The 114,507-nt window shown below is 38.3% G+C and overlaps 2 protein-coding genes, 1 long non-coding RNA gene and 1 pseudogene across 47 annotated transcripts; 3 read left to right on the top strand and 1 right to left on the bottom strand.

The window, feature by feature from the left end:
• Positions 1-56,106: 56,106 nt before the first annotated feature.
• On the top strand, positions 56,107-64,208 carry LOC114303020 (putative threonine aspartase; annotated as a pseudogene). Its single transcript, XR_014351257.1, has 9 exons — positions 56,107-56,245; positions 59,331-59,451; positions 59,597-59,695; positions 60,189-60,270; positions 60,393-60,555; positions 62,567-62,730; positions 63,285-63,448; positions 63,815-63,938; positions 64,023-64,208. The product of XR_014351257.1 is annotated as a putative threonine aspartase (transcript).
• An 8,566-nt stretch (positions 64,209-72,774) lies between these two features.
• Positions 72,775-90,969, top strand: LOC114312793 (putative disease resistance RPP13-like protein 1). Of its 38 annotated transcripts, none has more exons than XM_082906549.1 (15): positions 72,775-77,286; positions 78,690-78,865; positions 78,957-79,018; positions 83,849-83,952; positions 84,038-84,121; positions 84,232-84,338; positions 84,461-84,569; positions 84,945-85,163; positions 85,266-85,331; positions 85,992-86,231; positions 86,883-86,937; positions 87,020-87,092; positions 87,487-87,550; positions 89,153-89,267; positions 90,592-90,969. In XM_082906549.1, exon 1 carries the CDS (start codon positions 73,000-73,002, stop codon positions 77,230-77,232), a length of 4,233 nt encoding a protein of 1,410 aa, XP_082762675.1. In that variant the 5' UTR covers positions 72,775-72,999; the 3' UTR covers positions 77,233-77,286; positions 78,690-78,865; positions 78,957-79,018; positions 83,849-83,952; positions 84,038-84,121; positions 84,232-84,338; positions 84,461-84,569; positions 84,945-85,163; positions 85,266-85,331; positions 85,992-86,231; positions 86,883-86,937; positions 87,020-87,092; positions 87,487-87,550; positions 89,153-89,267; positions 90,592-90,969. The 38 variants fall into 38 exon arrangements, with proteins under 38 accessions (XP_082762675.1, XP_082762690.1, XP_082762697.1 ...); XM_082906564.1 differs by having other exon boundaries at positions 78,675-78,865; positions 84,461-84,555; positions 86,159-86,231; XM_082906571.1 differs by having other exon boundaries at positions 78,675-78,865; positions 84,461-84,555.
• LOC114303023 (NAD-dependent malic enzyme 59 kDa isoform, mitochondrial-like) lies at positions 83,270-90,627 on the top strand. Its single transcript, XM_082913223.1, has 10 exons — positions 83,270-83,297; positions 83,849-83,952; positions 84,038-84,121; positions 84,232-84,338; positions 84,570-84,651; positions 84,945-85,058; positions 86,159-86,231; positions 87,020-87,092; positions 87,487-87,550; positions 90,592-90,627. Exons 1-10 carry the CDS (start codon positions 83,270-83,272, stop codon positions 90,625-90,627), a joined length of 765 nt encoding a protein of 254 aa, XP_082769349.1.
• LOC145789138 (uncharacterized) lies at positions 90,682-109,957 on the bottom strand. Of its 7 annotated transcripts, XR_014351331.1 has the most exons (6): positions 109,366-109,930; positions 101,187-101,308; positions 101,004-101,066; positions 99,307-99,426; positions 93,354-93,394; positions 90,682-90,742 (listed from the first exon to the last, which is right to left on the bottom strand). It is a non-coding gene; the product is annotated as an uncharacterized LOC145789138 (long non-coding RNA). The 7 variants fall into 7 exon arrangements; XR_014351326.1 differs by lacking the exons at positions 90,682-90,742; positions 93,354-93,394 and adding an exon at positions 96,230-96,482 and having other exon boundaries at positions 109,366-109,933; XR_014351347.1 differs by lacking the exons at positions 90,682-90,742; positions 93,354-93,394 and adding an exon at positions 96,230-96,482 and having other exon boundaries at positions 101,004-101,091; positions 109,366-109,896.
• Between the last annotated feature and the right edge of the window lie 4,550 nt (positions 109,958-114,507).

Genomic DNA, 114,507 nt, shown 5'->3' with positions numbered 1-114,507 from the left:
ACCTCGGCTGACCGCGCCTTTCCGAGCGCCGGCCTCTCGGTCTGTCTGGTCTCGACAATCCTCGGACCGAGCATCCCGGTCTGACCGGTCACTTCCTGGCCGAGCACCTTCTGCACGGTTCGGGGCAGCACACAGTCCAAACTCTGCCCGGCCCAAGTTCTGGTAGCCCATCTCCGGGTGAATAGTCGATCATCTCGGCCTAATGCTCTGCTGGGCCCTCAACCTGTTCGGTTTATACCTCGGCCCAACGCCGGAGCATAAATCACCCTCTCAATTGCCCCTTAATTCCGTCCTCGGAAGCGTGACTGGGATTATTCACCTCGTCCGAGATAACGTTTCTCCGGTCGTCAAGATGCCAAGACTCGATCGAGCTAGTTGACGTAATCGTCCGCAGATTTGACCGGTTATATTCCTCGGCTGACCTATTCTTGTTGAAAGTAGCTCGGTTGGCTCTTCGTCTTTTCAACCCGTCGCTTCAGTCCTGCCAAAGCCATAAATGGGGACACGTGGCGTGCTCCCATTGGTTATCGAGAAGCAACCCGCCGTTCTTGTCAGATTTTAAATTTGGGCGGTCTCTTTCGCCTGTACAAACTCGCCCTCCATCGTTCCATTTTTTCCCTACTGCTGCCTCCATCTCTGTCGATTCTCAAGCCCAAGCTCGACTGCCATCCTGCCATTCTTCGTGTTTGGGAAGAACACCTTCAGCCCTTCACAGGTAAGATACCCAATCTCTCTTATGTTGCTATTTGCTCTTATTTTGCACACATTAGGACCCAAAAACGTAGCTTTTAGGGCTTAGACCATAGAAAACGTCCTAAACCTCCCACTGTTCTTGGTGTTCTTCGTCTTCCTGAAGAACATCGAAGAACTGGGGTGAACCGGGCTCTGGGCCTTCTTTTGATCCAAAAAGTTAGCCAAACCGGGCAAACAACGTGTTTGTTCCAATCATGGCAAAAACCGAGATAACCAAAGGACTTGGTCGCTTAACCGGGCTAACATCAGGTCTGCTTCGGCGACCGAGCTCCTTAATCAGACAACCGAGGTAGTTTGGCCCCCTTACCGACCGAGCTGAAGTCTAGCTCTCTTAGCGAAACCACACACTTACACTTACCATCCTTTTCCTGCAGAGTCCAAGGGGACCCCTGTCATTCCTGAACCTCTCAGGACCGAGCTGCAGCAATTTATCACCGTGCCCAACCCATCAACCGGGCTATAGTAAGTCGGCCACAAATGGGGAAGTTCCGCTTCCTTGTGGATACTCCGGCCGCGCTAGCCGCTTTCAGAGAGGACTACGGCGTCCCGGCCGACGTCCATCTCGAGCTGGCCGAAGAAGAGACCACGCCTTGGGGTAGGGAGGAATGCCCCTTCACCGTGCTATCCATCGTTGAAGGGGGTCTTCGTTTCCCACTCAACCCTCTCATAACCGAGTTCCTCCGCCGAACCGGGCTGGCACCCACACAGGTGTCCACCAACACATACAGAATAATCAACGGCGTACACGAATTGAACCAACGGCTAGGCACCAACTTAGGCCTAGCCGAGATATTAAGGCAATACACAATGGGCCACACCGGTGACGGCCTGGCTTACTACTTGAAAATAAGACCGGGCAAGGAAAAAATCGTAACCGGCACCCCGGACAAAGATATGCACGATGATGATTTCTTCTGGGTGTCCGGCAACTACGAAACAGCCGAGGTGCCGGGCTGGTTCATAAGCAAGGACTTCGGTTCTTCATGTAAGCCACTCAAACTTGCTCGGTTAACTTTATTCTTTAGTTTTACTAACCGGTTTCCCTGTTTCTTTTGCAGCTATCCAAGCCTTGCAAGCCAACTACCAATTCCCCAACGTCGAGGCAATTCGGGCCGTGCTTAGGTACCGTCACCGAGACTGCAACGAATTGCTCGGCTACACACCGACTTACAGATATTCTGCTCCGCGCCGGAGTAGAGTAACTGACTTCCTCAGAGCTCCTTCGCCACCTCCAGATCCAACCCTACCAGACGTGCCCCTCGTTCGCCTGACCGAGGAACAAGAGATGGCTAAGCGCAGCAGAATCAAGAACTTGCTCACCGCCACATCCGCCGAGCTGCCGAGCGTTTCGACTCGCTCACCCGTCGCCGGTCAATCCAGTGGCGCTGTGGTCGCCCTCGCCTCTCAGCCGACCGGCCAATCCAGCCGAGAACCTTCTGCACGGCGGGCCGGGAAAAGGGCTCGGGCCGACCCATCTGCCGAGTTAGTCGCCGAGCTAACTACCGAGCATCCGACTGACGCCCCCGCCCCAGTACCGGCCTGGCGTCCACAGTTGAAACACCGGGGTCAGGACATCCCGGCAACTGCCTCGATCAAGGCTGACAAAGAGCATCTGCTCGCCTTTGATCTGTCCAAAGCATTCCTACTACCAAGCGACGTGGTCGGCAGTGACCACGTCCCTGACACTCGGTTGGTCAAGTCATCCGTGAAGTCCATGGCCAGGGTAAGTCAATGCAACTCCAAAAATTTCCCAAGTGTTCGCTCCGCCCTTATTGCTCGGTCCCCCTTTCTGATGAACTTTGTTTCTTTGTGCAGGCCATTCAGAAACAGCACTTGGTGTTGGAGCGCATTCACCGGCTTAGGCAGAGAGCCAATGACACAGCCAGCCACGTTGAAAGCCTTCAAGCCGAGCTCGGCCGAGCTAAGTCTTCGCTTGAAATGGCCAATTCTGACAATAACAGACTGCTCGGCCAGCTGGAAGCAGCTGAGAAAAAACGAGATGAGCTCCAAGCCGAGGTGGACACCCTGAAGAAGGCGAAGAAGCAAGCCTGCCGGGCTGCAAACAAAGCCGGTTTTATCGAGGCCGAGGAGAGCTACAAAAAGCAAGTCTTTGCAACACAAGACATCTATTTTAAAGCAGGCTGGAAGTCTGCCTGCGAACACCTCGGCCAAGGCTCCGACACCGACGTGTTTGCCAATCCTCCTAAGGCTTCGCTACCGGTCTACCTTGTGCCTTACGCAAACGACGTATTCAGCGCTCTGCAAGCGGAGGCCGAGGAAGGACTCGAAGATGGAGAGGATGACACAGATTCTGAGGAAGAGGAGGCCGAGGTACAAGAGCAGCCCGGCAGTGCTGAGCCCGGTGCGCAAGAAGTCAGTCCTACCATCAACCTTGATGCCGGCGAGGACGAGTTCACCAATCTCTCCCCCCTAGTTTAGTTCTCTTTTCTTTGTATTTTTGCTTTCAATACTCTTGATGTAACCGGGCTCTGTCCCCACCTTTTGTAATGAATTTCTTTATCAATGAAAAATTTTGAATTTTCGTCAAGTGTTTGCCCGGTAGTAATCAATTCCGTCTTCAGCAAACTATCTCGGTATAACTTATCATTTGAACACTTTGTCGACCGGAGTCCATAACACGGTCGAAGCAATTTGAGCATAACAAAACAAATTCATGCACCGAAATACCCATTTCGGTTGTAGCTAAGTTTGGACAAGATACCATGTTGGACAAGACGCCAACTCTTCCAACCGGAGTACTTCATCGCGGTTGGGAATCCCAAGTTGGACAGAACACCAACTCTTCCAACCGGAGTACTTCATCTCGGTTGGGAATATAAAGTTGGACAAAACACCAACTCTTCCAACCGGAATACACCATCTCGGTTTGGAATTTTAAGTTGGACAAATCACCAACTCTTCCAACCGGAGTACATCATCTCGGTTGGGGATTCTAAGTTGGACAAAACACCAACTCTTCCAACCGGAGCAAATCATCTCGGTTGGGAATCCAAAGTTGGACAAAACACCAACTCTTCCAACCGGAGCAAGTCATCTCGGTTGGGAATCCTAAGTTGGACAAGACACCAACTCGTCCAACCGGAGCAAGTCATCTCGGTTGGGAATCCTAAGTTTGGACAAGACACCAACTCTTCCAACCGGAATACACCATCTCGGTTGGGATTTTTAAGTTGGACGAATCACCAACTCTTCCAACCGGAGTACATCATCTCGGTTTTAAACATTAAAAGAACAATCCAAGTGCTAATGCAAAATGACTTCTATAATTTGACAAAAAGAATTACATTCTGCTTTGCAAGCCAAAAAATTGCTTTACAAAAAGAGGAAAGTAAAAAGCTTAAAAATAATACAATTTCAAGTTGGCCGCATTCCATGGCCGCATTCCATGGCCGGGGTATGGCTCTTCCCTCTAGATCCTCCAAGTGGTAAGCCCCCTTGCCAGCCAGACCAGTGATCTTGTAGGGTCTTTCCCAATTTGCCCCTAGTTTGCCTTCTCCTGGCACCAGGGTGTTGCCCATAATCTTCCTCAAAACCCAATCCCCAACTTTGAGCGGTCTGGGGTGCACTGTCTTGTTATACTTCTTGGAGAGCTCTTGTTGGTAAGCGGCAACATGGATGAGGGCTTTCTCCCGGCGCTCTTCCGCTAGGTCCAACTCCAAGGCAATAGCCTCGGCATTTAGCTCGGGCTCAAAACTCTCAGTTCTGAGGGTGGGCATTTCAACCTCCAAGGGTATGACCGCCTCCATGCCATAAGCCAAAGCAAATGGAGTTTCCCCGGTCGAACGTCGCGGGGTTGTTCGATATGCCCAAAGGACGCTCGGTAATTCTTCAGCCCACTTGCCCTTAGCCTTTTCCAACCGTTTCTTCAACCCATCTAGTATAGTTTTGTTTGATGCTTCGGCTTGACCATTGGACTGCGGGTAGGCCGGGGTGGAGTTGTAGAATTCTATCTTCAGATCTTCACAAAATCCTCTGAATAGGCGACCGTCAAACTGGGTACCGTTGTCAGAGATCAAAATCTTGGGGACGCTAAACCGCGTGACAATGTTCTGCCAGACAAATCGCTTCACGTCTTTTTCTTTAATGGTTGCCAAGGGCTCAGCTTCAACCCACTTTGTGAAGTAATCTGTGGCCGCGATGAAGAATTTCCGGTTGGCCGGTGCTGTTGGCAACGGTCCCACTATATCTAGCCCCCACATGGCGAAAGGCCAAGGACTGGTGAGGGGAAGAAGTTCCCTGGCAGGCTGGTGGATCTGATGGGCGAATTTTTGGCATTTCTCGCACTTGCGGACATATTTTTGAGCGTCGGCCTGCATGCACGGCCACCAGTATCCCTGCGAAATAGCTCGGTAGGCCAAGGACCGTCCCCCGACGTGGCTGCCACAAATGCCTTCATGAATTTCAAACAAGAAGGCCTCCACACTGTTCGGGTGCACGCACTTGAGAAACGGACCGGTGAAGGACTTTTTATACAACGCGCCTGATGGAGAGAGCCAAAACCGCTCTGACTTCACCCGGATTTTGTGTGCTTCTTTCTTGTCCGCTGGAAGAGTCCGGTCTCTGAGGAACGAGATCAAGGGGTCCATCCATGAAGGACCTAGCTCGGCGCAGAGTACATCCGTCTGCCCGGCATTTTCAATGCTTGGCCGCGGAAGAAAGTCAATCAACAGGGGGTTTGGAGATGTGCTATCTACCATCGAAGCGAGGCCGGCGAGTTCATCAGCCCGGCTGTTTTCTTCCCGGCCAATCTGCTGGACTCTGATTGCCTCAAACTGCTTGATATGGTCCCTGACCAGAGCTTGGTACTTCGCCATCCTGTCGTCCTTCGCTTCATAAATCCCTGATACTTGGTTAACCACAAGCTGGGAATCACTATATACCAGAAGCTCGGCAGCCTTCATTTGGATTGTGCTCTTGAGCCCAGCAAGAAGCGCCTCGTACTCAGCCTCGTTGTTAGACGCCGGGAAGCCGAGTGTGATAGAATGCTCAATGGTTAGGCCGTCCGGGGATATAAGAACGATACCAAGGCCGGCACCATGACGGTTGGACGCTCCATCAACAAAAAGCTTCCACATGTCCCCCACGAAAAGCTTCCAGCAGTCAGATGGGTCCTGAGAGTTGCGAAGGGCAATGGGATCACAACTGCTCGGCTGCGCGGTGTCAAGTTTGGTGTTGACCGGTTCAAAGTCAGTGCCCCTTGGTGATTCGACACCGGACTCAGCAAGTTGGTCCGTAATGCCCAAGTCCGTAGGCGAAACACCAGGTTGCGGTGTGAAGCCGGCCGCAGGTTCTGAGCTGCCTGGAACCATTCCTTCCCCCCTTGAGGATTCGGCACCGGACTCAGCAAGTTGGTTCAGAATGCCCAAGTCCGTAGGCGAATCATCAAGTTCTGAGCCGTGTGGAACCATTCCTTCCCCCCTTGGTGATGCGGTACCGGACAGATTGGATGGGTTGGTGATACACAACTCCGTCATCGCAGCACCGGGAGGTATTACCGTGCAAACTGAGGGAATTTCGATGGGGCGCGCTAACTCCGCGGCGCGACCTTCTGCAGCTGGTAGTTCCTCGGTTGGCATTGTGGGCGTCTCATCATCTGCCCCGGCAATGTCGACCGGGAATACCGGATGAGTGCCAGGTGAGAACTCGGCAACAAAATCGGCCAAGGTTTGGGCTTTGATTGCGGTGCGCGGCTGGAACTTCACATCGAACTGTCCCAACTCGACCGCCCATTTTAATATTCGGCTGGAAAAGTCTGCGCGCTCAAACAAGGCCTTGAGGGGGAACTCGGTCAGTACGACGATGGTATGGGCGTGAAAATAATGTGCCAATTTCCTCGAAGCCATCATCAGTGCCAACGCAAGCTTTTCCAGCGGCAAGTACCTCGTCTCGGCCGGCAGAAGGATCTTACTTACGTAAAAAATTGGGAGGTGCTTAATTCCTTCAGCCCGGACTAACACCGCACTGACTGCGTGCTGGGAGACGGCAAGGTAAAGGTAGAGTTCCTCACCGGGCTCTGGTGTAACCAACAGCGGCGGAGAAGACAAATAATCTTTGAGCTCGGCCAAAGCTCGGTCACACTCGTCATCCCATGAGAATTTTGACTTCAATGCTTGAAAGAAAGGGCGGCAGCGATCTGATGACCGGCTTATAAATCGATTAAGCGCGGCGGCCATCCCGGCCAGATGCTGCACGTCCTTAGCCGAGTTGGGTTGTTTCAATTCTTGCACGGCTCTGATCTGAGTAGGGTCTGCTTCGATGCCTCGGTTCGTGACTAAGAATCCCAAAAATTTCCCGGATCCCACGCCAAAGGCACACTTCGAGGCGTTCAAGCGCAGCTTGTGCTTCTTAAGAATGGCGAACATCTCGGCTAAGTCGGACAAATGGTGTACCTCATGTCGGCTCTTTACCACCATATCATCGATGTAAGCCTCCATTGTCCGGCCGAGCAAAGGAGCGAACATTTTGGTCACCATCCTCTGAAAGGTTGCCCCGGCGTTTTTCAAACCAAAGGGCATAACTCGATAGCAGAAGAGTCCCCTTGGAGTCGTAAAAGAGGTGATTTCTTGGTCAGGTTCATGCATGGCAATCTGGTGATAGCCGCGGTACGCATCCAAGAAACTGAGCCGATTGTGTCCAGCCGTCAAATCCACTAGCTGGTCAATGCGCGGCAAAGGGAAGCTGTCTTTTGGACAAGCCCGGTTGACTGTCTTGTAGTCGACACAAACTCGCCACTTTCCATTTTTCTTGGGCACCACTACCGTGTTGGAAATCCACCGAGGGTAGTGCACTTCCTGTATTGCTCGTGCCTCAAGCAAGTTCTTTACCTCCTCTGCTACTACCTCGGCGTGATGCAGCGCCAATCTCCTTGTTCGCTGGATGACTGGCTTTGCTCCAGGGAAGACGTTGAGGTGATGGCAGATAAAGCTTGGGTCAAGACCAGGCATGTCATAGGGCGACCATGCAAAGACTTCGATGTTCGCCATTAAAAACTCAATCATCTCGGTTCTCTCCATGGCCGAGAGACTTGAACCGAGCAAGAAGAATCTGTCCGGCTGCTCGGCATCAATCCGCACCTCAACCAATTCTTCAAAAGCCTTGTCCTCGGCTCTGGTGCCAACATCATCCAGGACACTCTGGTCCTCCGGTCCCTCGATCATTTGAACGAATCCTTTGGCAGCCCGACTCCCGTTGACCGCCACGAAGCATTGCTTGGACATGACCTGATCACCCCAAATCTCCTCGATTGCCCCCATAGCCGAGGGGAATCTCATCACCTGGTGGTAGGTCGATGCTACGGCTTGCATGGCGTGAAGCCATCCTCTTCCAAGGATAAGGTTGTACGTTGAAGGGACTTGTAGCACCCAAAACTCCACTTGCTTGACCACGGATCCCGCTTTGACCGGCAGGATAATCTTTCCCAATGGCCACTCCGGCTGCGAGTTAAATCCAACCAGTGGCGAAGTGGCCGGAGCCAAGTCTGTCTCACGGAGTTTGAGCTGTTTGAACGCATCATAATACATGATCTCGACCGAGCTTCCCTGATCGATCAAGATCCGTCTAACATCAAATTCTTTGACGCGTAGTGTTACTACAAGAGCATCGTTGTGCGGCGTCTGGATACGCTCTAAATCTCTTGAGGTGAAACTTATCACGTCTTTTTCTTCTGTCTTCCCCCTCTTGATGGCAGGTTGTACTGACAAAACTTCCCTCATATGCTCTGCCTTCTTGATCATGCCCCGGAGTTCACAAACGCGCTCCGGTTCCACGATGCCGTGGATGACATTAATAACTCCTTGTGGTGGCGCATCTCGGTCATCCTGTCCCCTGGGATCGGCCGGAGCCTGATTTGGTTTCACGCCGCCATCAATGTAAAGGTCCAGATGCCCGGCCGCAACCAATTCCTCCAAATGTTGTCGCAAAGGCAAACAATCCTCAGTCCGGTGGCCCCTCTCCCGGTGAAACGTACAACGATACCGCGGATTGTACCCCTTTTGTCCATCGCCCAACTTAGCAGGAAACCGGACATACTCCTCGTCTCGGATTTCGCTAAGTATGCGATAGATTGGAATCTTGAAGACCGTGGTTATGCCAGTCCTTGCCTTCATTCTCCTGTTTGCGTCCTCTACGTCATCACGGGGGTAGTCATCCCGGTCATTCCGACGTCCTCTACCCCGGTTTTTACGATTTGAACCTCGGTCTGATTCCTCTGCTCGGTCATTTGAGCGGCTGGACTCTTGCCCAACTGCGTGCACTTTGCCTGCTGTCTTCTTGTTTGTTCCGACCGGAGTGGCCTTCACGGTGGAAGCTGACGCATCATCCTCCACTCGGATGTGCTCATTGATGCGCTGCATGAGCTGGCCCATGGAGGTCGGTTGGTGCATGGTAAGCGAGTCCCGCAGTCTATGTCCGACCGGGAGACCACGCTTATATTGCGTGATGGCAAGGTTGACCGGGCAATCCAGGATCTCGTTGAAGGTCTCCCAATACCTTGAATTGTATGCCTTCAGTGTGTCGCACGGTTCCATCTTGACACTCAGCAAGTGATCAACTTCCTTTGGTGTTTTTGTGTTGGTTTTGAAGCGCGTAACAAACGCTTCGGCCAACTGTTGCCACCGTTGTATGCTCCCTTCCGGCAACCTCTCAAACCACTTTAAGCCCAGCTCACCTAAACTGGACGGGAAGATTAGGCACATAAGTCCGTCATTCCGCCTATGTCCGGCCATGACCTGACGGAAGTGGCTCACATGCATGTAAGGATCGGTTTTGCCGTCGTAGAGCGTGAACTTAGGCTGGTGGAAGCCTGCCGGAAGCGGCGTTGTTTCTATTTCCAGGGAAAAAGGGGTGGCACTCAGCCTGGCCAGGTCTGTATCTTCAAATGCTGGCACTGTTTGGCGGGGTGGAGGCATTCCGACCTCCTCGCTGGCATGAACCCCGTAGGAGAGCCGCTGGAAAGCTGGTATTCTCTGAGCTTCGCGCCGGCGAGCCTGCTCCCTTAATACTGCCCGTAAGTCCTCTGACTGAGCTGAATAAGAATACCTCGACGTCGTCGCCGGACGTGAGGGTTTGTAGGTGCTGTCTTGCGCGCTGGACTTTTCTGCACGCACGTCGGAATCACCAACCTGGTAACTTCTGGTGATAGATATGGACTGAGTATTTCGTTGGCTCTGTCCGCCTGAACGGCGGGATAGGGTGCGCTCACTGTGGTCACCCACTCCAGCTACACCTTTCCCTTTGACATGCCGTTTAAGATCCTCCATCTCCGCCGCCATCCGCCTGATGACAGCGTCTTGGTCCCTTAACTTGCTTTCCAGTCGCCTGGCGTGTGAGTCTCTCCGCCGGTGACCGTCTGGACTCCGTGAATGCCCATGACTCCTTCCGCGCTTATCCCGCGCGTCTCCTGACTGTCCCCCAATGGGCGTCCCCAACTCAGCCATTGGATGGACGGCAGGTGGCCCCTCTCTCCTTCGGGTATACTCCGGGGTGGCTCCATCGATGGCGGACAACGGGAACTCGTCGTTGTTTGCCATGGACGGCGATCAGATGAACCTGGAAGACAAGGTTTTGTCTGTCAAGTTTCCCACAGACGGTGCCAATTGTACGGGGCGCAAATATTCCAGCGTGCCCGTATTCCTTTCTTCCGTGCTCCGTCGATATCCGATCACCTGCGAGCAAATAACGGTGAGCTATCCGGCGGTGTGTGGCCAGAAACACCCTCCGACGGTCAAATTAGCACACACCTTAGAGGGAATAGAGAGAAGGGAGAGAGTGTTTTAGTGTAAGGATTTTCTTACAGAGATGTTCGTCTGTCGCGTATGGGGGGCGCAGACATGCTTATATACCTTCTGTGCCCCATATCCACTCCCTGCCATCTCCTGACACGTGGCTCTGCTATCCCATCTGTCAGCATAAACCATGCCGTTCATCACCTGCTCTCAACTGCCTGCCAGCATAGCTGGAGCTCGGCAGCCGAGCTGCCCTACCTCGGTCATACCATGCTTCATACCTTAAGCGCCTGACCGGATAACCGAATGAAGGACCGGGCTAGGCGGCATCTCGGCAAAGCTTAGCCCGGGCTCCTCCTTTGGTCGGTCTTCTCGCCGGTCAGTCAACTACCTCGGCTGACCGCGCCTTTCCGAGCGCCGGCCTCTCGGTCTGTCTGGTCTCGACAATCCTCGGACCGAGCATCCCGGTCTGACCGGTCACTTCCTGGCCGAGCACCTTCTGCACGGTTCGGGGCAGCACACAGTCCAAACTCTGCCCGGCCCAAGTTCTGGTAGCCCATCTCCGGGTGAACAGTCGATCATCTCGGCCCAATGCTCTGCTGGGCCCTCAACCTGTTCGGTTTATACCTCGGCCCAACGCCGGAGCATAAATCACCCTCTCAGAGTCCATAGAAGTCAGGCTTCTAGTGGGACTAGGATTGAGTTAACTATAAAAGAGAAGCACCCCCGTGGGTCTAAGGTACGCAGTTTTATGCTTAAGCTTGTGAGTTTAACACTTGATTGTCTTTGAGAAATATACTGACTTGATCGTCGGAGTGCCCCCGGGTGGAAGAGCCACCGCCGGAGCCTTTTCTTTCTGTTACAGGTTTTCTGAAGCCATCTATTCTGCCGGTGCTCTCCAGCTGATTACTAGGCGGGCAGTGTGGTCAGAAAATTACCCACACAGTTTTTAAATAGAGTGTTGAAATGTGTTTTGAAAATGTATTTTGAATTAAGTTTTTAAAGTTTGATGTGACATGTGAAATAAGAAAATTTGTTTGATGATGTGTTTTGGAAATAGTTTTCAAAACTTAATTCAATCAATAATTTATAATCAAACACACAACTCATATATCGATATCCGTATTTTTTATCAACAGTAATAACCAAACTATTTTTAAAATACTGAAATTAAAAATTGATTTTTTTTTTCAATTGATTTTTTTTTAGTGAATTTTTTTTGAATAATTTTTTTTTTCAAATTATTTTTTCATTTTAAAATAAATCTATGTCAATTATTTTGTGTCAATTAAATTTTCTATCAATTCATTTTTTATGCCTGTACAAACATCTTCTACAATAAGTTTTTTATTTTTTTCTAAAATTTTGTTAAAGTCAACAACTTTTGAGAATACATATTAATAAAAATTAACATAAATACACTAAGTTTAATATTTTAAATAGAAATCATAACATAAACCTTACAAAACATTATCAATTTTTTTTCTCATTTATTACACGTTATTAATTTAGTAATAAAGTCGTAACAAATTGTTCAGTATTTGTTCAGTATACGGATGTAATATTATTAAAAAATTATTAATATTATAAAAAAATAATAGATAAGAAATAAAAAGTAAAAAATAAAAATAAAAAACAACCTGAACGTTCTGAACCTTCAGAGTAGCTTCAGATAGTCGAACACCAGGAAGTCGGACCGGGACAACCGGCCGGTCATCCTATCTCACACCAATTCCCACTCAGTGGAAGCTTTTCAGAGAAGAAATATGAGGTTCACGTGATACAGAGAAGAAATATGAGGTTCACATTAAATTTTCAGAGACGATGGAGAAGGACATAGAAGTTTTTCAGATTAAAAGAGAAAGAAAGATAAGGTTCACGTGAAATTTTCAGAGACGATGGAGAAGGACATGGAAGCTTTTCAAATCAAAAGAGGAAGAAGGCAGAAACGTTAAAAGTGGAGAACTGAAGTACAAGCTGCCAAACGGGTTTTCAAACTATAATTTGAATTAATACGCGGAATTGTATTTTGAATGTCCTATCCAAACGTGAAGCGGGAGTTCACGTGTTGAAAGTTAATTTGAAAATACAAACAAATAGAGCCTAAGTATATGAAGCGTTTTTTTGAGATAAATGTTCCTCTAGAACCTTGAGTTGGGGTATTAGTGCTGAAGAGTCGGGGTTTTGATTGTTTATTATTATTATTATTATTATTATTATTATTATTATTATTTTGTTGGTGTTTGGCACTTAAAATTTTTATTTTGGCATTACTTTTTTTTTTTCGATCGTACCTTTCGCAATAGCAATTGTGTGTCGTGAAAAGTGTAATATTTTAAACAGTTGGCTTTTTGTACGCTGTGGAAAGCGAATTTTTAAAGGCTAGCTTTTTATGCACCGTGAAATGTTTAATATTTTTAACAGCTGGTATACGCGTGTCGTATATAGTTGATGTATTAACGGCATGCTATATGCATGTTATAGAAAGTTCTATTATTTACGGCTAACATTGCAAGCCGTAAAAAAATTATCTATATTTGCATTCACGACCTACACAATAGACGTGTCATGGTTGAAAAATTATTTACTACATGTAAAAAAAACAAGTTGTAAAAGTGAGAAATCATGACTTGCATTTACTGTATGTTGTTGATATAAAGCCGTAAAAACCCAGTTTTGTTACCACTATATCATTGTCGAACCACCTACTTTAAAAAATTTGCCAAAAAGTGACAGGTAGCGGCTAATGCCAGCAACTGATTGTGGTGATGATATGAATAGATAGACAAATTAAGTTGACAAATAGGTACATAAGGACAAATAGAGGAATGATACGTGAATAGATAGATAATACTTAGAAAGATCGGTGGATATTGGATAAATTGACTAATAGGTAAAGGTAATTACCAGTAGGTGTTAATACTTGAATTTAATTCCCATTAAATCATATTAAATTCATCGCTAAAAGTTGGTCTTATCATAATAGTCGCTAAAAAAGACTTTTTGTGATGATTTTTGAATTTGTCGCTAAAAATTGACAATTAGTAACATTTTTTTTGTGAAATTTTTTTAAACTATCGCTGAAATTTAGAATTAGTACATTTTTTTAACGAATTTTTTAAATTGTTGTTAAAAACAGACAATTAGTAACGTTTGTTATTAGTATTTGAAGAAAAACATTGCTAATTATCAAATGACCTATTGGGCAATAAATCAATCTATTGGAACCTGCACATAAGTCCTACATAAAAGTATTTGGAGATGTGTAAAAATATATATTCACCTTGCTTGGTTCCATTTTTCTAAAAACAGTTTTCAGAAAATTCTACTTTCTTATTTTCTGTGTTTTTTTGTTTTTACTAATTTTTTTTAATATTTTATGCAAATTTTTTACTTTTTAGACACACCTAACATAAATACACCTAAAAAGTAAAAAAATTGTAAAAAAAATCTTTTAAAAATTCACTAAATACCAAAAATATAAAAAAAAATACAAGAATTCAGTACATTTTATGTATTTTTATGTATTTCTTAATTTTTAAAAATATTTTTTCACAATTTTTTTACTTTTTAGATACATCTAAGTATGGTACATCTAAAAAAGTAAAAAAAATGTTTAAAATTTTAAAAAATTCACTAAAAACAAAAAAAACACGAAAATAAAAAAACTCATTTTTTAAAAAACTTAATCCAGAAAACTCAAACCAAACACACTGATTGAGATTCTTTCTCTCACTTGTCTGAAAGAGGAATTTCCACTTCTACATAGATTGGTAGTTAATAAAGGAGAGTCCTTAAATTCAATGCTGACAAGGAATGAGGTTGTAGGAGAGTGGGTGTTTCAGTTTAGAAAGGAGCTATATGATTGGGAAAGGGTGGAGGTTACTAGAATGTTAGCCCTTTTAGAGGCAACTCCTACAATCAAGTTAGACACAGAAGATAAACTAGTTTGGACTACCTCAAAAATAGGTACTTTTACAATTTCATTTGTGTATAATTTTCTGACAACTAGGTTTGGCACACCTCTTTTACAAATGGTGTTCTTAATGCTAATGAATCAACCCTTTGCATTTTTTGCAAAGCTAAGGGTGCGCCACTTAATCATGTGTTATTGTATTGCCCAGTTGCTTAGAGAGTTTAGTCAGAGATTTTTATTTTTATTTTTTCGAAAGGTTTTGGTCAGAGATGTTAAAGTGGTGGGATGTGCAAGGTGCATTACCAAACTCAGTGGAGGAACTCCTTCACTGGTGGGCAGGGGAAAGTCTCAGCAATAATGAGAGAATGATGTGAAAAGCATTACCTATTACTATGTTGTGGTCTCTATGAGAACATCGAAATGAGTGCATTTTCAAGGTTATTAACCCAAATGTGGCAGGTTTATGTGATCCGATAAAAGTTAAGATTGCACTTTGGTTCTAAGTAGTGTTTAAGGAACATTACTTCACAATTCATGATTTTCTTTTCAACATGAGGTAAATCAGAAATTGTCTGAGTAAAGGTAGGAGGCTTGTGGTTTGAGGTAACAAGTCTTTGCCAGCGTTGACTATTGGGTGTTGTCTGTCATCTTATGTGATGCCTGGGTATATATAACCCACCTCGTTTTCCTTTAATTGTGATTATCTTGCTCGTGTTGGGAGTGTCGGGATTTAATCTAAGGTCTTGTTGACTGTTTAAGTTCACCGTTCTTGAAACTTCCCTCGGATCCTCGTCTTTATTTCATTCTGGAGTTTCGTTCCGCTTGTTTCGAAAAGCATGAAAATGGATCAAGGATGTCTTAGGTTCAGCTAGTGCAATTTCTGAGTGGATGCAGGACCGCACATGCAGGGCTTAGACCGCATGTGTGGATGTGAGGCTGCACGTGCGGGAGGTGAGGCTGCACGTGCGGAAGGTGAGGCTGCACGTGTGGTGAGGTGAGGTCGTCGATGGTTCAACACTGCTTTAAATGCATAAGCGGAGGGCATGTGTGGAAAGTGAGCCGCATATACGGGAGACAATGACGTACCTGTGAAAGGTACGTGCCACACGTGCGGACACGGTGCCGCATGTGCGGGAATGCGATGTGTCCGAAAATTTTCTCTTTTTATTTTCTTGGGCTGAGCACCCACCTCACTTTTCTCTCATCTCTCTCTCTGAAACACATTTCTCCTCCTTCTCTCTACATTACTCTCACCAAATCACATTAATCCTTTGATTTCTCCAAATCCATTAGAGCTTTGACTCTAGTTCCTTCATTAGAGTTAGAGAACTCCTCGAGGTCTACGTTTTGTATGGTATAGATTAGATTTCAGCACCATCAAATTTGGTGGTTTTCTTCTCTTTTCTTCTCCAAAGCTTGAGGTAGGGATTCTCTTAAAGTTATATATACATATTTACAAATTTATGTTGATTTTGGAACTTCTTCTTGTAGTAATGAAACTTGATTTTTGGCTCATGAGTTCTTGATGATTTAAAAAATGGGTTTTCTCAATGTTTTTTTAAAAAAACTCTAAAGGCTATGAACTATATTGTTAAGAAGGAATGTTGTCTTAGAAAAGTCCTTTCAAAAATGAGGAAAAAACCTAGTTTTGTGAAAACCCTAGAGATTGGGGATTTTTTTGGGAAAATGGTAAGTGAAATCTATGCTTGTCAAGTATTATGATGAATATATGATTGAGAAATTCCTATAATTATGTATTAAGAGGAAATTCCATAGAAGAATGAGAAATGGTTAATATTGAAGCTAGTTGTATAGCTTATTTTTGTTTGGTCTTGAAATGTCCAAGTGGAAAAATAGAGATTAACACGTGGAGAAAGCATGTAATGCGGTATTATTATTTATCTCTCGGTAGATTAATTTGTGAAATTATCTTGAGAAGAAGTATGGAGATTTTTATCACAATCATTGATTGTATGGTGGAAACTGAAAAAGGAAACATATTATAATGCATTGATACATGTTGCATTGACATTCCATTTTATTTGGTTGTTATGAATATTGAATTAAAATTTGAAAACTATTACATTGAGAAAGAAATTGTTTTGTGAAACAAGAACATATTGAATTGTTTTGAGATAAATACGTTGCTAAGTCCGGATAGGGGGTGTAGTTTGGTATTGGTTAAGTTGGCCTAAGTGTCCATGGTGAAAAACTGAAAACACGTGTGGAGGAGGTACCACTTGCCTTCCAGTGAGAGACCAGTAAAGTGGAGATTGATAGTGCTTGTAATGTCTACTTGCAGACATCAACCTAGAGATTACCTAAGTCATATTTATCACCCCCTTTGAAAATTATATTGAATTTGTTGGATCATTGTGTAATCAAATTGGCATTATGCACAAGATTTTCCAAAAGGAAAAAGTATGTATTTTGAGCATGACATGACATTTGCATTCATCTCATGAGATTATGTAAAAATGTATATACTTTGTTAAGAATTTCTTACTGGATTTTATGCTCACCCTAGTGGATTTTGTGTAGTGAAAGATGTAGTGATTCCACTAAATTGAAGGCGTGAAGTGTTTTGAGGGCATATGGCTCTGGTTTTGTTATTGTTTTGGACAAGCTAATGGCTTAAAATGTATGGGTTTCGATAACAATTTTTGTGTAATCGCACATAAGCCTTGGAACTTGTAGCCTTGAGAGCATTTATTTGTAGTTGACTTGTGGTGCCACATGCTATAGATTCATATTTCTGTAATGTTAAATGTATAGTTGCATGTGGAACAGTTTTGATAAATCTCCAGAATGAATTGAGTACACATCTTATAGATTTAATGAGGATGTAATGGATGAAACATTATTTTTTATATATGTCACGCCCCACTTTTTATATCAACGGGTACCATTACCAAATCCTTCATTATAACACAATTTCAGAGATCATGCGCAGAAATTTAACACATTAACGAGTACTATTATTAAAAGTTCTCTCATTCGAATATGAAGTGAATGCAACATGAGTTAAAAATAAATAAATAATTTGTCTATAGGCTTACATCTTTTAAATTAAAAGAAATGGTTTAACCCTTTTACATCAATGGCATTCCGCCTACAAATAAAAGGCCTCGTGGCCAACATGTAAAGAAGATCTTTGTAACACCCTCAAAATAATAACAATAAACCCATCAGATAAGACAAGCATTTACATATAAACTAACCACATTCCTTTATTTCATTGAGTTTCATTACCTAAGTATTACATGTTAACATCAAAACAAAATGCCCTACGGGCTTACAGCTTTCCAAGTTAACACTTGGTTTCATCAAAAGAGTACTAACTCGTTTACACATTAAGCCCTTGGCTTGAAGTTACATGTAATACATCAAAAGTAAAACAACTACACTATGTCCGCCTCTAGCCTCCCAAGCTATGTCCTTGGAGATGGCATGCTTCCTGTACCTGAAAATGATATTCCCATATAGGGTGAGCCACAGCCCAGTAGAAATACACTAAACCAACCATGGACAATGACTAAAACATTAGCAATTGATAGTTGGTCAACACTGATACAATCACATAAATTACATATTTATGTCAACGACTTACAAGTCCCAATTACTTTTCATTTTCCCTTTTTCAACAGATAAGCATGCTAGCTCTATCATCATTTCCACAGATATGTATAAAAACAATATCTCACATTCAGATAAGCATAAAAGCTATATCCACAATCTCAACAGATATGTATATCAACAATATCCACAGATAAGCATACAAGCTGTATCCACACTCTACAACAGATATGTATATCAACAATATCCACAGATAAGCATACAAGCTGTATCCACACTTCACAAAGATAAGCATATGAGCTCTATCTTCACTTCTCTAGACAAGCATATGAGCTCTGTCTACGGAGTTCATCCCCTATCTCCTCCCAATACCTATCCGGTTTAGAGGTACATCCCCTATCTTCCCCTAAACCGCGGAGTACATCCCCTATCTCCTCCTCTACACATAACGTATATAAACACATTGGTTCTATACACAATCACACAATACACACAATTAATGTATTCTATCAACCGTCAAGTTCCATGACACATTCCATTGATTAGTTTCCGTTTACCTAATCATCATGCATTGTCTACAACAATCTCGACTATCCTCCACCGATAGCTCAAAGCAGTTATTTCTAAAACAGAAAATAAATGCACAAATGGATATTCAATCAACATTTCATTTCCTCATTTCTCACCAATTAATTATCCCAATTAATTGAACAATGTAATTAGGCCATTTTCCATAATTACCATTTCAACCCTTAGGTCCCATTTTCATCAATGATTCAACAATCATTCCATTTTTCTATGCCAAACATGCATCTAGGTTTATTATGAATAAAACCCCAACTTTTGTAAAATTACACAAAAGCCCAAACTTTCACAAAATTACCAAACCAAGCCCAACATCTCAAAATACCAAAATTTAAAGACAAAACCCATAGAGAGGAGTAGGTTATCCCTACCTCAAATTCGGAGTCCCAAAGGAGAAGATGACAAAACCCAACGTGCTCCAAAACCCGAGATTTTCAGATTAAAATGAAGCCCTCGACGATCAACAACTTTTTTGTAAAGGCCAAAGGTGAGTAAATCACTCCTACTAGATCAAAACCTAGAGAGAAGGTAGAGTCTAGAGTGAGAGGCTCAACAATGGTGATTTTGGAAAAGTAAGAGAGAGAAGAGAAAGTGAAAAAGTGATTTAAAGAGTCACAAATTCGGGACTTTAACCCAGGTCTCCGCTCGAGCGTAAAACACCCCGCTCGAGCGGCCACTCACAGACTTCCGCTCGAGCGTAGAATGCACTCGCCCAGCACTTTTGCAGAACCAGGCCTCCGCTCGAGCTCCCAACCCTACGCTCGAGCGGCACTCAGACAACCCCGCTCGAGCGGCCAATACCACGCTCGAGCGTACAACGCTGCACAGGAAAATACTGAATGGGAGTAATCTCCGCTCGAGCGCCAACACCTCCGCTCGAGCGTACAGGCCAAAAAATCTGGGCAACTAGTTTTGGGTTTCTAAACTCAACCAACCTGTAACAAATCCGCCCAACACATCCTATAACTCAAATACAAAGTAAGAAAGGATGTAAACAAGATAATAAACAACTACCAACATCCACGGACACATGTCCGGATCACTATACAACAAGGGTAAACCCGGGATCGCTATAACCTCCCCCCCTTAAAGAATTTCGTCCCCGAAATTAAACACAAGTTTTCAAAAACAAGTTTTCCTCCATTTTAAACAATGTTACATTTTAACATTCAACAATTCGACCCATTACCGGTCATTCCATCCCTTTAACAAGAGACATATCACAATATGTAAACAACATATGTATTTTCAACATGCATCAACATTATGCACTATCCTTCCAATTTCAACAATATATTTAACACATATAATGTCACTTTCAACTTCCATATGAGGCAAGTTCCAAAACATACTTCCAATAACCAAAACATTTTCAATGTTTCACAACTTAAGACATATATCAAAGCTCTTAAGTTCAACAATATGTAAAATTTAAACATAAGATTACATAACAACAAACAAGTCCGGATATTTCTCTCGGACTTCCAACTCACGTTCCCAAGTGGCTTCCTCCACTCCGTGATGTTTCCACAAGACTTTCACCAAAGGAATGGTCTTGCCACGCAGGACCTGATCCCGCCTATCCAAGACCCGAACCGGTCTCTCCTCATACGAGGCATCCTCATCTACCTCTAAATCGCTCCAATCCAGCACATGTGATGGATCTGGCTCATACTTCCGAAGCATACTCACATGAAACACGTCATGCACTCCGGACAACTGCGGCGGTAAGGCTAACCGATAAGCAACCTCACCTATCTTCTCAAGGATCTCAAAAGGACCAATAAACCGAGGGGATAATTTCCCACTCTTCCCAAACCTCATCAGGCCTCGCCTAGGTGATATTTTCAGAAAGACATGATCACCTACCTCAAACGCCAAAGGCCTCCTCCTACGGTCGGCATAACTCTTTTGTCGACTCTGGGCTGTAACAAGCCTCCTACGGATAAGCTCAACTTTCTCCGTCGTCTCCCTAACCAACTCCGGACCCAACAAAGGTGCATCACCCACCTCGGCCCAACAAACTGGAGACCTACACGGTCGGCCATACAAGGCCTCAAACGGTGCCATACCGATGCTAGACTGAAAACTGTTGTTGTAGGCAAACTCTACCAATGGCAAGTGCCTCTCCCACGTCCCACTGAAATCCAGGACACAACCCCGAAGCATATCCTCGAGGATCTGAATAGTACGCTCGGACTGCCCGTCAGTCTGAGGATGATAAGCCGTACTAAAGGTCAACTTAGTGCCCAAGGCACTCTGCAAACTCTGCCACAATCTAGCAGTAAAACGAGGATCTCTATCTGAGACGATCGTCACTGGGACCCCGTGCAATCTCACTACGTCCCGAATATACAAATCGGCAAGATGATCTACCGAATCTCTCACGCGTATAGGAATAAAGTGCGCCGACTTAGTCAACCGGTCTACAACCACCCAAATAGCATCACTACCCCGCTGAGTCTTCGGAAGACCTACAACGAAGTCCATAGTGACACGCTCCCACTTCCACTCGGCAATAGGCAAGGGTTGCAACAAACCCGCTGGCCTCTGATGCTCGGCCTTCACTTGCTGGCAAGTAAGGCACTTCGATACGAAAACAGCCACATCTCTTTTCATACCCCGCCACCAAAACTGGCGACCCAAATCCTGATACATCTTAGTACCTCCCGGATGCACCGCAAGGCGCGAATGGTGAAACTCTCGGAGTACTTCCTCACGGCAAGCCTCCGGTACAAACAAACGGTCTCGGTATCTCACACTCAGGTCGGGACACACCGTCAAACCCTACTCAACTTTCCCACTGGAGATCTTCTCTCGGAGGGATTCTACCTCAAGGTCACCTCTCTGTGCCTCTAACACTCTAGTCACAAGTGTAGGCTGCGCAACAACAGAAAACAAGGCCGCAGCCTCAACAGATTCGCCCAGTAGCAAATCAAACTCGCCAAGTGCTCCCAACATCACCCATTCCCGGATGGCTATACAAGCTACATCACTAATGGTTTTCCTACTAAGGGCATCGGCCACAACATTGGCCTTTCCCGGATGATAATACAACTCAAAATCATAATCCTCGATGAACTCCATCCATCTCCTCTGCCTCAGATTCAAGTCTCTCTGTGTAAACAGATACTTCAAACTCTTGTGATCCGAGAATACCTCGAACCTCTCACCATAAAGGTAGTGCCTCCAGATTTTCAAGGCAAAGATCACAGCTGCTAACTCTAGATCGTGTGTGGGGTAATTCTTCTCGTGTATTTTCAACTGACGTGAGCCATAAGCTATCACTTTTCCCTCTTGCATCAACACACAACCCAAACCCTCTCGTGAAGCATCACAATAAACCGCATAACCCAACCCTCTCTCCGGAATAATCAACACCGGAGCGGTGGTCAATCTAACTTTCAGCTCTTGGAACGACTTTTCACAAGTCTCACTCCACACAAACTTGACTCCCTTCCGAGTCAGTCTAGTCAACGGTGACGCTAACCTGGAGAAATCTTTCACAAACCGACGGTAATACCCAGCCAATCCCAGAAAACTGCGGATCTCAAACACACTCTTAGGCTGTGCCCAATCTTGCACTGCCTCAACCTTGGATGTATCAACAGACACCCCTTCCCCGGATACCACGTGGCCTAAGAATTTGACTTCCCCCAGCCAGAACTCACACTTCCCAAACTTGGCATACAGCCTATGAGCTCTAAGTAACTCAAGCACCACTCTCAAGTGTGCCTCGTGCTCCTCCTCAGAAGACGAATAGATAAGGATATCGTCCACAAAAACAACCACAAATCGGTCTAAGAACTCCCGGAAAATCCGGTTCATCAAGTCCATAAAGACTGCCGGTGCATTGGTAAGTCCGAATGGCATCACCAGAAACTCGTAATGGCCATACCGCGTACGGAATGCCGTCTTAGGAATATCTTCCTCCCTGACCCTCAACTGATGGTAACCCGATCTCAAGTCTATCTTAGAGAAACAACGGGAACCCCTCAACTGGTCAAACAAATCATCTATACGGGGCATAGGGTACTTATTCTTAACCGTAGCCCGATTCAACTTCCGGTAGTCTATACACAATCTCAAGGCACCATCTTTCTTTTTAACAAAGAGTGCCGGTGCTCCCCATGGTGAAACACTAGGGCGAACAAAGCCCTTATCGAGCAATTCCTGGAGCTGAACTTTCAACTCAACCAACTCTGCTGGAGCAAAACGATAAGGTGCCATAGAAATCGGCGCCGTACCAGGCACTAAATCAATAGAGAACTCTATCTCTCGGTGAGGTGGCAAACTAACAAGATCTTTGGGAAAGACATCCGAATACTCACAAACCACCCTCGGTAACACAACCTGGGTCTCACCACTCTCACCACTCTCAAAGCTGGCAAGTAGACTACTAAGCTCACTTCGCCCTCGCGAATCATACCCCGGTGGCAAAACACTACCAACCCGGTCTCCCAAGAAATGGAACCACTCCCCGCTCAAGGTACATAATGTAACCCTCTGGCGGTAGCAATCAATAGCAGCCCGGTATGACGATAACCAGTCCATACCCAAAATAACATCAAAACCCTTCATGGGCATGACAACAAACGGAAAAGGAAGCCTATAGTCGGCGACCTCTATATCACATCCTCTAACACCCTGTTTCAGAATCAACTCACCACCCAAAGGCGATACCACACAAATAGGAGATGCTAACTGTGCTAACTCCAATTCCAAAACAGATGCAAATGCAGCAGATACAAAAGAATGAGATGCACCCGTGTCTATCAACACATTAGCAACTGAGTTGCAAAACAGAAAAGTACCTCTCACTACTGATGGAGCCGGTACTAAATCCTGCGCGGTAACAGCATACACGCGCCCCGTAGGCCCCTGGTCTACCTGCTCACCTCTCGGAGCAAAAGACTGCTGCACAGACTGGGATGACGAAGCTCCCGGATTGGCCCTCGAGGCCTGCACAGACTGAGCTGGCTGAAAACCCTGCGTCTGCCTAGAACCAGACGCTCCCGAAGTGGCACTCAACTGTGGGCAAAACCTCTTCATGTGCCCAGGTTGTCCACACTGATAACAAGTTAAGAGCTGCCCCCTGCCCAAACTCTGACTCTGCGGTCTAGCTGAAGAAGAAGCAGCTTTCTGACCCCCACCCTTCTGCGGGCAAACAGATACCTTGTGACCCAGCTGGCCACACTTGTAACAGGTGAAATCCCCCTGACCACCTCTCCCGGAGCCTGCACTCGGCACTGAGAAGGTCGATCTAGCAACACCACCCTGCGACTGCTGAGGGTTAGAACCCCTCTGCCTCCTGCCATCACCCTGACTATCCTGGCTCCTCTTGGAGCCTCTCTGGCCCTCATCCTCCTCCTGCATCATAAGCTCCATATGAGCTGCAGCGTCCACTAGGTGTCTATACTCTCGAATATAAGACCCACCAATTCTCAACTTGAGGCTCCGCCTCAACTTTCGCTCAAACTCATAGCAACGGCGTTCCTCAGACGCCACCAGTTCAGGTGCAAACCTAGACAGACTGGTAAAAGTAGCCTCAAACTCGGCCACTGACAAGCCCTGCTGATTAAGCCGGCTAAACTGATCCCTCAGCTTCTCCCTAGCTGCTGCTGATAAAAACCTCTCCTGAAAAGAATTCACAAACGACTCACAAGTACCACCAACACGAGCTTTCTCGTACTTCCACCATTGACCCGCATCTCCCTTCAGTTGGAAGGATGCCAAGGTCACTTTCAGTGCTCCGTCCTCGATGCCAAGCATCTCAAACGTCTTCGTTGTCTGTTCGAGCCATTCATCTGCCTTAAGCGGCTCTTTAGGATCCCCGATAAACTCGTCCGGATTACACCGGAAGAACTCCCTCTTCAAGAAGGAAGGCCCTGTCTCAGCTGCCTGATTCCCAGCTCTAAGAATTCCCAAAGCTCCTACTATCTCTCTGGCCAAGGCACCCATAGCCTGTTGACCTACTGGCTCGGCCACATTGGCCTGCCCAACTCCCTCCTGCACTGCCGGAATCTCACCCTGTAACGGTACTTCCTGCCTCGCAGGTCTACCACGCCTAGCACCTCTTCCTCGTCCTGACATCCTAATAAAGGCAACACAGAACGTTAGCACATTCATAAATGTGCCGAAACTAAACACTCACGTCCTAATGCCTGGACAACTGTAATTCACTCCACATAAGCACATAAACACATAAGCACTTACGAATTTCATTTCCGGATAATGATAGTCCCGAGGCGTTACTAGAGTTCCGGTTAGAAACAGCGTTGATCAAGTGCTTTTCCAACAAGACTCCCAGAAACTCAAGGATCCAATCAACATCCTAGAAATTAAATCCCATACCCACATAGTCACATAAGCATGTTATCAATTAAGCACATAGCATATGATACTACATCTAAGTCTCTATCAAGCGAGACAAACCCATTGTGATACTAATCACTTCCCACGTACCCAAAGTATTCGAACCCGGTACGCTCTGATACCAAGTTGTAACACCCTCAAAATAATAACAATAAACCCATCAGATAAGACAAGCATTTACATATAAACTAACCACATTCCTTTATTTCATTGAGTTTCATTACCTAAGTATTACATGTTAACATCAAAACAAAATGCCCTACGGGCTTACAGCTTTCCAAGTTAACACTTGGTTTCATCAAAAGAGTACTAACTCGTTTACACATTAAGCCCTTGGCTTGAAGTTACATGTAATACATCAAAAGTAAAACAACTACACTATGTCCGCCTCTAGCCTCCCAAGCTATGTCCTTGGAGGTGGCATGCTTCCTGTACCTGAAAATGATATTCCCATATAGGGTGAGCCACAGCCCAGTAGAAATACACTAAACCAACCATGGACAATGACTAAAACATTAGCAATTGATAGTTGGTCAACACTGATACAATCACATAAATTACATATTTATGTCAACGACTTACAAGTCCCAATTACTTTTCATTTTCCCTTTTTCAACAGATAAGCATGCTAGCTCTATCATCATTTCCACAGATATGTATAAAAACAATATCTCACATTCAGATAAGCATAAAAGCTATATCCACAATCTCAACAGATATGTATATCAACAATATCCACAGATAAGCATACAAGCTGTATCCACACTCTACAACAGATATGTATATCAACAATATCCACAGATAAGCATACAAGCTGTATCCACACTTCACAAAGATAAGCATATGAGCTCTATCTTCACTTCTCTAGACAAGCATATGAGCTCTGTCTACGGAGTTCATCCCCTATCTCCTCCCAATACCTATCCGGTTTAGAGGTACATCCCCTATCTTCCCCTAAACCGCGGAGTACATCCCCTATCTCCTCCTCTACACATAACGTATATAAACACATTGGTTCTATACACAATCACACAATACACACAATTAATGTATTCTATCAACCGTCAAGTTCCATGACACATTCCATTGATTAGTTTCCGTTTACCTAATCATCATGCATTGTCTACAACAATCTCGACTATCCTCCACCGATAGCTCAAAGCAGTTATTTCTAAAACAGAAAATAAATGCACAAATGGATATTCAATCAACATTTCATTTCCTCATTTCTCACCAATTAATTATCCCAATTAATTGAACAATGTAATTAGGCCATTTTCCATAATTACCATTTCAACCCTTAGGTCCCATTTTCATCAATGATTCAACAATCATTCCATTTTTCTATGCCAAACATGCATCTAGGTTTATTATGAATAAAACCCCAACTTTTGTAAAATTACACAAAAGCCCAAACTTTCACAAAATTACCAAACCAAGCCCAACATCTCAAAATACCAAAATTTAAAGACAAAACCCATAGAGAGGAGTAGGTTATCCCTACCTCAAATTCGGAGTCCCAAAGGAGAAGATGACAAAACCCAACGTGCTCCAAAACCCGAGATTTTCAGATTAAAATGAAGCCCTCGACGATCAACAACTTTTTTGTAAAGGCCAAAGGTGAGTAAATCACTCCTACTAGATCAAAACCTAGAGAGAAGGTAGAGTCTAGAGTGAGAGGCTCAACAATGGTGATTTTGGAAAAGTAAGAGAGAGAAGAGAAAGTGAAAAAGTGATTTAAAGAGTCACAAATTCGGGACTTTAACCCAGGTCTCCGCTCGAGCGTAAAACACCCCGCTCGAGCGGCCACTCACAGACTTCCGCTCGAGCGTAGAATGCACTCGCCCAGCACTTTTGCAGAACCAGGCCTCCGCTCGAGCTCCCAACCCTACGCTCGAGCGGCACTCAGACAACCCCGCTCGAGCGGCCAATACCACGCTCGAGCGTACAACGCTGCACAGGAAAATACTGAATGGGAGTAATCTCCGCTCGAGCGCCAACACCTCCGCTCGAGCGTACAGGCCAAAAAATCTGGGCAACTAGTTTTGGGTTTCTAAACTCAACCAACCTGTAACAAATCCGCCCAACACATCCTATAACTCAAATACAAAGTAAGAAAGGATGTAAACAAGATAATAAACAACTACCAACATCCACGGACACATGTCCGGATCACTATACAACAAGGGTAAACCCGGGATCGCTATAACCTCCCCCCCTTAAAGAATTTCGTCCCCGAAATTAAACACAAGTTTTCAAAAACAAGTTTTCCTCCATTTTAAACAATGTTACATTTTAACATTCAACAATTCGACCCATTACCGGTCATTCCATCCCTTTAACAAGAGACATATCACAATATGTAAACAACATATGTATTTTCAACATGCATCAACATTATGCACTATCCTTCCAATTTCAACAATATATTTAACACATATAATGTCACTTTCAACTTCCATATGAGGCAAGTTCCAAAACATACTTCCAATAACCAAAACATTTTCAATGTTTCACAACTTAAGACATATATCAAAGCTCTTAAGTTCAACAATATGTAAAATTTAAACATAAGATTACATAACAACAAACAAGTCCGGATATTTCTCTCGGACTTCCAACTCACGTTCCCAAGTGGCTTCCTCCACTCCGTGATGTTTCCACAAGACTTTCACCAAAGGAATGGTCTTGCCACGCAGGACCTGATCCCGCCTATCCAAGACCCGAACCGGTCTCTCCTCATACGAGGCATCCTCATCTACCTCTAAATCGCTCCAATCCAGCACATGTGATGGATCTGGCTCATACTTCCGAAGCATACTCACATGAAACACGTCATGCACTCCGGACAACTGCGGCGGTAAGGCTAACCGATAAGCAACCTCACCTATCTTCTCAAGGATCTCAAAAGGACCAATAAACCGAGGGGATAATTTCTCACTCTTCCCAAACCTCATCAGGCCTCGCCTAGGTGATATTTTCAGAAAGACATGATCACCTACCTCAAACGCCAAAGGCCTCCTCCTACGGTCGGCATAACTCTTTTGTCGACTCTGGGCTGTAACAAGCCTCCTACGGATAAGCTCAACTTTCTCCGTCGTCTCCCTAACCAACTCCGGACCCAACAAAGGTGCATCACCCACCTCGGCCCAACAGACTGGAGACCTACACGGTCGGCCATACAAGGCCTCAAACGGTGCCATACCGATGCTAGACTGAAAACTGTTGTTGTAGGCAAACTCTACCAATGGCAAGTGCCTCTCCCACGTCCCACTGAAATCCAGGACACAACCCCGAAGCATATCCTCGAGGATCTGAATAGTACGCTCGGACTGCCCGTCAGTCTGAGGATGATAAGCCGTACTAAAGGTCAACTTAGTGCCCAAGGCACTCTGCAAACTCTGCCACAATCTAGCAGTAAAACGAGGATCTCTATCTGAGACGATCGTCACTGGGACCCCGTGCAATCTCACTACGTCCCGAATATACAAATCGGCAAGATGATCTACCGAATCTCTCACGCGTATAGGAATAAAGTGCGCCGACTTAGTCAACCGGTCTACAACCACCCAAATAGCATCACTACCCCGCTGAGTCTTCGGAAGACCTACAACGAAGTCCATAGTGACACGCTCCCACTTCCACTCGGCAATAGGCAAGGGTTGCAACAAACCCGCTGGCCTCTGATGCTCGGCCTTCACTTGCTGGCAAGTAAGGCACTTCGATACGAAAACAGCCACATCTCTTTTCATACCCCGCCACCAAAACTGGCGACCCAAATCCTGATACATCTTAGTACCTCCCGGATGCACCGCAAGGCGCGAATGGTGAAACTCTCGGAGTACTTCCTCACGGCAAGCCTCCGGTACAAACAAACGGTCTCGGTATCTCACACTCAGGTCGGGACACACCGTCAAACCCTACTCAACTTTCCCACTGGAGATCTTCTCTCGGAGGGATTCTACCTCAAGGTCACCTCTCTGTGCCTCTAACACTCTAGTCACAAGTGTAGGCTGCGCAACAACAGAAAACAAGGCCGCAGCCTCAACAGATTCGCCCAGTAGCAAATCAAACTCGCCAAGTGCTCCCAACATCACCCATTCCCGGATGGCTATACAAGCTACATCACTAATGGTTTTCCTACTAAGGGCATCGGCCACAACATTGGCCTTTCCCGGATGATAATACAACTCAAAATCATAATCCTCGATGAACTCCATCCATCTCCTCTGCCTCAGATTCAAGTCTCTCTGTGTAAACAGATACTTCAAACTCTTGTGATCCGAGAATACCTCGAACCTCTCACCATAAAGGTAGTGCCTCCAGATTTTCAAGGCAAAGATCACAGCTGCTAACTCTAGATCGTGTGTGGGGTAATTCTTCTCGTGTATTTTCAACTGACGTGAGCCATAAGCTATCACTTTTCCCTCTTGCATCAACACACAACCCAAACCCTCTCGTGAAGCATCACAATAAACCGCATAACCCAACCCTCTCTCCGGAATAATCAACACCGGAGCGGTGGTCAATCTAACTTTCAGCTCTTGGAACGACTTTTCACAAGTCTCACTCCACACAAACTTGACTCCCTTCCGAGTCAGTCTAGTCAACGGTGACGCTAACCTGGAGAAATCTTTCACAAACCGACGGTAATACCCAGCCAATCCCAGAAAACTGCGGATCTCAAACACACTCTTAGGCTGTGCCCAATCTTGCACTGCCTCAACCTTGGATGTATCAACAGACACCCCTTCCCCGGATACCACGTGGCCTAAGAATTTGACTTCCCCCAGCCAGAACTCACACTTCCCAAACTTGGCATACAGCCTATGAGCTCTAAGTAACTCAAGCACCACTCTCAAGTGTGCCTCGTGCTCCTCCTCAGAAGACGAATAGATAAGGATATCGTCCACAAAAACAACCACAAATCGGTCTAAGAACTCCCGGAAAATCCGGTTCATCAAGTCCATAAAGACTGCCGGTGCATTGGTAAGTCCGAATGGCATCACCAGAAACTCGTAATGGCCATACCGCGTACGGAATGCCGTCTTAGGAATATCTTCCTCCCTGACCCTCAACTGATGGTAACCCGATCTCAAGTCTATCTTAGAGAAACAACGGGAACCCCTCAACTGGTCAAACAAATCATCTATACGGGGCATAGGGTACTTATTCTTAACCGTAGCCCGATTCAACTTCCGGTAGTCTATACACAATCTCAAGGCACCATCTTTCTTTTTAACAAAGAGTGCCGGTGCTCCCCATGGTGAAACACTAGGGCGAACAAAGCCCTTATCGAGCAATTCCTGGAGCTGAACTTTCAACTCAACCAACTCTGCTGGAGCAAAACGATAAGGTGCCATAGAAATCGGCGCCGTACCAGGCACTAAATCAATAGAGAACTCTATCTCTCGGTGAGGTGGCAAACTAACAAGATCTTTGGGAAAGACATCCGAATACTCACAAACCACCCTCGGTAACACAACCTGGGTCTCACCACTCTCACCACTCTCAAAGCTGGCAAGTAGACTACTAAGCTCACTTCGCCCTCGCGAATCATACCCCGGTGGCAAAACACTACCAACCCGGTCTCCCAAGAAATGGAACCACTCCCCGCTCAAGGTACATAATGTAACCCTCTGGCGGTAGCAATCAATAACAGCCCGGTATGACGATAACCAGTCCATACCCAAAATAACATCAAAACCCTTCATGGGCATGACAACAAACGGAAAAGGAAGCCTATAGTCGGCGACCTCTATATCACATCCTCTAACACCCTGTTTCAGAATCAACTCACCACCCAAAGGCGATACCACACAAATAGGAGATGCTAACTGTGCTAACTCCAATTCCAAAACAGATGCAAATGCAGCAGATACAAAAGAATGAGATGCACCCGTGTCTATCAACACATTAGCAACTGAGTTGCAAAACAGAAAAGTACCTCTCACTACTGATGGAGCCGGTACTAAATCCTGCGCGGTAACAGCATACACGCGCCCCGTAGGCCCCTGGTCTACCTGCTCACCTCTCGGAGCAAAAGACTGCTGCACAGACTGGGATGACGAAGCTCCCGGATTGGCCCTCGAGGCCTGCACAGACTGAGCTGGCTGAAAACCCTGCGTCTGCCTAGAACCAGACGCTCCCGAAGTGGCACTCAACTGTGGGCAAAACCTCTTCATGTGCCCAGGTTGTCCACACTGATAACAAGTTAAGAGCTGCCCCCTGCCCAAACTCTGACTCTGCGGTCTAGCTGAAGAAGAAGCAGCTTTCTGACCCCCACCCTTCTGCGGGCAAACAGATACCTTGTGACCCAGCTGGCCACACTTGTAACAGGTGAAATCCCCCTGACCACCTCTCCCGGAGCCTGCACTCGGCACTGAGAAGGTCGATCTAGCAACACCACCCTGCGACTGCTGAGGGTTAGAACCCCTCTGCCTCCTGCCATCACCCTGACTATCCTGGCTCCTCTTGGAGCCTCTCTGGCCCTCATCCTCCTCCTGCATCATAAGCTCCATATGAGCTGCAGCGTCCACTAGGTGTCTATACTCTCGAATATAAGACCCACCAATTCTCAACTTGAGGCTCCGCCTCAACTTTCGCTCAAACTCATAGCAACGGCGTTCCTCAGACGCCACCAGTTCAGGTGCAAACCTAGACAGACTGGTAAAAGTAGCCTCAAACTCGGCCACTGACAAGCCCTGCTGATTAAGCCGGCTAAACTGATCCCTCAGCTTCTCCCTAGCTGCTGCTGATAAAAACCTCTCCTGAAAAGCATTCACAATCGACTCCCAAGTACCACCAACACGAGCTTTCTCGTACTTCCACCATTGACCCGCATCTCCCTTCAGTTGGAAGGATGCCAAGGTCACTTTCAGTGCTCCGTCCTCGATGCCAAGCATCTCAAACGTCTTCGTTGTCTGTTCGAGCCATTCATCTGCCTTAAGCGGCTCTTTAGGATCCCCGATAAACTCGTCCGGATTACACCGGAAGAACTCCCTCTTCAAGAAGGAAGGCCCTGTCTCAGCTGCCTGATTCCCAGCTCTAAGAATTCCCAAAGCTCCTACTATCTCTCTGGCCAAGGCACCCATAGCCTGTTGACCTACTGGCTCGGCCACATTGGCCTGCCCAACTCCCTCCTGCACTGCCGGAATCTCACCCTGTAACGGTACTTCCTGCCTCGCAGGTCTACCACGCCTAGCACCTCTTCCTCGTCCTGACATCCTAATAAAGGCAACACAGAACGTTAGCACATTCATAAATGTGCCGAAACTAAACACTCACGTCCTAATGCCTGGACAACTGTAATTCACTCCACATAAGCACATAAACACATAAGCACTTACGAATTTCATTTCCGGATAATGATAGTCCCGAGGCGTTACTAGAGTTCCGGTTAGAAACAGCGTTGATCAAGTGCTTTTCCAACAAGACTCCCAGAAACTCAAGGATCCAATCAACATCCTAGAAATTAAATCCCATACCCACATAGTCACATAAGCATGTTATCAATTAAGCACATAGCATATGATACTACATCTAAGTCTCTATCAAGCGAGACAAACCCATTGTGATACTAATCACTTCCCACGTACCCAAAGTATTCGAACCCGGTACGCTCTGATACCAAGTTGTAACACCCTCAAAATAATAACAATAAACCCATCAGATAAGACAAGCATTTACATATAAACTAACCACATTCCTTTATTTCATTGAGTTTCATTACCTAAGTATTACATGTTAACATCAAAACAAAATGCCCTACGGGCTTACAGCTTTCCAAGTTAACACTTGGTTTCATCAAAAGAGTACTAACTCGTTTACACATTAAGCCCTTGGCTTGAAGTTACATGTAATACATCAAAAGTAAAACAACTACACTATGTCCGCCTCTAGCCTCCCAAGCTATGTCCTTGGAGGTGGCATGCTTCCTGTACCTGAAAATGATATTCCCATATAGGGTGAGCCACAGCCCAGTAGAAATACACTAAACCAACCATGGACAATGACTAAAACATTAGCAATTGATAGTTGGTCAACACTGATACAATCACATAAATTACATATTTATGTCAACGACTTACAAGTCCCAATTACTTTTCATTTTCCCTTTTTCAACAGATAAGCATGCTAGCTCTATCATCATTTCCACAGATATGTATAAAAACAATATCTCACATTCAGATAAGCATAAAAGCTATATCCACAATCTCAACAGATATGTATATCAACAATATCCACAGATAAGCATACAAGCTGTATCCACACTCTACAACAGATATGTATATCAACAATATCCACAGATAAGCATACAAGCTGTATCCACACTTCACAAAGATAAGCATATGAGCTCTATCTTCACTTCTCTAGACAAGCATATGAGCTCTGTCTACGGAGTTCATCCCCTATCTCCTCCCAATACCTATCCGGTTTAGAGGTACATCCCCTATCTTCCCCTAAACCGCGGAGTACATCCCCTATCTCCTCCTCTACACATAACGTATATAAACACATTGGTTCTATACACAATCACACAATACACACAATTAATGTATTCTATCAACCGTCAAGTTCCATGACACATTCCATTGATTAGTTTCCGTTTACCTAATCATCATGCATTGTCTACAACAATCTCGACTATCCTCCACCGATAGCTCAAAGCAGTTATTTCTAAAACAGAAAATAAATGCACAAATGGATATTCAATCAACATTTCATTTCCTCATTTCTCACCAATTAATTATCCCAATTAATTGAACAATGTAATTAGGCCATTTTCCATAATTACCATTTCAACCCTTAGGTCCCATTTTCATCAATGATTCAACAATCATTCCATTTTTCTATGCCAAACATGCATCTAGGTTTATTATGAATAAAACCCCAACTTTTGTAAAATTACACAAAAGCCCAAACTTTCACAAAATTACCAAACCAAGCCCAACATCTCAAAATACCAAAATTTAAAGACAAAACCCATAGAGAGGAGTAGGTTATCCCTACCTCAAATTCGGAGTCCCAAAGGAGAAGATGACAAAACCCAACGTGCTCCAAAACCCGAGATTTTCAGATTAAAATGAAGCCCTCGACGATCAACAACTTTTTTGTAAAGGCCAAAGGTGAGTAAATCACTCCTACTAGATCAAAACCTAGAGAGAAGGTAGAGTCTAGAGTGAGAGGCTCAACAATGGTGATTTTGGAAAAGTAAGAGAGAGAAGAGAAAGTGAAAAAGTGATTTAAAGAGTCACAAATTCGGGACTTTAACCCAGGTCTCCGCTCGAGCGTAAAACACCCCGCTCGAGCGGCCACTCACAGACTTCCGCTCGAGCGGCCAACCTCCCGCTCGAGCGTAGAATGCACTCGCCCAGCACTTTTGCAGAACCAGGCCTCCGCTCGAGCTCCCAACCCTACGCTCGAGCGGCACTCAGACAACCCCGCTCGAGCGGCCAATACCACGCTCGAGCGTACAACGCTGCACAGGAAAATACTGAATGGGAGTAATCTCCGCTCGAGCGCCAACACCTCCGCTCGAGCGTACAGGCCAAAAAATCTGGGCAACTAGTTTTGGGTTTCTAAACTCAACCAACCTGTAACAAATCCGCCCAACACATCCTATAACTCAAATACAAAGTAAGAAAGGATGTAAACAAGATAATAAACAACTACCAACATCCACGGACACATGTCCGGATCACTATACAACAAGGGTAAACCCGGGATCGCTATAACCTCCCCCCCTTAAAGAATTTCGTCCCCGAAATTAAACACAAGTTTTCAAAAACAAGTTTTCCTCCATTTTAAACAATGTTACATTTTAACATTCAACAATTCGACCCATTACCGGTCATTCCATCCCTTTAACAAGAGACATATCACAATATGTAAACAACATATGTATTTTCAACATGCATCAACATTATGCACTATCCTTCCAATTTCAACAATATATTTAACACATATAATGTCACTTTCAACTTCCATATGAGGCAAGTTCCAAAACATACTTCCAATAACCAAAACATTTTCAATGTTTCACAACTTAAGACATATATCAAAGCTCTTAAGTTCAACAATATGTAAAATTTAAACATAAGATTACATAACAACAAACAAGTCCGGATATTTCTCTCGGACTTCCAACTCACGTTCCCAAGTGGCTTCCTCCACTCCGTGATGTTTCCACAAGACTTTCACCAAAGGAATGGTCTTGCCACGCAGGACCTGATCCCGCCTATCCAAGACCCGAACCGGTCTCTCCTCATACGAGGCATCCTCATCTACCTCTAAATCGCTCCAATCCAGCACATGTGATGGATCTGGCTCATACTTCCGAAGCATACTCACATGAAACACGTCATGCACTCCGGACAACTGCGGCGGTAAGGCTAACCGATAAGCAACCTCACCTATCTTCTCAAGGATCTCAAAAGGACCAATAAACCGAGGGGATAATTTCCCACTCTTCCCAAACCTCATCAGGCCTCGCCTAGGTGATATTTTCAGAAAGACATGATCACCTACCTCAAACGCCAAAGGCCTCCTCCTACGGTCGGCATAACTCTTTTGTCGACTCTGGGCTGTAACAAGCCTCCTACGGATAAGCTCAACTTTCTCCGTCGTCTCCCTAACCAACTCCGGACCCAACAAAGGTGCATCACCCACCTCGGCCCAACAAACTGGAGACCTACACGGTCGGCCATACAAGGCCTCAAACGGTGCCATACCGATGCTAGACTGAAAACTGTTGTTGTAGGCAAACTCTACCAATGGCAAGTGCCTCTCCCACGTCCCACTGAAATCCAGGACACAACCCCGAAGCATATCCTCGAGGATCTGAATAGTACGCTCGGACTGCCCGTCAGTCTGAGGATGATAAGCCGTACTAAAGGTCAACTTAGTGCCCAAGGCACTCTGCAAACTCTGCCACAATCTAGCAGTAAAACGAGGATCTCTATCTGAGACGATCGTCACTGGGACCCCGTGCAATCTCACTACGTCCCGAATATACAAATCGGCAAGATGATCTACCGAATCTCTCACGCGTATAGGAATAAAGTGCGCCGACTTAGTCAACCGGTCTACAACCACCCAAATAGCATCACTACCCCGCTGAGTCTTCGGAAGACCTACAACGAAGTCCATAGTGACACGCTCCCACTTCCACTCGGCAATAGGCAAGGGTTGCAACAAACCCGCTGGCCTCTGATGCTCGGCCTTCACTTGCTGGCAAGTAAGGCACTTCGATACGAAAACAGCCACATCTCTTTTCATACCCCGCCACCAAAACTGGCGACCCAAATCCTGATACATCTTAGTACCTCCCGGATGCACCGCAAGGCGCGAATGGTGAAACTCTCGGAGTACTTCCTCACGGCAAGCCTCCGGTACAAACAAACGGTCTCGGTATCTCACACTCAGGTCGGGACACACCGTCAAACCCTACTCAACTTTCCCACTGGAGATCTTCTCTCGGAGGGATTCTACCTCAAGGTCACCTCTCTGTGCCTCTAACACTCTAGTCACAAGTGTAGGCTGCGCAATAACAGAAAACAAGGCCGCAGCCTCAACAGATTCGCCCAGTAGCAAATCAAACTCGCCAAGTGCTCCCAACATCACCCATTCCCGGATGGCTATACAAGCTACATCACTAATGGTTTTCCTACTAAGGGCATCGGCCACAACATTGGCCTTTCCCGGATGATAATACAACTCAAAATCATAATCCTCGATGAACTCCATCCATCTCCTCTGCCTCAGATTCAAGTCTCTCTGTGTAAACAGATACTTCAAACTCTTGTGATCCGAGAATACCTCGAACCTCTCACCATAAAGGTAGTGCCTCCAGATTTTCAAGGCAAAGATCACAGCTGCTAACTCTAGATCGTGTGTGGGGTAATTCTTCTCGTGTATTTTCAACTGACGTGAGCCATAAGCTATCACTTTTCCCTCTTGCATCAACACACAACCCAAACCCTCTCGTGAAGCATCACAATAAACCGCATAACCCAACCCTCTCTCCGGAATAATCAACACCGGAGCGGTGGTCAATCTAATTTTCAGCTCTTGGAACGACTTTTCACAAGTCTCACTCCACACAAACTTGACTCCCTTCCGAGTCAGTCTAGTCAACGGTGACGCTAACCTGGAGAAATCTTTCACAAACCGACGGTAATACCCAGCCAATCCCAGAAAACTGCGGATCTCAAACACACTCTTAGGCTGTGCCCAATCTTGCACTGCCTCAACCTTGGATGTATCAACAGACACCCCTTCCCCGGATACCACGTGGCCTAAGAATTTGACTTCCCCCAGCCAGAACTCACACTTCCCAAACTTGGCATACAGCCTATGAGCTCTAAGTAACTCAAGCACCACTCTCAAGTGTGCCTCGTGCTCCTCCTCAGAAGACGAATAGATAAGGATATCGTCCACAAAAACAACCACAAATCGGTCTAAGAACTCCCGGAAAATCCGGTTCATCAAGTCCATAAAGACTGCCGGTGCATTGGTAAGTCCGAATGGCATCACCAGAAACTCGTAATGGCCATACCGCGTACGGAATGCCGTCTTAGGAATATCTTCCTCCCTGACCCTCAACTGATGGTAACCCGATCTCAAGTCTATCTTAGAGAAACAACGGGAACCCCTCAACTGGTCAAACAAATCATCTATACGGGGCATAGGGTACTTATTCTTAACCGTAGCCCGATTCAACTTCCGGTAGTCTATACACAATCTCAAGGCACCATCTTTCTTTTTAACAAAGAGTGCCGGTGCTCCCCATGGTGAAACACTAGGGCGAACAAAGCCCTTATCGAGCAATTCCTGGAGCTGAACTTTCAACTCAACCAACTCTGCTGGAGCAAAACGATAAGGTGCCATAGAAATCGGCGCCGTACCAGGCACTAAATCAATAGAGAACTCTATCTCTCGGTGAGGTGGCAAACTAACAAGATCTTTGGGAAAGACATCCGAATACTCACAAACCACCCTCGGTAACACAACCTGGGTCTCACCACTCTCACCACTCTCAAAGCTGGCAAGTAGACTACTAAGCTCACTTCGCCCTCGCGAATCATACCCCGGTGGCAAAACACTACCAACCCGGTCTCCCAAGAAATGGAACCACTCCCCGCTCAAGGTACATAATGTAACCCACTGGCGGTAGCAATCAATAACAGCCCGGTATGACGATAACCAGTCCATACCCAAAATAACATCAAAACCCTTCATGGGCATGACAACAAACGGAAAAGGAAGCCTATAGTCGGCGACCTCTATATCACATCCTCTAACACCCTGTTTCAGAATCAACTCACCACCCAAAGGCGATACCACACAAATAGGAGATGCTAACTGTGCTAACTCCAATTCCAAAACAGATGCAAATGCAGCAGATACAAAAGAATGAGATGCACCCGTGTCTATCAACACATTAGCAACTGAGTTGCAAAACAGAAAAGTACCTCTCACTACTGATGGAGCCGGTACTAAATCCTGCGCGGTAACAGCATACACGCGCCCCGTAGGCCCCTGGTCTACCTGCTCACCTCTCGGAGCAAAAGACTGCTGCACAGACTGGGATGACGAAGCTCCCGGATTGGCCCTCGAGGCCTGCACAGACTGAGCTGGCTGAAAACCCTGCGTCTGCCTAGAACCAGACGCTCCCGAAGTGGCACTCAACTGTGGGCAAAACCTCTTCATGTGCCCAGGTTGTCCACACTGATAACAAGTTAAGAGCTGCCCCCTGCCCAAACTCTGACTCTGCGGTCTAGCTGAAGAAGAAGCAGCTTTCTGACCCCCACCCTTCTGCGGGCAAACAGATACCTTGTGACCCAGCTGGCCACACTTGTAACAGGTGAAATCCCCCTGACCACCTCTCCCGGAGCCTGCACTCGGCACTGAGAAGGTCGATCTAGCAACACCACCCTGCGACTGCTGAGGGTTAGAACCCCTCTGCCTCCTGCCATCACCCTGACTATCCTGGCTCCTCTTGGAGCCTCTCTGGCCCTCATCCTCCTCCTGCATCATAAGCTCCATATGAGCTGCAGCGTCCACTAGGTGTCTATACTCTCGAATATAAGACCCACCAATTCTCAACTTGAGGCTCCGCCTCAACTTTCGCTCAAACTCATAGCAACGGCGTTCCTCAGACGCCACCAGTTCAGGTGCAAACCTAGACAGACTGGTAAAAGTAGCCTCAAACTCGGCCACTGACAAGCCCTGCTGATTAAGCCGGCTAAACTGATCCCTCAGCTTCTCCCTAGCTGCTGCTGATAAAAACCTCTCCTGAAAAGCATTCACAATCGACTCCCAAGTACCACCAACACGAGCTTTCTCGTACTTCCACCATTGACCCGCATCTCCCTTCAGTTGGAAGGATGCCAAGGTCACTTTCAGTGCTCCGTCCTCGATGCCAAGCATCTCAAACGTCTTCGTTGTCTGTTCGAGCCATTCATCTGCCTTAAGCGGCTCTTTAGGATCCCCGATAAACTCGTCCGGATTACACCGGAAGAACTCCCTCTTCAAGAAGGAAGGCCCTGTCTCAGCTGCCTGATTCCCAGCTCTAAGAATTCCCAAAGCTCCTACTATCTCTCTGGCCAAGGCACCCATAGCCTGTTGACCTACTGGCTCGGCCACATTGGCCTGCCCAACTCCCTCCTGCACTGCCGGAATCTCACCCTGTAACGGTACTTCCTGCCTCGCAGGTCTACCACGCCTAGCACCTCTTCCTCGTCCTGACATCCTAATAAAGGCAACACAGAACGTTAGCACATTCATAAATGTGCCGAAACTAAACACTCACGTCCTAATGCCTGGACAACTGTAATTCACTCCACATAAGCACATAAACACATAAGCACTTACGAATTTCATTTCCGGATAATGATAGTCCCGAGGCGTTACTAGAGTTCCGGTTAGAAACAGCGTTGATCAAGTGCTTTTCCAACAAGACTCCCAGAAACTCAAGGATCCAATCAACATCCTAGAAATTAAATCCCATACCCACATAGTCACATAAGCATGTTATCAATTAAGCACATAGCATATGATACTACATCTAAGTCTCTATCAAGCGAGACAAACCCATTGTGATACTAATCACTTCCCACGTACCCAAAGTATTCGAACCCGGTACGCTCTGATACCAAGTTGTAACACCCTCAAAATAATAACAATAAACCCATCAGATAAGACAAGCATTTACATATAAACTAACCACATTCCTTTATTTCATTGAGTTTCATTACCTAAGTATTACATGTTAACATCAAAACAAAATGCCCTACGGGCTTACAGCTTTCCAAGTTAACACTTGGTTTCATCAAAAGAGTACTAACTCGTTTACACATTAAGCCCTTGGCTTGAAGTTACATGTAATACATCAAAAGTAAAACAACTACACTATGTCCGCCTCTAGCCTCCCAAGCTATGTCCTTGGAGGTGGCATGCTTCCTGTACCTGAAAATGATATTCCCATATAGGGTGAGCCACAGCCCAGTAGAAATACACTAAACCAACCATGGACAATGACTAAAACATTAGCAATTGATAGTTGGTCAACACTGATACAATCACATAAATTACATATTTATGTCAACGACTTACAAGTCCCAATTACTTTTCATTTTCCCTTTTTCAACAGATAAGCATGCTAGCTCTATCATCATTTCCACAGATATGTATAAAAACAATATCTCACATTCAGATAAGCATAAAAGCTATATCCACAATCTCAACAGATATGTATATCAACAATATCCACAGATAAGCATACAAGCTGTATCCACACTCTACAACAGATATGTATATCAACAATATCCACAGATAAGCATACAAGCTGTATCCACACTTCACAAAGATAAGCATATGAGCTCTATCTTCACTTCTCTAGACAAGCATATGAGCTCTGTCTACGGAGTTCATCCCCTATCTCCTCCCAATACCTATCCGGTTTAGAGGTACATCCCCTATCTTCCCCTAAACCGCGGAGTACATCCCCTATCTCCTCCTCTACACATAACGTATATAAACACATTGGTTCTATACACAATCACACAATACACACAATTAATGTATTCTATCAACCGTCAAGTTCCATGACACATTCCATTGATTAGTTTCCGTTTACCTAATCATCATGCATTGTCTACAACAATCTCGACTATCCTCCACCGATAGCTCAAAGCAGTTATTTCTAAAACAGAAAATAAATGCACAAATGGATATTCAATCAACATTTCATTTCCTCATTTCTCACCAATTAATTATCCCAATTAATTGAACAATGTAATTAGGCCATTTTCCATAATTACCATTTCAACCCTTAGGTCCCATTTTCATCAATGATTCAACAATCATTCCATTTTTCTATGCCAAACATGCATCTAGGTTTATTATGAATAAAACCCCAACTTTTGTAAAATTACACAAAAGCCCAAACTTTCACAAAATTACCAAACCAAGCCCAACATCTCAAAATACCAAAATTTAAAGACAAAACCCATAGAGAGGAGTAGGTTATCCCTACCTCAAATTCGGAGTCCCAAAGGAGAAGATGACAAAACCCAACGTGCTCCAAAACCCGAGATTTTCAGATTAAAATGAAGCCCTCGACGATCAACAACTTTTTTGTAAAGGCCAAAGGTGAGTAAATCACTCCTACTAGATCAAAACCTAGAGAGAAGGTAGAGTCTAGAGTGAGAGGCTCAACAATGGTGATTTTGGAAAAGTAAGAGAGAGAAGAGAAAGTGAAAAAGTGATTTAAAGAGTCACAAATTCGGGACTTTAACCCAGGTCTCCGCTCGAGCGTAAAACACCCCGCTCGAGCGGCCACTCACAGACTTCCGCTCGAGCGGCCAACCTCCCGCTCGAGCGTAGAATGCACTCGCCCAGCACTTTTGCAGAATCAGGCCTCCGCTCGAGCTCCCAACCCTACGCTCGAGCGGCACTCAGACAACCCCGCTCGAGCGGCCAATACCACGCTCGAGCGTACAACGCTGCACAGGAAAATACTGAATGGGAGTAATCTCCGCTCGAGCGCCAACACCTCCGCTCGAGCGTACAGGCCAAAAAATCTGGGCAACTAGTTTTGGGTTTCTAAACTCAACCAACCTGTAACAAATCCGCCCAACACATCCTATAACTCAAATACAAAGTAAGAAAGGATGTAAACAAGATAATAAACAACTACCAACATCCACGGACACATGTCCGGATCACTATACAACAAGGGTAAACCCGGGATCGCTATAACCTCCCCCCCTTAAAGAATTTCGTCCCCGAAATTAAACACAAGTTTTCAAAAACAAGTTTTCCTCCATTTTAAACAATGTTACATTTTAACATTCAACAATTCGACCCATTACCGGTCATTCCATCCCTTTAACAAGAGACATATCACAATATGTAAACAACATATGTATTTTCAACATGCATCAACATTATGCACTATCCTTCCAATTTCAACAATATATTTAACACATATAATGTCACTTTCAACTTCCATATGAGGCAAGTTCCAAAACATACTTCCAATAACCAAAACATTTTCAATGTTTCACAACTTAAGACATATATCAAAGCTCTTAAGTTCAACAATATGTAAAATTTAAACATAAGATTACATAACAACAAACAAGTCCGGATATTTCTCTGGGACTTCCAACTCACGTTCCCAAGTGGCTTCCTCCACTCCGTGATGTTTCCACAAGACTTTCACCAAAGGAATGGTCTTGCCACGCAGGACCTGATCCCGCCTATCCAAGACCCGAACCGGTCTCTCCTCATACGAGGCATCCTCATCTACCTCTAAATCGCTCCAATCCAGCACATGTGATGGATCTGGCTCATACTTCCGAAGCATACTCACATGAAACACGTCATGCACTCCGGACAACTGCGGCGGTAAGGCTAACCGATAAGCAACCTCACCTATCTTCTCAAGGATCTCAAAAGGACCACTAAACCGAGGGGATAATTTCCCACTCTTCTCAAACCTCATCAGGCCTCGCCTAGGTGATATTTTCAGAAAGACATGATCACCTACCTCAAACGCCAAAGGCCTCCTCCTACGGTCGGCATAACTCTTTTGTCGACTCTGGGCTGTAACAAGCCTCCTACGGATAAGCTCAACTTTCTCCGTCGTCTCCCTAACCAACTCCGGACCCAACAAAGGTGCATCACCCACCTCGGCCCAACAAACTGGAGACCTACACGGTCGGCCATACAAGGCCTCAAACGGTGCCATACCGATGCTAGACTGAAAACTGTTGTTGTAGGCAAACTCTACCAATGGCAAGTGCCTCTCCCACGTCCCACTGAAATCCAGGACACAACCCCGAAGCATATCCTCGAGGATCTGAATAGTACGCTCGGACTGCCCGTCAGTCTGAGGATGATAAGCCGTACTAAAGGTCAACTTAGTGCCCAAGGCACTCTGCAAACTCTGCCACAATCTAGCAGTAAAACGAGGATCTCTATCTGAGACGATCGTCACTGGGACCCCGTGCAATCTCACTACGTCCCGAATATACAAATCGGCAAGATGATCTACCGAATCTCTCACGCGTATAGGAATAAAGTGCGCCGACTTAGTCAACCGGTCTACAACCACCCAAATAGCATCACTACCCCACTGAGTCTTCGGAAGACCTACAACGAAGTCCATAGTGACACGCTCCCACTTCCACTCGGCAATAGGCAAGGGTTGCAACAAACCCGCTGGCCTCTGATGCTCGGCCTTCACTTGCTGGCAAGTAAGGCACTTCGATACGAAAACAGCCACATCTCTTTTCATACCCCGCCACCAAAACTGGCGACCCAAATCCTGATACATCTTAGTACCTCCCGGATGCACCGCAAGGCGCGAATGGTGAAACTCTCGGAGTACTTCCTCACGGCAAGCCTCCGGTACAAACAAACGGTCTCGGTATCTCACACTCAGGTCGGGACACACCGTCAAACCCTACTCAACTTTCCCACTGGAGATCTTCTCTCGGAGGGATTCTACCTCAAGGTCACCTCTCTGTGCCTCTAACACTCTAGTCACAAGTGTAGGCTGCGCAACAACAGAAAACAAGGCCGCAGCCTCAACAGATTCGCCCAGTAGCAAATCAAACTCGCCAAGTGCTCCCAACATCACCCATTCCCGGATGGCTATACAAGCTACATCACTAATGGTTTTCCTACTAAGGGCATCGGCCACAACATTGGCCTTTCCCGGATGATAATACAACTCAAAATCATAATCCTCGATGAACTCCATCCATCTCCTCTGCCTCAGATTCAAGTCTCTCTGTGTAAACAGATACTTCAAACTCTTGTGATCCGAGAATACCTCGAACCTCTCACCATAAAGGTAGTGCCTCCAGATTTTCAAGGCAAAGATCACAGCTGCTAACTCTAGATCGTGTGTGGGGTAATTCTTCTCGTGTATTTTCAACTGACGTGAGCCATAAGCTATCACTTTTCCCTCTTGCATCAACACACAACCCAAACCCTCTCGTGAAGCATCACAATAAACCGCATAACCCAACCCTCTCTCCGGAATAATCAACACCGGAGCGGTGGTCAATCTAACTTTCAGCTCTTGGAACGACTTTTCACAAGTCTCACTCCACACAAACTTGACTCCCTTCCGAGTCAGTCTAGTCAACGGTGACGCTAACCTGGAGAAATCTTTCACAAACCGACGGTAATACCCAGCCAATCCCAGAAAACTGCGGATCTCAAACACACTCTTAGGCTGTGCCCAATCTTGCACTGCCTCAACCTTGGATGTATCAACAGACACCCCTTCCCCGGATACCACGTGGCCTAAGAATTTGACTTCCCCCAGCCAGAACTCACACTTCCCAAACTTGGCATACAGCCTATGAGCTCTAAGTAACTCAAGCACCACTCTCAAGTGTGCCTCGTGCTCCTCCTCAGAAGACGAATAGATAAGGATATCGTCCACAAAAACAACCACAAATCGGTCTAAGAACTCCCGGAAAATCCGGTTCATCAAGTCCATAAAGACTGCCGGTGCATTGGTAAGTCCGAATGGCATCACCAGAAACTCGTAATGGCCATACCGCGTACGGAATGCCGTCTTAGGAATATCTTCCTCCCTGACCCTCAACTGATGGTAACCCGATCTCAAGTCTATCTTAAAGAAACAACGGGAACCCCTCAACTGGTCAAACAAATCATCTATACGGGGCATAGGGTACTTATTCTTAACCGTAGCCCGATTCAACTTCCGGTAGTCTATACACAATCTCAAGGCACCATCTTTCTTTTTAACAAAGAGTGCCGGTGCTCCCCATGGTGAAACACTAGGGCGAACAAAGCCCTTATCGAGCAATTCCTGGAGCTGAACTTTCAACTCAACCAACTCTGCTGGAGCAAAACGATAAGGTGCCATAGAAATCGGCGCCGTACCAGGCACTAAATCAATAGAGAACTCTATCTCTCGGTGAGGTGGCAAACTAACAAGATCTTTGGGAAAGACATCCGAATACTCACAAACCACCCTCGGTAACACAACCTGGGTCTCACCACTCTCACCACTCTCAAAGCTGGCAAGTAGACTACTAAGCTCACTTCGCCCTCGCGAATCATACCCCGGTGGCAAAACACTACCAACCCGGTCTCCCAAGAAATGGAACCACTCCCCGCTCAAGGTACATAATGTAACCCACTGGCGGTAGCAATCAATAACAGCCCGGTATGACGATAACCAGTCCATACCCAAAATAACATCAAAACCCTTCATGGGCATGACAACAAACGGAAAAGGAAGCCTATAGTCGGCGACCTCTATATCACATCCTCTAACACCCTGTTTCAGAATCAACTCACCACCCAAAGGCGATACCACACAAATAGGAGATGCTAACTGTGCTAACTCCAATTCCAAAACAGATGCAAATGCAGCAGATACAAAAGAATGAGATGCACCCGTGTCTATCAACACATTAGCAACTGAGTTGCAAAACAGAAAAGTACCTCTCACTACTGATGGAGCCGGTACTAAATCATGCGCGGTAACAGCATACACGCGCCCCGTAGGCCCCTGGTCTACCTGCTCACCTCTCGGAGCAAAAGACTGCTGCACAGACTGGGATGACGAAGCTCCCGGATTGGCCCTCGAGGCCTGCACAGACTGAGCTGGCTGAAAACCCTGCGTCTGCCTAGAACCAGACGCTCCCGAAGTGGCACTCAACTGTGGGCAAAACCTCTTCATGTGCCCAGGTTGTCCACACTGATAACAAGTTAAGAGCTGCCCCCTGCCCAAACTCTGACTCTGCGGTCTAGCTGAAGAAGAAGCAGCTTTCTGACCCCCACCCTTCTGCGGGCAAACAGATACCTTGTGACCCAGCTGGCCACACTTGTAACAGGTGAAATCCCCCTGACCACCTCTCCCGGAGCCTGCACTCGGCACTGAGAAGGTCGATCTAGCAACACCACCCTGCGACTGCTGAGGGTTAGAACCCCTCTGCCTCCTGCCATCACCCTGACTATCCTGGCTCCTCTTGGAGCCTCTCTGGCCCTCATCCTCCTCCTGCATCATAAGCTCCATATGAGCTGCAGCGTCCACTAGGTGTCTATACTCTCGAATATAAGACCCACCAATTCTCAACTTGAGGCTCCGCCTCAACTTTCGCTCAAACTCATAGCAACGGCGTTCCTCAGACGCCACCAGTTCAGGTGCAAACCTAGACAGACTGGTAAAAGTAGCCTCAAACTCGGCCACTGACAAGCCCTGCTGATTAAGCCGGCTAAACTGATCCCTCAGCTTCTCCCTAGCTACTGCTGATAAAAATCTCTCCTGAAAAGCATTCACAAACGACTCCCAAGTACCACCAACACGAGCTTTCTCGTACTTCCACCATTGACCCGCATCTCCCTTCAGTTGGAAGGATGCCAAGGTCACTTTCAGTGCTCCGTCCTCGATGCCAAGCATCTCAAACGTCTTCGTTGTCTGTTCGAGCCATTCATCTGCCTTAAGCGGCTCTTTAGGATCCCCGATAAACTCGTCCGGATTACACCGGAAGAACTCCCTCTTCAAGAAGGAAGGCCCTGTCTCAGCTGCCTGATTCCCAACTCTAAGAATTCCCAAAGCTCCTACTATCTCTCTGGCCAAGGCACCCATAGCCTGTTGACCTACTGGCTCGGCCACATTGGCCTGCCCAACTCCCTCCTGCACTGCCGGAATCTCACCCTGTAACGGTACTTCCTGCCTCGCAGGTCTACCACGCCTAGCACCTCTTCCTCGTCCTGACATCCTAATAAAGGCAACACAGAACGTTAGCACATTCATAAATGTGCCGAAACTAAACACTCACGTCCTAATGCCTGGACAACTGTAATTCACTCCACATAAGCACATAAACACATAAGCACTTACGAATTTCATTTCCGGATAATGATAGTCCCGAGGCGTTACTAGAGTTCCGGTTAGAAACAGCGTTGATCAAGTGCTTTTCCAACAAGACTCCCAGAAACTCAAGGATCCAATCAACATCCTAGAAATTAAATCCCATACCCACATAGTCACATAAGCATGTTATCAATTAAGCACATAGCATATGATACTACATCTAAGTCTCTATCAAGCGAGACAAACCCATTGTGATACTAATCACTTCCCACGTACCCAAAGTATTCGAACCCGGTACGCTCTGATACCAAGTTGTAACACCCTCAAAATAATAACAATAAACCCATCAGATAAGACAAGCATTTACATATAAACTAACCACATTCCTTTATTTCATTGAGTTTCATTACCTAAGTATTACATGTTAACATCAAAACAAAATGCCCTACGGGCTTACAGCTTTCCAAGTTAACACTTGGTTTCATCAAAAGAGTACTAACTCGTTTACACATTAAGCCCTTGGCTTGAAGTTACATGTAATACATCAAAAGTAAAACAACTACACTATGTCCGCCTCTAGCCTCCCAAGCTATGTCCTTGGAGGTGGCATGCTTCCTGTACCTGAAAATGATATTCCCATATAGGGTGAGCCACAGCCCAGTAGAAATACACTAAACCAACCATGGACAATGACTAAAACATTAGCAATTGATAGTTGGTCAACACTGATACAATCACATAAATTACATATTTATGTCAACGACTTACAAGTCCCAATTACTTTTCATTTTCCCTTTTTCAACAGATAAGCATGCTAGCTCTATCATCATTTCCACAGATATGTATAAAAACAATATCTCACATTCAGATAAGCATAAAAGCTATATCCACAATCTCAACAGATATGTATATCAACAATATCCACAGATAAGCATACAAGCTGTATCCACACTCTACAACAGATATGTATATCAACAATATCCACAGATAAGCATACAAGCTGTATCCACACTTCACAAAGATAAGCATATGAGCTCTATCTTCACTTCTCTAGACAAGCATATGAGCTCTGTCTACGGAGTTCATCCCCTATCTCCTCCCAATACCTATCCGGTTTAGAGGTACATCCCCTATCTTCCCCTAAACCGCGGAGTACATCCCCTATCTCCTCCTCTACACATAACGTATATAAACACATTGGTTCTATACACAATCACACAATACACACAATTAATGTATTCTATCAACCGTCAAGTTCCATGACACATTCCATTGATTAGTTTCCGTTTACCTAATCATCATGCATTGTCTACAACAATCTCGACTATCCTCCACCGATAGCTCAAAGCAGTTATTTCTAAAACAGAAAATAAATGCACAAATGGATATTCAATCAACATTTCATTTCCTCATTTCTCACCAATTAATTATCCCAATTAATTGAACAATGTAATTAGGCCATTTTCCATAATTACCATTTCAACCCTTAGGTCCCATTTTCATCAATGATTCAACAATCATTCCATTTTTCTATGCCAAACATGCATCTAGGTTTATTATGAATAAAACCCCAACTTTTGTAAAATTACACAAAAGCCCAAACTTTCACAAAATTACCAAACCAAGCCCAACATCTCAAAATACCAAAATTTAAAGACAAAACCCATAGAGAGGAGTAGGTTATCCCTACCTCAAATTCGGAGTCCCAAAGGAGAAGATGACAAAACCCAACGTGCTCCAAAACCCGAGATTTTCAGATTAAAATGAAGCCCTCGACGATCAACAACTTTTTTGTAAAGGCCAAAGGTGAGTAAATCACTCCTACTAGATCAAAACCTAGAGAGAAGGTAGAGTCTAGAGTGAGAGGCTCAACAATGGTGATTTTGGAAAAGTAAGAGAGAGAAGAGAAAGTGAAAAAGTGATTTAAAGAGTCACAAATTCGGGACTTTAACCCAGGTCTCCGCTCGAGCGTAAAACACCCCGCTCGAGCGGCCACTCACAGACTTCCGCTCGAGCGGCCAACCTCCCGCTCGAGCGCAGAATGCACTCGCCCAGCACTTTTGCAGAACCAGGCCTCCGCTCGAGCTCCCAACCCTACGCTCGAGCGGCACTCAGACAACCCCGCTCGAGCGGCCAATACCACGCTCGAGCGTACAACGCTGCACAGGAAAATACTGAATGGGAGTAATCTCCGCTCGAGCGCCAACACCTCCGCTCGAGCGTACAGGCCAAAAAATCTGGGCAACTAGTTTTGGGTTTCTAAACTCAACCAACCTGTAACAAATCCGCCCAACACATCCTATAACTCAAATACAAAGTAAGAAAGGATGTAAACAAGATAATAAACAACTACCAACATCCACGGACACATGTCCGGATCACTATACAACAAGGGTAAACCCGGGATCGCTATAATCTTCAATCTTGAAAACCCTTCTTGACGTTCACCTGAAAAAAGATTAGCAATGTGGGATGAACATAAAGTCCAGTAGGGATCCCAATATGATCCCAAACAATAACAACATACAGATAGCTATGATCATGAATGTTTTAGATCATATCATATACATAATGTGACGGTTTATATAGAAATATACTTATATAGGAACTTTTCTCAAAATCGTTCATTTCATTCAATAACATAAGCATTTTACTTTTCTTTCATGATGTTACCTTTTTCAAAATTCATATGACAATAATGAGTTCCTGAAAATAATTTCAAAAAGCCCATCATGTTTTCTCTTACTTTCCAGACGTACACCTGATTTGCCTTTTTGAAACATGTTCACAAGTATCCAATGTCCTTCACATTATTCACAATCTCAATACAGTACTTACGTCCGTTTCTAACACATTCATGTCTTTACATAAATACATTCAGTACAAAGGGAAAACAACAAGCAACCAACAACTATCTACTCAACAAATGAGGCAACTCGGCCTTCCAGAACTATAACCATCATAACCCATAATATACATAGATATACTAAGACAATAATGATAAACAAGTTCCGCTCTACCTGCCTTAAGCACGGTAAGCCAATGATACACCTTTCTATACCAAAATGCCAAGCCAAGGATACACCTTTCTCTAACGAAATGCCAATTTACTAGACACCGGCTAGAAGGTAATGCTACCTCTGCCAAGTTCTCTAGGCGCTAGCTGGAAGGTACTGGTACCTCTCATTCTAAGCCCGACCAATTCTCCAGGCGCTAGCTGGAAGGTAATGGTACCTCTCATTCAAAGCGCAAGCACATTCCCAACCACCTCAACATACTAAAATGCATAATAACACAAGTGTAATACATACACGATATTATTCAACACAACAATGCCATCCTCCACCGATGACCAAGGACAAAACCTCTAAGTAAAGGTATTAAATACTCACAGGACAACAATCCAATTCTAGCAAGACTTCCAATAAAAGTGATAATATGTAAAGGTTCCAAAATCCGACCTCAAGTTCATTATCAATTTACAAAGGGTGATGATTTCATTTTCTTTCAAAAAGACCACTTTTCTTTATTTTCCAATCCACACAACTCTAACCATTTTCTAAGAATTCATTCTTGTCATTTTACAAAACCAAAACCAAATCCATCCTCTTTATTTTACAAAACCAATTCCATTGGTATCAAAACCATAACTCAACTCAACTCAACTTCACATGATTAGTCTAAAACAATACAAACACCGTGGTTACTTCTCTTTTTATTTTCTTTTGGTATAACACAATTATACAACCCATATTGGCAAAATATAAAGATTATTCAATTTCCTCTATTTTAAATCCATTATATCAATAATATTAAATTAGGGCTTTCCTCCATTTGAAATCCATTAAATCAATAACATTAAATTAGGGCTTTTCTCCATTTTAAATCCATTAAATCAATAATATTAAATTAGGACTATCCTCCCTCTCGTCATAAACATAATAAATCATTTCCCAAATAACTCAATAACAAACAACTTAACAACTCCAATCACAAATATCAAACTCTAGAATCCCCTTTCATGACTTTCAAGAAAATCTATAATGAATATGGTTTTTATGCAATAAAATCTATTATATATCTATCTATAGACGAAGTATTGGAAAGGAGCAAGGAAATCCCCACCTATTGAAGCGAAGAGAAAACAACCCAAAAATCACAGGTGACGAAACCATGAACTACTTGGATCAATAGAAAGCCCTTGACAAGATCTACAACCATTCTCAAAGGAGCAAGGCAAAGAGATGCTTCCAATTGAGTAGATCTAAAGATTTTTGAGCAAAAAGTGATTTTGGAGAGGAAGAGAGTGACTTACGGCTTGGAGAGGGAAAAAGAGAAGAAAAAGTAAAGAAAATGTTAAGTGAGGGACCTATTTATAGTGCTAGGTCAAAGTAAAATGAAGTCCCAAAGTCAACCCAAAAGATCAAGTCAAAATCCTCAAAAAGTAGGGCCCAAATCGGATTGAAATCTAGAAAAAAAGTCGCAGGTGTTGACCCTTGCAACACAGGTATCGACCCTTCCAAATCTAGTGCCGACACCAAATTTCAGCAAGCAATTTCTGGACAAGGGTCGACCCTTCCTAGACTGGTGTCAACCCATGTGGCCAACAACAAAAGGAAGGTGTCGACACCACCAAGATCGATGTCGACCCCAAAACAAGATCTTTAAGTTCCCAAACAACTTTTCAACATAAACAAGCGTGAACGAGTAATCTCAACAAGTTTAAATCGATTTTCACTCATCAAAAACCAAGATACAACAACACCAAAGATCCCTAAAATAAAATAAAGGATTCAAATACACTTCCCACAAGTTTTAAAAGGGTACAAGTGCTACAATATATGTATATATATGTTATGGAAGTTACTACTTTTGGATTAAGATCTTGTTGATAGATAAATATGAACCCTTCTTATGTAAATTATTTTGGGGTGTTACATCCTATGTTTTTGTTTTGGCTGGTTATTGTCTTATCAACTTGGTTTAGTGCTAACATATGATTGTGCTAGTTAGATAGTGCCAACCTAATTGGGATTGTCTAATTTTGCTATGATGCTCTTTGCATCTTCCGTCTTCTGTTATTTATAATTAATTTTTTAGTAACTTTTTTTTATTGTATTTAGTGATTTTTTTTTTCAAAAAAAAATTAAATTTTTACTAGAGGAGCCTCCAAAAAATGAGCATGCTACATCTCCCTAGTTTTTCTCCTGCAAACTCTTTCTAAAGATGTGGCAAACAATTTTGAAAGGAGAGATAAGAGTTTGAAGAGAGTTGATTAGGTAGTATTATTTGCCATGGCATTAGGGGAGGGTGGGGGGAAAATTGAGGGATAGAGCATTACAAAAAGCTAAAAGCAAAAAGTAAAAAATAGTTGACTTCTTCTTTTATTTTATTTTTTTGGATTTGTTCATTTTTTTAAAATTATTCTACACTAGACAATTGGAAAAGTAAAAAATTTTGACGCAAATTAAAAAAAAAACAAAAATTACTAAAGATAAAAAAAAAATTGGAAAAAAAAATGTGATACTAGTATTGTCTTCACAAATATTTACAAATTCATAAAAAAAAAAAAGAAAAAAGAATTATAGTTTTAATTATTTAAAATAAATAAAATTTACCACTAATTTATTTTTTTTATAAAAAAATTACAATTTTCCTAAATTTCTTTTGCTTGATTCATACATTGATGTGTTATTTATTTATTTTTTAAAAAATAGTTACAAAAATCACTAATTTTGTATTAGACCTAGATCATTAGATCCACGGGTCACACCTAGGTGGAGCAACATAAGCATATAATTACATGGTGAATTCTAGCCCTCCTTTGGCATAAGTTTTTTTTTTTTTTTTTTTTTTAAAGGTAGTTGGCTAATTTAATTACAAAAAGTATAAAATAAGTTTAAAAAGTTAATAAGATAAATTGTCATATTCAAATCATAATTATTTCACATTCTCTCTTATAAAACTTTTTTAAAAAAAAGTCAAAAAACCAAGTTGAAATGAACTTTTAACCCTAACTAAAATAATAAAATCAAAAAAAAATCAAAAATCAAAAATCAAAAATCAAAAAAAGCCAACCCACTCCAAAGAAGTCTATAATCCGCACCCTTCATCATAAGTTATTTTAATTATGTCAATTTTTTTTTTTTTTTGGGTTATGATTATTTTTTTTTTATAATTATTCTCTTCCTTCTCTTCACCCAATTTTCCCCACGTAAATCGCACTTTTTCATTGGTTTTTCATTGTTTGTATTTTATCTAGTTTTATTTCCTTATGTCAATTTGGAATTGCAATTCAATCCGTGAGTTCTCAGCTTGAAATCTATAGGAGTAACTTTTTTCTCAGGAAATATTTTTGTTTGTATGATTTTCCTCAGAAACAAACGGGTGTTTCAACTTTAACTGATTTGACTCACAGAATTTGTGGAATTCATGAGATGAGAGTAATGCATACTCTCTCACTGACAATATTTCTCTTAGAAGCATAATTTGCCTGATTTTTCTTTTTATTTTTTTAATTATAAATATTTGAATTAATGCTTTTCGAGCTTGTTGTTTTGATGGCAGAAAATTTTCTATACTGAAATGGCAGCAAGGAAGCCTGGATTAATTGCTTTGTTTGATGTTGATGGCACTCTTACTGCTCCCCCAAAGGTGCCAATTTCCTTCTCCTATTCTTCTTGTTTCATTTTAGCACATTATTAATTTTGTACCCGAAATTTTATTTTATTTTTTATTTTGGCTTTTTTGTTATACAGTGATATTTCTTATAATCTGTAAGGCTGTCTTTGGATCGTGGATTTGAAAACAGAAAGGAAAATGTGAGTGAAATGTGAGTGAAATATAAGTAGGAAAGGAAAAGGAGAGGGAAATGTAAATGAAATATAAATTTTTTTTTTCCCCTTGATTTCTCTCGCTTGTTCCTTTCTATTTCCAAATCTCTGTCTAAATCTATGATCCGAACACAGCCTAAAGATACATAAAAGCGGCTTTTTTACCTGTTGATTTCTTGGAGATCAAGGGTTGTCTTAGTGAATGAGGTGCTTCCTTATCCGATGTCTGAATTCAAGTGTTACCGCCGTGTGATGCAGTTACCCCTACCCATATTCCCTGTTTATGAAAAAAGAAAAGAAAAGAAAGTACCTATTGGTTTCTTTTTGACTAGCTTCAATGTGGAAGCTTATTTATTGGAAACATAGATCCATGTAGCTGACGGCCTATTAATAGTGATTAGGCTTGTCAATCGTCATAAAATGATATAAGTTCATGGCTTTGATACCTAATTTTATGCCAAAAAATTATAAAATGCTCGTATCCCTGTCTTTTTGCATCTTCTAAAGATGGTTAAGTTTCCAATTTAGCAAGACCCAAGTGGTTATGATCATATGGAACTTGCCATATTTATCTGATTTGTTTAGGCTGTCTTGGATCAATATAGAGATTTTAGTGGCTTTGGTGAAATTCTTTTTTATTTAACATTTGCATTTGCTATTCCAATTTCAGGTTGTTACTCTGTATATGCTGAAGTTCATGCAGGAACTTTGAAAGGTACTGCATTGATTATTGTGATAATCCCTTAATGCAATGTGGAGAGATTTTTTTGTCACGCTTTTTATAAATTGTCCTTGAAACTTACAATTAGTGACATTTTTCTTTGATGAATTTTTCAAACTGTCCCTAAAAGTTAAAAATTAGTGACCTTTTTTTGTGACGATTTTTTAAACTGTTGCTAAAACTTATAATTAGTGGCATTTTTTGTGACAATTTTATAACTATTGCTGAAAATTGACAATTAGTGACATTTGTTTCTTAGATCTTGCTTGCCGAAAAATCCACAAAGGCAAATACCCTTCTCATCTGGATTAAGCCACCAAACCTGCCTTGATTGCATTTTACACAAAATAAAAGTAATCGATTTTTTCAATTGAAAACACACAAATAAATAAATAAAAATAAATAAAATATATTGATTGCATGAATCACCTCATCTCACAATATTAGTAAGCACCACACTAGGCATGGACAAAATTATAGGGGTGCAACTAGGGTGGATTTGGGTGGTTGTTTATGCTTATTCCGAGTTGTTAGGGTTTTATTTGGTATAAGATTTGGATTAGAGAGTGTTGTTTGACCCATGAAGTCTATCATAATTTATTGCATTCATGATTAAAAAAATAAATAGTAGTTGTATTTTTAAATATAAATCATCTATTATTTTTTTATGATAAATGTGTTATATATTGAACATGTTATAATTATCAAATTAATTTAATTTTTTTTATTTATTTTATGAATGATATACACAAAGAAATTGTAAAAGTAAAATGAAGAGTTTGGATAATCGGCCTGTGGTGGGTCCCACAATCGTAATATGTTTTCTTTTGAGTAAACTACCAATAGGTCTTAATAGTCAGACTTAATTTCCATCAAGTCTTATTGAAGATAAGTTTTGATAAAATTGTCGCTAAAAATAATTTTTTTGTGACAATTTTTTATATATATCACTAAAAATTAATAATTACTGACTTTTTTTTTAATAATTTTTATAAATTATCGCTAAAACTCATAATTAGTAATTTTTTTATGACAAATATTTTTAATAAGACGTATTAAACAATAAATCTAGTTATTAAGACTTACACATATCGCTTTTGTTTTTGCTAACAACACACTACTAAAACACTCTTTCACAACCTTCAGCGCCTGGTGGCATTTAAATCAGAATTCAGCCCTCCACGCCTCTCGAAAAAAGCTCCTCATCAAAATTCCATGGCGGAGGAGGAGGATGTCCCTGATCGGAACCCTAGGTTCTTCGTGGCGGTTCACGTCGGCGAGGGATTTTACGCGCCGTCGAACGAGAAAGCTCTCAGGTCCGCCATGAAATGTGCCTGCCTCGCTGCTGCTTCTGTTCTTCGCAAGGTATTTCCTTCGGATCTCCTCTCTTCCCCTCCATTTGGTTACCGAGAATCTTGAGGAAAATAAAGGAAAAGGAAATTTAAACTAGAATATCTTGAATCTATGTATTATGTCGTTTTGTTTGAATTCTAAACATTTTCTAACTATTTTCAGTTGAAAAGGTAGTGTTTGGTTCACTGGAATAGAATATGATCATTTCATCACAATGTCCATTCTCACATTTGGTTTGCTAAAAAATGAGAAAAAATGCATTATAAACAGAATCATCATTCACCATTGTAGGTGTGAATGGTCATTTCATACAGATTATATAGATTGATCATTCCATTTTATTCTGCTAGGTATTTGCATATTGATGGAGGGCCTGCTCTCAGAAGTGTGTCAGCATGATATATATATATATACATATATAGAGAGAGAGAGAAAGTCTTCATGTTTGGATGGCCCTTTTAAAGTTTATTAGTAGGGATTACCATTATTCTTTTTTTTGTTCTTTTTTTTTTCTCTCGTTACTTTCAAGTTGTATGCCATTTTCTGCACTTCCTAGATGTATCATAGAAGTAGAGCCCTTGTTATTCTGGAGCATGAACACTGAATATGACTGAAAATTTGTTTTGGATATTATGGTGGGATGGTTTAATTTGATCTATGCTTTGGAAAACATGAGACAATACAGGCTTGGATGAGGATGGTGGTGACCATTGTTGGACATGAAAATTCTTTTGAACATTAACAGTCTTGAATGTGGAAAATTAAAGATCATGTGTTGTTGGAATCCAAGGATAATGGAGAAGACTAAGAGAAACAATAGCTTAACAACATGGTTTGGCTGTAGGCCTAGATTCATGGTCAAACTGGCCAAATGATGATTTAGGGTATATCTTGAATTACAACATAGAAAACCATTTTCTTGGTAACCTGGTGAAACCCACTGATATTTCTCTCACTTGTAATGCGGCCTGCCTTCACTTCTATCAATTTTGTTAATCTTGAATTTTATCAATTTTGCACTTTATTAAGGCATTAAAGATTTACTTTGTGTTGGACGTTGATTGTCTTGAGTAAGTTACATTGTTGAATCTATAGAAATTTGGAGCATGCAAATAATCGTTAGTGGTGGAAAATAGAACTTTTCATTTTAAATGAACTAGAATGATGCCATGCACTATGGGCATGAACTTATCTCATTGTGTGATTTTTGAAATTTATTTTTTAATGAATTATTGTAACTGTCTTCATTGATTTATATTTTTATCCTCAACTCATTTGGAAAGAAAAATTCTTACACAAATGAATTAATCAATTTCCTTTGTACTTTTTTGGGGAAAAAAAAATATAACACGTCTTTGGAAGTAGGCTTTACCGAATGGGATGTTGCTTTAATATAACAATATAGATTAGAAAGAGTGTTAAGACAATTTTCTTGGATGCTGCTCAGCAATTTCCATATTGCTAGATTGCTTTACCATGCAGGCACAGGTTCACTAAAAGAAAATATTTAAATTCACTCATATTTTGAAGCTAGAAAAAATTATGGATTTTAATGAGCCTTTAAACTTAAGAGAGTTTGAAAAACAAAAGCTACTCTATATTTATTTTCAAAGCGACTTTTAATTTGAAAAAAATAAATTAGTTTCTCTTCATCAGTAACAACCCCAGGCTATGCCTCGTAACTACATTGTGCTTGGCAATGGTTCATCTACGCATCAATGATCCTTATTTTTTTTCACTTCAAGAACAATCCACCCTTAGAAAATAGTAAAAGGAAAGCATAACTTAGAACAAAAATTAACTTGATTTTCCTGTCTTGGCTATTTGTTTTCCACAATCTTTTGTCTAAGTCCAAATCAATAGAGGATGATATGTTGCTGTAGGGCTTGTTTCTGAATTTCTGTTGGAATTATATGCCTCTAAGGTCCTTTTCTTCCTCTTCCTTTTCAAACTATTGTATTTAGACTTCAAAGCTGTCTTATAGTGATTATTTATTGTCGCTTTATCTTGTCTGCTAGACAAAAATGTTTACCCAAGTCATCCTGCTGATAATGCTGCTGCTGTCCCTGGATCAAGATTGCTGCTTCATTAATGCTGCTGTCCCTGTTAGAATCTTTTATTGCTACTAGATTGGTGACTTAATGCAGTCAACAAGTAGTTTTGTGGAGTTGATATTAAAATAGAATGGCCCCTAGAGCTTACATGAAGATTGCATTATGAAGGCTCATCATAATGCCACTTTGATTGGCAGATAACAGTTGAGCAACCATGATCAAGATGACATACTAGAAATAAGATTTGATTTTGGAAGCAGCCTATAATGAGACACTTCTTATTTGATGAGATGCACAGAGCCCAAAATACTTGATACATTTTTGGTGGGGAGAGTGGGTTCGGTTTGTGGATAGGAGTTTTAAATGCTCTACTTGTGCAACAATGCAACCAATCCAATCTTTTGCATGTCACTTGATTGGAAAACTAATCTATTTTCAAGCTACAAAGCTGAAAAGTAATAGTAGTGGGTGGTACAAAGAATTCTTTAGTTTCTTTTGTATAATATGCTTACATGCAACTTGGATTACGTGGAAAAAAAGAGTAAGAAATTTTACAATGTGGACTCTAAAGTCATGTCAAAAGTTAACTGAAACTCATGGATTGTTCTTTTCTTTAGTAATTTGTGAAAATTTTGGTCTTGTATATGGTAGATGGAATTACACATTTGAAACTACAGGATAGTTCAAGGACATTTTAGCTGTGCAATAATTTGTTTGGATGAACACAAGCTAGTGGTCCATGAACTGCCTGGGCTCGTTAGATTGGTTCAAACTTAAGGGGACCAATACAATGCCCTAGGGGGATGGTTGGGCTTTGATGTTGTAGGGTTGTTGGGTGGGTTAGATATGGCTCTAGAACATTCCTTCTATCCGTTTGATGTGGAATTGTTGGGTGGGTTAGATATGGCTCTAGATCATTCCTCCTATCTGTTTGATATGGAAAGAGCCATTTCATGCAGTGGAAATTTTCTGTAGTGTCTCTCTTCTTAATTCTGTCTAGCTATTGTGAATTTCATTATTGATCAAGTGTGTTTCTTTAAAAGGTGATCCAAGCACAAATGCTGGGCGTGGCTCAAATTTGACTGAAGATGGTCATGTAGAATGTGATGCCAGTATCATGGATGGTGATTCTAGGGGCATTTGGGGCTGTTTGAGCGGTGCCAGGTATTCCTGAAGTATAATTAATGGAAACCATACTCTAAACAAGTAAATAAGTTTTTATGTTGTGGGCTTCAATTTCTTATGTTCTTTGGCTTTGATAATGTTATGGAGCTTTCATTTTCATTTTATGCTCTTCATTTCTGTGTAGTTAATAATTAGCAGGTGTCTGAAATGGTATCCAAGTTGCTGCTTTGTTGGCCAAGGAACAAATGTTGGGGTCAGCACTGCTGGGTCGAATACCTCCCATGTATGAATACACCTGTGTTTATCTTTGAATTTTGATATACAAATTACCTCTTTATGGCAGCATTGTCACAATACTTGTTATTTATTTCTTGGGGATTTTTCATTAGGAATTATGAGTCGTGCAACATTATTTTGTTAGGGATGTTACGTACTGCATACTATGTGTTAATAGTGAATATGAATCTGCCTTCTACACATGTTTAGTGCTTGTAAAAATCAAATCAAGTGAAACCATGAAGGGTAATGGGTGAAATTAGTTACAGTGATTTGGTCTTTGAGTCAAAATTTGAAAGAAATGATTTATTGAGGAGTCCATTCCAAGTTTCTGATAAATTAGTTTCTTACTTCAACATCATGCCAAATTGGATTTCCTCTTTTTCTTGGCTATACTGGTGATCCTTGGTGAGGAGTTAGTGTATCTCACTAGGGCATGCCATTTGTTGTCCTCCCTCAGATTTTTGTTTTCTTATGAGGCATTTTTTTGTGTTTCCTAGCTTCTTGGTTGGTAAAGGTGCATGTATGTGGGCAAAATCCAAGCGTATTCCTTTGCCGGCAAGTATACCGGAGGCTGATGAAGTAAACTCTCCTAGTTTTCTGTCGTATCTGTCTAAATTTCCATTTCCCTATATATCAATATTTTTTCTTGAATATGTTGGTTTTAAATTTCTTTAGTAATCTATTCTTTATTCTAGAATTAGTTATCATACTTGTTGTGCATCTTTTGGAAACAATGGATGGTCACAGAGAGGGCAAAAACACAGTGGGAAAAATACAAATAAATGCTTGATGATGCAAAAGCCATGAAAGCAGAAATTGATGGAGAGCTTTCTTCTAGCACTCAAGAGGATGCAGCTGTATCAGGTACTCCATGCCATTTAGATTTTAAACAGAACATTCCTGTTCCTTCCAAAGCTGGCAATAATTAAGTGGTGTACCATAATTGAATATGTCAATTACTTGTTTCACGATAAATATATTTGAGAGAGAAGGATGTTCATGCTAAACATGTCAATTTCATTTTTTTTGGTATCCACAACCATGTGGTGTACCATAGCCCCCCCCCCCCCCCCCAAATAAAAAAAAAAAAAAAAACTCTTGTCACACGACTTTATCCCCTTAAACTAAAATTGTAATGCTTAACTTAACCCCACTTATCTTTTTCTTTTTCTTTTTTTTTTCTTTTCAATTTGGACCTCAAGTACGAAAATACCGTTTCAACTATACGGGTAAATTACACTTTACCCCCTTCAACTATCACTCAATATCACTTTACCCCCCTCAACTAAAAATTTTTATACTTTGTTTGGTTTTTAAACTCAATTACAGTTTTTGAGTTTTTTTATTTTTTGTTCATATTTAGTATTAAAAAAATATATATATTAAATGCACCTAAAAAGTTAAATATTTGTAAGGAAATCTAAAGGAAGTTTACTAAAGATGAAAAATAAAAAATGAAAAACAAAAACTGGTATGTAAATGTATTTTCACCTTTAATGAACTTTTTTTAGATGCGTCTAGATTAGACGTACTTAAAAAGTAAAAAAGAAAAAGAAAAAAGAGACTAAAATTTGAGAAGTTTCACTGAAGACCAAAAAAAAATATGAAAAATAAATGCTCAAAATAATTTTTAAATACTAAACCAAACAAATTAATGATGTCATTTTAGGCATTTGATTTGAGATGTCACGTGCAAATCACATGTCAAATTTTCATTTATCTAAGAAACAAATTGTTTAACTCTCTCTCTCTCTCTCTAACTGAGAGCTTCTCTTTCTATTCCTTCTCTTAGGGTTCCTCAGAGCGGCGCTGCTTGGGGAGGGGGAGGGGGTGGGGGTTTCGACCTCCGACCACCTCTCTCCTCTCCCTCCCCCCCTTTTCTCTTTCAGGTTTCTGTCAAATAAGTTTGGGAGCTTTTCTTCCCAAACTCTCCCTCTTTCTTGAGGCGATCTTCTTCCCCCCCATGGTTGAAGTGTGCTAGGTTCCCCTCCTCCAACCCGATGGTGTGGATCTGCTCCAGATATGCTCCAGATCTGATTCGAGGTTGAGTTTTCTGGTCTTCTTTTTTGTTTTTTGATTGTATTTTGGTTTGGTTTGACTCTGGAGTCCATTAGTGCTTGATGTAGCTTACCCTCTTTGTGGTTGTAACCAATGATATATGGTCGGCATGCTCTACAGCCGTTTGTTGGCCTCTGCTTGCAGTACGAGCACAAGCGCATGTTGTGCAGCTGGGTTTTCTTCATAGATTTACTCCTGTGTATTGTTTGTTTTCATCTTTCCTATGCTAGTGTAAGTTTATTTTGGATGGATTCCTCTTTGCATGTGCCGTTTGGCTACTTTAATGGAAATTCCTCTTCTGATCAAAAAAAAAAAAAAAAAAAAAAAAGAAACAAACAAACAAATTGTTTACATTGATACCAATTTGTAAATCAATGTGGCAAATTTAGCATTTTTTAGGTAAAGGGTAAAGTGATATTAAGTGACACTAGTTCAAGATGGTGAAGTGTAATTTATCCCATAGATAAAAGGGTATTTTCATCATAAAGGTTTAGATTGAAAAAAAATTAGTAAATGAGGGGGGTTAAATGTTACAATATTTAGTTCAGGGGGTAAAGTGATACGCGACAATAGTTGAGGGGGTTAGAGTGTAATTTTATCATTGCTTAATATGTCAATTACTTGTTTCATGAAAATATGTTTTGAGAGAAAAGGATGTTCATGCTAAATATGTCAATTGATTTTTTTTTGTATTCACAACTAAATATGCTACAATGATAAGTATGTCAATTATTTTCTTCTCTCTCTCTATTTTATGGTTGTTTTATTAAAGTTTATTTTTAATTTATGAATGTTTTTGCATGTGTTTCACAAACAGAAGTTCTACCATGTGATCATTTGAACACAAATGGAGATCATGATCAATTACGTATGTTGAATGTGCCAGAAGATGACTGCATTATGGACACTCTTGGGCTAATTTCTGTTGACACTGAAGGACATATAGCATCTACAGCTTGGAGTGGTGACATTGCACTGAAGGTGATTATCTGCTTTGTTTTTGTGGCATTTTCTTGTTATATATGCAAAGAGTTTCTATGTTATTTGTCTTAATTCCTCAAATTGTATCATTATTTCTCTAGTGTTCTTATTTAATTAACCCAAGATGGCAATGGTGGTCGAATTGGTGTCCGTGGGAGGAGTTGACTGGTGGCCATTGACGGTTTGGTGGGGGCTTTGGTGTATGAAGTTGTGTGAAAGAGAGAGAGGAGGGGGATTCAGGGGCTTTGATTTAAAAAAAAAAAATTAGTTCCTCTATGACATTTTGTCCTCCCAAGTTCCCAACAACCATGCAAAAGAAATGCTTTTCTTGGTAGTGAATGAAACCTTGAAATGGTTATTGGGTGTTGCTAAGGGCCTATTTGGCATCATTTTCATTTTCATTTTCATGGCTTTTCTGGCTTGTCTTTTATTTAGATTCGATGCCTCTGTTGATCACAATTCGCACGTAAAAGTTGAAATTTGCATGACATCATTTCTAAAATGGATCATTATTCAGTTAAACTTGAAATTTATTCTTCAAATATTTTTAACAGATAACTGGATGTGTGAGATTAGCAGCAATGTATGGCTCCGGTTGTTGGGCATCCTCAAAAGGTCTATTTGGGGCTCCATTTATAGTTGGTTGTTGCGTTAGTGGTGCTGGAGAGTATTTAATGAAAGGATTTGCTGCTCGGGAGAGCTGTGTCTCATCATCATTGTATGTATCCCCGTTGTTCAAAAATGTTATTTTATTTTATTTTATTTTGGGAAGTATAACTAACAGAATAAAAAATAAAAATAAAAAAAACAAAAAGAAAATTGTATTTAGAAATGTAAAATTTTAATTTATCTTTTACTACAAGGAACATTATATTTTCTTGGTACGTGGCTAGTTTAATTGTGGAATATTTTTGTAAAGGTATTCATGTTTTTCTGATTGTTGTTTAGTTTAGTGCTTTCTTCTATGTATTTAGTTTTCATTATTTATTTTTGTGTTAAACCTACAAAAATCATATTCTTTGTTTCCATTTATATATACCCCCAGCTTGTGAATCCAACAATGGTTATTATTTTTGTTGCACAGGTCGCGGGCAGGTTTGGGCTTTGCTTGCATGAAAGTTTTGTGCTCTGTTATGCAAGATAGTAGCCAACACGGTACTGATAAAAGTGCCGGAACTCTAGTTGTTCAAACTGAGGCTCCTATAGCAGTGAGAGCTCCCACTCCCAACCCTCAATCTTAATGGTTGTTTTAAGGGAAAAAATGACTTAATATTTGTTTGTTTCCTATTTAGCTTCTCAGGACTTCACCTAAATTGAAAGCTATATAGATTGCAGCAGCCTACACTTCCTTGTCTTTTGGAATATGTTATTTTGGAAATCCATAGGTAGTATACTCTGTTTTGAGTAATATTTCAAAGCCTTTATTGTTGCATATGAATTTTCTTCTTTAATTGATATATTTAGATCAGATTTTAAGATCACAGTGAGTTCAATCAATCCCTGCAGATGACATTTAATGGAGAATCATCTCATTGAGAGTAAACCAATATGTTGTGTATTAATTAGGTGTGAAGTGTTCGTTAACATTTACTATATATAATGATTTCTTGTTTTGTAATTGAACAAATATTTTATATAAGAGCATATCATAAACTGACTGGAAGAGATTTGCATTTCATATTTGAACTGTGCATTTCGTATCAGTCATAATTGTAATGGTGACATGTAACAATTTGTAGTTTGTCCTATTTGGTTCTTCCTTTTTTTGCCTTTTCGTGTGCATATCATGTTATATTATGAAGGTGTTTGGTAAGAAAAAATTTAGCCTCGTTTAGGCTAAAATCTATAAATAGACAAAATGTTAAAAAAGCTAATAAGTCTAAATATCACATCAAATCCATAATCATTTTATTTTTTTTCTCACAAACATTACATCAAACTATAAAAAAATTCAATCATATTTCCAAATACAAAAAATTTAGCTTACTAAAATAGTTAAAAACTAAAATAGCCTATTAAAATAATAACTTTTCAAACACCCACTATGTTGGTTTACATTTATTGATTTTTTTGCTGATTACACAAAACGAGGCAAGCATGCGCAAATCAAACCTAATTGTGTTTAATTTTTTACTTATACGAAATTTATTTGTTTTATTCATATGTTTTTATGTAGGTCTCATTTTTTAGGACGACTACAAAATAGCAAAATAGGATCGGCATCGACCAGTTTGTCGCACGAATTGATGTTAGTGAAAGTAAAAGATAAAATATCGTTTGCTCTTAAGATTTTAATAAGAAATTTAAAATTTGGAAGTGAATCAAATTGATTTATTTGTTTTCTTCTTTCAAGTAACTTATCATGTTTCAAATTGTTAGTGAGGCAAACTTAAAACCTGAAAGATGTTCATTTTTGCTCACGAGAGATCAGCACAATTATTTTATGGACCATTCTTCCCCAGCATGATAATGGGCTTGTTTGGTGTAGAAAGTTGAAAATCTGTGAAGCCTCTTTCATTGGGCTGTGGGCCAAAACCTTAAGCCTAAGTGAGCTCGCATGGTGGACTGATGAGTGGGTTAATAGGCCATCTCTATGGGCTCGTGGCCTAGCCTCCAAGCTTAGCCCAAGATTTGAGTCTTTTTAAATAATTTTTCTGCACTTTTTTTTATTTAATTATAATTTTTCATGGGCTAGGCTGGGCTGGGTTTCAAATTTAAGGCCCAATCTCACTTGTGCTAGCATGTCTAGGATTTGGGCTTTGTTTCCGGAAAAGCCCAATGAGCTTGGGCCAAGTTGGGTTTCAATTTCAAGGCCCAATTCTAGGCCTTATCTAACCTGGGCTGGCCTGTCCAATATTTGGCCTTTGTTTGAGTAAATTTCTAATGAGCTTGGGCCAGGTTGGGTTTCAAATTCAAGGCCCAATCTCATTTGGGCTGCCAGTACAAGTTTTGGGTTTTGTTTAGGTAAAAGCCCAATGAGCTTGGGCTAGATTGAGTTTCAATTTCAAGGCCTAATTCTAGGCCCAGTCTCACTTCAACCAACATGTCCAAGATTTGGGCTTGGTTTTAGGTAAAAGGCCAACAAGCTTGGGCCTGATTGAGTTTCAAATTCAAGGCCCAATTTCAGGCCCAATCTCACTTGATCCAGCCCATTTGGGATTTGGGCCTTGTTTGGATAAAAGCCTAACAAGTTTGAGCTGGACTAGGTTTCAAGGACAAAAAAGTATATGTCATTCTGTTAGGGTTTCTATTTATATCCAAAAAAAAAAAAACAAAATATTAAGTACTTTCAATTTCTTAGCACATGTTCAATTATTTAGGGTTTTATGTTAGTCTCAATACACCTTATAATTTTTCTTCAATTACCTTTCAAGGTACATCCAAATAAAACAAAGTAACTATATTCGGATTTACAATGCCTAACAATATTATTTGATTCGGACTTTCAAATCCAAACATGTTAACTTTGTTCGATAGAATTAATCAAGACAAGATCACACTATGATTCGTCTTTCGGGTCTTCTGTGCCCTAGAAATATCTTTTCAACTCTGCCCATCTCATTACAAAAAGCCCCAGTTTTGATTCATTTGCAGATGTGTCCAACGATTTCATATCAGCTTTCCATATAGTTAGGCAATTTTCTATAATAAAGAGCTCTAATTTTGTCAGAAGTTACTATTCTCGGAATAAAAGCAGTGATTCTTCCAAGAATTGAAGATATAATAGAGTATTTAGATGAATTTAATAGCGTTATTTTTTTGGATAAGGGCACAAGATTGATGGAGCTTGGTTTTGATGACTTTGTTATGTAAAATGTATATATAAATCAAGAATTGTATCTTTATATTTATGTAAATATTTACTTCTTCTTTGATGAGTTGTTTCAAAAAACGATTTTTATTATTATTCTCATCCATTGTTTGATTTTGTTCAATTTTTTTTTTTATTCGCAAGAATAAGAAACAATGATAATGATAATGGTGAGTTTTAGTGGGGTGATTTGGAGTTTTGTAGTAAGGAAGAAAAAGAAGAAGGAGAAGAAAAAATAATTGAAACTTGGGGAAGAAGATGAAGAATATGTATATGTAATTAGAGTGTAAAAAATAATATTTAATTTTCGGGTTTAATATATATTGTCCTTATTAGGATATAATAGGAATTAAAATTTTAAAATTTTAATTGGGTGTATTTAATAGTTTTTTGGGTATAAATAGAATCCCCCCTATTCTCTTTGATCTTTCTCATAATTTTTAAAATTGAGCTTTTGAGATTTATTTATTTAATCCTCTTAAAAATAAGATTTATTTGAAAGAAGTGATTTCATAAAAGAGTACTGGTAATATATATATATATATATATATATATATATGTATCTTTCTGGATTTTTTCGAGAAAAATATTTGTATATGTTTCTTTTTGGTTAATTACTAAAAAAAAAAAACTTCACGGTGTCACGTGTTTTTCACTTTAAACTCCAATGTTTCAATTTCGATAAATTAAATCTTATTATTGTTATGATTTCAAAGAAAGAGACTTGCATATTTTTTCCGTACTTTTTTATTTTTTAGTAAATGCTTTTGTGACCACTTTCTACCACCATTATTATGTTCACACTCAACTTTCTTTTTCTCTATTTTTGTCCTTTTCTTTCTCACTTTTTTTGTATTATTATTATTTTTTGGTTAATTAAAAAAATTCCAAAGTTTTATGCGTTTTTTACTTTAAATCCCAGTGTTTTAATTTCGATAAATTAAATCTTGGAGTTTCATTCGTATTTCAATGTGCCTCCTCCTCCATCCATCTCCGTTTGTGTAAAGTAACGGAGAATAATTTTGGGGTTTAAAGAAAAACGCGGGAAATTTTAGTTTTTTATTTTTATTTTTTGTTGTAATTAACCCTAATATTATTATTATTTTTGTGTATGTATATAACTTACATATCTTATTATATATGTACATATGTGCTTGTATATATGGTGCAATTTTTTTATTTAAATTTTGACTCTTCTAATGATAAAATTTTGATTTTCTTCATAATTTTGATGACTATGTAAGAAAAGCTACCTGAAATGTAAGAGACACTTATCAGTGTTTTAATGGATTAAGGCTACCTAAAATGTAAGAGACTTTAATAGATTAATGTTATTTTTAGTCATTAAAATTATAGATGAAATCAAAATTTTACTCCCTTCGTCCAATATTGATAGTCACTTTTTGAAAATTCATTACACTTTGAATTCAAATTTTAAATAATTAATTTCAAAATACCTTTCTATTTTCATTTTTAAATATATTTATAATTACAAGGGATAATTTTGAATTTTTTTTAATTTAAATTTTTGACTTTTCAAAATGGACATACATTTTGGGACTACAATAAATATAATAATAGACCAATAAAATGGGACGAAGGGAGTATCGGTCAAAATTTGAATAAAAAAATTTTATTATATATACAAACACACACGTTCATATACCGTAAGATATATAAGTTATATATACACACACAAAAAAATTGAAGGTTGCATTTGACTAACTTTTGAAATCATGATTCCAATATAAAATTTTCAAAATTCGTAATCAAACACACAATTCAAAATTACTCAAAACTAAATTAAAAAATTATCTTCAAAACTCATAACTAAATACACAATTCAAAATTCTTTTCAAAACTCAAAACTAAACTCTTTTCAAAATTCTATTTTAAAAAAATAATAATTTTTTTAAAAAAAATTATTTTTAGGATCATGATTTGAGTATGGAGTCGTGTTTTCAGTTATGAGTTTTGAAAAGAGAAAATTTGTTTGGTTATGAGTTTTGAACAGAGTTTTGACTACGTTTGTTTGGCGGATTAGGTTGGATGGTATTGTTAGTGAGGGGATTATTAATGTGTGGATTGTTAGTAAGGAGATTAGGCGAAAGTGTGTTTGTTTTAAGGATAAATTATGCAAATGGTCCCTGTAGTTTAGACGATGTGTCAATTTGATCTTTGCTTCAATTTGTTTGATTTTGCCTCTTAATTTAACAAATTATTTCATTTTAGTCCAATAAAATAACGGTTGTTAAGTTTGGTGGACGAAAAGTCTACACAATGTGTCAATTTAGTCCCTATAGTTTACACCATGTGTCAATTTGGTCCCTGTTGTTTTAATTTGCTTGATTTTGACAAGGACCAAATTGACACATTATGTAAATTATAGGGACCAAATTGACACATAGTTTGACTTTCCGTCTACCAAACTTAACAATCATTTTTTATTGGACTAAAATGACACAATCCGTTAAATTAAGGAGCAAAATTGAATAAATTAAAACAACAGGGACTAAATTGACACATCATGTAAACTACATAGACTATTTGTATAATTTACCCATGTTTTAATGATATAGTATTGAAGGTGGTTACTGATGAGATTGTTAAATTATTTTTATAACAAATCTAAAAAAAATAATTTTTATATTAAAAAAATTATCAAAAACAAATATATTTTTTTTAAAAATAATAGATTGCAATTGTAAAACAAAAAAAATTGCACTGTTTCGGTCAACCGGCCAGACATCCGGGGATGTTCGGACGAACGATCGGGTAAACCTAATCCGCTATATTTCATGCATTTTTGTGCTGTATTTTTTTAAATATTAAAAAATTTACTTTTTATTTTAAATATGTAATTTTTATTTTAAATATTTTTTTTATTTTTTATTTTAAATATTTTTTTATTATATAAAAATATTTTTAAATATGTTAATTTTTTTGTTATGTGTTTGGTTACGATTTGAGTATAGAGTTTTGAAAGTAGTGTGGAGTTTCGAGTTATGTGTTTGGTATGAGTTTTGAAAATAATTTTTGAATTGATGTTTGAGTTATGTGTTTAGTTACGATTTGAGTATGGAGTTGTGAAAGAGTTTAAAATATTAAAATTAAAATATATATATATTTATAAAATAAATATTTAAAATAAAAAAATTAAAAATATCTAAATAAAAATTATATATCTAAAATAAAAAAAATAAAATTTTCTTAAACATTTTTTAATATTTAAAAAAAAATAGATCCATAAAATTTAAAATACAACTCAAAATTCAAAAATTCAAAATACAATTCAAAACTCTTTTTAAAATTCAAAATTCAAAAACTCATAACCAAACAAAATTTTCTTTTTTTGAAACTCAACTCACAATTCCACACTCAAATCATAACTCCATACTTAAATCATAATTCCAAAACTAAACCAAACACAACCAAATATTAGGGTTAATTACAAAAAAAATTATAAGATTTCACGTGTTTTTCACTTTAAATCTCAGTATTTTTCATTTTAAATTTGAAAACAATTCTCCGTTATCTTACACCGACGGAGATGGACAAAACGAGCACGTTGAAATACGGATAAAACTCCAAGGTTTAATTTGTTAAAATTGAAACATTGAGGTTTAAAATGAAAAACGCGTGAAATTTTGGAATTATTTTTGTAATTAACCCTTTTTTTTTCTTATGCTTTTTGATGTTCACAAACATAACATCAATGTGGATTGTGAAAATAAGGTGGAAGTGAATTATAATGGTGCAGGGGAAGAAGAAAGTAGTGATAAATAAAAAAATAATAAAAAGTAGAGAAAAAAAAAACATAAGTGTCTTTCTTGGAAATCATAGCAATGGTGTCTATTTTATGTGGCTGATAACATTTCTTTGCAGTTCTCAATCATTTTTGTACATTTCACTAGCAAATTCTCGAGTTCAAAAAAAAAAAAAAAAACTTATGTTTCCAAATAATTAACTTTAATAGAGGAGTAGACATAATAATAGTTAAGATTTTTGTTAAGTTAATGTAAACCAAAAAAATATGTTTGCTTATATTTTTGTTTTCAATTATGTTGATAAAGAATATTCAATTAATACTAATATTATTCATTTTTTTGTGTTGGTATAAATTAAAATTTAAAATTTTGCAATACTTATTTTTGATGAAAAGTTACATATATTTTTATTCTCTAAAGTTTAAATTCTGAATCTGTTCCTGATTAAAAATCTTGTTAAATGATTGGACCATTTTACATTTTCGTTTGGTAAAACAAAAAAAGAAAATCAGAAGTTGATATGAAAATTTTGTTTAATAAACTGTTTTTGATAATTACTTTGGGAATAATCATTTTTTATAGTGAAATTAAAAGATCCTTCCAATAAAAAATGTGTAAACATTTCCACTTTCTTATTTTGAAAATACAAAATCATTTGATAAAAATTTGTGAATTTTGACACTTTTTTCCACAAAGATTAATATGAAACTAACCAAATCAAATCTTAATTCCCATTACTCATTACAATAAGAAAATAAACATGTGTAAATTTTAACCACTAGTTTTTATAGTTTTGGTGTCATTTCAATCTTTATAATTTTTATTAAATTATAAATTTTCTTAACTAAGTAAATCAATCTCAATCATATGATTAACAGTTTTACTTCAAAAACACTAATTGATGTTATTAATTGAATCGAATTAATACAAAATTTAAAATCAAATCGATTAAAAATATATAAATCAAAATGACATATGAGACAAAATACAAAAACAACCAATTTAAGTTAATTTTACCCACTAAACATTACCACTTTCCCCTTCTTGATTCAAGGAAGATTCAAGGCTATCAACTTGCAACTAAAGACAAGGAAATAAAACAAACAACAAAATCAGGTCAATTCTATTGTGAAAAAGAATTTTTATTTTTTATGATTATCTGACAAATCTCCACAAAAATAATAAGAAATAAAAAATTTAGTCATCGATCTATATTGAAGAGTATTGTTCGAACTCATAGAGTTCGTTACGAGTTTCATTATAATAATCTAAAGGGGCACTTTTTCATAAATCCTTTTTTACCTACTTATATTCCTTTTGGTCTACATTATTTTCTTATATTCCAATAAGCCCTCTGGGTGACATAGTTACCAAAATACCCCTAATAATATTCACATTTACATTTCACACCATCAATGTGAATGTTCACATCGTCAATGTAAATGTTCACACCATCAATGTGAATGTTAACATATCAATGTGAATATTCACTTTGACGTGTCAATGTGAACATTCACACGTCAATGTGAATATTTACATTGTAAAATATGAATGTTCACATCACCAAATTGCTAACTGTTCAAAAAATATTTGTAAGGGTAAAAATGTTCATAAAATACCTTAAATATTAAAATTAAGATTTGGTAGATCAAATGTCTAAATAATAGGATTTATTAGAATATAAGAATATCTTATAAACTAATTGAGATACAAACGCTTGAAAAAGGATTTTCTAATAAATTTCTCTAATCTAAACCATTCGTTTTGTATTTTGAATTTTCCATTATTTAGTGTTTTTAGAGTTCTACTCTACATTATTTATGTTAGAATATTTGTCAAATTATCTCTTACAAAAGAGAGAATTTTTTTTTTAATTAAATTATAAATTAAACCATTGGTCCCTGTAATTTAAGTAAAGTGTTATTTTAGTTATCGTAATTTTAATTTAAACATTTTGGTCCTTGTATTTTAAATTTTGTTACAAGATGGTCCCTCCATCAAATGTTGTTAACAATTGAAACAGAAAAAATTAAGTGCAAAATTAGAAAAATCAAAATAAAAATCAAAATAAATTATAAAGACCAATAATATAATGAATATACTACATTGATGGTCTTTATAATTAATTTTAAATTTTACTTTAGTCCCTTTTTTAGTTTACTCATAATATTTTTCCATTTTAAATTCAAACAAAATTAAAAATGTATTAACCAAAACCCCATATTATTGGGTAAAGATTGAAAAACGTCTAAAGCCACTCTCTACCAACTGAGAAAAATCATGATAGATATATGAATTCATTTTAAAATATATTAAAAAATAATTGGGTTCTACTGACTTGGGTTCTTTTATATTTTTAATTTATTTATATGTTGTTTTCCCAGAGGGACCGGGAGCCAATAAAAGAAGACGCCATTTTTGACTTTATTCTGAGCACTCAATAATATAATGTTTGAGTATTTTATTTTTATTTTTAATTTATATGTTGTTTTCGCAGAGGGACAAGGGGCCATTGAAAGGAGACTCCACTTTTGACTTCTTCTCGGCTCAGCACTCAATAATTTCTTCTTCTCATCACAAAAATATAGCCATTTTTGAGACTGCAAAAACTTTTTTCACTGAAAAAAAAGTTAACCTCTTTGCTTTGCTTCTGATCTGTGGTTTTTTGTTTTCCTTCTGTAATAAAAAATAATGCCTATAGCAGAGATCTTTCTCTCTGCCTTCGTCAAATTGCTGTTTGAGAAGATGACCTCTTTTGCCTCCTCCAAATTACCCACCTTTGAAGGTATTGGTGCCCAGCTCACCAATTGGACCAATATGCTGTCTCAAATTGAAGCTCTTTTGATTGACGCGGAGGAGAAGCAAATGACAGATCGAGCCGTGAACTTGTGGCTCGATGATCTCCAAGATCTGGCATATGATTTGGATGATGTCGTGGACGAGTTCGCCACCGAAGCATTGCGACAGAGTCTCAAGGCAAAGCCACACCAAGCTAGTTCCAGCAAGGTATGGAATCCCATCCTTAATTTCAAGCCAGGAGATGTTTGGTTTAATTTCAAAATGAGGTCCAAGATTGAGGAGATCACTACCAGATTACGCACTAGTTTTGAACAATGTTCGAAACTTAATTTGGTTGAGATTGTTGGAACCACCACACCTACTAAGACTTGGCAAAGACCAGAGTCTACGTCGTTATTAAAAGAACCTCGTGTTTATGGAAGAGAAAAGGATCAAAGAAAGATAATTGAGTTGCTTGTAGGTGGGGGTGAATCAAGTCGTAACAAAGTTGACGTAATTCCCATTGTGGGTATGGGTGGGATTGGCAAGACCACCCTGGCTCAGATGGTATACAACGATGAAACCGTGAAGAAGCATTTCGATCTGAAAGCCTGGGTTTGTGTGTCAGATGAGTTTGACATTATGAAAATAACAAAAGCAATTTATGATTCATTCACTTCCCAGACATGTAGTTTTAATAACTTGGATCAAGCTCAAGTTCAACTAAAGCAGGCTTTGGTCGGAAAGAAGTTCTTAATTGTTTTAGATGATGTCTGGAACAAAAAATACAATGACTGGAATGATTTGAGCAGCCCTTTCAATGATGGAGCTCAAGGGAGTAAAGTCGTGGTGACTACACGCAGCAGAGACATTGCAAGAATGATGGCAACTGTCGAACTTCATGACGTTGAGATCCTATCAGATGAAGATTGTTGGTCATTGTTTGCACAACATGCCTTTGAGAATAGAAGTATTGATGCAAATCCAAATTTGGTATCAATAGGTAAGAAAATTGTGGAGAAATGCAAAGGTTTGCCTCTGGCTGCTAAGACACTCAGTGGCCTTTTACGTTGCAAAGAACGAGATGAGGAATGGGTAGATGTATTGTGTAGTAAAATATGGGAACTATCACACGAAGAAAGTGACATCCTTCCAGCTTTGAGATTAAGTTACCATCATCTCCCTTCGCATTTGAAGCAGTGTTTTGCATACTGCTCAATAATACCCAACGACTATGAATTCGAGGAAGAGGAGATAGTCTTGTTGTGGATGGCAGAGGGTTTCATTCTGCAAAAAAGAGAGAAACAAATGGAAGATGTAGGAGGTGAGTACTTTCGGGAATTATTGTCAAGGTCTTTTTTCCAACCATCAAGTACCGGTAAAAGCTCTAAATTTGTGATGCATGACCTCATCAATGATTTGGCTCAAGTAGTTGCAAGAGAAACTTGTTTTAGATTAGAGGATATATTGAAATATCCGAAGCAGTGCAAGAATATAAAGAAAGCTCGACATTCATCTTATATGCGGGAGCAATATGAGGGTATGAAAAAATTTGAGATCTTTGACAAAGCCATACATTTACGGACCTTCTTACCATTTAATGCACCATATATTTGGAAATGTCATTTGGCAAGCAATGTTTCCCTTAATCTATTGCCAAAGCTAAGACGCTTGAGGGTGCTCAATATGAGTAGATATTACATCACAGAAGTTCCAAATTCAGTTGGAGATTTGAAACATCTGCGGTATCTTAACCTATCCAACACCAACGTTGAAGAATTACCTGAATCATTAGGCTCTCTTTACAATCTACAAACATTGATGTTAAGAGGATGTGAAAAATTGAAAAAGTTGCCAACAGACTTGGGAAACCTAATTGACCTACGTCATCTCGATATTACAAATGCACATCACTTAGAAGAAATGCCACTGGGAATAGGTAAGTTGGCTAGTCTTCAAACACTATCCAATTTTATTGTTACTAAAAACAGTGGGCATCGGTTAAAAGAGTTGGGGAACTTAATTTATCTTCGGGGGAGGCTTTGCCTATCTGGGTTACAGAACGTGGTGGTTCCATTAGATGCAAGGGAGGCGAATTTAATTGATAAGGAGGGGTTAGATGTGTTATCAATGGAATGGAGTGTTAACTCAGATGATTCACGAGATGGAAGAGTTGAAACAGAAGTGGTTGACATGCTACAACCTCACAAAGATTTAAAAGAGCTCCATATCAAAGGCTACCTTGGTGCAGGATTTCCGACTTGGATAGGAGATCCTCTGTTCTCCAATATGACTGACCTAAGTTTAGATAATTGTGGAAACTGTGCATCCTTGCCACCACTAGGACAACTACCCTCCCTCAAAAAGCTTTACATTAAAGGAATGAGTGTACTAAAGCATGTCGGTCGTGAGTTTTATGGGCAGGGTGGTGCAAAACCCTTTCAATTACTAGAGACTCTAAGCTTTAAGGATATGCTGGAATGGGAGTATTGGTATACTTTTGAAGATGATAAGGAAGTTGAACCATTTACTCATGTTCGTGAGCTCTCCATCGAAAATTGTCCTAAACTTGTTGGAATGTTACCAAGTTATCTACCTTGTTTGAATAATCTAAAGATTAAGAAGTGCTCGCAATTGCTAGTTGAAGTTTCCAAGGTTGTCCACCCGTCACTCACCTCTATAGCTATGAATGACGTTCCTCTAACAAGCCTTCAAGCGGTCCTTGAGATGAGGAGCATGGTTGATGACGAACTGATATCAGCAAATGCAAAGTCTAAGCATCCGAGTTCAATAACTTCCTTGAGCATTGGGATGATTAAGAAACTCGAGCTCTTGCCGAAATGGGTTACTCATTGGCTGATGGAACTCGAAGCATTGGAGATCACAAGCTGTGAAGAACTCAAGACATTGTGGAAGAAAGAGGAGAGAGTGCAACACAGTCTGAGTCTCCCTGCATTCCGGCATTTGAAAATTAAAGGCTGCCCCCAGCTTGTTTCTTTGTTTGAAGAAGATGAGGATGAAGACAACAAAGGGCAACATGAGCAGCAGCAGCAACAAGAGGGACTCCCCTGCATAGTGAGGAGGCTTGAGCATCTAACAATAGATAATTGTGAAAAGCTGGAGAAACTGCCACGGCTGCTACATAGCTTCACTTTTCTTGGAGAGTTGTATGTCTATAAGTGTCCGAGTCTCAGCTCTTTTCCGGAGACAGGTTTTCCGTGCACGCTGAAAACACTCAGGATAGGTGATTGTGAGGCTCTGCAATCCTTATTCGGGTGTTTAACACAGATTAATGACAGTAATCTTCAAGTGTTAGCTGTTCGTGATTGTCCATCCCTCACATGCTTGATATCGTGCAGAGGTGGGGGGCTACCACCCACACTCAAAGAGCTTGAGATTAGGAACTGTAAAAAGTTGGAGGCACTGCTAGTAGTAGAGGAGGGGATGGAAATTACCTGTCCATCTCTTGAGATTGTTTTGATCATGGATTGTGATAGGCTCAAATACTTGCCCGATGCCCTTCCTAATAATAATAATAATAATCTCAGGAATCTCAGTCGATTGTACTTGAATGGGTGTAAGAATTTGGAGTACATTCCGGAAGGATGGTTCCACTCCGCAACAAATCTGGCACATTTGAGTATCATGGGATGCAAAAAACTCAAGGCCCTACCACACGGATTGCAGAGCATCAAATACCTCACTTCTCTTCAATCGCTGTATATGAATATTTCACAATGGAACAACAACTTCAAGAAGATTGGTTTGCGCAGTTTATCCTCTCTTAGAAGACTGTCGATTTTAGGCGCAATTAGCGTGGCAGAGGAAGAAGAAGGTGTAGCGGGGTCCAGCTTTCCGATAGATGGGAAGTTGCTGCCCACCTCTCTGCTCAATCTTTGGATCTGGAATTTCCGAAATCTGGAGAAGCTGTCTTCAAAGTTGTTTCAAAACCTCGCCTCTCTTGAATCTCTTCATATCAGGGGTTGCCCTAGCCTCAAATCTTTACCAGTGCAAAGCCTGCCTTCCTCACTTGGGGAATTGTGTATCCGTGGAAGTCGGAAACTAACAAGGAAGTGTGAAAAGGGGAAAGGCAAATATTGGCCCCACTTAGCTCACATACCTAAAGTCGATGTTTATGATGAGTGATAAGCTCTGTTGTGGAGATTCCCACCGCAGTTTTACAAGCACTCAAATTGCCAGGTATCAAAACTTTAACTAATTTTATAAATATCAACATTAAAAAAATATTTTCAGATTTTAAAAACAAAAAATCATATGAAAAACAGTGTGTTTTTCAATTTTTTTTTCTTTTACTTTTACAGATTTTAAAAAACTTAATCAAACAATCTAATTGATAGTAAAGATTTCTAACATTGCTAATTTTTAATGTCTTTTTGCTTATTGATTTTCAATTTTTTTTTGAATGAGGAATCGCTGAAGTATGCAGTACATCATATTTTCAAGTTAATTGAATTTTTTTGGATGAGCAAGTTATTTGCAAATTCATATAAAAATTTAAAATAAAATGAATTTGTATTTTCAATTAATAAAAAATATTTTTGAAAATAATGAAAAAAATATGTTAAATTTAAATTCGAATGACCATTATGGAATGAGTGAATAATTTTTAAAATTTTGTTTGGTTTTGGAGTTTTCAAAAATAGTTTTAAAATTTTTAATTCGTATGTTTTTAATATATTGGCTAATTTGTTTTATTTTTTTTATTTTTTAGATGCATCTAATCTACATATACTTAAAAAAAATTACAAAATCTTTAAAAAAATTTAATAAATACAAAATACATACAAAAATGTATTAAATTTGTATATTTATTAATATTTAGTGATTTTTTAAACGCTTTTTTTCATAAATTTTATACGTTTTAGGTGTATTTAGATTGAGTGGATCTAAAAACTTGAAAAACCTTGATTAAATACTTAAAAAGTTCACTAAAAATAATAAAATACGGATTGAAACTTAAAAATTATTTTTGAAAACTCCAAAACCAAACAGATTTGTAAAAATTATTTTAGATTCTGAAAACTAAATGAGTTTTGGATTTTTAAATTTCTGAAAACTATTTTTAGAATATACAACCAAACAAATTTTTTAAAAATTATCTTTCAAAATTGATTGTGAAAACCAAACCTTAGTTTTTGGGTTTTCTGGGCTAGTCATTAATAAAATGTTTTTGTATTTGTTAAGTTGTTGCCTATATAGTGAACGGGAAAAGTCAGATTGAAAGTGATTAAGCTGGTACAAATTCTTGTTGAAGGGAGAATTTTTTGGCCAAGCAAATGAGGGTGATGTTAAAAAAAAAAAAAGAAAGAGAATGAAATGCTATGATGTAAGTAGTTTGCAAATGCTTAGAAAAATTAAAAAAAAAATTTGCTGTTGTAAGAGCTAACTTAAAAAGCTACAAACAAATATACACATATCAGGTGTCCAAATTTCATTTTTGTGAGTTGTTTAATAAATATGGAGACTAAAAGCAATTTTAATTGTATACCTGGAGTTGTTACATTTTTTGTATGAAAAAAATTTAGAGTATTAAGTTTTATCAATCTCTGAGGGATTATTTGATATAGAAATGTGCTTTCAAGGATTTGAATACAAAGAAAGGCTTCTTCCGATAGATTTCCTCGTCTGCTTTTATTTCCGAGGCAACCACAACAAATGGAAGAGTTCTCATTTCTTTCCAACTTGGTGCATTTGTCCCTGGATATCCTGTCCATCCAGTGATTGTTCGCTATCCCCATGTACACTTTGACCAATTCTGGTAAGAATTTTCTTGAGTTGAAACCGTTTTGGTGTTTTCTTTTGTAATATCTTTACCTAACTTGCATCATATGGCCTTTCATTTTGTTTAGGGGCAATATAGCTTTGGGAAAGCTTATGTTTAAAACATTCATAGTTTCACAATTTCATGGAGGTATGTTGAGTGATTTTTTATTTATCTATAGTTGCATATAGTGAAAATGTAGTGAGCTTGGCTTCCCCCACTATTTTTGTTTGTAAAATTTTTGGGTAGTATGTTGTATGAGGTGGCAATTCATATATATAGGTTGTTATAGTGATTCCCCAATTTGCTATTTTTCTTTTGATAACTAACTCTCTCTCGCAGATCATCAATACTGATTATTCATCAGCTTAAATGTACATGCATTTATATGATGTGTCCTTGACTATATTATAATTAGAATTTTGGTTACTGGATAACTAGTATGTTGTAAAAAGTTGAATGAAGTCATTTATTAAATTTTATAGGTCGAGTATCTTCCTGTTGTTTTACTCCTTGAAAATTAGTAGGAAAATGGTACCCATTTTGCTCAGAGGGTGAATCGACATTATTTGATTAATCTTTGCTGCCTTGTTAGCTTTAGTTGATATTTTAATATTACGTGTATTCTTACACATCAAAGTTTTTAATGGGGACATTACATACAATTTGTTAATTTTTTGTATATTGTTAGTGTGTTTTGTATTTCATATGCTTAATCTCCCTAAGCAATTTAGAACCAGTGGATGTTTAACACACCGTAAAAATATTGTAATTGAATTTGTGTGATATTATGTCTACTGCATTTGTGTGTGGAAGCCTGTCCTTTTTTTTCGCATGTGTGCTCAAAGAATCAACAAATTGATGATTCCTGGTCTTTGGATTTCAAATAATAATATATATATATATATATACAAAGATCAAAATTTCGTTTCAGTGTGTTGCTTCAAATAGTACAGAAACAAAAACATCTCGGAAATATTTTATGAAATAAAGATAAAATAGAAATGCTTGAAAATATAAATTGAAATATATCTGAATGTATAAAAGCCTAATAATTGATTAATTAAACAAATTGAGATTCATATAGTCATTCACGTAAAAGAATTAAAAAACTAATGTTACTATGAACTAAAAATTATTAAGTATTGTTAAATAACTCAATTTTATAAAACAAAAGTTTCCAACAAGGTCCAAAAATTTACTTAAGCAGCAGTAATAAATGTTTATGAAAATTTCTAAATTTGTATAGATACAATTTACTCTTTTTGTATATCACACTATGTTTCGGTGTGTTTCACTATGTTTTGATGTGTTTCAATGAAAACACTAGAATTTTATTATTCCATTAGTGTTTCGTTTCGGTCTCTTGGGAAATGGCAACATTTCAGCCTTTCAATGGAAACAAAAAAAAAAATTGTTCCTCATATATATTAAAGATAAATCCATGTCAAAAGGTTTTTCATTCATGTGTTGTCTACGTTTTTCATCTTATTTGGTTCCAAACAAATGGCATATGGTACCTATTAAAATTGGGTGTAACTGCACATGCAACATCCCTCGTGTCTTCTATGTGCACTATGTTAACTTATTACAATTGGAGGAATAGTTTCCTATTGTCTGTCTTTAATTTGGGAAATTTGTCCCTTTTGTATTCTTTTAGTAGCTGTTGGTGTATTGCCTTATTCTTAGGGGCAGAGCCATGTATAACAAAGTTGGGTCAAGTGACCCCACTAGAAATTTGTAAATCTGAAATTATTATTCAGACTTTTTGAAAATTTTATTTTAAATGAGGTCAATCTTGTACACTAAAAAATATGAACTAATTTAATAAAGCATAGAGATTAATATATAATCATGTTACCCTTTTTTTCCTTTTAATATTTTAGTTATGCTTTTTCATTTTCTTCTTTCTTTGAATTCTTTTGTAGATGTTCACGTGTTACCTACCTTATACATCACTATTATCCCATGTCCAAGGAGATGATTATGGCATTATGTGACAGTTTAGGAGAGGATTTGTACTTATATTTAAAAAAGGGGAAAAAAAAGAGGAGAACTTGTGGCATTAAAAAGGAATTGTCAACAAACACAGTGGGTGTTGTTTTCTTCAACTAAATTAACTAAACAAACCTTATGTTCAAAGGATATATCTGAATTAAATTTGTTCAAAATTTTAGTGAAGGGAAATATTATACATTTATGATTTATGGAATCAATTGTTTAACCTTATCAGCATTTATGGAATTTTAGTATTAGTGATGCAAGCAGTCATTTATTAGATTTTTGTAAAAATTAACTATTGTGGTTTTTGCTTTCATTATGGTATTTGTAATTTGGAAACTATAAATTACTTGATCCAATTTTGTGTATTACACAAGTTTATCAGTGTACATTATGTATAATTGAAGGTTGATATTGGTGGTGAATTCTTTAATGGACGTTTTTGGCTCCGCAATGGTTGATTCTTAGAACTAATATGGAGAAGAATCCTATTTTTGTGAACTTGATGATTATCTAACAGTACACTCCATTTTGGATTTGTCTTGATTTGCCACTTGAGCTGGCTTGAGTATATATATCATTCTCTCTAAGTTATTTGTGGATATTGAGTTTTTAATCTATCAATTCATCCATGATGGATATATGCAGACTAGCCATGCTATAACTACCTCTCTTAATGTTACACATGAAGAAGTTATTGAAACTGAATGGTTTTCATTAGATTGAAAACTCGGAGATACAGTACGTTATATACACTCCACATGTTTACAAAATATCTAACGAAAATATCTACCTAACTCACTCTATTACAACAAGTTGAACTAACACTTGACTTGTTTGGTTTGCAGGACAACGTATCTCTAGTCTGGTCTTTGTGTGACTTTATATTAAAAATTATGATGTAGGAATGTTTAGTGACTTTGAAATGGGTTTTGGCAGAACTACTAAAGTCCTTGCTGATGAAAGCAACAATATAAATTGTTAGGTTTTTATTCTTGGCAATCCCGTTTAACAAAACTCCTTTCAGTTGTATTTGTTTTTGCATTTTTATTTCCGTGAGGCTATGAGTTTATTAGATGCGAATCCAACCCGAATCGTGCCTTGCAGAGAAGTTTGTGATGTTAATGCTTTCAAGATTGCCACTTCGCTGATTATGACGGGGGTCGAGCTACTCGCCCTCGAAGCAAAATGCAAAAGTGCATTCAAAGTTGCTTGTCCGCTCGAGCGGACATTCCCCCGCTCGAGCGGAGAATGCTGAGTTCCAGAAGTTTGGTGAGTCTGCAAATATACTGTGATCTGTGTTTTCACGCTCGAGCATCCATTTCCCCGCTCGAGCGTACACCTTAGTGCGAAACACGCCATATAGTGTCCCCGCTCGAGCGTCCATTCCCACGCTCGAGCGGACCTCGCGATTTCAGATTCTATAAATTCGCAAGTTGCTCCAATTATAGGATTACTCCTCCAGATCTTCTTTTTGGATAGTAAGGTTTATATCTGGGGATATTTTGCTGTTTTTCTTTGATGTTTAATTGAGTATTCAACTCATGGGTTAAGAAGAATACATCAAAGGTTTGTTTATTCATTCTATACAAAAGAGAGAGTTGTTCTTCGGTGGATTCTGAAGAATTCGAGCCTGAAGCTTTGTTGGATTTTGGAGTGGCTCATCGTCAAGACAATTCCGAGGTGAAAACGGGGTTGGAAGAGGCACATATGGGTTGGTTCAATTCGGGCGTGGATTCGCTAGGTAATTGAGAGTATACCTGTGTAATTCCTTTATATCTTCTTAGTGGATTGTTTTGTGGCTGTTGCCCGTGGTTTTTTTTATCACAATTGGAGGTGCTCCAATTGTGGTTTTTCCACGTAAAATCGTTATGTCGATTTGTCTTGATTGTTTGATTGGGATTGTTGTTTACTGCTTAAAATTGATACATAATCACAAATCAACATCTAGGAGATTTCTAGATTTTTCACAAATTTTTTTGAAAAAGACTATATAATCAAACTAATATAGAAGTGGATGTAGCACTTTGTATATTTTTCATTTCTCTTAACTTAAATTCAACTAGAAGACATTGAATCCTAATAGAATTAAGCACTTCATTTTGTTGAGGGTGCTGATTGAAGCTCCAGAGGTGCTTTCGAAAGATAATCATAATTAATACTTAGAATCAACTTTAACATGGATAAAACTCCTAAGATTTAATTATTTAATTGTACTCTTTATGGTGTGAATTCAGATTTAGATCCAACAGAACTGGAAGTAAAGTCTAACAAAACTAGAGATGTAAATAAGAATCACCTCATTAGATATGTACCTACACATATATCTTTGTTTTTTGGGATGACCTTACCTAAACAAACTAGAAACGATAATGCACTAGAAATAGAAACCACAGAATTATGGAAACAATCATGTGGTCATCTGACTGTACATAAGTGTACATATAAAGCCCAAGAGTGTCTAGTTATTACAACCAAAGTGTTATCATTCAAATGGAGTTGTATATTATTTATCAAAAAATAAAATAAAATAAATGGAGTTGTATAAAAAGGCTATACCTCCATGTGTTGTAATATTGATTTCCATTTAAATTCCATCATCACGAAAGGTTTCAAGTCCAATCTTTTCTTGTTTACAATTGTTTCTTGACAATTATTTTCATAATTTTCTCATTTTGTGAGAAAGATGTCATGAACCTCTCAGATTTGAAAATAGTGACTATTTACTTGTATGAAGTAGGATTTCCCTTGTTAAATTTCATTACTTACACCTTAGGTTGGACGTCCAACAACTTTAAACATTGAAGTTCATTCATGCTTATCCATTCCTAACATTCATTTATGCTGAATGTACTCTATGTCGTTCTCCATACTTTCTAGTCTTTAAGCAGAGTAAGTAGACTACATAACTGCTTGTAAACCAATTTTTTCCGACAAACTTTGGGAGGATTTATTTTTCACGTGATTTTACTTTGACAGATTTGGGACTTCGGCAACCTTGGTTGGAAGGAGAGGAGTATCTATCAATTATTGATGAATTTATGGAGGCAATTCACACTCGATGGCCCAAGGCTATTGTGCAGGTTTAGTTATTTCAGAAATATGACATCTTGTTTGATGTGTAACCAATATCATACTGATTACTTGATGTTTGGTGAATATTATCAGTTTGAGGATTTTCAAATGAAGTGGGCTTTTGAAAGACTGCAACGGTATCAAAAAAGGTTCTGCATGTTCAATAATGACATACAGGTGAATACTTGGTGTTGTATTTTGCTATTCTCCATGGCAAAGTACTTTAAGATTGTTAAGGGTGACTCTATTATAATGACATTTTTGTCACTTGTCATCATGTTGTATAGGGAACTGCTGGTGTTGCACTAGCAGGACTGCTTGGAACTGTAAGGGCACAAGATCTACCATTGACTGACTTTGTGGACCAAAAGATAGTTGTAGTTGGAGCTGGAAGGTACTGATGAAGTTCAATTGTAATGGCTGTACTCCTGGTTTAAGTGTTACGTCTTTATGGTTTAGGGTGGTTGGTAATATCAGCTGTGAGTTGCGTCTTCTTATTTTTTTTCTGTCTTTCAGTGCAGGGCTTGGTGTTTTTAACATGGTTGCACAAGGCTGTTTCAAGAATGGCAGGAGCTGGAGCAAATCCTCTGTCTTTCCTACTTGATAAAGATGTGTGGTTCTACAGGTATTACTTGCTCTCTAACTTTTTTGTTCTTAATGTCAATTACCGTATTAGCCTTTATTATGTGTTACTGGGTATTTATCTTGTAATAAAATGTGTAGAACATATATTTTGAACATATTTGTAAAGGAGATTTTTAATTTTTAATTTTTTTTTTTTAGTGTTATCAACTGAATTTCACCATTTTTTTCAAAGTAATGATAATCAATTACTTATCTGCATGTAACTGAATGAATTGTTGGAATGAACCTGCATTGGAATGAGAAGGAAAACTCATAATATGGCAATCTGAACTTTATCGTTTCATTTACATTTTCAGGGAACCATCCATTTGACTTTTGGTTCATCTTTTTTTGATAAGTACTGGTTTAAATGCAGGGTCTCATTACAACAGAACGGAAGGGTGTTGATCCAGCAGCTGCACCATTTGCTAAAGCCCTTTGGGAGATCGAGGGTTTGGGACTTAGGGAGGGAGCAAATCTCGTTAAAGTGGTAAATCTTACTGGAGTGTTTTTTGGCAGCCTATGTTGATGCAAGGCTGATATAGATTGATATTGTGTGGAAAAGAAACCTTCGGTTGTTTAGCTTGCTTCTTGGGTACGTGCAATTGGATCATGGATGTTTGCTGTTATCTTTCAGAACCTTGTGTATGCTTTCATAATTTAGAAAAACTAATTGCAGGGAATGGATTTTGTTTAGGTTAAAAAAGTCAAGCCTCATATACTTCTTGGTTTGTCTGGAGTTGGTGGTGTCTTCAATGAGTAGGTGGGCAAGTTTGCTTTGTCCTTCATTACTTTCAAATGAAGCATAATGAATCAGTGAAGTTGTTTTATTTGGAAAGGCATGTTGTTCTGTACTATTTATTTGGTTAGTTGTTGATAAATGGTATTAGTTGGGGAAAATACATCAAATACCACAACCCCCCCCCCCCGGCGCGCGGTGGGAACTCAAGTTTGTTTGTTCTTGTTTCCTAGATGTAGGCAATACCTTGTAGAGATGGTCTTCATTAACCCTATTATCATTTTACTTTTTCCCAACTTCCGCTAAATAATCCAATTCTTACTAAAAACTTACAATTATTTATTATTAGGACAAAGGAGCATACCTCATCAAGATGTCATTTGTTGTCATCACTATCAGTTAAATCCACTTGGCTCAACTCAACAAAGACCTAATTTCAACCTCTTGGAATTGACTACATGAATATTTTCCCAAAATGCTCTCTATAGAACAATACCTCAGTTAAATCCATGGCAATTACATTCTTTGTTACTGTATCAGCCCTCGTTCTTTTTTAATTATCTTCTTGTGTTTAATGACACTTTGTTTACTCTACTTTTGTGGGTGTTTTTTCCTCAATTTACTAATCCTTTCATGCACAATTTTGGCTTTTTTTTTTATAATTAAATTACCATTGCTGTATAGGTAGATCTCGTTCTGAAATACCTACTACTTGATAAGTAACTATGTCTGGCTATGTTTGAAGAACCATTCTCCACTTAGTGTCTAGCTGCAAGGCACTAAACACAACAATGGCAAAGTGTATACTCTTTTTGAGATTGGTAAAGCGTATGTCTTCTTTGATAAATTAGGTGCTTAAGGCCATGCGAGAGTCAGATTCCCCTAAACTTGCCATTTTTGCGATGTCAAATCTGACGGTGAATGGTTCGTCTTTCAAGCCTTCTAAATTATCTATTTTTTGTTTGTGGATGCACTATTTTTCTATTGAACATTGTCTTTTCATGTTAACTGGAACAGCTGAATGCACTGTAGTTGATGCTTTCAATCATGGTGGAGAAAATATAGGGCTTGTTTGGTTTGTATCTCAAGATACAATTTTTGAGAAAAATATTTAAAATTTTGTTTGATTCAAATTTTTTGAATTTTTTTTTTCAAAATCACTCTCTCTCTCTCTCCAACACATCAGTCTATCACTTTTCTCTCTCCTCTCTCATTGTCAATCACTTTTTCTCTCACACATATCTATTCAACTACAACAAAATATCAAATCATCCCAAACTCCAAAATTATTTTCAAAATATCCAGCCAAACAAATCAAAAAAATTTCCAAACTCTCTCTCCAAATTTTTTTTTTTGAAAATTTATCTCAAAAATGTTGACCTTGGTATGATTTCTTTATATTGGTGCTAATTGTTGTGGAGTCTTTTTGCACAGTATCAATAAATTAATTGGTCTCACTCTGCTCTCTCATTATGTAGCCAATGCAACCAACAGTTCTATAGTTTCTATATTCCTATCTTCCTCAGTGTGTTGTCCAATTACTCTGACCTTTGCCAATCATATACTTGTTGTCAGGGAATGGAAAAGTGGGTCATGTAAATCAAGCAAATAACATGTATCTGTTTCCTGGGTTAGTGCTAATGTTCACGTCACTGACATATTGTGCTTAGTTTTTTATGACTACTATCGTAAACCTTTTTGACTTGATTCAGGATTGGAATGGGAAGCTCTTCTCTCAGGTGCTCGTTTGATTTTAGATGGAATGTTGCAAGCAGCTTCTGAATGGTATATATTACACAATTTGACCACTTCGTTCTTTGTTCTAACATAGCCTTTTATGGATTAGTGTCGTGCTCATCCATTCTTATTGGACTGTTAACTATGCCCTCATGCAATGAGGTGGCACTTGTTACTGTCATCATGTGTGTTGCCATATCAATAGGTTTGGTGTGTCGGGTCTAAAAGAGTCCTTTTGAGTGCTATAAAAAGAGTGTTGGGGCTAGAGGTGCATCTATCTCCTGCTAGACTTGTATTTTGTAATTATTGGTTTATACTTGCTCATTTATTGTTGGTTAAATTATGTAGTTATTGGTTCAATTTTTGATAGAGGAGGAAAAACGTTTGCATGGTGTCGAACCCAATATCAACTAACTTTTGCTAATATAATTTTTCTTTGTAGCCTTGCTTCATTTATTACAGACGAAGAAATTCAAAGTGGTATTTTTGTATCCTCCTACGAGAAGGTATTGTTGTTCATAGTGCCATTGGAACATTAAAATTTTCATATATATTTGTAAGTCAATTGGAAACTCGCTCACTAGGAAGCACTGATCACCTTTTCATACATATTTGGAAATCAATTGGACACTAGCTCACTAGGAAGCATAGACAAGGATACGGATACGGACAAGGACACGGGACATGACAATTTCAAAAAAATCAGAACACATACACGGTCACACGGCGAGGATACGACAAAAAAAATATAATTGTTTTATATATATTTGTTTTCTATGTATGTAAATATTACATTCACAAACAACTAAAATGAATGAAAACCGACACTAATTTAACATATATATATAAAAAAACAAAAAAACAAAATGTAAATTATCTAGAGACTAGATATATTTTTGCGTTAGGCTCCAAAGATCATTAGAAGCCAGTTTCTCAATTTCGCACTTGTGGTTAGATCTGTATTGCGTTGTCAATAGTTTGGTATGAGTTCTTTATCTATATTTTAAAATTCAACTCTCATGTTTCCAGCTTCCAAGCATTATAATATAACCCCCAAAATTAGCTTTAAAAAATTAAATTAAGACCTTGGTTGTCCCTGTTGTGTCTCCTGAAAATATTATTATAAAAATGGACACGTCATGTGGCATATCCCATATGTGTCCCCACCACGTCCATGTCCATGTCCATGTCCCTGTCCCGTACATATCTAACACGGCTATTGCACCTATTTTGACGTGTCAGTGCTTCATAGCTAGCTCATATACTTGTATTTTCTTCTAGTGGGTAAGGTTCAACCTATTACCTTAAGGCCATGTTTGTTTGGGTGGACATGAGCTTGGGATTGGTCTAATAGTCCAATAAAATTATTAATCCGATGTTTGGTTAAATAATTGAAGTACGGACTAACAATCCATCCAGATATGGTATCCCACATATGATGGACTATTTAATCCCACATAGGGGGTGGGATATAAATTGGAAAACTAAGCCAAAGTTTGGACTATTAGTCCCTCCTTATAATCCTAACTCAATCTAAACATCGGATAGAATACACAATCCAAAGGGATTCGTAGTCCTAGGATTATTAGTCATGGGAATGCTAATCCAACCTAATCTAGTCCGCCCAAACAAACATGGCCTAAGTGTGCACACCTAATAGTAGTACGGAAAGTCGTTCTCTTGTCTATAGGTTTTGGATATAGCTTGTTAAAGCATGATCAATAATCACTAATCAGGTTAGTTTGCATTATGCAAAGACTACATACCCACTGATATTAGATCTGACTCTGACCTTGTGGAGTGTGTGAACCACAGAGCCTTTTCAAATTGTTTTGATTGTATGGCTAGTACTACAGTCAAGTTTTCTATTCTCTTTATTTAAAGTATCCATAATTAACAAATCCGACCTCTAATTTCATGGGTCGGATGATTGGATCTACTCATGAATACAGCCCTATATTGGATCTACTCATCATATATACCTAACAAGGTCGTGTAAAATTTGCAAAGAAAATATTTTTCCATTTTGGGACATCCTATGAATGAATTAGTAAAATAAAGGTAAAGTAACCTCTACTAATTTGTTTATGACCTACTTATAATTGCAGTATTTGAGATATAACAGTAGAGGTTAGAGCTGCTATTGTTCGAGCAGCAGTTGCCGAAGAACTGGCAGAAGGGCGCTGTGATGTAGGACCTAGAGAGCTCAGGCAGATGTCAAAAGTATGGATAGTTCTCAACTTTCTTACAAGAAAAATGCATCTCTTTTTTGTAAAAATAGCCATGACATAACACGCACAAGCACATCTGGACGAGAAAAAGAAGCTTTAATATTTGACAATGAAAGCAACCTCATATTTAACCTTTAAATGAACCAATTCAGAAATACTAATCTCAACTCAACTAAGCAAGTTAGTTATTCAGTTATTCTCATTGTTAATCAGGGACGGCGCTAGGTTATAGAGTATGGGGTTAATTGACCCCATTTGCCAATTTTGAAAATTGGCTTAAAAAAATATTTTAAATATTTATATTGTCTATTAGCAGCGATTACTTTGTTGGTTGCACCAATACATTTGTTTGTTGCAAACCCCAAAGGGTTGGCTTGGTGGCAAGGCCTTGGATTTTGAGAGTGTGCTCTCTCCAAGATTTAAGAATCAAAACCTCTTAAATAATGCTATATGCACCAATTGGTATACTAATTAGTGTACTAACTGATAATATTTCATAATTTGAGGCTTTAGATCGTTGTAATTTGTATAATGGGTGGGGTCGTAATTTTTAAATGGCAATGTCATAATTATGTTGGTACACTAATTAGTAGACCAATTGGTGCGTGTAACACCACCGAAATCTCTTACGTGCTAACAATTCCTTAGGGCTTAGTGCACTTGCGGGAAACTCCTTGCCGAGTGCTTGTGCACTCCTGGGGATTAATCGAACTGTGATCCGGACACTCCAGTGCCAATAAAAAAATAAAAATAAAATACATTTGTTTGTTGCACCCATAGGTCGCACCACATACATTGGTGTGAGTCAATTGACACCACTAAAATTTGAAAAATCATTGAAAAAAATTATATATATATTTAAATATATCATATATGGATAATATTGACCCTATTAACTTATAAAAAAAGAAAAAGAAAAAAAGAGAAGACCTTATTGCACTTAGCATAGAGTATCAGACCTTTAAAATTTTTCTAGGTCCTCACTATATTTGTTCGAGTCCCAAAGATGACTAGATTTCTCTAAGTTCAAAAACGAATTCAGTGAGTCAACTCCACCAATCACCAAATACCCTTGAAATTTCTCCAACCATAGTAAGGAAATTCATTGAGAGGAACTGTAGAAATTTTTGTAATTACATTTTTTTTTTTTAAAAAAAGATCAGTATGAATGCACTAAAATTTATAGAAAACAAATGTTATATATAATATTGATAAGAGTGAAAAAATTTCCTTATAGAATTTGTAGAACTTAATCATTGATTCCTGGAGCCGCCACTGTTGTTAATCATCTATGGCTTTTCTCATTTTGGATGCAGGAGGTGACGGTGGAATATGTCAAACCCAACATGTAGTTTCCAGTTTACAGCCCCCTCTTATTCATGAGAAATGAAGTTCCGATCATCTCTCTCTCTCTCTGTGTGTGTGCGCAGGCGCGCGATATTTTTCTGCAAACACGATCCCAATGTTCTGCAGCCATTCAAATATTCATGATGTAACTGTGGTTTTAAAGCCTAGAGTAGTAATATGGGTGAAAAAACAGAACTGGGGAGAGAAGGGTCGTAGAAGTTGAAAAATAATGCCACTGCAGTTTTGATTAAGCCCTTTTGTCTAAATCTGCTTATTGATGTAATGAACAACATTGTGTAAACTCTCTCTTTTTCAGTTTTTTCAAAAACTTATTGATGTTTCATGTATGCCTCTTTTTTTTTAGTTAATTTGATATTTCAACCTATATACATTTTGTGATGATTCAGAAAAAGAACAGAAAAGAGAGACTGAACTATTAATCATGTTATGGGATTGATAGCTTAGAGTTTTTTATTTTTTTATTATTTATTTTTTTATTTATTTATTTTTGGGGGGGGGGGGGGGCTTGTAATTTTAAGCAAGATTTATCTTTGCAGGACCTCTAATGAATTGTAAATGTGAAAAAGGTGTTAAGCTCAAGAGACTGATTTTTCATCCGAAATCTCACCTAAAACTAGAGATAACAAATTCATTCTGAAGCTGTGAACTCATACATCAATTAAAAATCAGTCTAAATTCGTTCAAGTATATAAATGAGTTTAAATGAGTTGAACATTTAAAAGGGTACCTACTAGACCACCACCTCTATTGACACCACTCCATCACCACCTCCTCCACACCATCCACAACAATCATCCCGATCACCTCCTCCAACAATCTCAATTAGAAAAAATAGTTCAACAAAGTGGATGGGGTTGGGCTGATTGATTTAATCTGTATCAAATTTAATTTAACTTGTTTAAACTTGTTCATTAAATGAGCGAGTTTGGTTTAAGTCATTTTATTGCATAACCTGTTTTGATCTGCCCAAATCTATCTATTTGCCAACTGATGAACCAACTAGTAAATTAAGCTTGGATTGGGTAGTGGGATGAACCATTTATTGCATTGCTCAATCCAAGTTAAATAAGTCAATTTTTTTCAATTTGAATTTTGAAAAGAAACAAGTTCATTTTTGTAACCTCAAATATAAATTGTTAATTATGTGTGACCTGAAAGTTGTAGCAGGTTCTATCAGATAGGTTCCATCAAATTATATAATTTGTGATTCAGTCACATCTCAACCATTGCATCGAGGGCCATACCAGGTTACATCTTTGATATAATACATATATCTGTACACATATATAGGACAATGAAATCAACATGAAATTTTAACCAAAAAAAAGAAGAAGAAGGTAATGTTACATATAGATCATATTTAATTTGACAAGTCATGCTTCACAAAATGAAAAATCATAGCAAGACAGTGAGAACTATCTCAATATAGTCTTAAACCTATACTATCTATACTATATCTATATATAAATGTAGTGTAGTTTCTAAAGCTTCCAAACTCTTAAACTTGGCCTCTCATTTAAAATTGAGACAATCTCTTCTACTTGGCAGTCTAAGAAGTTTTTCTTTTCATTTTTCCTAATTTCTAATAAAAAGTCATTTTTTATATATTTTTTAAAAAAAAAAGTAAAATTTGAAATAATATGCATATAGAACTCAAAATATGACCAACTCTAATTTAAGATATTTCAAATCTAAATATTAAAAAATAAATGACATATTCCACTCTCAATTCTTCGAAGATATGATCAAATCTAATTTAAGATTCCAAATCTAATTATTAAAAAATAAATGGAATATTTTACTCTCAATTTTTCTATTACTAGCATGTCACCCGTGCTATGCACGTGTGACGACCACCTCCTTAATTAAGCAAATTAATTATGTTGATTATATGCTTATTGTTAATTATGTGATTATGTGTTATGAAGCGTTATTGAATTGCCATGTGATTATTTGAATTATATTATTGTGGACAGATAGGTTAGGGTGAAAATTAAACCTGTCTGATTTGTTAACTTTAACAAGTTAGAATTATGAAATTGGGTAGGAATTACAGCCCAATTCACACTAATATAATGAAATTTGATGTAATTAAGATTATATTGTGATAAGGATTAATTTAATTTAATTAGAAATGATTTATTAGCTTTAGTTGAATTAATTAAAATCCTACTCATCTATTTATCCATTTAATTGGTAAAAGGGAAGATAGTAGGTTTGGTTGAGTCCTTTGCACACACACGTAGAGAGAGAAGGGAGGAGTAGGCATTTGAGAGTTCAACTAAGATTAGAAGAAGAAGAAGAAGAAGAAGAAGAAGAAGAAGAAGAAGAAATTGAAGAGAGGGCTAGGGAAAACATTGAAGACTACTCAAATTGTTTACTCTAGGTAAGAACTCCTCTCTTTACCCTTATGAACTTGAAGTAATGTACTCAAAACATAAGAAATTCAAGAGTGTTTAAGGAACTCTAAGTTTAGTTGTAAGATTTGTTGATATAGATGGAAATTGATACATGCATGGCAAGATTAACAGTAACAGTAGCAGTAGCAGTAACAGTAACAGTAACAGTAAGTTGCTATGGATGCCCCGAGTATAGTTCATAAAATGGGACAAACATTCATTTTGTAAACAATATCATTTTAGAAAGCAGTACAGTTAATCATTCAAAAAATAATTATAATTGAACATAATTTTACAACATTGTTACTCACAGTGGGCTCCCTGACTATGTGTCTAAAAAGCAGCGTCCGACCTAAACAAGCAAAGTCAAGCACAATTAGATTACAATCATATCCTTCTGTTATTCAATCAATCCTATTCATTTCGGTACTTATATCTATTCAATTTTTTTGCTTCTTACTTGGTGGTCAAGCACCAGAGCAAAGTTAGCAGCATCGACTTGATTCTGTTTTGTCAAGCTAACCTATTGTACCTCACCGCGAGGTTCCGAACTGTTATGTCAAGGCTTTTTGGGTGATCTAAATCCACCTTTTTGAATGCTATATGAAGTCAAGTGAATGTTTCATAATTTGTTTTGGCTTTGGGATTTAATTCCCCAATACGTCTTTTATTTTGTACTTAGACGTGCTTTGGATTTAAGTGTTGACATATATGTTTGGATATGGACTTGGACTTATGTGTGTATCGGTAAATATATATAGAAGTTGTTTGTGCATTTAAGTCCTTAGAGCTCTTTGGACATTATATTTTATTATTTACAAGCTTCCGTCGGCCCCTCCTATTGTATAATTATTATTACTATTAAGTAGGCCTTTGCTAATCACGGATTACTAGCCGGTTACGATGCTAAACCCTTAGGAGCGGGTTTGGGTCGTGACAGCACATGATAAAATAATATATTATTTCAATTCTAAATATTAAAAAATAAATGACATATTCCACTCTCAATTCTTCGAAGATATGATCAAATATAATTTAAGATTCCAAATCTAATTATTAAAAAATAAATAAAATATTTGACTCTCAATTCTTCTGTTATTAGAGTTTTATTTGATTTGCTTTTTTTTCCCCACATTTATCTTATTTTTATATATCTTTAAATTTGAAATTGATTTTTTTTTCTTCTTCCAAATCTAATTATTAAAAAATAAATGAAATATTTTACTCTCAATACTTTTATTATTAGAGTTTTATTGATTTGCTTTTTTTTCCCCACATTTATCTTATTTTTTTGAAAACTCCTCCCTCCCTCTTCCTCTCTTAGAAGATTTTATTTGATTTCCTCTTTCCATAATTGTTAGAGTTTATCTTCAAATTTAAACCATCGAGTCTATCCGATTGAAAGTTATATATTATCCTTTTGCAATCATACTGATTAAGTGTTGCTACTTTTGTGATTAGAGTTTTATTGATTTGATTTCCCCCCCCCCCCCCCCCCCAAAAAAAAAAAAAAAACACACACACACATTTATCTTATTGAAAACTCCTCCCTCCCCCTTCCTCTCTTAGAAGATTTTATTTGATATTCTTTTTCTAAAATTCTTAAGAGTTTTATCTTCAAATTTAAACTATTGAGTCTATCCGATTAAAAGTTATATATTATCCTTTCACGATCATGTTGATCAAGTGTTGCTACTTTTCTGATTGTGATTTTTGGATTTTCAATATTTTTGTGTTTTCCATGTATGCTATAAATCTATTCTTTCTCATTCAATTGATTTGCATGCGTGCTTGTTTGTATTACTGATTTTGTGTGTGTATTTATGCTACACTAAGGAAATGTTTTTTTCCCTTTTGGATTGGACATAAAGGAAAATAGTACAGCAAATTAGAGACAAGAAGCTTGAGAAACTTATCTCAAATCATAGTAGAAGAGGTGTCTCTCAATAGCACAATGGTTAGAAATGAAATGCAGAAACAACCAATAATTTTTTTCTCATTATGATGTGGCCTGAGCATTATTATTTATTTATTAAATGTCTAGTAAGATTTATATTTTATACGATAAATTTTGAATGAATATTACTATCTGTTCATTATGTTTCTTCTCATTGATGGTATACTTCTATTATTGAAATAGCTTGAATATACTTGCACAAAGACACAATTTTTGTATTTATTGATAAAATTACAGGTTTGATATGCATTAGAAATTTCAATAGTGCTCATATACAGTAGATTTTTGGTAGAATGCAATTTTAATGGTGTTCATATAAATTGTCTTTTGGTTGTAGCATTGTTCCTGTTAGTCTTTGTTTTTTTTCTTTTCTTTTGTTTTTTTTTTTTTTACAAGTCTTACTTTGAGATATGGTAGGAAATGTTTTTTAATGGTACTGCTGTGGATGATAGTACGAGTGCTCCAATCAAAATCTAATTTTTATTTTGTTTTACAAAACCCAAAATATAATATGTACATATTTGGTTTGAAAGATATTTTGTTTTGAAATGAAAACTCTACCATACTACACTACAAGAAATTTCACTTTTGGCAACTAAAATTTTAGTTGCCAAAAGTCTTATTTTAGTCGCCAATTACTTTTGACGACTAATATATTTGATCACCAGTTTGGTCGCCAATAGTTCGTCGGGGAAGACAACCGTCGACTAAAATTTTTTGATAGCCAAAAAGTGACATATTGGCGACTAAAACTTTAAGCGCCATATATTTTTACTTTTAGCGACTAAATTATTTGATAGCCAATTGAGCTTAAATATACATATATATATATATATATATTTAATTTTAGTGACTAAATTATTTAGTAGCCAATTAAGCATATATGCTTGGCCATTAATTATTTGATAGCTAAACGTTTCACTTTTTGAGAATTGACGACTAAAAATTTAGTAGCCAAAAGTTTTTTTTTACAATTGGCGACTAAAAGTTTAATAGCCAAAAGCTTCAATTTTTTTACAATTGGCGACTAAAGTTTTAGTAGCCAAAGTCAACATGTGATATTTGTTTAGTCACTAAAAAGTCTCATTAAGTTTTTATAAATTGTTCAGTAATATTTTTTGCGCCACCTGTAACTTGCGCATATACAAAATTATTCATTCATTCATTCGATTCTCAACCATTTGATAAAAATATTTCTCCACAACCTGTAGCATTCAATTTCCAACCATATACAAAACTTAACTATTAACTGTACATATCAAAGAAAATAAGAATCCATAAACATAGTATAATCCAACAAATACGTATACTATCTAAACCAACAATTAAAATCCAAATTAAACAAAATTTTACTAATAAAACATATCAGGTGTACATGTTTTCCATAAACAAAAATATAATGTAAATTACACCCGTACAAACATCATCAATCTGTCCCAAAAACATCACTGTATCCATGCCAAGATTGATGAACATCATCAATCTGTAACAAAAAAATAATATCCATTAACATTTTATTGAATACCATTCGCATTCACAATTATATAATAAATAAATAAATAAATAAATAAATTAGATACAACTTGAAAGTTATTATTTTCATGGAATCAATTACAAAATCATTTTATTTTTTAAGTAATTAGAAACTAAACAAAAACAGAAACAATGGTGATTAGGCTCATATGGAGTCAAAAGCTTTTAGGGGTAGCAATTTGCAATATCTCAGCAAGAATGTTATAAGAAATCCATTGGAAGGAGTCCTATGGATGTCCAAGTTGAAATTTTGGGAGGAAGCCCATGTTAGCAAGGAAGTCACATTGGTAGTCTTTTTATCAGAGAGCCCCATTGGTGCCAACCCAGCGGTGGGGCAGGATGTAATTTTTGAAACCTCAAAGGGTAATATGTAATTTAGCTAAACTTCAAGTGGGGTGTATGTAATTTGCCCATCAAAATAAACAAGTTTTCAAGTCCTAATATGACCATGAAAAAAAAAGAGAAGGAATGTTCCCAATATTTTCTTTTCCCAATTTTTTTATTATCCAATTGTTCTATTAAGGAGATCTACACCATCTCTACTTTTTGTATTTGCTTTATTATAGCTGAAATTTCATATTTGTCACGGGGAAGCTGTCCGTGACAACCACACGATGACTCGGGGCTGTTTTAGATTTTCGGCCCCAAAACGCCATTTTTCGATTAAGTTTAAGGCGTTTTCAACTCTAACTCCTAATCTACGGGTCCAAATTACATTCCGTCTATTGTCACAGGTCATATTTGTCACGGGGAAGCTGTCCCTGACAGCCACATGGTGGTTCGGGGACTGTTTTGAATTTTCGCCCCTGAAACGCCATTTTTCGACTAAGTTTAAAGCGTTTTTGGCTCTTAACTCCTAACCTAAGCGTGCTATTTACATTCCGTCTGTTATCACAGGTCATATTTGTCAAGGGGAAGCTGTCTGTGACAGCCACACAGTGGTTCGGGGGCTGTTTTGAATTTTCGCCCCAGGAAAGCCATTTTTAGACTAAGTTTAAAGCGCTTTCAGCTCTAACTCCCAACCTAAGCGTGCCATTTACATTCCGTTTGTTGTCACAGGTCGTATTTGTCACGGGGAAGCTGTCTGTGACAGCCACACGGTGGTTTCGGGACTTTTAAATTTTTGCCCCCGAAACGCCATTTTTTCGACTAAGTTTAGACGCTTTCGGCTCTAACTCCAAACCTATACGTGCTATTTACATTCCGCTTCTTGTCACGTCGTATTTGTCATGGGGAAGCTGTCTGTGACAGCCACACGATGGTTCGGGGGCTGTTTTGAATTTTTGCCCCCGGAACGCCATTTTTCGACTAAATTTAAGGCATTTTCGGCTCTAACTACCAACCTGCACGTGCTATTTACATTCTGTCTTTTGTCACAGGTCGTATTTGTCATGGGGAAGCTGTCCGTGACAGCCACACAGTGGTTCGGGGGGGCTGTTTTGAATTTTTGCCCCTGGAACACCATTTTTCGACCAAGTTTAAGGCGTTTTCGGCTCTAACTCCCAACCTACGCGCATTATTTACATCCTGTCTATTGTCACAGGTCGTATTTGTCATGCGAAAGCTGTCCGTGACAGCCATACAGTGTTTCGGGGGCTGTTTTGAATTTTCTCCCTCTGAACGCCGTTTTTTTACTAAGTTTAAGGCGTTTTCGGCTCTAACTCCCAACATACGCGTGCTATTTACATCCCGTCTGTTGTCACAGGTCGTATTTGTCATGGGAAAGCTGTCCATGACAACCACATGGTGGTTTGGGGCTGTTTTGAATTTTTGTCCCCAGAACTCCATTTTTCGACTAAGTTTAAGACGTTTTCGGCTCTAACTCCCAACCTACGCGTGCTATTTACATTCCGTCTTTTGTCACAGGTCGTTTTGTCATGGGGAAGCTGTCCGTGACAGCCACACGGTAGTTCGGGGGCTGTTTTGAATTTTCGCCTCCGGAACGCCATTTTTCGACCAAGTTTTAAGGCATTTTCGAACTTCTAATCTACGGGTCCGAATTACATTCCGTCTATTGTCACAGGTCGTATTTGTCATGGGGAAGCAATCTGTGACAGCCATTTCGTCTTTTTTTACATAATTAATTAATTAGTTAACGAATTAATGTGTTATTTCGTTTCTCCTCTTATTTGTATAATGTCAAAACAATTCCAAGTTCTCCAAAACAATAATGTCAATATGTGAAGTATTTTTGTAGAACTTTTAGTATCATATAAATAAAATTCTTCTTACCAAATAGGGCAATTGCCATCTGAACCCTGCAATAGAGTTGTGAGTCGTAAAACCACGTAGAGGACAAAGGTGAGAAACTACCATTTAATACTACAAAAATAAAAATAAAAAAGAGTATGCGTAGTTTAGTCCCCATTGGATGTGGGTAGAGAGGTAGATTGAGTACAGACCCAACCTTTGGCATTATTTGTACAAAATGGCTACTTTCACAGAGATACTATGTTACAATATGTCAACACCACAATTCTGAACAATGAATTCATGAAGCATGTAATTCACTAGAATCAAATTTGTAACCTAGAAAATTGCTAGAAAACTTGGTGAAGTTGTTTGGGTCTACTTTAACATGATTTTCTCTTCCACAACCAAAATAACAAGCATTAGCTATAGGAAAACAGACCACCACACAAAGACACACACACACCCAAATAAGGCAGGTAGTAAAAGCAACCTTGCATGGTAGTTAGTGCAGGAAAAATATTTCTGAGAAATAAAAAGAAAGAAGCCACTCTTATTGTAGATATAGCATTAAAACCAAATACCTTAAACCACTGTGTGTGTCTTTGCCTCAAAAAACCCAATTCACTTGCTGCCACAGAAGAGGAGGGTCTCTTGTCTTGGACCAATCTTCTACTTTGCAAGAATCTACTTCTCAATAATGACTTCAAAACAAGTACAACATAAAGCAGTCAAAAAGATTTCAATGCTTCATGGGCATAAATCCCAAACTTGTTAACATCATGGCTAAATGCCAAGCATGGAAACAAAGCATAAAACAGATATATATATGTGTGTATGTGTGTGTGTGTATGAATATTTTAATACAAAAAAGAAAAGACATAACTTGAATCATCTCGACAAGTAAACACGCATGATACACAACTTTCTCATAACATGCATTGAATAATAATTGTGATCTTTACACAGTATTCCTGTAGAATACAAAAAAGAAAAACTAATGAAACAATTTAAGAGAATAATTTGAAACATTCGAAGTCAAACTTAAATATATGAGGTATGAAACAGATCCAGCAATCACTACATACCAGAATGTTAGCACCAATACTAGTTCCAACAGCAAATAGAGGAGCCTTGGCATATTCATGATGAAGATAATGAATAACTTCACTTTTATGAATCCAACAAGTTAAAGTAGAGTTTTTCCCCTTTAAAATAATCCCACAAGATGTATAAATAGGTCCCTTACTAATCCTAGTTTAATCCTTAAAGTAAACCTTCAATCCAAATTCAACAAAAAGTAAGACAAACAATCCCAACCATACAAAAAAATTCAGATTATTTAATATGAGATTATATAGGTGTAGGAGTGATTGACACAAAGTTTAAAATAACTAAAGCCTAAATGGGTATCGAAACATGGAATTAGGAAATGGTACAAAAGATTGTATAGCAAAAACAAGTAATGTCAGCACAAACCTAAAGCAAAATCACCAGCCTAAATACTTAACCCCAGGCCTGCTAACCAATCCCCCTAATGCAAACTGACTTTTTGCAAGTTGAAAATAATATCATTAATTGAAAAATCCAAGGAGGGGCAAGATACTTTGATCCACATTGCAATCCTTAATTTAATAGTCTCACACAGCTCCCCAATTTACCAACAATTCCATTTTAAATTAATGAGCTCGTCAAAACAACTCGAGGAGCACAAGGACATTGCAGAAACAGAGTGCAACCAGTGTAATTTTTCAAAACAAAGTTGTGATTGACTTTTGGCAAAGGATTGAATTTGAATTGGTATTTATCTTTCTTGTGAAGAACTGGATTAAAAGATTATAACATGGTTCAATAATTCAAAGTCCTGTAATCACATTATTCTTTAGCAAAGCAGAATAACCTTGGTACAGCAGCAAGTAATATTAAAAAATGAAAACCAGGTTAACTGAATATTTCTGTTTGCACTAAATTCACTGAATTCAAGACAACATAGTTTTCTTCTGTTAATAGTAGACAACCAACAACACTTGATACATTATATTGATCTCAACTCTTAAAGGCCTCAAAACCATAGACTTACTGTATACCTTTGTTCATCACTATAGTGGGAGTTGTAGATAAATAAAAATCACCAAAACAAACCGATGCAAACTTAGCAAAGACCATAATATCATTATCAGATATGTAATTCATATGTGATTTAATGGAGCATGTCTAATCATGATATTATCAAATAGAAGAGGGAAAAAATCAAATTTTTTCGGAGGAAATCAATTTCTACCTGCTGGTATTGCTCATCCGAACCTTCCACTTGGACCGGCACCATGGAGCCATGCACGGGCATCTAAAAAGAGGCATAATTTCCACATCTACGAATCAAATTCACCAAAACACACAGAAAAGAAAAAAATAAATAAATAAAAAAAATCCACAAAATCAAAAACTTGTGATGAAGTATGCATACAAGTAACATTCGGATCGGAATCGATTGGATGATTGGAATTGGAAAGCCATTGCTTCGCATGCTCAACGCAGGGGGTGTATAATGAATCCATCGATCCAAACTCTATGGCCTTAATCCAAACCCTAGGAGCAGATTAAGATTGTAAAATAAGAAGAAAAGAAGGAAGAGACGAAACAAAGAGAGAGGGGCTTCCGAGAGAGAGTTCTTCAATGGCGAATCAAGATCTGCAACTCTAAGGAGGAATTATCTGGGAGAGAGAGAGAGTACCTTCGTGATGTTCAGATATATCGACGGGTTGGATGGATAATACAATTTTGTGGATGGATCAGTCAAAATCAAAACTTAAATATGATAGATACATAACTATATGAATCGAAATCAGTCAAAACTTTAATCGGTAAAGAAAGCAAGCACAATGTCGAAGAAATCTACAAAAAATTGAACGAAGATTACGATATATATATATACATAACTATCTCTACATGTATCGAAATCAGTCAAAAACTTCAGTCGGAAAAGGACTGAATAACCTGAATGTCGATGGGAGGCGAGGCAATGGTGAGTTGTGGTGGCTATGTTCGACGGTGGAAGATTGACAGACACGGTGGTCGTGTGTGATGCTGAGATGAGGGCGGGGTGATTGATTCTGTGTGTGTGTGTGTGTGTGTGAGAGAGAGAGAGAGAGAGGGCGAGCAAGAGAGAAAGAACAGTGTGAAGACTAAGGTAGCATTTGGTAGAATTTTTTAAATATGATTTGATAATAGAGTCGTATTTTAAGTTTGTGAGTTTTGGAATTATGATTTGAGTGTGAAAAATTTGTTTGGTGAATGAGTTTTGAAAAGAGTATTAAATTGAGTGAGAATTTTTGATGTGACATATAATATCTAATACAAAAACTTACAACTCATAACCAAACACACAACTCAAAAATCTATTAAAAGCTCATAAAAAATTTTAAAAAAATCCGAAAATATTGTTTTATTAAACATTAAAAAAAGGTGCCAATTGCAAAAAATAAATAATAAATAAATAAATTTGCCATGTTCCGGTTGACCGGCCAGTCAACCGGTCGGACGACTGGTTAAGCCAAATTTAAAAAAAAATTAATTGAAAATCCCGCCTGACACAGAGTTTTTTGTTTGTTGTGGAAATATAATTTGAAAACCCTATCCAAACATGGTATTAGAATGTGTGGGTAGAATTATAGTTTGAAAACCCTTCCGAACACAACCTAAATTTCCCACTAAAATTTTGAACGCATTTGCCGACTAACTTTTAGTCACTGAACATAGATTTTTGGTGACTAAATTTTTAACAGCCAAAGATAAAAATTAATTTTTTAATTTTCATTCGGCGACTAAATAATTTTAAGTCAAAACCAACTATTTAGCAAGTAAAATTTTATTTAGTCGCTAAAAATAGATTTTTGCCACTAAATTTTTAGTTGTCAAAGATAAAAATTAATTTTTTATTTTTCATTCGGTGACTAAATAATTTTAGCAGTCAAAACTAACTATTTGGTGACAAATTTGTTTAGTCGTTGAAAATAGATTTTTGGCGACTAAATTTTTAGTCACCAAAGATAAAATGTAATTTTTTATTTTTGGAATTTTTAAAAATATTTAAGAGGCGCAACGTACAATAAAGGGGGATGGACTAGTTACTGTTTGGAATTTTTAAAAATAATTTTGAGTTTTCAATTTGTATTTTTATATTTTTAGTAATTTTTAAAAATATTTTAATCAATTTTTTAAAACTTTTTAGATCCATTTAATCTTGATATATTAAAAATTATAAAATTTATACAAAAATCTTAAAAAAAATTATTGAATACAATAAAATACAAAAATTTATTAAAATGTATTAAAAGAGGGCATGAAGATGATAAAGAGTTTTTTTTTTAGTAGGATAAGAGTTGTTAAAAAAATAAAATTAAATAAATAAATAAATTATTTATAAGATAAGGGAAAATATTTATATATACAATAATGCTATATGTAAACTATAAAAGTGTACAAATAAACTCCTTAATTATAAAAATGTATCAATTGAACCCTCTAATAGAAGGGGTCAAAGTGAAACATATCAATAGTTTAGGGGATTTATTATATATTTTTATAGTTTAGGGGCAAAGTAATAGTTCTCAATTATTTAAGAGGTCTATTTATATGTTTGTATAATTTAAGGAATCAAAATGATATATATATATATATATATATATATATTTTATAGTTTAAGAGATATGTAGTCAATAATCAGCCACGCTTGGAAGTGTTGATTTCAGTGGAGAAGTTAAAAAAAAAGTATTAGAAAGTTCAAAAAATTCAACTCAAGTCAAATTTTTTTTCCGTTCACTCTATTTTATACAATTTTTTTAGTAAAAAGTTAAAAAAGTCATTTTCAAACTTATTTATGTTTTCAATAATGTTACGCATACATAGGACCAAGCACAAAACCAAATACAGAAATTGTTCATCTGAATGACCGACTAGATGACCAAGCACTCGACCAGATGACAAGATGATAACCTCGGACGACAAGACGATAGTCGCGGTCAATAAGATGACAACTATGATTGACAAGATAATAGTTGTGGTCAACAACCTTGTCATCCGGTCAGCTATTTGGTCGGTCGTTTGGATGAACAGTTTGTGTCTGGTTCTGTATTTGGTTCTTTGTGTGCATATCATTATTGTTTTTTTTTTTTTACCTCACATTTTAGTCAAAAAGTTACTAAAAAAATCGTTTCCCAAATGGGCCTTATATAAGCATGACTCTTCTAAAGGTTTAATCCTAAGGAGACATCATAAGTTCAATTCTCCCTAAAGGGAATTAAATTAGGAGAAAAACACAAGAATGGGGAGGTGACCTCTTATAAATGTCAATCTAATAAAATTATCTTACGATAGAAACTCCTATATAAAAGAAAACAAGTGAAACAAAATAAAGAATAAATTATACTGACCTTTTTGAGATTAAAAAAAAAATCTACAAATTTAACATAATTATATTGAGGGCTTTTTTAACAAGTTAAACCAAATAAAATTAATACAAAAAATATAAGGACACAAGGATAAGTAATGATAAAGTATACAATTAGTCGCCAAACATAAAAATTAAATTTTATTTCTCATTAGGCGACTTAAATCATTTTAGTAGCCAAAACTAACTATTTGGCGACTAACATTTTTTTTAGTCGTTGAAAATAGATTTTTGGTGACTAAATTTTTAGTCGCCAAAGAGAAAAAGTAATTTTTTATTTTTTAATCAGCAACTAAATAATTTTAATAGCTAAAACTAAATATTTGGCGACTAAAAAATTTTTTTAGTCGCCAATTGTGTCATTTTTAGTGACTAATTTTTTTTTAGTCGTTAATAATCAATACATCCCGACTAAAAAACAATGAGTAGCTAAATATTATACTTTTGTGATTAAAAAAGTTTTTGGTCATAGGATGGCAACGGGGCGGGGCGGGGCGGGGCGGGGCGGGGCGGGGCCGGGGATCACCCTCCCCGTCCCTGATCCCCGAAGACCAAAAAATCCCCGTCCCCGCCCCCGATCCCCGACGGGGACACCATCAACCCCCCCGCCCCCGCTCTCTAACGAGGATCGGGTTTCCCTAACCCCGAAAAATCCCCGACCTGTTTTTGTTTTTGTTTTTTTTTTTTAATTTTGTTCAACACAGAAACACAAATTTTTTTTTTTTAAATCTGTTTCTTCATGATCATCAACAATCATCAACTTAAAAATAAAAAACTTTAAAAAAAAATAATCTGAAACACAAACACACACACAAACATATCTATCATCATCTTCATCATCAACAACTTGAAAAATAAATAAATAAATAAACAGATCTGAGTGATGATGAACTGGTGATCAACAACAACTTGAAAAAAAAAAACAAAAAACAGATCTGAGTGATGAAGTGGTGCTGCGACGGAGGAGGGAGTGCTTAAGCCGTATGCCGTCGTCTAGGTCAAACACCGGAGCTGCGACGGAGGCCGGATAGAAGTGGTGCTGCGACGGAGGAGGGAGTGATGTCGAAATCTGCGGCGGAGGACGGGCAGAGGCTGTGTTGTTCAGATCTGCGGTAGAGGATGTGGTGGTGGAGGATCGACGAACTGAGGCCGAACAGAGCCGCCGCGGCCATTCTTAGGGCTGTGGTTGCGGGGGTTCTGCGAGGAGAGAGAGGAGCCGCCGTGAGTGAGGGAGAGAGAGATGATGGCGATGTGATCCGTTGAGGAGGAGGAGAGATGTGAGGAATGGAGAGAGAGAGAGTAGATCTACTTTATGAGAGAGAGAGTAGATGGAGATGAAATCAAAAAAAGTCTAAATGAATAAATATATATATCTAAATGAATAAAAGATAGGGATGACCGGGGATATATAATATATATATAATATATATATCATTCAGGGGGACCAACGGGACCGGGGCCGGGGCGGGCCGGGACTGAAACATGTGTCCCCGTCCCCGGCCCGAATATCATCGAGGATTTTTTTTTTATCACCATCCCCGGCCCGTCGGGGGTATTTTCGGGGAATAACCGTTATATTCGGGATCGGGGGGTCGGGTCCCCATCAGGCCGGTTTCAGATTGCCATCCCTATTTGGTCACCAATTCCACAACTTTTGGCGACTAAATTTTTTTTAGTCACCAAAAGTGCATTTCGTTGTAGTGACTATACATGATTTCAATTGTTTTGTTTTTCTTTTTAGTTTTGTAATTTAAGATTAAAATTTAATTATTTTCATTACTTCATTAATTTCTTAGATTGCAAGAATCTATCAAATTTAATACTATATTTTGTTTATGATTTTAATGGATAAATAATTCAATAAAGAATAAAGTTTAAGATGGTTAAATGTATATTTTGGTTTGTAGTGTCCCACCAATAAGGTAATGCAAGTTTGCCGTTATATTAACAATGTATGTTAATTTTATTTTTATTTTATGCTATGAAAAATAAAATCAATCATTTTAAACATAATACAACTAATTTATCTTGGGCGGAGTAAGAGAAAATCAATTGATTTTATGTATATTATAAAATCATAATAGGTATTAAGTTATTTGTGCATAGTTTTACAAAACTTTTAAATTTACAAATAATACTCTATTTGGTTTGAGTTTTCAAAAATAATTTTCTGAGTTTTCAATTCATATTTTCATATTTTTAATGATTTTTTTAAAGCATTTTTATTTTTATTTTTTAGATCCACGTAATCTTGATATACTTTAAAAGTATAAAATTTGTACAAAAATATTTTGAAAAAATCATTGAATACAACAAATACGAAAATGTACTAAATTTTTTTATTTTTTGATTATTTTTTGATTTATTTATTTTTTTGTATTTGGTGAATATTTTTAGAGTTTTTCATAAATATTATACTATTTAAGTGCATCTAGATTAGATGTATTTAAAAAATAAAAAAAACGTTAAGTATATATATATTTACCAAACTAGATTTTAGTTTTTTTTGAAAAAAAGTATTATATTATACTAAACAATTATTTTTTCAATTATATCTATTTAATCAAATTGATAGCATCTATTAAGAATTAAACAAAGGACAAAAACAGTCTATCCCAAAGGGAATGGATCTTTTAAAATGGGCATCAACCCCAGTCATTTTGAAGAGAATGAGTAAGACTTCTTTCCCCTTCAATTCCAGTCTAATTTCTAAAAAAATATTATTAATTAAATTAAATTGATACAATATGAAAAATTAAGATAAAATTGATCTAATTAAAACTATATTTTACCCTATATTTTTTAGTTCGATTCTCCTAATCAAGAGAAACAAATGCCACCTAACTATAGGTTGTTTTGGGAACTGATTATTTTAGTTGAATTTTTTATTTTTTATGAACGTACATTAAAAAGTAGAGAAAACAGTTAACACTTTTTTGTAGTGACTTTTTGACTATTTTAGCGCCAAAACAATTATGTATATGATCCTTTTTTCATGTTAAGGAAAAACTATTCAATGCTCCTAGAGTGTCATGTATTCATACTCCTTCACTAATCATCATACGCCATGCCCTTTCATGTTTCAATCACCTGACACAAAATCATGAGTCTTCCTTTTTTCAACAATCACAATACGTGAAAACACCATATGGCCATTCTTCAAGAATACCCAATAACCACTCCGTGGCAAGACTACACAAATTTCTACACATATAGGTCGTGGCTCCATAGGATGAAAGGAATTAAAGTATGGTGTAATTGAGTGAGGAGATTACTAATGTACTAGTATTAGGTTAGAGATGTAGGATAAAAAATGTTACTGGATTAGTAATGTTAGAGATAGTATTAATATATATAATTAATATTTTTAAGTTTTTAGTATTTTCAATATTATAATTATTATTTTTTTTTTTTGGTTCTAAAAAATATAAATTTTGCTTAACACATTTAAAAATTCACTAAATATAAAAAAATATATTTATAAAAAAATTTAAGTATTTCTTTCACTAATAAATTATTTAAAACATAATAATATTAAAAATGGTCTTTTATTTTCAATTCAAAGGGATTGGATTAGCAAACCCAATTCCCCAATGGGTATGCTAATCCCATTCTTAGGGAGGATCGGTAGTCTAATTGAACTAATAGTCCTACAACATTTTAATACAACCAAATATGATTTTGATGACTCCACTAATTACTCTACTAACCGTATCTCCAATGGATTGCTAAAACACTTGCTATTGCCAAAATATGGCAACTTGGGCAAAGATGAGTTCTCCAATGGCATCCTATAGCAGCTGCCAAATTTGGTATTTGCCAAATCTTGTGTCAAAGTTGGCACAAGCTTTGGTAGCTACCAAATCTGCCAGCTCACCTAAAACCAGCTGCTTTCCTTCCTTCCCTCCCCTCTTCTCTCATCCTTTCCTAGAAAAAACTCCAAAACAAATAATTTAGAATTCACCAATTTGTTTAGGGTGAAGTACCAATAAATCCCAAAATGTGATCTTGTGTCCTTACTTTTTTTTTATGAATCCAAATGTCCCATTAAAGTGAAAATTATACAAAAAGGATAGTCACTTACATGTTTGGATTTAATTTTTTTGGGATAAAATGAGTTTCTCCAAATGTAAAATTACACATTTGGGCAATCTGCACTATAGAGGTTTTGGATTTTCCATCCTTCTGGAACAAATCTCACATTATGAACAAAAATGTAACACTCCAATAACTTAATACTCCAATGTAGCACACTAAAAAACTCTTTGGTGTGCTTTTCTCAAATGTAAGACTCCAATCAATGTAATCCCAAACATAACACTTTAGTGTAACACACAAAACACCAAAAAACTCCCTCATGTACTTTTTTCAAATATAGCACTCACAGTTTGAAATTATACATTAGCTCAAAGCTTATTAATGCATTTTTATACTTCTTTTGGAATGGTTTGAAGAGTCCCACATCCTTTTTTTAGAGTGCTACAATAGATTGTTACATTTGAAAAAAGTACACTAATGAGGTTTTTTTTGTATTACATTGGAATGTTACACTAAGGAATTTTTTTGGAGTGTTGTATTGGAGTGTTGTATTGGAGTATTACGTTTGGAAAAAAAAACACTAAAGATTTTTTTTGGAGTATTACAGTTTGAAATTATACATTTGTCCAAATTTTATTAAGGAGTTTTTGTACTCTTTTTGAAATGTTTGAAAAATCTCATATTTCAAGTCATTTTTGTATTCCTTTTGAAATATTTTTTAAATAAAAAAGATCCTCATATAAAAATCATCCCAAATTTGATTCTCATAGATTATGTGCTTTCTAGCACAAAAGAAAAAAAGAGAATGAAACATAATAGAAACAAGGGTATATAACCGTAAATCTAATTTCCAAATAATATATTAAATCTATATTTCCAAAATCAATGAGCCTAATTGGTCTATAAGAAAATCCTTAGGAATAAATAGATCTTCATTCCTCAATATGAGATTTATAGATAAATTTTTCATTTGTTTATACAAGTTTAGCATTTATTTTTTTTTTTTTTTGCTAGCAAAATTCACCAAAACTTGTTCAACAGATCAGACAACAACAACAATCAAGTAATTTCAAACAAATTTGAAGCAATCTCAAACAAATTTCAAATAATCTTAACAAATCTCAAGAAATCTGAAGCGAATTTTAACCCAAAAAAATACCTGGATTTGAAGATGGTTGACGAATTTCAGATGATTTCAGCATTCTAAAGAGTCGGCTTCATCTTCTTCATTTTCCTCTTCTTCAGAAAGCCAATTTGGATGCTCTGAGTTTCATTTCAAGGGTTTCATCTTCTTCATGAAGTGATTTCAAGGGTTTCGACTTGATTCAATCAAGGGTTTCGGTTTATTTCATACATAGATCGAAGATACAATAGGGTTTCGATTTCAAGGGCTAGGGTTTAGAGAGAGAGATAGAACAGAGGGTTAGAGAAGATGAAGCCGAAATCCTATGTTCTATCGAATAATGCTTTGTGATCTGTGATCCTCATCAATTGATCTTCACCGAAGATGAAGAGAAAGATAAAGAAACATGGGCGTGATTCTGGGATTGTGTGAGACAGAGATGGAGAGAAAGAGAAAGAAAGAGGGGAGTGGTTGTAGTGATGAAGATCTGGTGGTGGTGGTAGGGAAAAGATGAGGGAGAAAGATGAGAGATTGGAGATAGAGACGACACTTGCCAACGAAAAGAGTGAATGAGGGAGAAAAAGCAAGGTGGTTGTGAGCCGTTGGATGTGAATGGTGGGGTGGATTTATATTTTTTGTTTTCTAAATTTTTTTATATTTGTGGTCAATTGTAAATATTTAATTTTTTTTTTTTTTAGAAAGAATTATAAAAAGATCATAAAAGACAAAAAGAAAAAGAAAAAAAGAAAAAAAAATCACTCAAAAAATTATATCCAAACACCACCTTAAAAATAAGAGGGAAAGTTGATTGGGAATACGCCAAAATGGCATTGCACTATTAGAGTACCATTAGTATAATTTGATATTTTACTACTGTAGCATACTAAATTATAGTTTTGACAATGCTATTATGACAATTAACATTGGAGATGCTCTAAGTTGGCAAAGCCGCCGCTTTAGGTTCCGAAAATTTGATTAAAAAAAAGTTTTAAATTTTTGTTAACTATTATGTTAGCTTATAAAAAAAAAATCTTACTAGAATTTAACGATTTTCAACAAAATTCAGTTATGATTTAAAACTAATAGATGGTTGATGTGGTAAATTATTAAAACTAATAGATAGTTGCTTTTTATCGAAAGAAACCAAAAACTTACTGATGTGGTGAATTCTTCGAAATTATTGAATTGTTATTTTTTAAATGTATAGATTATATATAAAATACGATTGATTATACTACTTACAGTTGTTATTTTCAAATTAAAATTTTTATATTCTTTAGCATCTTCTGGATACTTTTTCTCAATAAATTTTATTTATAAAAAAAAATCTTATCTTTGCTCAACTATGTTAAATGAAATATTAAATGGATTAGCAATTTTATCCATCGAAAATGATTTGCCTTATAAGTTGGATTATGCGAACTAGATTAGTAATTTTATAGCTAAAAATGCAAGAAGAATGATGTTTAAGTGATTTTTGTTATAGTTTGTTCATTTTTTATTGATACTTTAGTTTAGATTATTTTAATCATTTTTCTTATTGTAATGTATACTATGTTGAAAGGTCCTATGTTGAAAGTTCACTTTGTGTCTCAAAAAAGTTAGAGTTGACCCTGTTACAGGGTGATTATTCAGTAGTTCGTGAGTATGGTCACGTGATACTCTATGGTAGTATGATTGATGGAGACATTGGGGCATTAATTATTTATACTGGTAATTGAGGAATATGAGGTGGTGAGGGAGTATGTTTACGTAGTACTTTGAGAGTGTCTAATAATTTTCCTTGTCAAGATTATTTTGGGTAAAGTGAATGTATGTGGGGGTTTATATATGAAATAAATCTGAGCCATTAATGTAAAATTTTGGATAATTCTGAGTTTTTATGTTTAGGTCTGTAGCATTATTGGATTGAAAAAGTCTGAGTTCTAGATTTAACCACCTAGATTTTTTAGGGTGAGAGATTGTGTGGTGGATATTGAATTTGTGTAGTGTAAGATTCATGTACAAAATAGAGTGTAAAGACCCAAATAAAATAAAAATGTGGTGGAAAATTATTTGAAGGGGACTTGCTCACTTTTCGGTGGGAAAGTGTTTAAGAAAAATAAAATAAAATATAAGAGATAAATGAGTGTTGGTGTGGGGCTATTAAAAAAAAAATGCTGGAGTGGGGTCAAAAGGGGTGGAATATGATGATGTTTTCGATGGTGAGAGATACAGAGTGTAAAGAAATATTTTTTTTTAGGGAGAAGAGATCAGGTCACATATGTTTTAAAAGATCCAAAAGCCATAACAACTCAGTGAGCCTACTGAGTCAACTTCATCTGTGTCTTCTTCTTCAGAAGAAGAACAAGTGAGAGAGGAGAGTGAAGCGAAAACTCTGGTTTATGGGTTAAGAGGGAACCCCAAAGGGAGCCTCAGATTAGTAGATCCCGAGTTTCTCGATGGAAAGTAAGGAAGAGGATGTGAAGCTTAGAGCTAACAAGTTCACAGAGAGCCAACTGTAAATCAGAAAGCATTATAACGCAGCGGAAAAAATATTTAAATCATACCTTTAGATGATAGAACCTCGTGAGTAAATCACGTGCTGTCTGAATCTGATCAATCAACCCAGCAATGGAGTGATATTACAGATGAATATCACCCACACAAGTCACAGTGCAAAATGGCTCTTGATCGTTGTATTTTGAGAGAGAGTCAGTATATGGGTGAGAGACTCAGTATATGGGAAAAACATATGACATACGTTATTCTTCTCTTAATCACCCATATCCCATATTATATCGAATATATAAGATATCTATTCATATCAGTTATATCAGATATATAAGATATCTATATCATCTATCTATATTAGTTGATATGATAGATATAGATATCTTGAGTGGTTATCCAAATAGGTTTTGAATTCAAATTCAAACTTATTTGGATAAGGTTCAAAAGGTTCAAAGAAGGGTCACGCCTCATGGGCGCCCAATTTCTAACATCTCCCACTCGCACATGAGTTGGCATGACATTGCCACATCTCTGTCTCAATCTCCCCAAAAATAAACAATCTCATACTAGCCAATGCACCGTGCGACTGCTGAGAACACATGTATGTGGGAACTCTATACTAGAAACTCAAAATGAGCCAGCATAGAGACATCAACCCAAAAGGAACAAAAATAGTGTCTCATATACCGCAGACCCATCTAATTACACCGGTCCAAAAAAACATCTCTAATCCCTCAAAAAGAACATGTTTGACCCTCTTAATTCTTGTAATATATTCACACTCAATCCACCTCTCATACAGAGCGATGGGAGTTGCCGGCAATGAATATACAACAGTGGTGTAATACTAGATGATCTTCCCTTTGCCCTTATGTCATTTAGTTTAGGATTGACCGCTTTCCCAGTGATGCCCCCTTAAGGCCGAATCATACATGACCGCAGGCAACATACCAAAGTAGCAGAACATCAACCCTTACCTTATGACATAGTCAAAAGTCACAAAAGGGTACATAAATGAAAGTCATATCAATAATGACATGTAAGACTCATACGGTGAGGAAACAGGGATCCATTCTCTCACCTCATTACTCGGTCGCCAAGCACATATAGTATGAATACATGCTATGGTGGAGTAACTCTTCCAAAAGAGTGACGTCATACTCGATACACCGTACAGATATTAGTCTAGTCGCTTTCTAGCGCCTAACCCGAATTCTCTATTTGCTCGCCTTCCAAGCGCCAAATGAGATCTCGCATCTGGCTAATCATAATAGGCACAACATGGAAAGTGGCTACTAACATCCATGTTTGGTCCTTAACACGACCTCATCTTGGTTGTAACCAAGGCGACATACATAGTGGATAATTTAAGCCCTTCTTGGCTCTAAATAAAAATAAACCACTAGTCTCATCCTTGCTCGCTCCCAAGCGCCAAAGGCAATTGCTTGTGTGAGTGAGCCAATCTTGTCTGCTGACATCATCATTTACTAATCATTATGACACAAACCATAATAGTGTCAACATCCCATCATCTCATAACAAATAAGTGATCGATTTTAAAAAAAACACAACCACAATCTGCGCAATTCTAGATTCCAAGTATAAGCCTTATCAGCACCTCTTGCGATAAGCATATACAACGGAATCCACCATTTGCGCCTCACATGAAGTGGTTCAAGATCACTACCTCTTGCACAATTACCTCTCTAAAGATATTTTGGTGACCAATTTGCGTTCATTCTGGATGCGCCCAACTAGCGCATTGAATCTTACAAGGGGCAAATTTATATATTACTAGTAAAGCATTCTATCCACAGTCTAATGAGCAAGGTCAATGTCTAAACAACCCAGTTGACCATTTACCAAAGATAACACTTATCATGCCAAATACGCCCACATAGCGTACTTCAGGCTCCCACAACAACAAAAAATCAAGGAATATAGGTCATCTGTTTCTCCCAAAGACAATCCGATGATTCACTCAATAGCTAAGGCTCTGGTTTTTACCAATAGGTAAGCCAATGGATTTGCAATTTTGCATCTAGAATCATTCTAGGATATTCCTTATGTAAATCATCGAAGACAAACCAAGAATTTTCCCAAAACAATCCCTAAGGATTGTACATCCGAGCATATAAATTACATCACCCATGTCCATCATATCTAAAATAGAGGACTGCCCACCCTAGGTGGCGACAACCTTGTAAATACTTGGCTCATAATGACTAAGTAAGGAAAAACTTCTTTTGGACCATTGATCATGCCTCAGTGGTCTTCATCGATCATCGTTGGCCTATCATGGCTTGACGAAATCTAAGAATCACTATTTGGATAACTGTTTTAGGCTGTAAAAGATTTATTGGAACTAGCAACCTTTTTGCGCTCCTAACTTTTCACCATAAAAGCAGAAGGTAAATCCTTACGGATCTACTTATCCAATTCTTTAACGAGAAAGTTGGGTCACAATGTCCACAAATCAATGTTCCGAACTTATGTCAATCATAGCCTAAGTCAAAATAACCTCACTCCCCAGGAGGAAGTCTTCTCATGGCCTACACTTTCCTCAATGGTGCGACTTTTCAGTATCTAGCGAGCCTTATGCCTCAACAATGACTATCCAAATTACGCATAACTTTAAACAGTTTCGCGTCATAATGGAAAGTCAGCCAAATTATAGAAATGGTT

This window comes from Camellia sinensis, chromosome 2 (genome assembly GCF_055761805.1).
Source record: "Camellia sinensis isolate YWXY chromosome 2, ASM5576180v1, whole genome shotgun sequence".
Taxonomy (NCBI): Eukaryota; Viridiplantae; Streptophyta; class Magnoliopsida; order Ericales; family Theaceae; genus Camellia; species Camellia sinensis.
This window is presented reverse-complemented; position numbering and strand designations above follow the sequence as displayed.

Coding starts and splice junctions, on each gene's coding strand:
- LOC114312793 (XM_082906671.1), top strand. CDS start 73,000: ATGCCTATAGCAGAGATCTTTCTCTCTGCCTTCGTCAAATTGCTGTTT.
- LOC114303023 (XM_082913223.1), top strand. CDS start 83,270: ATGGAAACAATCATGTGGTCATCTGACT. Junction 84,652..84,944: donor TGTTACTGGGTATTTATCTT/GTAATAAAATGT, acceptor GTTTAAATGCAG/GGTCTCATTACAACAGAACG. Junction 85,059..86,158: donor GAGCAAATCTCGTTAAAGTG/GTAAATCTTACT, acceptor TTGATAAATTAG/GTGCTTAAGGCCATGCGAGA.